Source organism: Ambystoma mexicanum, chromosome 1p, assembly GCF_040938575.1.
Source record: "Ambystoma mexicanum isolate Mex_15411 chromosome 1p, UKY_AmexF1_1, whole genome shotgun sequence".
NCBI lineage: Eukaryota > Metazoa > Chordata > Amphibia > Caudata > Ambystomatidae > Ambystoma > Ambystoma mexicanum.
This window is the reverse complement of record NC_090921.1, coordinates 689,684,380-689,828,558: the sequence shown is the minus strand read 5'-3', so window position 1 is coordinate 689,828,558 and position 144,179 is coordinate 689,684,380. Positions and strand designations below refer to the sequence as shown.

Genomic DNA, 144,179 nt, shown 5'->3' with positions numbered 1-144,179 from the left:
TCCCGATGGCCGTCCAGACCTACAAGTGTTACCTCAGCTATGGAATGTGTTACCGGTCCCGAGGCAATTTCGGTTCCATCGACTGTGGTGATGACATCTTTGCTGGTTTTAGGACGCAGGGGGAGGTTAATCTTGGAGACCAATTCATGATCCACGTAGTTTCCTATAGCCCCACTATCAATGTATGCCTTTATTGCATGCAACCGCTTAGGCTGTTCTGGATCTACGAGGACCATTGGCACAGTGAAATGCGAGGTCTGGGAGTTCGTTTTCAAGCTCGGCAAGCGAACCCCTACGCTTGTCGGGCGGGGTCGTTTCCCGATACAGAGGTTTCATGGATTTTTTCAGCGGCTCCTACCACCTTCCTGGGTGGCCTTGCTGGGCAATCTCGTAGAAAGTGTCCAGAGGATCCACAATAAAGACTTAAGTGCATCTGCCGTCTTCTTTCACGTTCCTTTTGCGTTAAAGGTCCTTTAACTCCTCCGATTTGCATTGGCTCTGAGGCTTCAGCCCCCTTGAGGTTAGCGTGGGTCTTGACTAACACCCGGGTCTCAAACTTGGACCGATCTGATTTTCTGTTTTGCAGTCTGTGATCCAATTGGACCATTAAGTCTATATATTCAGAGCACTCTTGGGGCGGATTTACAACTTGGGCCAGGACATCTTTAAGTTCTCCGCGTAGACCTCGATAAAATAACCTGATTCTTTTATCCTCTGGCCACCCAGTTTCCACAATTAGTCTATTAAAGGTTGCAATGTAGAAAAGGAGGTCTTGATTGCCCTGTCGCAGAGATAGAAGTTCGTCATCTAGAGCCTGCCCCTGGGAGTGAGGAGCAAATAACCTTTCCATGCTTGCTTGAAATCTTTGAAAATCACGAAGAATCGGGTCATCTTGAGTTACCAGTGGAACTGATCAATCGGCAGCACTGCCGCTGAGATATGACAATACAAAGGCTACCTTGGTCTGGTCATTAGGGAAGGCCCCAGGTCTGCACAGGAAATGCAAACGACACTGATTCATGAATACAGCGAATCGTTTGGGGTCCCCAGCAAAGTGTTTGGGTGGGGCCAGCGGCATGTTTCCAGGTAGATTAATCTGCACCGGGTTACTGGAAAGCACAGGAGCGGGGTACCCTCCGGAACCGGGTAAAGGAGTTTGTCCAGCTTGACCTTGCAAAAGCTGTCTAGCAAAGTCATCAGCTCTTTCCTTTGTTACAATCACTTCCCTCCTGAGAGCAATAGTCTTTTGATGAGCGGCGTGTACTTCGGCCCGTAATTCCCCCAGTAGTTGGGCCAACTGGTCAGTCTCGAAGTTTCCATAGCGCCTGGGTGCGAATTTGTAGGAAGTCTTTGCGTTCTGTAACACTCACCTGGCTCCCACGGAGGCGCTGGTCTGGTCTGGGTTGCTGTGGCCTCTTCAAGCGTGATGCGCAGAATTCGGACCACCGATTGAACAGGACCCCCAAATCTTGCTTGTCTGGCCCGTAGGAATATCCTGCTGCAGATGAGATAGGGGATAAACTGTCTGCTGAATAATGTGCTTGCTCCCCCCTTTCCCCCTTCGTTCTCCTCTGACTTCCTCCAAAACCCCCGGTTTAAGCTCACCTTATGGTTTGGAAGGATGAACTCTCCATCCTGCTTCTGGTGCAGGGGCGCGCGTTCGTCCAGTTACTTCACTGGTTTTCAGAATGGCGCTGGCAAATCCACTTGACTTTACTGAGCGATACGCCGTAAGTATGAAGATGCAAAAGTTCAAGTGTGAGCCTCCTTTTATGTTGTCTTTTTCTGTCCTTTATTTCAGGCGCAGAACAAAGGCGATGCGTTGAGGGGTTAATTGCCGGGGTAAAATCAGGTGAGTCAGTGATGAGGGCGACCCCTCTAAATGTCTTTATAATTCCCCAGTAATGTCTTTTGTCCTTTCCCCATAGGGGCCGGGGTGCGGTACCTGTCAGAGATGTGGCGCCGACCCGAGATGTGGAATGGCTCACCAAGAATAGCCAGTAAGTAATATGGCTGAAAATCCGGCTTTCCTCTTGTGTTCCCTTGCTCACCTTTTGTCTCTTCTTCTCTCCCTTAGGTGCGGTGCAGAGATGTGGCGATCGACACTGAGAGCCGCAATGGAGCCGGGCGGCGTCTCGGGAACAGGTGAGTGAAGCGCGGCGCTACAGAGAGCAACGCGGTGCTTTTAAATGGAAGTCTTCCTTCAGGAATGCTGGCGTGAAGATTCCGGATGCAGGTAAGAAGGTTAAAATAGTTCTTGGTTTTCACCTTTCTCTTCTCTTATTGCCTTACAGGTGTTCCAGGTTCGAGGCGGGCGTGGCTGGAGTCCAGGTGCAGGAGCAGACACGGTGAGCGTTCAGCTGCTGGGATGCAGAACAACGCGAAGCATGTGTGGCTGTCCGGGTGTGGCTTAAATAGCCTTGGAAGACGTTCCAGGTGAGTATTCTTCCACAGCCCCACCCAAGTAACAAAATAGTTCCTTCAGAAAAATAGTCCCTCCTAAGCCTCATTTGGCTTGGTTCTTCATGCAGCATGGTCTGCATCAGGTGAGTGTGCAGCGTGGTCTGCTTCAGGTAAGTGCACCAAACACTTCCCTTTATGAGCCTGGCGCCTATGGCGCCAGGACTGATGTCCAACATGAGCCTGGCGCCAACGGCGCCTGGACAGAGTCCAAAGAGTCCCTATAAAGGACTGCTGGGCTTTTACCCGGGGGCGTGATGCCTGCTCCCGGGGGTGCTGGGCCTGGCCTGGTGCTCCGGGGGTAGGCATCATGACAGGCTCCAACAGATGCCACAGCCAGTGTATCTCATCACTTGCTCCAAGCCCCGACCAGATTTAAGGACTTTGTACTGCGTTTGGTTCGTGTGATGATGAAAAGTGCGGCGAGAAGTCTTCAGCACACCATCCTTGCGATTGCTGATGAAGGGTGCATGATACAAATGAGGTTCCAAAGTAGGAAGAGACCAGCATTTCGGCCGCCTGCATGCGTCTTTATTTGTAAGTCCTAATAAATTGACATGGGGCCGCATTACGACTTTGGAGGTAGCCACGGCGCTATTAGCGCCATGGCTTCTCCAAAATCGGTTCTGGGTTCCCTGAATGGGGAATTACAGGGCCATTCTGAGTTCGGAGGGCCCGGTAATTCCTCCTACTGGGAACCCAGGCCCGGACCTTCCCCATTCCCATTTGAGCTCCCATAGGGCTCAATGGGAATGGGAGCGGGAGCAAACAACGGGCCGATTCCGACCGGCCCATTGTTAGCTCCCTAGTCCCCTCGCGGGACACGGTATTGATGCCTGGTTTTTACCAGGCGTCCTTACCGTGTCCCGCGAGGGGACCTCGTAATTTTGCAGAATGGGTTTAACTGGTCCGCCTCCATTAGCAGAGCCCGTTAACCCATTCCGCAAAAGTTGTAATTAGGCCCATGATCTTTACTTTCTGTAACGAATCAACTTCCGGGGCAGCAGTGGTCCACGGGTGATTATCAGTTTCTAAACGATCAATCAGCCTCACACCTGTAGTACACTAGTAGGGATCCAAATAGATTGGAATAACAAGCAAATTATAATCCTCCTTGTCCAATTTTGGTAACGTGGACAAAACGGCAGGCTTATCTCCAGAAGGTCATGGATCGTTGGTTATTTGCAGCACAGCAAAAATACAATTATTACCCAATGATAAAAGGGACTGTCCAGTGAAGGTTGTATCAAAAATATAGAATTCATTTATATCACAACAGACAGTTGTACCAACACTACGAAATACAACCCACCCTTTAAAGGAATGCAGAGGACAGACAGTTTAAAAGAAGGAAAAGGGATTCAATCTGTATAATGGCAGTAGGTTAATCAGTAGGTTAATAACCACAACAGTTTAGGATTTGTTGGCATTAGCACAAAGGGAGCAATGGGTCTTCAAAGGTATCTATGGGCCTTCTGGGAAAGAACAGGGGGGACAGAACCACATGTACTTTGTGCTGTAGGTTTTCTTGGTGCTCGACATGGTCGAGTCAGCTTCAGGGCACGTCGCAGGCTGTGGGTATCAGACGGCAAGACGGTTCGACGAGTGAAGCTGGATGAACGGCTGCAGGATGGCCTACATGGCGGCTAAGAGTCAGGAATCATTGTCTCAGTGCTGATTGGCGGTTCCGAAAAACTGGTCGAGCGACTGTGGCTTGATAATGATGAGTGGTGCAGTCGGTTGCAGCTCGAGGAACTTGACTGGCTCGAAAATGTCCTTTAAGGCAGACGTTGGTAGATGTTCAATGAGGCACTTCTCCCAACTTCTTCAATGGGCTTGTGTTGTCCTTTAAGGTGGATAGACCAAGCTGAGGAGTGTGCCCTTGGTTTTGGGTTCAGAGACCTTCTGGCACTTCCGATCTAGGAAACTTGCTGCAGAGCCTAGTAGGGCATGCTGTCTGCTGGCTGGGAACCGGTTCTGTAGCAGTTAGAGGGTGCTCTGAATTAATTATCTCCCTCTCTTCCCTGGGAGACGTTTAGGGGAGGAGCCTTGCTTCCCTCTTTGGGGGTCCTGGCTTCCTTCACTGGCAGAGGATGTAAGGTAGACTGTACTATCAGCCAGAGTCCAATAATGAGTTCTCCTTGCTTCTCTTTGCAAAGTCTTCAGATGATCTGCCAGACGAGGGGCTCAGTCCTCTTATAAAGACAAATGGGCCACAATGATTGGTGTACGCTAAGCCTACCTTAATGAACCAATCCTGTGTTCCCAACCAACAATCTCCTGTATGCATGAAGTCATAACGAGAGTGCTTTACAACAGGAAAGGAAAAGGGGTGAAAATATGTGACACCAAGTCCCACGCATCTTTCTCTCTGTTGTGGATCAAAGAGTCTCTCTGCTTAATGGATCTCGCTGTGATTCCTGATTAAAGTGGCAGGTCTCCCTTGAAGCTGCAGTGAGACTAGACTGTCTTGCTCCTGCAAACCACATTCTCATACCTTATGAATGGGGTCCCCCTGCGGGGTGGACTACTGTAAACACTCAGTCCCAGATATGACAGTTCACTTTCATCGATTCTGAGGGCGGGAGCTGGCTTCAGGTTGACACATTTACATATGAAAGGTTGTTGGGGTTTCCTGTATCCTTTGTTTATCTCTGCAGCCAGGCCCCATGTGGGCCTGTTTGAAGTACTGTCTAATTGGTATGCTAATTGCTGCCACCAGCTGCAAGGCCCAACAAAAGAGCAGAGCGGATTCATGGAGCCTTTGTTAGTTAATGAGGCTGGCTACGACAGGGGGATGTTTGGACTGCCCCCTTTCTGGAGATGACATTGTGTACTGTCATATCCCAGCTAAATATGACAGGGCAGATTCTGCCTGTGGGCTGTGTTCACCCAGAGTGCACATGTCTATGGGTTTGTCATGGTGTGAGCATAGGAAAACTTGTGTGGATTAACCCCATACATTTTCCTGAAGTTGGTCTAGCATCATTCCATTTAATTAAACATTTCAAAAAAGCTCCGGCGAGCACACACCCACCGTGCTGATGGTCAAATTTCTCACACTCTGTACTTGTCTTCTTTCCTCAACACAATCCTTGTAGGGATATAGTGCCTGTCCCACATCAAAGGACTATAGTAGCCATAATGCCCCCTCATTTCTAAGGCATATAGTTCCCATCTCACTTCAAAAGATTGTAACGTCCCTCTCAATCCCAAGTGATATGAACCTCCTCTCACATTTAAGGCATAGAGTGCCCCTCTCACCTCCTTCAGGCCACCCACCGGGAGCAAGTTCGTTGACTTAGTTCTCTCTCAGGAGTCCCAGATCTCCCTCGCTCCTCTGCATTGGTATCTTCTCTGCGTCCCTTGGATATCTCTGGGTCTCCATCTTCTCTCAGCCTCAGCTTTCCCAGCACCAACAGCTGGATTGGGCCTCTCGGCTGTCTGAGGCCCTCACTTGTCACTGACTCCTCAGCTGTCACTGGCCCATTATCTGTCTCTGGCATCTCATCTGTTTCTGGCTGCCCCTCAGCGACATCTGGCTCCTTAGCTATCTCAGGCCCCTTGGCTCGCTTTCGTCTCTCGGCTCCCTCAGAGGTTTCATCTGTCTCCTGCCTTTCATATGGCTCGGCTAGTTCCTCTCCATCTCCACTGGAACTTGTCTTTATTCCTGCTTCCCTCTGCCCTGTCACACTGTGTGGCCCAGATACTGACCCCATAATTGTCTGCAGTGCTTTAAGTGGGCCGGGGCCTGCCGGGGCCGGGCCCCGCCAGTCTCCAAAAAGTTGGGCTGAGCCTGGGCCCTGCCGGGGCCCCATGGGCCCACCACGCCTTGACAGGACGCATTATCCCGCCACGGCCGCAGCCGCAACGGGAGATGCGCCCGCCAGTGTAACGTTAGGCACGTGGACAGAAGTGCCAGCCAGCCACAGCTTCACTGAGGCTGGCTGGACCTTCTGTCAGTCACTGTAACTTCCCTGATGACCCCCCATCTGAGGGGTCATCAGGGAAGTTACAGTTCCTTTGTTTGCCCTCGCCAGGTCACTGACCCTCTGTGAACCTGCAGGCTCCATGATGTAATATGTAGATTAGATCACGCTGTGGGTTCCCAGAGGGTGAAAGACTCCTCGGGCTCTGTGATCTCTGGTCAGAGCAGCGATCATTGAGCCTGAGGTACCTGTCTCCTTTGGCAAATCTTTATAAAAGATGCCTTGAAATGTGTACGTTTCAAGCCATCTTTTATAAACCTAGAAATATGTCTACGTTTATAACAGACGGCTTGAAACGTACACAATTCAAGGCATCTTTTATAAAGCTTTGCTCAACGCTTTATAAAAGATGGCTTGTACGTTTCAAGCCATTTTTTATGAACATAGAAATATGTTACAAATGTCTATGTTTATAAAAGGTGGCTTGAAAAGTACACAAACCGTAGTAAGGTAAGCACACAAGTGTGCGTAACTTACTATGGTTTGTGCACTTTCAAGCCACCTTTTATAAACATAGAAATATGTAACATTGCTATGCATATAAAAGGCTTGAAAAATACACAAACCATACTAGTACGCATACAAATATATAAATGCTCTACTACATTTATATATTTGTTTGTGCACCCTACTATGATTTGTGCACTTTTAGGCCACGCCCACAGCGGATGCCACGCCCCCAAACGAGGGCCCCCCCTCAATTTCTTACCCCACTTAAAGCACTGATTGTCTGATTGTGATGGTCAGTTCTTTCTTTAGCGTGATGTTATGTTCCATGGGCTTCATAATTTTAGAATGGGAAATGACGATAACCATGTGTTATTTCTAGTGCGTATCGCCAAAGCGCTTTACATAAAACATATTTACATACAATATCACCCAACCAAAGCTGCTACTCATTTATCAACCTCAAAAGATGAATACCGGGATTTGAACTTGTGACCTGCAGATCACACCAGATCGCAGCAGCCAGCGTTCAACCCGCAGACATCTTTACAAGGCCTCCAGGCTTTGTTGAATGTGTAAAATGTGCTGGATAAGTGGGTTAGAGGATGTGACGTTTTGAATTCCTTGTGCCCTTTTCCCCCCATTTTGGTGACTTTTGATTTGTGTTTCCCTGTAGTTTGACGGGCATTATAAAGGTTGGTTGGTATCCGTAAGCCTTGCTGCTAAATGTTGGCGTGAAGGTGGGGATGGGTGAAAAAAACAAGAACCTGGCGAAAGAAATAAGAACACTTTATAGCTTCAAAACACATTATGATTTATATGGCTGTACAAAACTATGATGCATAGGATACAACAACAATTTATTTATTTAAATTTGTATAGAGCGCAAGCAGCCCAGGGGCATTGAGGCGCTGTTACTTGCATGAGCTTAGTTACAGGCATGGTATCAGTAAATGGCATATTACAGATAGGTACAAGCATGGTTATCATTACCGCTTATGCGGTTGGTCAATACAACTTAAGCAGTGGGTCCTATGGTTGGTATTCATGTTGCTGCGAAGGACCTTATGAGAAGAGGGTGGTTTTCATTGCTTTGCGGAAGGCGAGGAGAGAGGGCTCACTGCGGATGGTGGGAGGTAGGGCATTCCAGTGAGTGGGTGCGAGATAAGGGAAGCTGGATCAACCTGCTGTGGATCTTTTTACTAGTGGCACAGCGAGCATGTTGGTGTAGGGTGATCTTGTTGGTCTTGTAGAGGCGACGGAGTGGATTCTTTGTGAGAGGTAGTCGGGGGCAGTGAGATGGATGCATTTGTGTGTCAGTGTGAGCGCTTTGAAAATTATTCTCTCCTTTATTGGGAGCCAGTGGACTAGTTTTCTGGCTTCCGAGATGTGAACAAAACAGCGATCTTACTAGGCCCAGTGACATTGAGAACGCGCAAGTGCATGGGAGAGGGGGGAGGGGAAAAGTGCACGGAAGGGGAGAGAGGTGGAAAGTGCGAAGCAGAGGAGAAACAGATAAATAACAATAAATAAATAATAAAGGCAACAAACAGTGGTAATGCAGCCAGCAATTTGCAAGTGCTAGGTTTAAGGCAGCAGACAGGGTAGGTCTGATAAGTGCAGGAAGAAAACGGGAGGCTGTATGGGTACAGATACAGACCCCAGTGCAAGGGGCGGCCCGGAGGCAGTGTGGGAGGGTGGCAGGATGAGCAGGTACTTGGGCCCAAAAGACAGAGGGTGGCCAGGTGCACGGTGCCAAGCGAGAACAGATCAGCAAGGTAGAGGGGGAGCGAAGGCAGAAGAAAAGAGGAAGGTCTTGAGGTGCTTCCTGAACCGGCACATGGTAACGTTATTCCTCAGTATGATTTGGGATTAGTGTTTGGGCTATCTAGGTCTTTCAGATTCCACCCTCACCAGAGATGCCTCTCCACCCCTATCACTGTGTAGTGGGGCCCTAAATCTGCCATCATCCTCAAGTCCTGGCAGTTTATCATGATTTCACACCACGCAGCTTTAATGGCATCTTCATCAACTGTTGTTATTAATAAGTCACTATTCTTCGCAGGAACCAAGGGCATTTCTTCATCTACATATTTGAGGGCCCCAATGTTTGTCCTCTTTTGTTACACTTGTTGCATGTGACACCTCTAACTGGACAATGTGGATTGCTTGCCAAATGATCACTGTTCCAGCCAGCTAAACATCTATTTCCCACACTACACTTTGAGGTTTGTTGCTAGCGTTGGTACCTTGCCCATCCGCTTTGTCAGGGTTATACTGTTCCCTGGGTATCGCTCTTTGGTGTTTCAAAGTCTTATCCTGAAAGCTCTTCACCTCTGCCTTGTTACGGGAGGACACAGTCTGGGTGTATGGCACCGATTGCTCTGCCATCTTGGCCATAGTTATGGCTTATTCTAATCTAAGAGCTGTACACATTAAAACTCTGTCTTGCAGTTTCTTATCATGGGTGCAGCACATTATCTGGTCGCTAATTGGAACTGTCTGTCCAGGGCCAAAATCACACTCCTTGATCAGACCACATAGAGCGTGCTTACTTTCTCACTGGTATTCTTGCAAAAGGAAAGAAGAGGTGGCATTCCATAACTACGTTTATGCTGGGACCAAACTGTTCTTCTACTGTGCATTCTGTTGCCTGGTAGAAGTCTTGGGCATCTCCTGTACCTTCACCTATTGGGGCCATTGGAAGGCTTTCAAATATTATGTGTCCTTCCACTCCCAGGCTGTTGAGCAGTATCGCCTGTTTCATTTCAGAATCAATGTGTTTACCCCCTATTGCCACAAGGTAAGGGCTGAACATTTTCTTCCAGCAAGGCCATGCTATGGTAGGCTTGCAGGCTGTTAGCTGGAAAGCAGGGGTGGTTGTATAGTGGCCTCAATAGCTGAGGTCATGTTCAGTCCTCACTAAAATAACAGGCTAAAACAATATACTAATATGACAATGTAAATTAACAGATTAAAACAATTACCTCCATTAACGGATAGACACAGTCATTTAAAATAAATGACTACAATATTTAGCTAAAATAATTGCCGACGGCTCTCGGTTCACAGCTGGATCGCAGTCTGCAACTTCCTAGTATTTCCAGAAGGATTCTCCTTTGATCGGGTTTTCACCAGGAAGTGTCTTTGTTAAACGTGTTCCGCCAAGAGATCACAGCGTGGAGTGTGTTGATAGAGCCCTTCTGCACGTGCACCTCACGATGTGTGGAGAAAAAGTTATTGGTTCCCAGCTCCCGTTGCCTGGAGCCCTCTTAGAATCTTTCTCACCCCATGCAAGAACCAAGATTGCTTCGGAGCTCCGCTGCCTTTCCACGTGATACTTACTGTCTCTCTTTGCAACAGCAGAAGCAATTGTGTGGGGCCTGGGTTGCTGGCATGCACGCAGGTCTTCTCTGCTGCCTCGGCAGTACTGCTCACTTGTCGCCAATGCTGTGCAAAGAAGACAAAGACATAGCAAGGGTTATGGTAATTTCTTAGGACTTTCAAGTCAGGAGAATGGGGAAGAAAGCCATGGGCAGGCACAGAAATTCCGTTCCCTCCAGCTCGCATCATGGCCCACAAACCGTCAGCAGCAAAAACCTCATTTTTATCCTGCAACCCACATCAGCGAGCCAGTCCAAGTACAGTGCATGGAAAACTGCGTGGCACCGATTGTAATAGCAAGCAGGATGTTATATCCCCGAGACTGTGTTTTGGGAGTCAAGCTGGGAGATAAGTGCCTGAGACTTTTAAGCCAAGAACTATGCTGAGTGCTATATCCCTGAGAGTGAGATTTGGATGCAAAGGAATGCAAAGCAAGACCTTCAGACAACCAGACAAGAAAAAACAATCCTCTAAGGAAAAAAGCTTGATGCACCCCTTTGCAAGAAAAACAAGTTCATTTTGTGTACAAAAAGGAAAAAGGTGACAGAGGGTCCCATAGAATCCAACTCCCATGGAGCTCTCTGTTAGTTCAAAGCAAAACGTGGGTTATCAAGAAAGGCACTGTAATAAATGACGCACACGATACAGTGTTCATCTCCCACCCTCACTAGCTACCACCTATATACATACTTCCACTCCCATATAGTCCCTCAGCTGATTGGCCACATCCTAATCTACCCTTCCCTCCAAGACGTGGTCCCCTTACTCTGTGATTGTGGATCTTGGATATACGTGATTAGACTGTGGTGCGAAATTACAAATTCAAATATTTTGAATTAAAAAACCACACAGCGGTCTAATTGCACATTAAATGACCCAGATCCCCTTACCCGCTCCCCCCCATACTTACCTTTTGGTAGCACACTTTGCTGTGGGCCACTGACTCCCGTGTCTCCCTGTGACGCCACTTACGTTTATGAGAACCGGCGCAGCAGGGTACTTTCTTTATAGAAAGAGGGGGACACCCCCGCAACTCCCGATCCTATTATTCAGGAGGGGAAGAAGTTACTTACGGGCCCATAGGTCAGCGCTCACCCTCTAGAACTTGTAAGCCAAGATAGCTGCATCATGTGAGGACAGGGAGTGCAGGATTCACTTACTCCAACACGACTCAATAATGAGGACTCAGTAAGTTGGCAGAGGGAAGTCCATTTAATGACAATTACATCAAACAGAGAAACAAATGGAAATCAGCAGCGTTGCGATCACCTGTCTCGCTCCGACTTCCTCGAACTTCAGTTGAGCGGCAACTTTTATGCATAAAACTCGTCATCATTGACGTCTAACTTTACAAAAATCATCATGCAATATAATTGGTTAGGAAAGGTAACTTAAGTATAGGTGTTATATCTGTATATGATAATAGGGCATGCGGATTGGATAACTCTTATCGGGTGGGCGTCTACGCCCATCCCTCTACATCACGCATGATAGACGTCACTACATCTACGATGTCCTATTGGTTACAGTATCTATAGGACTCCAGATAACTTGGTCCATTTTAATTGGGCAGGTTACACCCCTAGACATAAATTTCCACTTTTAATTAGCAGTATGCAGAATGGACACTCCTGTGTCTGGTGTCCCAAGTTTCACCCTGCCATCAATCAGTCTTTTAGGGCAACGGGTCAATTAGTTGGCTAAGGATGGCCTCGAAACTGTAGTCTCTTATCGGGAAAAGTTATGGCATCCTCGGGTCCTGGATGACATCAGGAGATGGTACTTCTTCGCGCCTGGTTGGTCATGTGTTAGTTCACCATGAATCTGCTTCAGTTTCCAGCTTTTGGTGCATTTAATTCTATGTCGCCTAGCCACCTGCATGGGCCCCCCTTACCTTGACCTTCATGAGGCAGGCTGGTATGCTCTGAAGTTGGAGTCTTGTGAGCTGACGCTCTCCTCCCCTTCTCTGGTTGACCTCGATTTCCTAGGCATGAGCCACTCTTTGTTGAGTTTTGATTCCGCTCCTTCTCTTGCCTTTGGCTGGGTTTTGAAACTTGGCCTGTCGGGCTTCTGGTCGCCTGGGTACCTTTCTGCTTTTAACAGGACGGTTGCTTCCATCTTGTCTCGTAGCACTGTTTCCTCACATTGTAACATTGTCTCCTCTCTGTGTCTATTCCATTCATTTTTGTAGTTACTCGCACTGGCATGTTATCTTCGACAGCTGCTTTTGTTCATTAACAGGTCTGTTCAGGCCCTTGTGTCATTTCCACTGGCCTTCCATTAAGGCTTTTGGGATCTCTTCGTGGACCGTGTGTAGATACTCCTCATTTCGTATCAGCGGCTGGTATGGCTGTCTAATAGGGTACCGTGCTGCCCAGGGTTGTCTGGTTATGGGTGCTTCAACCTGTATGGATCTTCTGATGTATACTGGGCAGAGTCCCAGTGCAGCTCTTTGTAGGTTCATTTGCTCTTCATACATCACATACCTTGGCGAGTATGCTCCTGGTACCTCGAAAATAAGAGGAAGTGGTGCAGGCCATGTTTGGGACCTCCTCTACACTCCCCCCTCTGGTCGGTTCATCAACCACTTCTGCTTCTTCTTTTGTATTTATTTCTTTAGATTCTTCAGTGTCTTGTTCATCGTCTTCAGGGTTTTTGCATGATGGTGTGAATGCGTGTGTCTTTGGAGTCCATATTTTTATCACTCCCTTCAAACTCCCTGCTGTTTTCAAATGTTCGTCTTTGTTCCATGTTATTAGCTGACATTGTCCATTTGGGCTGCAGTAGATCCATTTTCCTCCATACCTTCTTCGTTTCTTAGGGTATGTGAACTTTGTTCCCTCTGGTGCAAATTTGCTAGCTTTCACAAAGTCTCTTATTTCTTCATCAGTCAGGTCTCTGGGCTTCCATCCTGGTTCGACATCAACCATTATTTACATCCCTATGGCTTTCTTTGCAGTTTTCTGGCACTGTGTAATGATTATCTTGATAACAAAGAATCCTAGCAATACCATTGTTAGTAGAGCTCCCAGAAACTTGAATATATCTGCCATCCATTGTGGGACCCACAAGAATAGGTCTCCAAACCAGCTGTCATTGTCCACTTCATCACTTTCATCGATCATCTGGTTTTTCAGGCTTGTCAACATGCTTCTGGCCTCTGTTAGGGTTCCATTGTCTTCATCGTGTGATGGTACAAATGTGTAACATGATTCTCCGATTTTTGCACAAACACCTCCATCCATTGCAGTGATCATGTCAAGCACATATCTGTTTTGGAGGGTCAAGAGTCTGATTGCTCTCAGCTCTTCTTTGATTGCGTTGAATCCTTTTATGGTGGTATTGATGGTCTGCAATAACTCCCATCTGGTTATCTGCAACCATTTAGTATTCACTCCAACTTGGATGTGGGGCAGGAGTAGTGTTGTGAATACTGTTGAGGTGAGGCTGAACAGCCTGTGTTCGTACGGGATTGCATGGAATGCCTCTTCTGATTTGGGAGAAAAGTAATTTTCCCTCTTCATCCTGGATACCAGTTCTGCAGATCTCCTTCTTCTTAGATGAGCATCTGTTTTCGGGAAACTGTCTAACCTTAGGTTATTCTTAGGGATCACTAGTGCAGGAACGTGGACGTTCACTAGTGTGCATATGCCTCCTCAGTTTTTTGGCAGCCTTATGTATGCCTTGGATCCACACGCCCAGTAATGGTCAATGATAACTGCGGATACTTGTGTCATTCCTGGAGCTTCAAAGATTCGTTCACAGTTTTGATTCTCTCCCATCTTCCGTGTGCCATTGTTTCTGAAACATAGTTGCGGGCTCTCCAGTGGTACTATTTGCAGGGGTCCTCCTCTATCTCTGACCCATGTTAGCAGTTTTACCAACCTTGGCCACAGAGGTTTGCATAACCTCTGCAAATTCTCTATTGCTTCCTTGCAGGCTCCAAGGACCATCCATGCTCAGCAGATTACTACTCCATCCTCCCATCCATCTGGGGAGACCACTGACCCCCAGATCTGCATTTGGCCTCTGTTCATCCAGATTTGAGCCTCTTCTGCAATCTTTCCTTGAACGTTCAGTCTCGGGTTAACTTCCCATTTTATCCCTGATCCTTTGATGCCAGGGTTCTCGTACCTGATCATGTGATTCCTTGTATGCGCTCGGTTTCTTGTTTTAAGGTCCTGGACGTAGCCATCTTCATCCAGGTAATCCTTTTCGTTGGTCCATATCAACGAGGCGTCTCTTCCCATAAATTGTCCTCTGGTGTTGCACATTGCTACATGTGACATACAGTGTGCTGTAGGGACATCAATTTCTACAGCCACGAAGATCTTGGATTTTCCCATGCTGTATGGTAGGAAAGCACAGACGAAGCATTCTCCTTCCTACTCACTTCGTCCTACTTCCTTCATTTGCTGGTACCATACGTTGTTTCCGAGATGGGCTGTGCTGTCCAGGTAATCATTAAGTTCATTGTTATCTTCGTGTGGGCGTCTCTTGATTCTCAGTGTTCTTCTGTAGTTTGCTGTGACTATGTCTCTAAATGCATCTGTGCTGCTTTTCCTCTCTGGGTGTCTCGGTGGAGCAGGCTGCCTCGCTATGGTAGGAGAAGGTTTTGTGGTTCTCATCCTCTCCTCTTGTTGGTTTTCATCATGGTTCTCCGGCCACCATTGGCTCACCATCTCCTCAGCGTGAGGCTGAGTTATACATCTGGTGCTTGTTTGCAGTGCTCGAGCTGGCGTGTTTGTCGTTATAGTCTCTGCAGTTCTATGTTCCAGCTCCTCGTGCAGTTTCTTTGCTCTGACTATGAATGGGAACAAATAGTCTATCAGTACTTGTGTTTTATCTGTGAATTCCTTTGTGGCTACTTCTGTTCTTTTGAGGGGTTTTGCTATGCCCTCTCTCTCTAGTGGTTCACTTGGCACCTCTTGAGTGCTACCACTGTTTTCTGGAATAGATTATTCGGCATGCAGTCTCCTCTTCTCTGCTGCTTTTGTTTGAGGCCCTGTAGCCATTGACACTTGCCCTTGTCTGTGTGCATCCTGTGTGTGGGTGCGTGCAGTGGTCAGTGCAGCATTATTATTCATTCCGTGCTGACCCTGTCTATAGCCTTTTTTTCTCATTCATCACCTCATGTGTATACATATTACTGCTAATTACATTCAATTTTAAATCATTTACCTCATCATTAGCTTTCTTTTCTTGGAACTGGAATCACTATATAGAGTCTGGGTGATTAAGTAGGCCCCAGATGTTCATTATCTGGTGGGTGCACTGAGATTGGGCACTTCACGCACCAATAAAGAAAGCAGTTCTGATTGTTAATGACGGAAAAACAATAATAACTAAACATATACACACAATCATTCGGAACGACAATTTGCAGCATTTTCTTCCAGGGAAGTGGGGGCGCCCTTCTGTTGGGGGTAAAACCAAGTTACTGTTCTGGGCCCCCATTTCGAATGAGTTCATAGTCAATTATTTATTCCTTCTATTGCTCTGGTCTCGTGTATCGAGAGTTTGTTATTATTAGAGGGATGAGTGCTTCTCCAAATGTCCCCCCTCACGTGAGTGACGATGGTAGTCTCTGGGTACTCAGTACAGTTCCTGCGCTAGACTATGGAAAAGGGTTAGGCTAGCAACTTTGGTACATCACATTCATTATGCATATTGATAATAGGTGAGGTCCCAATGCACGCCTCGAATTTGTCTTGGTCCTGAGGACTTGCTGGAACTTGCTCAATGCGAAGGAATGAAAAGATGGAACTGCTAAAAATCACACAAAAATAAAATGTTGTATAAATAAAAACAAAAGTAAAAATAAAAGTGAACATATGAAAAAATAGGAAAAAATGAGAAAAATGAAGGAAAAGGAAAATGAGATGGTGAAGTTCTTGTGTCCTCTCCTTTCGTTCGGTCTCTTGGTGACAAGTTGAAGAAGAGTGTCTCTTTCCTCTATCTGCTCCACGGCGGACGGATGACGAAACGGATAATAAGAAAAATCGAATAAAAATAAAAATAACTAGGATCAATGATGACGTAATCCTCGTTTCTGCTCTTCGCTGGGAAGTTTATTGGAAATTCCTTAGGAATTCTCGCTGGAAGTTTGACAGCTCCACTTGGAGCATTATACCATGGAGAAGTGTGCCCATGTGTGGGGCGTTGGCCGGATCTCTAAGGAAGGTGATGACGTCAACATCTGCAGGCCTTCCTACCATTTCTGGATAGTTTGTGACTAACCTAAACAGAATTTTCTGCGCCAGCCGGGTGTCCTCGGGTGATAGGGACATTTGTCCTGTTTGGCTGTGTCCTGATCACAAGCTTTTCTTTTGATTCACACAGTCTTTGCACCTTCGGGTCGCGTGGATTACCACCAAATGATTTAATTTAGTCCACAGCTGACTCAGTTGAGCTAGGTTTCTTGGATCTCTGATATAAGTGTGTGTGTCAGTTGTTCTCCCGACGAGCCCTGGGCACTTCTCGACTATTTGGAGGAACAACTTAAACGTGAGTTCATCAATGTCTATTGGCGATGGACACATTTGTGTCCTTCTCACTGTACTCGGGCAGTACAATGAAGGCTTCCGTGATGACAGTCAGTAGTTGCCAGATTATTTTCTTGTTGGCCGGATCTTGGATAAAGTCTGTGACACTGGCTCCTCTCCCTATGAGTGATGGGTATGATAGCATCACGAGTTGGAAATAGGTTAGCACATCCCACTTGAGACTTCTGCCGGAATGTACCATAAGTTCTGTGAACAAAGTCTGAATACTGATTGCTTCAGGATACCGTTTTTGGTTCTCAGGAATGTCTTAATTTCCGCTTATCAGAGTTTTAGGGCCTTTTCAATGCTTAATGTGGCTTTAAATGCTCATATGCGTAGCATTACTGCGGCTTTGGGTATGCGATTCTCTTCTTTACTCTGCACCTTTGGCTGCACAGAGTGTTCGCTTTATTGCTTTTGTCCTTACAGTGCTTAGAGGAGAAGTTCAGTGCACGCCAAGATTTTTACAAGGAGCTCTTTCGTCTTGTCTTTTCTGCTCATGCGTCCTTTTTCCTCGTCATGGATCTTGTCTGCACGTGCTGAGGTTCTTTGTCGTTGTCTGTAGATTCTTTGCAGCTGGATGCAGCTGGAGGTCTCTCCCCTATGTAGGGTTTAATGTAATTTACGAAGATCCAGGCTCTCTGCCCTTGAGCTTGACAGCTGACGGGGTGCAGTCCTCTACGATGAAGGGGCCATTAAATCTTGGCTCGTCCCACCTTTTTCTTGTGTGGTTTCTCACCAATACTGCATCACCAGGGAAGAAGAGGGGCACACAAAGGGTTTGAGCTGCGCCTGCTTCAGCACTTCCTGTTGTGTTTCGTGCTGCGCCGTCCCCTTTTCGCCGTCGCTGCAGCTGGCCTGTAATGACAGAGGTGCTGGATGTCATACAGTCCAGGTACTTCTGCATCTCTGTTCCCAGGACCTCTCTAGTCGGCTGAGCATCACAACTAGCTCTATCTCGGGGGGTAAGAGGGGTCCTCATCCTTCTGCCTGTTACTATCTTGTGCGGCGTGAGATGATGGTTGGATCCTGGTTGGTTCCGAAGTGCATACAATGCCAATGGCAGAAAGTGCAGCCATCCCTTCTTTAATGTGAGCTTCAACTTGGCTATCCTCTCCTTAAGCAAGCCGTTGATCCGTTCACATATCCTGTTCCCTTCAGGATGATACGCTGACGAGAACCTGTGCTTTATATCAAGCAACAAGCTAATCTGTTAGAAAATTGAATTTACAAAGTGAGCCCTGGTGTCTGATCTCATTACTTCGCACACCCCCCATCTAGGGAACACCTACCTCACTAGGAACTTGGCAGCACAGGTAGCGTCGGGTGTGTACAGGGACCTGCTTCTATCCATCTAGAGAATGAACACACCACCACAATCAAATACCTGTACCCGTTGCACACTTGAATCATGTCGACGTAGTCGATATGTAAGTGCTGGAATGGTCCATTTGGTCTGGGAATGATTCCTCTCACTACTTTTAATGTGTGCCCAGCGGTGAACTGCTGGCAGATAATGCAGTTCACCATGAAAAATGCAACATGCTCTGCTAAATTCGGTGTGAACCAGTCTTCTGCGAGCGTTGCAGCAAGATTCTCTTTTGTCATGTGGATGGGGTAGTGTAGTTGTCCTAAAGCTACCTTTAGAAGGGCAACAGCATTACTGGTTTACCAGTGCTGTCTTGCATCCACAACCCGTCAGGGGGGTTTAAAGAACACCCTCGACGCTTCCACAGATTTTTCTCCTCCTGAGGTACCTCCCCCTGGAGCGCCATTAGCTGAGTCTGCCCCATATTTCTATAGGCATCTGGTGTGGCTCACGCTACCATCATCATCTTATTGGTACATGCCACCGCCACGTCCATGATTGTTTCAGTTTTGAATGCCATGCGCTTGGCTTCCGTGTCCGCTTCATGATTTCCACGTGACACAAAATATGTCCCCTTGGTATGAGCGGCACATTTCACGACCGCTATGCCCACTGGGAGCTGTAGTGCTTTTATCAGCCTGTCCAATAAGGCTGCGTGCTGCACTGGTGTGCCGTCAGCTCGGAGGTAGCCCCTCCTTTTCCAGCGCGCTAGTCCTGCATGTACTGTGGATGTCAGATAGGCTGAGTCACTGTACACAGTTACTTCCTGGTCCGCATGATTCTCAATGGCGAGTATCAGTGCCAGCAGTTCTGCAGCTTGCGCAGAATAGTGGGATGGTATTCGTGCACTAACGAGTACTCGAAACTCCCCATTCGTTAGGTGTTTTAACACACCCACGCCTGTATACCTTTGTCCGTCTTCTTGGTCGATTCTTGAAGACCCGTCAATAAAGACGATCTCTCCACTTGCCAGGGCGTTTTCCTTTACCCTGGGGATCTCATCATAGAATTCCTCATAGTTCGCACAGTCATGTATAGGTTCTCCCTCTGTGACTGGCTCAGCCATGAACGTAGCAGGGTTTACAGTTTTACATTGCACTATCTTGATCGATGGATTAGAGATGATCACCTCATAGGCGGATGCTCTCTGAGATGTCAGTGTACCCTTTGGCTTCTCTAGTATGGCGAACAGTGAGTGCTCAAAATACAGTGTCATGGAGCACCCCATCACAATGGATGACGCCTTTTCGATAGCGAACGCGGCAGCAGCTAGGTTTTGTTCGCATGGGAAGTGGCCCTTCATGACCCTGTCCAGACTCCCGCTGTAATATGCTAGGGGCTTGTACCCCAGCGAGGTTTGCTGTGAGAGCACCGCCATCATGAAATTACCATCGGTATGTGAGAACAGGTAGAACTCCTCTGAATAATTAGAAATCCCGAGAACTGGGGCCCTACAAATTGCCCACTTGAGTTCTGTAAACCCCTTTTCCATTGCCTCAGTCCACTCGATATCTTCCCTTGTCGCCTGAGCCTTTTTTAGGACCTGAAGAAAGGGCTTGGTGTATGAGCTGTAGTCGAAGACCCATGCTCTGACATAATTGCACAGGCCTAAGAAGCTTTGCATTTGTTTTATCGTGCACGGCTTGGCCGTGTTCATGATATCTTCAGCCCTCTCTGGGGTTACCTTCTTCCCCTCATGTGAAATCAGTTGCCCTATGAACAATACTTCTGGCTGACAGTACTGCAGCTTCTCGTTATCAACTTTGTATCCCTTCTCAGCCAGTATAGTTAGTAGCTGGCTGTAACGCTCACCTGATTCTCGCAGAGGCGCCGGTCTTGACTGGGCGACTACCGTATCTTCAAAGGTGATGTGTAGCACCCGGTTGGCTCTTTGGGCTGGACCTCTGTGCACTGTATGCCTGACTTCAAGAGTAAGATGTCTGCAGACAGAAAATATGGGATTAATGAACTGGGGTTATTGGGGTGTCCCTATCTCTTCCCTTTTTTGCTCTCCTGTAGACCCCCAAAGGTTAACGCTCTCACCTTAGGTAAGTGAATGCCGAGCTCTCCATCTGCCTCGGGGCAGGGTGCTGTAACCAGTTTCTTCACTGGATCGGTAGCGCAGGCCTCTTGACTTCAGAGGACTGCTGTCCGTCGTTTACTGCACGAACGGTAAGTTTCGAGTAATTCTATTGTCTTTAAAGTCTTTAGCAATGATGTCTCTTGTTTTGCAGGTTCCGGCGATGGCGGATGACGGGCTGAAGTGAGTTGAAGATGGAGTCCGTATGATGAATAGAAGCGCCTGGAAGCACGTAAGTAAGCGCTTGTTGCCTGCTTCACGATGCGCTCTAACTGTCTTTTATTTTGCAGGTACGAGTTCGGAGCGGCTGCAGGGTGCCGGAATACCCACTGGGGTTGATGTGGAAAGGAGTAATGGCACGTGAGTATTAAAGTTCCCCAATGTCTTTAAATGCACCTTGTTTTGTCTTTCAGATGCAGGATGCAGCGCCGAAGGCCTCCGGAGCGTGCGAAGAGTCGGTAAGCTTTTGTGTTTCAGATGCCGGAATGCAGTGTGAAGACCTCCGGAGCGCACGAAGAGTAGGTAAGCCTTTGTCTTTCAGATGCCGGAATGCTAACCTGTTCTTTCTTGTCTTTATAGGTGTTGCTGAAGACTGGATTCAGGATGGTAAGCCTTTTTCCTTAGGCCCAGGATCCGATGCAGAAGACACGATGAGCGTTCTGCTGCAGAGGATGCAGAATAACGCAAAGCAAGATTCATCCACCGGGTGTGGTTTAAATAGCCTCCTGTAGTGCTTAGGTGTCTCCTTCCACAGCCACGCCTAGGTAAGAAAAGAGTTCCTGCTTTCCAGAAGAGTTCCAGTGTTCTGAATCTAGGGAGTGGCTCCTGCCCCACCCAACAGGAAAAGTAGTTCCAAACAGAAGAGGATCAGAGGCTCAGCTGGCAGGCAAGTAAGCAGCATGGTCTGCTGCAGGTAAGTCCACCCAAGCATTATGAGCCCGGCGCTTCCAGCGCTGGGACTGGGCACATTTATGAGCCTGGTGCCACTGGCACCAGGACTGGGTCCAAAAGGTCCCAATTGGGACTGGTTGGCCCTCGGAACCTGGGTTATGGATCTGCTTCCAAGGGAGTTGGGAAAACCCTGACCTTTTGGAAGCAGAGATCATGACAGTACCCCCCCTCAAGGCCCCTCCCAAACCGGGCTTCTCCGGGGGTTTTGGCTTGTCAGGAAATGTTCGGTGAAATCTTTTAATTAGGCGAGGAGCGTGGACATATTCAGCAGGTTCCCAGGATCTCTCTTGGGGGCCGTAGCCTTTCCAGTCAATTAGGTAAAATAGTTTAGATTTGGAGATCTTGGAGTCCAGAATGCTTTTGACTTCAAACTCGAGTTCTCCATCAACTAGGATGGGTTTTGGAGATTTAGTTAGTCGGGTTTGAGGTTGCACGGGTTTTAATAGAGAGACGTGGAAGACCGGATGTATCTTCATGTGAGGGGGCAAGTCCAACTTGACCGCTACTGGGTTTACTATGGTAGTGATGGAATAGGGACCAAGGTATCTTGGGTTGAATGTACGTGGCCCTTTTAGAGGTAGATATTTGGTGGATAACCAGACTTGGTCCCCTACTTGATATTGAGGGGCTTCCTTCCGATGTTGATCTGCTCCTTTCTTGTATTGTTCTTTAGCCCTTTGAAGGTGAGAAACAGCTTCCTTAAAGGCTTGGGTGATTGTAGAATGCAGGTAGTCTACTGCTGGTGTTTCAAGATCTTGGAGGGGATCCAACTCCGAGGTCCGAGGGTGACTGCCGTACAAAAGAAAAAACGGTGTTTTCCCAGTTCCCGAATGGACAGAGTTATTGTAGGCATATTCGGCTATCCAAAGGATGTCTTTCCAAGTTTTTTCAGTTTGTTGCAGCATGCAGCGTAAATACTGTTCCAGAGTTTGATTGGTCCTCTCGGTTTGTCCGTCGGTCTGAGGGTGGTGACTGGTCGATAGTCTCACATCAATTTGAGCCGACCGACAGCAACTTTGCCAAAAATGAGAAATAAATTGACTACCTCGATCCGAAATTAGAACCGAAGGAAAACCGTGTAGTCGGACGATGTTTTCGAGGAATTCTCGGGCCAGAGTTGCTGCTGTTGGCAAGCCTTTGAGCGGAATGAAATGCGCCATCTTGGAGAATAAGTCCACGATTACTAGAATCGTATTGTATCCGGAGCATGGAGGTAGATCGGTGATGAAGTCCATAGAAAGCGTATGCCAAGGGCGAGGTGGGATGTCAATAGGGCGTAAGAGGCCTGCTGGTCTTTCCTTTTGACTCTTGTTTTGGGCGCATACTCCACAAGACATTATAAAGTCTCTGATATCTTTTTTCCAAGACGGCCACCAGAAGTAGCGCTTGATCTTTTCTGAGGTCTTGGCCATACCGGGATGACCTTCCATTAAAGAATCGTGATAACAGGAGATTACTTTTTTCTGTAAATCTGTGCTGGGTAGGTATAATCGTTCTTGGAAATACAATAAATTGTCCTTTACTGCAAAGTCCTTTCCCTGCAGATGCCAATTCTGTATGTCTGCTGGAGTTACAAGTTGCCTGGCTTTATCCTTAACTTCCTCTATGGATTCTGTGGCGATTACACCCAGAATTCTTTGTTCGGGAATGATTGGTACAGGTTTAGGGTTGATCAAGTGTTCTTCCACTCCCATCCGAGAAAGGGCATCAGCTTTACCGTTCTTTGTACCAGGTCGATAGGTAATTATGAAGTCAAACTCGGCAAAGAATAATGCCCAACGGAGTTGTCTAGAGGATTGGGCTTTTGCGGTTTTCAAATATTGCAGGTTTCGGTGATCCGTAATCACAGTAACGGTGTGTCGGGCCCCCAGCAGATAATGCCGCCAAGCCTTAAAGGCAGACTTGATAGCCAGAAGTTCCTTGTCAGTAATCGTGTAATTGATTTCAGGAGGCGAGAATTTGCGGGACCAAAATGCCACGGGATGCAACTGATTGGTTACTGGGTCCTTTTGTGATAGAACTGCCCCCATGGCAAGGCTTGAAGCATCAGTTTCCACGATGTAGGGGAGTTCGGGGCGAGGGTGTTTTAAGATTGGTGCAGAGATAAATTTAGTCTTCAAATCCTGGAAAGCTTGTTCCGCCTCGGTAGACCATTCAAAACGTTTGTTTTTCTTTACAAGGCAGTGATGGGCTGGACTATTCGAGAGAATTCGGGGATAAACCTGCGGTAAAAGTTAGCGAAGCCTAACATGCTTTGCACACCTTTTACGGAGGATGGTGATGGCCATTTGAGAACTGCATCGACCTTCTTTGAATCCATACGTACTCCGCCAGGTGATAATATGAATCCCAAGAATTCAACTTCAGTCACGTTGAAAACACATTTTTCCAACTTAGCGAAAAGTTTGTGTTGACGCAATCTTTCGAGGACCATTTTCACGTGTTTCCGATGTTCAGATTCCGATGAAGAATAAACGAGGATGTCGTCAATGTAAACAACAACACACACATCTATGAGCTCTCTGAGGACATCGTTCATAAAATATTGAAAGGCGGCCGGGGCATTGCAAAGTCCGAAGGGCATGACCTGATATTCAAATAGCCCATACTTGGTGCGGAAGGCAGTCTTCCATTCATCGCCCTCTTTTGCTCGTACCAAGTGGTAAGCTCCTCTAAGATCCAGCTTTGTATATATGCATGCTTTTCTGACTTGGTCCAGGAGTTCAGGGATCAAAGGTAACGGATATCTATTCTTAACGGTGATCTGGTTCAGGGAGCGATAATCGATACAAGTTCTAAGGTCTCCTTCCTTTTTTGGAACGAAGAACAAAGCTGAAGAAGCAGGGGACTTGGAAGGATGAATAAACCCATTCGCCAGGTATTGATCCAGGCATTGTTGAAGGTGAAGGTTCTCAGGCTCGGTGAGAGCATAAATTCTACTACAAGGAGGAGTAGATCCCGGTAGCAGGTCTATCTGGCAGTCATAAGACCTATGAGGAGGTAGAGTGTTAGCCTGATCCTTCCGGAAAACATCTTGGTATTCAAGGTATTCGGGAGGTAACTGGGGAGTCTCTGAAGAAATTGCTGCCAGTGCAACACCAGGTGGAAGGTGACAAGTAGAGACACATTCTGGAAACTGGACCGTTCTTGCTCGCCAATCGATCAGAGGATTGTGTTTCTCTAACCAAGGTATTTCTAGAATAATCTGAAACTGAGGGGCCTTGATCACATCGAACACGATCTTCTCATGGTGTCCATCTTGACTTACTAGCGTCACCTCTTGAGTGGTATGCGTTACTGGCCCGGAGGCTATCTCCGTACCATCCACTGTAGTAATGACGTCCTTTACAGCCTTGGGACAAAGAGTTAGATTCATCCTCAAAACCATTTCATGATCCACATAATTGCCGATGGCACCGCTGTCGACGTAAGCTTCAATTGCATGTAATCGATCCGGATTATCAGGGCTAATGAGGACCATAGGTATCACGAAATGCGAGGTCACGGAACTGGTTTTCACGCTCGGCAAGAGGACCTCTATTCTTGTCGGGCGAGGTCGTTTCCCTGCTCAGAGTTTGTAACTTTGGTAACTGCAGCTCCTACTGCCTTCTTGGCAGGTTTCACCGGACAGTCTCGAAGAAAGTGCCCTGCGTTTCCGCAATATAGGCATAATTGCAACTGTTTTCTCCTTTCCCGCTCCTTTTGTGTTAGAGGACCTTTCAGACCCCCAATTTGCATGGGTTCCCCGGAGTCTACTCCTTTGGAAGGAGTTGGCGGTTTGGAAAATACTCGAGCATCAAACTTGGAACGGTCGGCCTTCCTGTTCTGCAGTCTATGATCTATTTGAACGACCAAGTCTATATAATCCGAACAGTCTTGTGGGGGATTCACTACTTGGGCTAAAACGTCTTTGAGCTCTCCGCGTAGACCTCTGTAAAACAGCGTAATCCTTTTGTCCTCAGGCCATTGAGTTTCCACTATTAGTCTATTGAAAGATGCAATATAAGCCAAAAGGTCTTGATTACCCTGTCGCAACGAAAGAAGCTCATTGTCCAAGGCCTGCCCCTGTGAATGTCTTGCGAACAGTTTTTCCATACTAAGCTGAAAGGCTTGAAAATCATGGAGAACCGGATCATCTTGATTAACTAGAGCGATCGACCAGTCTGCCGCATTGCCACTAAGGTACGAAAGTACAAAAGCTACTTTAGCTTGATCAGTTGGAAAGGCTGCTGGCCGGCATAAGAAGTGCAACCGGCACTGATTGATAAATACTGCAAACCTCTTTGGGTCACCAGAAAATCGTTCGGGCGGAGCCAGAGGTACATTCCCAGGTAGGTTGATCTGCACCGGATTCATAGAGGATGTTGAAGGAAGATTTGCCCCTGATGCGGGTAACGGGGTTTGTCCGGCTTGTGACTGTAGCAATTGTCTAGCAAGACTGTCTGTTCTCTCCTTGGAAATAATTAGTTCCCTTCTTAGAGCATTCGTTTCCTGACGAGCTGCATGCACTTCTGCCCTTAGTTCCCCAAGTAACCGGGTTAGGTGGTCAGTATCCGAGGTTTCCATAGCTCCTGGGCGAGAGTTTTGCGGTAGGCTTTGCGTTCTGTAACGCTCACCTGATTCTCTCAGAGGCGCCGGTCTTGACTGGGCGACTACCGTATCTTCAAAGGTGATGTGTAGCACCCGGTTGGCTCTTTGGGCTGGACCTCTGTGCACTGTATGCCTGACTTCAAGAGTAAGATGTCTGCAGACAGAAAATATGGGATTAATGAACTGGGGTTATTGGGGTGTCCCTATCTCTTCCCTTTTTTGCTCTCCTGTAGACCCCCAAAGGTTAACGCTCTCACCTTAGGTAAGTGAATGCCGAGCTCTCCATCTGCCTCGGGGCAGGGTGCTGTAACCAGTTTCTTCACTGGATCGGTAGCGCAGGCCTCTTGACTTCAGAGGACTGCTGTCCGTCGTTTACTGCACGAACGGTAAGTTTCGAGTAATTCTATTGTCTTTAAAGATGACGGGCTGAAGTGAGTTGAAGATGGAGTCCGTATGATGAATAGAAGCGCCTGGAAGCACGTAAGTAAGCGCTTGTTGCCTGCTTCATGATGCGCTCTAACTGTCTTTTATTTTGCAGGTACGAGTTCGGAGCGGCTGCAGGGTGCCGGAATACCCACTGGGGTTGATGTGGAAAGGAGTAATGGCACATGAGTATTAAAGTTCCCCAATGTCTTTAAACGCACCTTGTTTTGTCTTTCAGATGCAGGATGCAGCGCCGAAGGCCTCCGGAGCGTGCGAAGAGTCGGTAAGCTTTTGTCTTTCAGATGCCGGAATGCAGTGTGAAGACCTCCGGAGCGCACGAAGAGTAGGTAAGCCTTTGTCTTTCAGATGCCGGAATGCTAACCTGTTCTTTCTTGTCTTTATAGGTGTTGCTGAAGACTGGATTCAGGATGGTAAGCCTTTTTCCTTAGGCCCAGGATCCGATGCAGAAGACACGATGAGCGTTCTGCTGCAGAGGATGCAGAATAACGCAAAGCAAGATTCATCCACCGGGTGTGGTTTAAATAGCCTCCTGTAGTGCTTAGGTGTCTCCTTCCACAGCCACGCCTAGGTAAGAAAAGAGTTCCTGCTTTCCAGAAGAGTTCCAGTGTTCTGAATCTAGGGAGTGGCTCCTGCCCCACCCAACAGGAAAAGTAGTTCCAAACAGAAGAGGATCAGAGGCTCAGCTGGCAGGCAAGTAAGCAGCATGGTCTGCTGCAGGTAAGTCCACCCAAGCATTATGAGCCCGGCGCTTCCAGCGCTGGGACTGGGCACATTTATGAGCCTGGTGCCACTGGCGCCAGGACTGGGTCCAAAAGGTCCCAATTGGGACTGGTTGGCCCTCGGAACCTGGGTTATGGATCTGCTTCCAAGGGAGTTGGGAAAACCCTGACCTTTTGGAAGCAGAGATCATGACACTGGCAGAGTCTTGCCTGCATTGCTCTTCAGTGGTGCTGCAGATCAGAATGTCATCCACGTACTGCAAAACAACACTGTTCACAGCAATATTGTTTAGGTCCATCTGCAGGACTCTGTTGAAGATAGACGGGGACTCGCAGTACCCCTGTGGCAACCCTGTGCTTTTCAGGCGCATTTATCTGAAAGTGAATGAGGTCAGGTCTTGTGATTCACGGTGCAACGGAATTGAGAAAAACACATTTTTCAAATCAATCACTGTGAAATATTTTGCCTCAAAGGGTATGTTACACAGTATTGTGGTTGGATTAGGGACTAGAGGGAACTCAGCTTCAACTATATCGTTTAGTGCTCGTAAATCTTGGATTAAATGCCAGGACCCTCCCTTTGATTTCTTGACAGGATAAATCACTGTGTTGCAAGGTGATTCTGACGTCACTAGAATGCCCTGCTCCATCATGGCAGAAATTGTCTTAGCGATCCCTTCATCTGCCTCTCTGGACATGGGGTATTGTCGTGCTTGTGGCAAAATCACTCCTGGTTTCAATTTAATCTTCACTTCACCTGCCCCCTTCAGGAGACCTACGTCATAGGGCCCTGTAGTCCATACTGCGGCAGGCACTTGGGCCATGTCATCATCAAAGTACTTTGGACGTATCAGTGCCAACATCATTCTCTGTGGCACCTCCCGTTTGATCATTTTGACCCAAAATGTGAGACTTACTTCCACTCTTGTCTCCTATAGGTCAGGGTGCTCTTCAAACAGATCGTCATCGGTGACGTCAGTCACTCGATACCCTTCTTCGATGGCGATAATCGCACACCATTGTCTACCTTCATAGTCATATCCTTCAACCAATACCACTTTTCCTCCCACTGCAGCCGATTGTATCTTTAAGGGAAATACTTGTCCCTCCTCTTCGTGCATGGGTATTCTTGGTCTGAATAGAAACTCATCAGGGGTTCTCATAGTTTTGTCTGCGAGGCATGGCAATCCCGCCATAAGCACCCGCACGCCATATGCAAAGACTTCTGGTTCTAACGGTATAGCTCTCATGGGTATACGTCCTGAGTATGCTCTGATCATTTCACACACGTTTGAATAATGCATTCCTGGAGTGGAGCACACCATACCATTCTCGGTAAACAAGATGGTCATGTTTAATTTAGTCATCAGGTCCCGACCTAGAATATTTACTGGGGTCTGACGCGAATATAACAGAGGTACATTCATTTCGCGCTCTCCCGCTGAGACTGGGAGTGCGTCTGTAAAGGGAACTCTACTATGAGCTCCAGTGAAACTCTGAGTATCTATGGCCTCGCCGTACAAGGAAAACTTGCCTTCTCGAATGCACAAGCTCATTGCACCCGTATCAACTAAGAAGGAATATTCTTTCCCCCCTATGGTGACATTCACCCTTGGGTCCCTGTTAGGGTCTGCTGTCACTGATAGGATAGAGCACATCAGAGTCCCCCGTGAGCTGTCCTATTTTATACATAAGTTCGGCCCACTGTATACTTGTTGATTTCCCCCAGTCCCAGGGTTAACTCCCCCTCCAGAGCTAGTGCCCTGTGACATTTGTGGTGGTGCCTGTTGGGGTTGTTCCTGCGGCAAGTTCCCCATGTTCTGTGGTTGAACCACTTGCTGTGCACCTTGCTGCATGCCTGATGCCTGCGGCTGCACTGTGTAAATTTGTGCACCGCCTGGTTGCGGGACGGCAGGCTGATTCACCATGCCTGCCCCCATCCCTTGGCTGTTTTGCCACATACTTTGGCTTCTGCACATGCGCCCCACATGTCCTGTCATTCCACACAGCCAACACGCTGGCGGTGGTCGGGCCATCTGTCCATCTGGTAGAGGAGAGGCACAGAAGACCCCAGCCAAGATTCTCTATTAAGGTAGCAATGGACAAGCAATCAAGGCATAGCTTCTCAGGAGGTGATGCAGGCTGGTTCTTAAGTACAGTGTAGTCCCCAAGCCCCACAAAGGAATGTCCACACACTGTATTACTGAAAACACAGTCTTTATATAATTAATATTCAAAGGTATGTACACGATCACAATAACGCACTTTGTACTCGGAAATCAACAATGATAAATATATACAATTCTAAAGTGGTACCACCAATGTTATTAAATCTCATTAAAGTGCATCAACTGTACGGTTAAAATGTCACACAGATCAATAACGCGGAAACCATCCAATAGAGAGAGGAGGGAAAGCAAGATGATTGACACAATTGGCAGAATACTGGCCCCATTACCTAGACACAGTTCTGTGTGGAGATCCCCCCACATGGGCAACCTGTAAAATAAAGATATATAGCACAAGCCCAGTCCATATATTGTTCAATAGCCTTGAAAATTAATGCTGCTTTAATGTCTGTGACTTTGAGGGGGTCCACTGATACTCTCCTGCTGTTGAATACATATCTAAAGAACGTGACTCCGTCCTTCATGAATTCACACTGCAGGGTGAGGTAGCGTTGTCAAGCCAATCCAGCATGGCTGCTAACCGTGAGAGGTGCTCTGTATTGTTCATGGTGAATATCAGGATATCATTGTGAAGTTCAGAACCCCTGGGAGCCCTTGAACGACCATCTGAATGGCATGTTGAAATACTTTGGCTGATGAGCAGATGCCAAAGTTCAGGCATTTGTACCTCCACAGTCTTTGGTGTGTTGTGAAGGTTGAGATATATCAGGATTCTCTGCAGAGTTTCAGCTGGTGGTACCCAGCGTCTAGCTTGAAGAATACACGCAAGCCGTTAGGTCTGTGACAATCTAGTCGAGCCTGGGGGTGACATGTAATTCCCTGATGATCGCCATTTTGGGAAGGTGCATGTCGATGCATATCCTCACTTTTCCCTGGTTGTTTAGGTTTGTGCCTAACTACCAAGGGAGAGACCCATGGTGCGGGACCTGTTACTTTATCTATGGTTCCTAATTTTTCAAAGTCCTGTCGTTGATTGGCTACCAGTTCTTGCATGTAAAATGGGGTTCTTTGGTGCCTCCCTGCCTTTGGTTGGACCGACGTATCTATGTGGAACTTCACTGGTTATCCTTTTAGACATCTGATGCCCTTTAATATGTTTGGGTGTTTGGTAAGGAGGACTTGGATTTCATTGGCCATGGATACTTAGCAAATGAATTGTATGAGACCACGGTCTTTGGCCGCATCCCAACACAGTAAGCATTCTAGCCCTGTGTTGATGATGTACATCTTAAATATGATTGTGGTGCCTCCCATCTTGAGTTTGGTCCGAAACCGTCCTATGACTGGCAAGGGTTTCTTGCACCCATATGCCTATAGGAGGGTGTCATTTGTTTTTAGCTCTGGCCTGGGGCGCGTCTGAAAGAATGTCAAGTGTGGCATGACGTTCACTGATACCCAGGTGTCCATTATTGTAATCGTGCCTTTTCCTGCTATGTCTATTGTGTACCTGGGTCACTTTAATTTGGATATTTTTCCTCCCTAGTTCAGAGGGAAGATCATGTGGACCTTTCCTCCTCTTTTCATTACGTTCTTTTGAATGGCTGCTGCTGTTGGCTGTAAGTCGTCTTCTGGTTCATCTGTTGATGAATCTCTGCCTACGTTCACCTGCCAAGCTTTTGCTTGCTTCTTCTTTGGCTTGGATCTTGATGGTGTGGGTCGCCTTTGTATCATGGATGCGGACGATCTGCATACTTTAGTGTAGTGGTCTAGTCGACCACAAGCGCTGCATGTCATGCCTTGTGCTGGGCAGTCCCTCCTCCATGGCATAGTCCTCCACACCACCCGCACTCTTTTGGGCCCAGTATGCGTGATCGCCATGGTGGGGGTCCCCTGGGTCTCTTTCTTGTCTTTTCTGGGGATTTCTCTCTAATACCATCATGATGGTAGATGTGGGGGTGATTTTAAGGGCCTCATTACACGGATAGCGGTGGACCAAGGTGCTATTAGCACGTTGGTCCATGCCGGTAAGATACCGGCACCGCCTTGGTGGAAAGGGGAATTACCGCCCTATTCCAAGGTTGGTGGGGTGGTAATTCCCCCTTCCCCCATTGCCCTTCCCCATTCCCATTTTTGCCCCATAGGGCTCTATGGGAATGGGGAAGGCGCTAATTATGGTGCCGCAAATTGCGGTACCGTAATTAGCACCCTGGTCCCTTTGCGGGTTGGTTTTTAATGCCTGCTAAACAGCAGGCGTTAAAGTACCTACCCACAAAGGGACCTCGTAGTAAGGCTGTAAGGGTTAACGGTCACCGGTACCATTACCGGTGACCGTTAACCATTACCGCCTTCCGTGTAATGAGGCCCCATGTCCGTTGTAGTTCAATGGGGACTTACCAGTGTAGTCCGACCCTGGCGGGATCGTTAAGTCCCCATTGAACAAACCATTCCCCATTCCCATTTGAGCTCACATAGGGCTCAATGGGAATGGGGGGACGCTAATAACGGGCTCGCGACTTGCAAGCCCGTTATTAGCACCCTGGTCCCTTAGCAGGACCCGTAAGGGACGTGTGGTCAGACCACACATTCCTTACGGTCCCCACCAAGGGACCTCGGAATAGGGCGGTATGGGATTACCGGCACTGGTCACCTTACTGGTGCCCGGTATCCCTTACCGCCCAGGTCGTAATGAGCCCCAATGACAGTAAAGTGGGTCTCTGTTGTAGGTATATTGCATAGGATTGTGACGGGGTTGGAACTACTGGAAACTCAGCTTGCACTATGTCATTCAGAGGGCGCGAGTCCTGAATCATTCTCCAACTAGATACTTTTGATTTTTTGATATGGTGTATGGCTGTGTTACAGGGAGAGTTATAATACAATAATACCTTGATGCAGAAGTACAGTGATAGTGTACTTTATTCCACCCTCTGCATCTTTTGAAAATGTGTATTGCTTCACTTGGGCCTCATTACACGGATGGCGGTGGACCAAGGTGCTATTAGCACCTTGGTCCATGCCGGTAAGATACCGGCACCGCCTTGGTGGAAAGGGGAATTACCACCCTATTCCAAGGTTGGTGGGGCGGTAATTCCCCCTTCCCCCATTGCCCTTCCCCATTCCCATTTTTGCCCCATAGGGCTCTATGGGAATGGGGAAGGCGCTAATTACGGTACCGCTAATTACGGTACCGCAAATTGCGGTACCGCAATTAGCTCCCTGGTCCCTTTGCGTGTTGGTTTTTAACACCTGCAAAAAGCAGGGGTTAAATTCCCCAATCCGCAAAGGGACCTCGTAGTAAGGCGGTAAGGGATTACCGGTACCGGTAAACCCTTACCGCCTACCGTGTAATGAGGCCCTCAGTTTCTGTCGCTTGTTCCCCATGTGTACTGCTCTGACATGTGGGAGGTCACATTGGTGCCCACATTCCAGTCCATTTTCCAGTATGCGATGGAGAGGAATCCCCTTCTCACTGAGTATGATTTGGTGTAGTTTCTCAGATTGCATACCATTGATGATTGGGCACCATATTTCCTTTTTGTCATCGAATTCACAGGATAGGGCTAACAGACGTAGGCATGCGTGATATGCGTCGATTGCCTCTGCCTCCTCTTCAATCGTCTCAGAGAAGAAGAGCACTACATTTCATAGTCATGCTTTAGTTGCACCATAAAATGGTTAGTTAGAACCTCTTTGGCAGATTCATAGTCGTCTGCGTTCCCCTTGGTGGCTAATTAATTGAATATGTGTAATGCATCAGCCCCCACGTTGAAGAGGAGATGTGATCTGATCTTTCTGGGGGCTGCAAAGTCTGTGCAGTCCATTAGCATTTCAAACTTCTTTAGCCATATGGCCCACCTGGGTTCCACTGACGATGGGTCTGTGTATCGGTAAACAGTGGTAGTGAGGCTCCTGACTTGCTTTGGCTGTGTGATGTGGTGTGGGAGTTGCTACCCTGTTGGGAGTTGTTGTGCCCGTCACCCGGTTGTAATCTGGGGGTTGCTCAGCCTTGGTGTGGCCATCATGCTTCTCGTGTGTCTTCTTGTTGCAAGGTTCTTGTTCTCTGTGTAGGCATGGGTGTTTTGATTGAGAATATTCTCTTTATTTTGTTTATTTTCAGTGTGGCTTGGCAGTTTCATGTGGCCTGGGTGTTTCCTTTACTTATTTATTCTTTTTTTTTTTATGTGGCAGGTGGATCCGTCCTCGTCGCCAGTGTTGTGTCTTGCCCAGGGCGCTCCCAGGCATGGTGGGTGCACACCATGGTGGGTGCACACGGGGGGGGGGGCGAGCATGCAGGGCCGCGTGGCTCAGAGATAGGCCTGGCAGAGTGACAACAAATAAAAGGAGCCGGAGACCTGTGTCAAGTTGTGACGGACGCTATTTGGCCCGGAAACTCTCGGGCACACCTTATTTATTCCCTCATCAACGCTCGTGCCCGATGACGAGCTGGATCTACGTAGGGGACGAGGGTACATGTGAGGGGACCTACCAGCCGTGTCCCTCCTTTATTGACTATGTTGACGATGGACACACCCTGTCATCAGGGCCGTCTCACGTCATAACAATTTCCACTTAATGAATTTCACGTCATAACAATTTCCACTTAATGAATTTCATCACGACAAAAGGTACCAGCGCTTACAGTGCCCTGAAACTGAATAGGCCGCCCCAAAAGGAGAAAAGGAGAAGTGCGGAAAACGCACCATACCAAAACATCCCACGGCGAAGGAGCAACACCTAAAGGGGACGTATCATGCCCTGCTGTTGTCTTTGTAAATTGTGTGAGTAAATTTGCTCTACTATGTAATCCTATTAGCTTTTACACGCAAACACTAGTATCAGATCAAGTAAGGCAGGCCATTCACTGGAGAAGCCTTGACAGTTGGAGCGCATGGCTGAGCAAATCCTCTGCAGAGCTATGGAGCGGGACAGAAATGTGCTTTAAACACCCCTGTGCAGGCACCTAAAATTAAAGTTCGCATCTGGAGAAATGCACTGTACCACTTAGTGAATCGCTCCAGTGGCCAATATTGCACTTAATTTCCAGAATTGTGAATATTAGGTTGCGTCACATCTAGACTGAATTATGGATATCATTATGCGTCCCATCTAGATAGTGATGCCACTAAACAAGCCTACTAATAAAAAAGTACCCCTTTGCGTACACCTCTCAAACTCTGAACTAAACACAACCATACCTCTACAGCACAACAAATCGCGCGCACTTCACTACACCGCAACAACAAAACCACACATGGGGGGGTTCATTAACGGGGCTGGTAGAGCTGCCGTCCCCGTTAACCCCCTACCGCCTCATTGAGAGGTCTGCTCGCGGGACCTGCTAATGACGCCTGGTAAAACCTGGTTAAACCAGGCGTCCTTAGCGGGTCCTGCAAGCAGTCCAGCATGCTAACAACGGGCCCGTCATTAACGGGCCCGTTGTTAGCATGCTCCCCATTACCATTGAGCCCTCCAAGGTCAGAATGGCCCGGTATTTCCCCATTCCAGGAACCCGGACTCGGTACCCGGAATGGGGGTAGCCATGCCGCAAATAGAGGCATGGCTACCTCCAGGGTCGTAATGACCCCCATAGTCTCGCACAACAGCACATGAAGGCTACCAACTGAAAAACACACCAAAGCTCAGCAAACAGTGTAAACACATCACAGCTCTCTTGCTCTTTCTACCGCTCAGTTGTACTGACTTACCCGTCCGTTTTGCTTTTCAGACCCGCCAGCGCGCCAGGGGACCACTCCGGTGGTGACAGTGCGCGGTATAAATATCCTTTATCACAACATAACATTATTCCAACTTGTGACAGCACATGGCTCCCACACATTGACAAGATACTTTCTGAATAAGAGCGGCGTGTTTGTGAGCAAACCATGTCTGCATTGTGTTGTTTCTCCAGACTCCAACAGATACTGTAGCTTTGCATTGATAATATCGATCGGGCCTGGAGGCCCAGCACTGAATCCTCGGATATACAGCTCCACTGTGAGGGCGCCTGCCTGTGTCTATTTGCAGGCTCCACAGATGCCTTGGCCAAGACTGCTGGTCTGTGTCCAGTGCTGGCCAGTAGAACACATCAATGGAACGGTCTTGACATAGGACTGACTGGACTGATGGATCCCATACGTGCAGGCCAGGACCAGACACCCCTCCAGACACTCGGGGGGGGGGGGGGGGGGGGGAGGAGTGCTCTTCTGACGTGCGCTGGCAGCTGTGGAAGGAAAAGGTTCAACATGTGTTAAGCAGATATCATTTGAATCCAAAAGCAGACGTGTGCCTTGTATAAACACCCTGAGCTCTTCAATACTTGCTTTCACATTCGAGGTATGTATTTATTCAGGTTTTATGAAGTACCGCAGCCCCTTTCCGGCTGCTTCAAAGAGTTTTGTTGTTCAGAAGAACAGTGGTGGCTGCTGAACCTGGAGGGGCAACCATTTTTCCCACAAATATGCGTGAGCTAGCGAGCATAGTGCTGGATTTGGAAAAAAACAAGGAAGGTTTTGGCGGGGAGGCCAGGAGACGGTTTCACCAAGAACATTTAAAAAAAAAAAACAATGGGTTAAAATGGTGCATTTTACAGCACACTTTCTGTAAAAAAGTGGGGTAAAGAGACCATTTGCAATCGGTTTTTTAGGGTGGAATATGAAAATAATCGATTAATTGCTAATCACCAGCAGTGCTCAGATGCATCTTCCAAAGCATTTTCATGATGGCTTTGCCAACAATATTTGCCAGTATAAAAAACATTTTCATGCTGGCTGTGCTCATAAAAGACCATGATGTGTGAACCAGTATATGTCAATATTACATTCAAGACAATACATGTTTGTTTTGCCCATGAATGAAATAATGGCAATAAAAAAATGCATGTGCATATTGTCTCTGTGTGACGAATCAACTTCCGCTGCACCAGTGGTCCAAGGATGAACTTCGGTTTCTAAACCATTAATTAGCCCCACACCTCTAGTACACCAGAAGGGATCCCGACATATTGGAAACACAAGTCATTATAAACCTCCTCGTCCAATTTTGGTAAAGTGAAGAGAAAAGCAGACTTATCTCTGCAAGTTTGTGGATCGTTGATTAGTTGCAACACAGCAAAAATACATTGATTACCTAATGATATAAGGGACTGTCCAGTCAAGGTTGTAAAAAAATATCTAGTTATTTATTATCACAACAGACAGTTGTAGCACAAAACAACATACAAGCCACCCCATAAAGGAATACAGAGGACAGACAGATTCAAGAAGGAAAGGGAATGTTTTCTGGCTACTGACAGGAGGGTAGTCAGTAAAATAATTAATCACAATGTTCAAGGTTACTTGGTCACAGCACAAAGGGAGCAATGGGTCGTAAAATGTCAATAGGGGCCCCTCGGAGAAGGACCAGGGGGACAGAACCACTATGTACCTTGTCCTTGTAAAGGTTCTTGGTGCTTGACAGCGTTGGATCTGTTTCAGGGTGCTTTGCAACTTCTGTGACAAAGTTCATGATGGGAGACAGCTAAGGATATCAGGCGGCAGGCAGTTCAGTGAATGAGGCTGGACGGATGGCTGCAGGCTGGCCTGCACAGAGGCTCAGGGTCAAGAATCGTTTTCTCTGTGCTGGTTGGCGGATCTAGAACGCTGGTCGAGGCGTCTCGGATGGCTTTAGTGTTTGCAGCATGACAACTGTCAGTGGTGCAGCCTGTTGCAGTTCAAAGGCTTGACTGCCTCGAAAATGTCCTTAAACGATGGATGTTGGTTGATGCTTGTTATCAGTCCTCCTAGCTTTCTTTGCTGGGCTGTGGTCGTACTTTAAGGCGGACGGGCCAAAGCTGAGGAGAGTGTTTGCAGGCAATGGCCTTGGCCTTTGTCTATGTACTTTGCCATACTAGACCGAAGGCTGAGTACAAAGTCCACCACATCTTGTGTAGGGGATGAGGGTTTGCTTTCCCATACCTCTTTCACTAGACTGAGTGGACCTCATACAGGGTGTCCAAACAGAAGCTCAAAGGCAATAAGCCCTACTCCATTCTATGGTACCTCCCTGTAGGTGAACAGAAGGCATGGCAGGAGAATATCCCATTTTCTCCTCAAGTGCTCTTCTAAGCCACGTATGATGCCTTTCAGGGTCTTGTTGAAAAGCTCAACATGCCCATTTGTTTTTTGGATAGAAGGATGTAAAGAACCGGTAGGTGACTCCACACTCTTCCCACATAGCCTTCATATATGCTGATATGAAGTTTGATCCTCTGTCAGAAACGACTTCCTTGGGGAATCCAACACGGGAGCATATCCTAATCAGAGCCTTCCCAACCACGAGGGCTTTGATTCTCCACAGAGGGACAGCCTCAGAGTATCTTGTGGCGTGGCCTGCCACCACCAACAAGATATATCTGTTCCCTGAGCTGGTTTGAGGATCTGAAGGACCCACAATATCCATGCCTATTCTCTCGAAAGGCTGCCCAACCATGGGTAGTGGAATTAAGGGGGCCTTTGTGGTTCCACCTGACATGCCAGAAGCTTGACAAATCGGGCAGGACCAGACACAGTCCTTAACCTTTATGCAGAACTCCGGCCAGTAAAGGTGTGCAGACACCCGTTCTGATGTCTTAGTCACTTAAAAGTGACCCACTAAAGGAATTTGGTGAGTCCAATCCAAAAGGAACTTTCTGTGGCAGTCTCACTGCACAGGAGTCCATCCTCCCAGGACTTTGAATTGGGCAGGGGCTTTGCCCTTAGCCTGCATCCTCCACCTGCTTCTGCAGACCCACCAGAGTGGGACACTCGTTCTGGGCTGTGAAGGAGTCAGTCTGATCTGGGCCCATAGCTGATACAAACTCATCCAGCTTGGGGAGGCCCTTCAGATCTGTGCCCACTTGGTCCTCCACCTCAGTTTTCTGCTCTGTGCCAGGCAACCCTGAAGTCACTGAGTCCCCTGCTACCAAAGTAGGATCCTCAGAGGCTACTGGCCCCTCTCCTGCAGGAGTAGGCAATTTAGCAGTCTGTGGGACTGGACTAGGGGCTACCGGGCACACAAGACCTTGCAGCAAGCCCTCTGAAAGCACTCCAGGCCCTAAGGCTCTGAGAGTGTTCAATCTGGCGATTTATTTGGCCCTTGATCGGGTATCCACTGTGACTATTGCAGGATCAGGTAGATCATTACTCAACAGACATGGGTCAGGGATGGTGTCTTTCACAGCTGCAGAGCGCTGGGTCGATTCACCTCGCCAGCTGAACTCTACTATCGCCAAGGGGCACTTGCTCTTTCCGTCAAACCCACTGACACTACAATCAGGCCCATCAATATACTGGTCTGACTGTACCCACTGCCGGGGGACAGCAGTGATGCTATCCACAGTGTCTCGGGCCGCAGAGGTTTTTGTGTCCATTGATATACACATGTTCTAGATAGAGTTGAGTATTATTGGGAACTGGGATCTCTTCTGGAGACCGGTAGCTTTCCCACTCAGTGTAACCAATCCACATTCGGCCACTCCCTGGCCTAGTGGGAAGACCTCCTCTAAAAAGCCCACACTAATGATGGCCTCTTCCACGAGTCCAACATTTATTATGGCTAGCTTGGGCAAGCCCTTGCAAGCATGATCCCCTTTCCTATGGCCCAGATCTTTACACATGAAACAACCTTTGGTTGGTGAGAACACAGGTGTCCCAGTGTTAGGGGTGCCTATGCTCTTCTTTTCAGTGTGCACGGCTGAACTAGAGTTCCCTCTGTTCGTTTGGGTACTTGACTTTGAATAGGATTGGGTTGGACCTTAGTCCTTCCGATCCTTGTTTACTTTTTCATCTGCCGATTTCTCTTCCAGTTTGGACGTGCTCGCCTGTGCCTTTTTCTGGACTCGAGTACTCACAAAGCTGTTGGCTGCCTTGGCAAGCTCCCTAGGGTCTGTGATAGTCTGGTCCAGAGGATGCTGGTGTAGGTCAACATGACACTTTTTCAATACATGCACACATGCAATCATATCGTACATCCTATAAATGTGTCAACTTTGTTACCATTCACCCACCCGCTCAGATATTTCAACGACAAGTGTGTGAACGCTTCAAATGGCAGCCCACTTTTCTTTCCAAGTTCTCTGAAGCGCTTGAGATACCTGTCTGCTGTTTTACAGAACTTCCTTAGGAGGGCTACCTTCATGCTTTCATAAACAGCTTTTCCTCAGGAGTTAACTGAAGAATTGCATCAGTCCCTGGTGTCGGTAAGTGACTCATCAGAGCTGCACTCCACAGCACCTCATCTACCTCCTGTAGCTGGAAAGTCAGCTTGAGCGCTTCAAACCAGTCAAAAATATCCATCCCCACTTCATATGCCTGCACTAAGTCTTTGGCGATGTGTCGCCAGGGCTTATCCCGGGCTCTCTGGTTTGAGTCACTACTGCTGCTTTCGCTAAAGGTGGGTCTGTTGGCCTCCTTCGTCTCTTGAAGTGCCAGTTTGCGCAGCTCTATGATGACCTTGCCCCTCTGTTTCTGTTCCTCTAGTGCTTGTCTCCTCTGCTCGAGCAGGTCCTTTCTAGCCGTTACCTCATTAACAGGCGGAAACAAATACTGGGCCATTTAGAGACTGTGCTGAAACCTGGGATTTGTGGGATGCTGCACTAGCCCATGTCCTCACTGACACTCTCGAGTGTTGAGAAACCACACTTGCTCCCTGGTGGGATGATTGGCGAGAAACACTGCTCATGTGGTTGTCCTCATCATTTTCCCCCTCCAGAAGGTCTTGTCCGTTCATGCATATTGGACCAAGCTCATCCCCTGGGGTCTTCTCCCCAACCGCCTTCGCATCCAACCAACCTTGGAGGCTGGTCAGCATCTCAGGTTTATTAACCTTAGAGCTGTGGGGAGTCCCCTCTCTTGAAATAAGATGCGCAGGACATCCCTGGTCATGCCTATTATAGTCTCCATATCAAGATACATGTCTATTACTAATACCTAGCAATTATTAAACATTGCCTGCAACAGTACTTTTATCGTCGGGTGACTAAGCTCTGCTCAAGGCTCCAACTGATCCACCAACTTGCCACCAATGTGACAAATCAACTTCCAGGGCACCAGTGGTCCAGGGATGAATATCGGTTTCTAAACCATCAATCAGCCCCACACCTCTAGTACAGCAGAAGGGATCCGAACAGATTGGAAACACAAGTCAATTATAAATCTCCTTTTTCAATGTTGGTAATGTGGATGGAACGGCAAGCTTTTTTCCGTAAGGTCGTGGATCGTTGGTTAGTTGCAACACAGCGAAAATACAATTATTACCCAATGATACAAGGGACTGTCCAATCAAGGTTGTATATAAATATCAACTTTATTATTATCACAATAGACATTTCTAGCAATCTACAAAATGCAACCCACCCTGTAAAGAAATACAGAGGACAGACAGTTTCAAGAAGGAAAGGGGATGCACCCTGGAAACTGACAGTAGAGTATTCGATAAAGTAATTATTCACAATGTTCAAGGATAATTGGTCTCAGCACAAACGGCGCAATGGGTCATAAAATTTCATTAGGGGGCTTCGAAGAAGGATCAGGGGGGCAGAAGCACAATGTACCTTGTGCTTGTAGAAGTTCTTGGTGCTCGACAGCATCTTGTCGGTTTCAGAATGCTTATAGGCAGCTTCTGTGACAGAGTTCAAGACAGGAGACAGCTGTGGGTATCAGGCGGCAGGAAGTTCGGCGAGCAAGGCTTGATGGACGGCTGCAGGCTGCCCTACACGGTGGCTCAGAGTCAAGAATCATTGTCTCTGTGTTGTTTGGCAGATCTGGAATGCTGATCGAGGCATCTCAGATGACTTTAGTGACAACAGTGGGGCAGCTGGTCGTGGTTCGAGTGCCCGTCTGCCTAGAAAATGTCCTTAAAAGATAGATGCTGGTTGATGCTTGTCATGACCCTTCTCTTAGCTCTTTGCTGGGTTTGGATCATCCTTTGAGGCGGACGGTCCAAAGCTGAGGAGAGTGTTTGCAGGCAACAGCTTTGGCCATTGTTCAGAGACTCTCAGGCACGTCCCACTGAGGAAACTTGCTGGCAGAACCTAGCAGGGCATACTTTGTGCTGGCTGGGTCCCGTTTCGGGAGCTGCTGGACCGGTCCTCTGAGTTCGGTTTCTCCTCTGTTCCCTGGGATGTGTTTAGGGGATGGATCTTTCTTCTCTCTTGGAAATCCTGGCCTTCCTTCACTGGCGGAAGCTGTAAGGCAGACTGTGCCTTCAGCCAGCGTCCAAATGAGTCCTTCTTCTTACTCCTTTTGAAGTTGTCGGATGATCTACTGAGAGAGGGGCTCAGCCCTCTTTTGAAGAGAATGGGACCCAGTGATTGGTGCAGGCTAAGCATACCTTAAGGAACCAATCCTGAGTCCCCACCAACAATATTCTGTTATGCATGAGGTCATAACCAGAGTGCTTTGCAACAGGAAGGGTAAAGGGTTTACAGCATGTACTGCTAAGTCCCACCCATCTTCTTGTCTGTTGTGGATCAAAATGTCTCTCTGATTAATTGAGCTCTCTGTGGTTCCTGATTAAAAGTGGCAGGTCTCCCTTGAAGCAGCAGTCAGACCAGATTTATGGTCGCCACCAAACCACATGCTCATACCTTCCTGAATGGGGTCCCCTGCAGGGATGACCACTGTAAACAGTTGCCCCAGACATGTGAAATATCCTCTCACACACATTGGTGATTAAAAGGGTTTATTTAAGTATTAGGATTAACCCACCGGTCATCTCTAAACTCAGAACATAACTGCTATTTACAGTGCCTCATTCCTCATCCTCTAGATTTTAGCATCCCTCTTCCAACAACATTCCATGTTACATAGCTCTAGCTATCTAAACACATGCATTAATAAAAGTACTAAATCATAACAATGAGATACTACACACTTCTCTTCTTTACAGTAACAAAATAATTGAACAACCACTAAAATAAATAGAGGACCTAATGCGGTGAAGTACCAACAATAAAATAAAACTAAATAAAATGAAGAACCTAATACAGTGAGTTATTAACAATAAAATACATCGTTTCCAATGAATCAGTAAAATCTTTGAGGCACACATAAAATACAGTTTCAAGTTACATAATATTTGAGATATGATGGTCTTGTACATACTTGTTTGTTACAACCATTTCTAGAAACTTGCCTCTCATTGACTCGTTCTACCTCACTCCTGTCACTAACATTATTTCTCATACCACATTCTTGTCTTCAACATTTACAAACTCTGTTAAGATTCCAAATTCTTCCATCTGATACTTTGATGGCCCCATGGACCTTTTTAACAGTTTGAAGAGGATTTGACCATTTAATCAAACCTCTGACAGTGACTCCCAGGAGTTTTATTCTCACCCAATTACCCACTTCAATTTGCGTCTCTTTAACAGCATTCCTCATATCAAACAACCGTTTATTATACTCCTGTCTTTGTAACACCCTTTTGCTCCCCTCTTCACAATCAAAATTCTTAACGGACGCTCTGCCCAACCATGCCGGACACAGTCTTGTATTGGGTTTCCTACCCCTTAGTATTTCAAAAGGCAAAATTCCAGTGGTGGAATGTGGCGTAAATCTATGTGCAATAATGGTATCTTCAACTGCTTCCTTCCAATCGGTATTATTGGCCAATGCACACCTGATACTATTTTTAATAATCTTATTGAACCTCTCTACAATCCCATTGGTTTGGGGATAATAAATAGAGCTTGTCCTATGCTCTACTCCATTTTCATTCAGAAACAAACTAATTTCTTGAGAAACCAATTGGACCACATTGTCAGTGATTATAGTGGTTAGATACCCTTGACGTTTAAAAATTCAGTCCAAAACCACAATAACATTTTTTGAACAAATGTTCTGCACCCACTCTACTTCTACCCACCTGGACAACATGTCTATAAGTACCATGCAATATTTTAAGTTACCTTGACTTGCTATGGGACCTACAATATCTAAACCAACTATATCCCACGGTATGGTGGGAATTGAAGTTATGGTCATAGGCATCTGTCTAGCCACATATCCTTTATCTGAATCTTCACAATTGTAACAGTCACGTATGAGTCTCTCTACCTCCAAATCAACCACAGGCCACCAAAACTCTGACACTTGGCTCCCTCATGGGATATCTGTAAAATGTTTTCCCTCACCCCTACGGGCGGATACAGTTTTCCAATCCTCAAAACCAAACCCTTATGCACATGTAACTCATTGAATACATCCCACAAATGGTATTTTTTATGGAAATATCTTCTCATCTGAAATCATTTGTAACTAGTAGAAGCTGCAAAAACCTGAACAAAGATGCCCTAGGTCCTTGGGCAGAGTCTCTCTGAACACGGATATAGGAAATTTAATTAATCCTGAAGACATGTCAGTTTCAATGACAAATTCTCTAAAGACAGCTACAGAGAAGTTTGCCCCTATTAAAACTAAAATGAAATTAACAGAACATAAAAACAATTGGTTTTCTAAGGATTTGTTAGAACTCAAAGCCAAGAAAAACTAACTTTTTCATGCATGGAGAAATGATAAATCTCCAAGCAATCTAGAAGCATATCAAATGTGGCAGCAGACTTTACAAAAGCGGTCTTAATAGCAAAAAAGGAGGCATTGAATGACAGAATCAAAAATGCTAAATCTGATTGTGAAGAGTTTTTTAAAATTCTAAAAGAACAAACACATATCCCACGACCCACACAAGACTCGATTGTCAAAAATAAAGCATGCACTGAAATTCAATTAGCCGTGTCCAATAAATTAGAAAAAATTCAAGAAACAGTAGAGACAAAAAAACTTGTCCTGAATATACCAGAACAGGAAGATAAGGTATACTGCCCGAAAGATAAGTATAAAGACCTGCCCACATTTAGATTCAGGCGCATCTCTGAAGATGAATTAGCTAAAACCATCAGCCAACTCAAAAGCACAACTTGCAAAGGAGACCCTTGTTCCTCCACCATAATCAAGGCATGCCTACCCATCTTAATTCCGGGACACTCACAACATTTTCAACGCTTCATTTCAGTTAAATCTAGTGCCAGACAACTTAAAAAATGTGTGGATTACGTCTCTCTTGAAAAAGCCAAACTACAGACCGATTACGAATACTGTCTTTCTTTTAAAAAATTTAGATCAAGTCGCGTATAATCAAATATCTGTATTTTTGGAACAAAATCTAATTTTGCACAAATACCAACCTGGCTTTCGCACCAACCATGCAACTGAGACAGCTCTTTTTGCCTTTAAATCTCACCTTATTCAAGGCATGGATAAGGGTCAGATTGCCCTCTTGATGATCTTAGATCTCTCCGCAACTTTTGACCTGGTGGACCATTCCATCTTGACCACCAGGTTAAGAGAGAACACATTCTTCTCGGAAGAAGCAATACAATGGATATCTTCTTTCTTGAAAGACAGACAAGTTTGAGTTGCCAATGAGTTGGTAGAAGCTGATCCTATGCCTCTACTGTATGGGGTTCCACAGGGAGCTTGGGTGTCACCATGTTTTTATAACATCTTTATGATCCCCTTCTTCCAGATGTTGGAAGAGGAGGGGATCATATTCGCTAATTATGCAGATGATACACAATGTCTTCTACCTATTTCAGGCATACATCAAAAAGATGAAGCATTCATCAATAGAATCTATCTAAAAATCCAACATTGGATGGCCTCTAATGGGCTGGCCTTGAATAGTGCCAAAACTGAATTTCTTCTAGTGGGCTCTCTCAGTAAATTGGATAAATTAGGGGTCATTTATAAGAATTTTAATTTGGATAATTGTGTCATGGAGGTCTTGAATAAGGTTAAGCCTCTAGGTGTGTACCTGGACAAACATATGAATATGAAGGCCCAGATGAATAGTCTTATTTCGTCATCCTCATATTTCATAAAACTCTTCCGCCACCTACAACCTCTTATCTCCGAAAAAAACTCAGAAACCTTGGCAAGGGCTATTATTGGATCAAAATTGGATTATGGTTGTAGCCTATTGGTCGGCATCCCGCAGGCAGAAATTCAACGCCTCCAGGTGATTCAGAATGGGGCGGTGAGAGTAGTGAAGGGCCTAATTAAAAGAGATCATTTTTCTGAAGCTAGAAAGAGCCTTCATTGTCTACTGATTGGGGAAAGAGTTTTGTTTAGGCTTCTTCTCATTACCCACAAATGTATCATGTGTCAAATGCCATCCTATCTGAAGGAAGCCATTGCCCTGAAAGATAACGCTAGGACATTAAGATCAGATAATATATATATTCTTAAACTTAAAGTATCACAGAGTAATTCTGGTGAAACAAGACAGGGGTCATACCCGCCTCTGCCTATTATTACTATGAGCTTTGTCATGTCCCCCATTTGTTATATGTTTCCTGTGTGTAAGTCCACGCCCATCAGCCCTTGGTTAACAGGTGCACTTTATAAATGCCTTAACATAACCTAACATAACATGTCTCACGGCATCTGGCAAAAAACCTTTTCTGATCGCATTACTTTTTTCACCGGTATTGAGCAACTCCCTCACCTTTGTAAGAGTTTCATCCAAATCCATAGCTTGCAGCCATTCATTCTCAGAAACAACCTCCTGACATACACTTAAAATCTGTTCCTCATCACCACTCTCATCATCATCACCATTTTCTACCACATTGGTTATTCTTGATAGGCAATCAGCGGATTTATTTTTAACACCTTGTGTAAATTCTACCTCAAAATTATATTCTTGGAGACTTGCTACCCATTTTCTAATCCTACATGACGTTTTGTCCAACCCTTTGGTGGTGAGAATCTCTTTAAGAGGTTTGTGGTCAGACCTCACAACAATTTTGTTCACCAGATAAATTACCTAAAATTTTCAATAGCCCATTTAACAGCCAAAGGCTCCTTCTCAATAGTCAAATAATTTGCCTCAGCTTGCTTTAATACTATTGAAGCAAACAAATAGGATACTCACTTCCACCTTTCATTTGCGATAATACCACCCCCAATCCTTGATTACTAGCATCCGTGGTAATGGTGCTAGTGATGTTAGGATTAAAAGATTTGAGTGTAGGTGCAGCATTCATATCAAGCTTAATTTTATTGAACTTGTCTTCACAGACCTCACTCCACTCAAATCTCACAATCTTTTTCACTAATTTCCTCATGTGAAATGTCTTACTCGCAAGGTCTGGAATACATTTTGCATAAAGCTCAGCCATCCCTAAAAATGAGATTAAATTCTCCTTGTTATCTGGGCTAACAAAATTCACAATGTTGTTGACTAATTCTTCGTTTGGTCTGATACTTTTCTCTGATATCTCATGGTCTAAATACAATATGGTAGACCTATTGAACTTACATTTATCGTTACTCAAAGTGAGTCCAGCATTCTTGAATATGTTTAACACTTTATACACTCTATCATCATGTTCCATTTGATTCTTACCATATATTAGAACATCATCCTGAAAACATAAAATACCTTGCATTTGATGAAAAAGTTGATACATCACCCTTTGGAAAACTGTTGAAGCAGAAACCAAACCAAAAGGCATTCTCTTGCAACAAAATAAACCCTCACTGGTAATAAACACAGTGATGTCTCTAGACAAAGGATGTAACATTACCTGATGGTAAGTGGACCTCAGATCCAACGTACTCATAATCTTTGCACCTCTAATAGTACCCAACATTTCAGCCATGCTCGGTAAAGGATGTCTATTGGTAATACCACATTTATTTACACATCTAAGGTCCATGCACAACCTCAATTTTCTATTTGGCTAGTACACTATAACCAATGGTGACACCCATTCCGATGACTCAATTCTTTCAATCACATCATCAGCCACCACTCTTTCAAGTTCTTCTTTTACAGCATACTTTATTTATTTTATTTAATCGTACCGGCCTTAATTTCTGTACCTGAAACTTCATGATTCTTTAAATTGATTTCATGGCTAAAATCCTTTACCACCCCCAGTTCTTCCCTGAATACTATATGTTCATTAAAAAGGTCTTTTTTGTGCTTCCTGATCCACAGCCTAGACTGACTCCTCCACACTGGGGTCTAATTTTATTTTCAATCTGGCTTGGTGAGACCAACTTAATAGAGGTTTTCTATTAATTTCAATGTGACATATACATTTCATTTAGCTGATTTGTCTTCAAACTTCATCACTGCCCTAAACCAACCAATATGTTCAATACGTTTTCCTCCATAGGCAACTGGTTTGATATCAATCACATTTAGGTTGATGCTAGTTTCAATGTACTTATCAAACAAAAACTTGGGTAATAGAGTATATTTTGCACCTATTACCATATTAAGTTACTCACTATTTAACCCAATCATAGCCATTGCCTTTCCCCTATCAGCATCATCATCATTGTAGTTTCCACATGACACAAAATCTTCAACCGCAAAAGTACAATCTTCAAAACTCTCGCATAGTTCTTCCAAACAATTTATATTTTCCTTTTTAGTTCTGCAACAAATAGTGAGATGTCCTCTCCTATTGCATCTTGTGCATAACCCTTTTATAGCCGGACATTTGTCACTGGTGGCTAAATGAAATAAACTGTCACACCTGTAAAATCTACATTTATCACTTGCTTCTCCTTTCTCTTTGCCCTTTTGATATTTCTTCTTCACATGTGACATATCTTTCTTGACCAAACTTTTGTTCCTGGTATATTCATTTCCTTGCACAGCTAGTACCTCGGGAACATGTGCTATTCGTTCTTTCTTATTCTCATCCTCTGTTCTCCTTTCGAGTTCCTTTACACACTTATTGGTGTGCTCCACCTCCTTCACAACTCTGATTACTTCTTCTAAGGCAGGGTTCCCCTTGGACCACAGTGTTTCCCTAATTTTGCTGTCCCTACACTCCAACCTGAACTGATCACGAAGTCTCTTATCAAGTGTATTCCCAAACTCACATGATGTGGCTAAACCACTCAGAGCTGTGATAAATTGTTCCACTGTTTCATTCTCTTCCTGCTTGCGCTTGCCAACATGATATCTTTCTAGAATAATGCTTACAGTTTTCATAATGGTTATCAAATGCTTTAATGAATGTTTTATACTCTGTAAGACCATATGCTTCCTCCTCAGATAGTGCAGGTAAATTCTCAAATTGTTCCTGCCACAATTTCCTAAACAATGGGCCTCATTCCGAGTTCAGAGGTAACCACGCCGCTATTTGCGGCATGGGTGCCTCCGAACTCGTCCAAACTCAGGCCTGGTGAATGGAGTAATTACCGGTCCATTCCGAGGTCGGAGGGACAGGTAATTCCCCATTCACCAGGGACATTCCCCATTCCCATTTGAGCCCCCATAGGGCTCAATGGGAAGGCGGCAATAATGTACCGTAAATTACGGTACAGTTATTGACCCCGGAGTCCCTTTGCGGGTCCCGTCCTTAACACCTGCTAAAAGCAGGCATTAAGGAAGGACCCACAAAGGGAACTCGTAGTAGGGCGGAAAGGGTTTAACGGCACCAGTCTCGTTACCTGTGACCGTTAACCCTTACCGCCCTACTCGGAATGAGGCCCAATGAATCAAAAGACATCTTTTTCTTTCATTAGAAAAATGCAAGCCATGGGCAGCTAGGACATATTGATCAAACCTTTTTTTCCATCTTTTCCATGGAATATTTGGCTCTCCTTTTGTATTCAAGAAATAATCAGGAGGTGGTATCCCCTGCATTGTGACCGAGTATGTTTCTTTTCCTTTATTTTTGTCTCAAAATGTATATATAGTTATATCCTCTGTGGTTTTCTCAGGTTTCTTAAATGTAGATTGAATGTATGTTCTGTCTGTCCATTTATTTGATTATTTGTATATTTAAAACATCTTTTCCATGTATTTCAAGTAGTGTATTTGTTGCTTTCATACTAGTTTCATTTCTTGTAACTTGACGTTTATGTTAATATTTAGTTGACTCTTGTGTAGTAATAGTGTGAAACACTAGGTCATAATTTATCTGTAAAGCATTTCATGCTATAAATCTTTTTCACCAGTAATAGTTTGTTTTGTTATTGTGAATAAAGTTATTCCATTTTTAATCTACATCGGATCGATGTAATACTTTGTTTGTTACACGTATGTATAGTCTGATCGTTCTTGTCTCATGCACAGCGTTACTAAGGCGTTTCTGAAACAAAATGGAATCACGTTGGGGTACGCCTTTAAGTCCTTTTCTCTGAAAGGACACGTAATACTAGCTTATTTCCCCATGTGATCATACAGACCATTACGGCTCGTGCCGCATCGGTAAGCAAACATCACTTTAAATGATGCACTTCGCAATGTTTTTGAAAGATGCAACTTCCTCAATGCCGCTCGAGATGATAGCATTTATATATTAGCAGTCTTGACAAATATGGACTTCTGTTTATGCTAAATATGGCACAGTTATGATCATCAGTTGAGCTGTCCAACATAATATCACGGCTGAAATTAATTATTGTGACTGTAACTAAATATCCTTTAACAATTTCAGTTTAATGCCGTTCTCAAAAAAATCTCAGTGTAACGGTCACTTTCGCATATACAAGCGGTAGCTTGGCGGGCAGTATATTTAAGCTTGCAGCTGCATCTGGTACTTAAAATAAGCAACTGGCTCACTTTAGGGTATGTCCAATTCTAAAGGAGACACGTGGAGTTACTTCATTCAATAATGGCTTGTAATTGCAGCAAGTGCTTGACTTACTTCCATGCAGGGAATCCACTTGTTTTTGTTTCTTTTTCCAATTCAAATTCTTCCCACAAAACTTCTGCTTATTCAAAATGGGAAATCTTCATCACATGAAACGGCTACTCGGTGGGCTGCCATTCCTCTTAATTCCATCCTCGCCGCCACTGAAATATCCTCTCACACGCATTGGGGATTAAAAGGGTTTATTTATGTATTAGGATTAACCCAATGGTCATCTATACACTCAGAACATAACTGCTATTTATTGCTATTTGCAGTGTATCATTCCTCATCCTCTACATTCTAGCATCCTTCTTCCTACAGCATTCGATGTTCCATAGCTCTAGCTATCTAAACACATGCATTAATAAAAGTACTAAATTATACCAATGAGATACTGCATGCCATTTCACTACCCTTGAAACTAAGAGGCAGGAGCAGACTTCAAGTTGGCACAGAGGCATATCAAAAGGGGTGTTGGGTATCCTTTCCTTTGTCATTCCTGCAACCATGCCTCCCTCAGGACTGCTTCAGTTAACTTCTCATCAGTATGCTCTGCCATCAGCAGGCGGACAAGGGAAAGGGTGGATTCATGGAACCTTTGTGAGTTAATGAGGCTGGCCATGACAGTAGGAAGGTTTTGCCTTACCCCTTGTTGAGATGCTTTGATGTACCCGTGGCTGTTACATTCCAACAGAACATGACAGGAGGACTGCGCCAGTAGGCTGTGTCCATCCAGAGTACATGTGACTAAATGTTTATTTTGCGGCAAGCACAACAAAATGTGTGTGGAATAGCCCCACACATTTTCCAGAGGGTGATCTCCCATCATTATATTTCATAAAAAATTTCAAAAAAAGCCCATTCAAGCGCACACTCTACATGTGGATGGTCGAATTCCTCACACTCTGCCATTTATATACAAGTATCCCCATGTAAGAAAATTCTCTTGTTGGCTTTGCCAGTAAAATATGCCTTGCAACTGCAAGAAAATATCTATAGACCTACCAATTTAGGCCAGTAGGTCTACTTAAGAAAACTCTTCAGGCTGGTTTTACCCTTAATGCCAAGTCGAAAATGCCATGCCACTGTAAGCAAATATGCACAGACTGGCTCCATCAATGTAGACAAGTATGGCCACCTCTGAACACTTATCATGCTTGTTTTACCCTTGATACCCAGTAATAATTCCATTCCAGAGTAAGAATATATTTCCAGGCTGGCACCACCAATGTAGATCAGTATGGCCACTTACTCATCATGCTGACTTTACCCTTGCTGCCCAGTACAAAATGTCATGTCCAGACTGGCTCCACAAATGTAGGATAGTATGGTCCCTTAAGAACACTCCTCATGGTGGCTTTACCCTTGAGACAGTAAGAAATGCCAAGCAACAGTATGAAAACATGTCCTGGCTGCCACTACCCAAATGGAACTACACCCCACAATCAGATACTCGCTCCCTGATCCACACGCATTCATACTCTTCCACTCTCTCATTCACCCATGCACCCATATAACATACACTCTCTCATTGACACATGCACACCAACATACACTCTCATTCATATGTACACTTAAAGACAACAAACTCTCTCATGCACGCATACACACACATACATACATACATACATCAGTTTTATTTTCTTACCTACAACCCCAGTCCGCACTCCAGGTGGCGCTTGCAATGAGGATCTCTGGCTACTGTGCAGCAGGGAGAGCTTCCTGAACATGTGCAGTGGACCCGGAGTGGCTCCAGCATGCTGCTGTAGCAGACCTACATTTGTGGGGAGGCAGATGAGTGCCCCCATGCACATTTAGGCCTGAAGTTTTCCAGTCTGCCTCACCAATGGGCCATGAACGCGTGGGGAAGCAAAACACCCCTGCCCTTGTCAATTGGGCATATATGCTGTGATACTACTAAACTGCAAAAAGGAAACCACGTTCCCCTTTGACACCGCTGAGGGAGGGTATTATTTACACAGGGCTGACTTGGCTCTTCCATGATATGGACATGTCACCGCTGCAAGCCACCCTGGTAGAGTAGTTCATGAACTATTGTGGCAGTTTGAATGCAAATGGATGCATGACTTGTCCCCATTTTTTTTATTCTTTGGTCGATCTCCTTGGGTCGCCCCCACCCCATGACATGGAGGCTTCCAGCCTAGAAGCTTTCATGTCATGGGGTGGGGGGAGTCCTCGGACTTCATAAAGAAATAGTTTCTTTTTGTAGTCACTCTGCCTTCGTAATAATTTCTTTATGAAGGCAGAGTGACTAAAACATTTTTTAAATGTTGTTTTTTGCCCAAGGTGAGCGGTGCAGGGGCACACGTTACGCCAGTGCCCAACACCATGACAGGCACCCATTGAGGGAAGCACCAGCCCCCTCGTTAAGACATCATTAAGATGTGTGTCTAAGTTTATTGTTACATGTAGAAAAGAAGAGGGATGTTATGTCCTGTCACAGGTACCCCCTTCCCATATGCACATCACGCACGACACTGCGCAGAAGCAGTGACGAGGGATTAAAGAAGGCGTGATTCGGGGTTTCCGGGTCAAATAGTGAGCTGCGCACACCACAATTTGACACGGGTCTCGGCTCCCTTGTTTGTTGCCACTGAGCCTTGCAGCCCTTCATGCCCTCCCTCTGGAGTGCACACGCCATGCCTGCGAGCGCCCCAAGGCATGAGACAACACCACCCAGGCACTGGGGGCAGCCCCGGTATCTACATGACGGCGCCCTATGGTCCTTGAGGAAGCCTCTGTGACCAGAGCTCGTCCCTATAACGGCTATGGTGACAATAGATATAAGGCATACCGTGCGCGCTCAGAAAATGCAGCTATACTTTAAATACCAAAACTTATCAGCGCCCATAAGGCCCTGCACCTGACTGGCCACTGCCAGAAGGCTGCATCAAAAGGAGCAGTGCACCAAATGCACTGCGGCGACATGTACCATGGCGAAGAAGCCACGCCTCTGATCCGGCAGGGCATAGTTGGCACTGGGGCTTCCACTCCTGGTACACTGGAGAAAAATGTAAGATTATAACTCATTGGCAATGCGCCCAAAAGGCTCACGGTATCACCAGGTGTAACCCTATCTCCTCCTACTCAATCCATGTACCTAGCATATGCACTCCTGTCCAGTAAGTAGTGAAACCCTTGTACCCTGACTTTAAACAACAGCAGAATGCCTAACATGCCAGGAGCATTGTGGCCGAAAGCCGATCACAACGCTGATAGACAGCGCAGTTTGTATGCGCCCTCACTGCCAGTCCTCCTTCTCCTACACCCCGAACCTTCAGGCTAGGAACTCTCGTCTGGGACAGCGCACGGCACCAAGCTTGGCTGGAACACCAAGCAGCAGCCCTCCCTCTCTGGTACCACCGCCAACCCTAACGCCAGCCACACAATTCTTATCGCCTCCCATTGAACTGCACTATTGAAGCAACAAACTCTCGCCTAACAGAGCGCACTCGAGGCATTCCCCACACTTAATGTACAAGAGACCCACCCGTCAGCAGACACCCCTGCCTCATCATCCCTCTTCCTCACCCCAAACTGCCCCCCCCCAAGCCCACAAGGAATCTAAAGCACCTCCAACTGCAGGGATCTAAACTTGCATTAGGGTAACCCACTGCCCAACTCTCCCAGCCATTGCCCCCACAAATCCCACACATAGCTCCAACAAACCTAACTTACCTCGTCCTCCTCTTAATAACGCAATCATCAATACTATGTCCATCCCAGCACATGCACTTCACATCAGTGACCTCATTACTGTCAACAACCTTGACACCCTTGCAGTCACGGAAACATGGCTCCAGGCCGCCTTAGGCCCAGCCCTCTCTTTAGCCATTCCCACTGGCTTTACTATCTTCCAGAGTGACAGACCAAGTGCCAGGGGCAGAGGAATCGCGCTGATAGCGAAGGACTCCCTTGCCACCAGAGAATTGGGTACCCCATAGGATGGAAATTGTAAACATACTTTAAGCCAAACTGACCATCTCCTACACTGACACAATCACCTTCCATATCATATATCACTCCCCAGGCCCAGCCCAAACCTTTGAAGAAGACCTTCTTCACATCTTGGGCGTCCATACTAAGTCTTCCTCTAAAACAATTCTACTAGGGGACTTCAACGTGGGGTACAACGACCCATGTGACTCTACTGCTGCTTCGGTAGCCAACTCACTCAAAGAACTAGGATTCACCCTCTGCATGAAAACCCCTACCCACATCAAAGGGTGTATCCTTGTTTGGATTGCAGACTTTAACTGCCAGGTCTCTGTCCACTCTAACAACCCATACCTCTGGTCAGACCACCATATACAGCACTTCACAGCAGCACCAATCTGTTATTTTCCTACAGCACCTCAATCACTGCCCGCTACTCTTGCCCAGAGTGCAAGGAATCTCACCAAGGAGCGCTTGTCCCCCCTGCTAAGCATACTCCAACTTGGATCTCCTCAGTGCATGGATCCTAACGTGCTTGCAGACTGATACTTCAAAACCTTGATGGCCACTATTGATACTATCGCCCCATTAAGGCCACGCAAAGCTAAACCCTCACTGCATATCAATGCATGGTTCACCCTTGACCTCCAAAAATGGAGAAGTGAAAAGTGAATAGCAGAGTCCAGCTGGACTAAATGACCTACAGACTCCCTCGGGTTGACCCACATTACCTCCAAGGCAGGCTATGACCCGCAGCCTTTAAGCCGGAATGAGGAGGACACCCCTTGGCAGGTTCTGTCTGAACAGCGTTCCCGATGTCAGGAGCACCAATCAGTGCGCGGGCCACGCCACCCGCCCACCTTTCTCGATTGTGTGCGACTTTGCTTTGTTTTGCCTGCCAGGTTTTAGAAATGCATACTCACTTCAGGCGCGGGTAGATCATGCCGCCGCACCGGCACATGGACACATGCCAGTGCTTGTCTGAACCAGTGCTTGTCCCCCCTACCCGTGAGCCGACGACTCCCCATTTCCCACAGTCAAGTCCAACCACACCCCCTCCCTTAGGACCCGAACCAAGGGTTGCTTAGCAACCAGACCACGCTCCCGCCACAGGATGGCTCGGCTTAGCGAGCAGGTTGGACAGGTCGAGGTGAGGCGGCAAGTTCATGCAATAGCCAGCCATTAGGACCCGAACCAAGGGTTACTTAGCAACCAGACCACGCTCCCGCCACGGGATGACTCAGCATAGCGAGCGGGTCTGGCAGTTCAAGGTGACGCGGCAAGGTTGGCGCCAGCAACCAATGGGCGCACAGCGAACATCGGGGCCCACCTCCAGTTATGCCTAGACACTTGAGTTGGTGGCTGCTTTCCCTTCAAGGCAGTCTCCTCCCGGCCTCGTGAATAGGCAGAGGAGAGCCTCTCCACACGTGAGCAGTTACGCCTGTGCATAGGTTAGTTACACATCCCCTATGGAAGGATATGACACCGCTGCACCACACATTCTCTATTAATGCTGTGTCCCCCGTCTCGCTCGCCCCCCCCACCTCCTTCCTCTCCTTTCATGGCGACCAGGATTAATTCCTTCACACGGCCACGTACGAGCTGTTGCCGACAACAGATTGCCCCAGGCCCCGGGCCATCCGGAGGACGGCACGATAAAGGGCCTGGGAGTTTAGGCGCAGGGTGGGGGGGAAACGGCGGGAAAACTGTGGGGAGGGGTGGCCAAATGGCACCCGCAACACAAAAGGCCCAGGGAAACTCAGGAAATGACACCTGGGAAAGGTGTCAGGGGTAACAGTAGGGAGCCGGGGGGAGGGCCGGCCCCCAAGGAAAGAACAAAGGGGCTTTGGGGTATAAGTAACCCCAGGGAATAGGAAAAGGCACAAACCAGGTAAGGAGCTCACCTCTCTCGGGTAAGCTCCTAGGGCCTGGAAAGGGGAAAGAAGAAACGTTTGCTCTTGCGGGCTCGCAGTTTTTCGGAGTACCTCTGTTGCAGTAAAGGAAACGTCTACTCTTGCGGGTTCACAGTTTCTAAGACTGCTGTTCATCCACTCACCTCGATCAAGGCAGCATTGTGAGGACCGCGGAGTCGAGCTGGCACGGGATATCAGCTGAGGTGTCCAGAGGAAGAGTAACTGCAGCACGGTACAGGAAGAAGCCAGCCGAACAGATCGGGCAGTAGCAGAGCAGCGTTGTGCGAACCGGCGGGTTGGGAAAAGGACTGACAGCAGCCCAGGAAGCAAGCCAGGGAGCCAGGTCAGATTGGAGGGCCAGCGGGCGTATCCAGAAGGAAGCGGAGAAGCAGCCCGGCAAGCCAAGAGGAGCATCCTTCGGGAGCCGGGGAGAAGGCCGCTGATGGAGCCCGGGAGAAGCAGAGATCACACGGGAATCCAGTGCGAGCAGGTTTGAACTGAAGAGGGAGGGGCTATCCGCCGCACTCGAGCCAGCCGGGAATTTCGATACATTGGCCGGGCCCGTTGCCTAGGTCATGAGCAGCTCGACGAACACAGTGGAAAGGGGGAGGCAAAACATTTAAAGGGACAGACACGAGCAGGAAGGGCAAGGGAGGCCCGGGGCAGCAGTGAAAGCGCATTGAAGAACAGCGCTTTCAAAAACAGACGAAAGAGCAGCGGCGAGCATAATTGGGAAGTCTGGAGTGGCGGACAGCTCCGTGGGACCAAAGCATTGGTGCAACACTAGCAATTCAGACAGCCCAATTCACAAGAAACACGGAGCAAAAAAGCAGAGGAATCAACAAATAAGGCAGGACAGAAGAAGAAGAGGGGAAGAAGCAGCTCTACAGAAAGAATTCAGACAAGAAGGATGAGTGAAGAAAGAGCAAGAAGGGCCCAAGAATTCAGCGCCTGGGCAAAGAGGGCGGAGAAGGAATATGGAGCACAATGGATGCTGGAGGTGATGCAAAAAGAGGAGAGGGCAAAGGCAATGTCACCTTTGCTGTTCATAGAACCCAGCAGCAGCGAGGGAGAAAACGAAGTGCCGCAAGGACAGAAGAGGGTGAGAGAAGAGCCAAGAAGAGCGCAGGACCAACCAGAGGCACCCAGGAAGAGGAAGAAGAAGGAGAAAAAAGAGGTACTGTGAACAATAATGTGGGGAATAAAATTGTTGCTATGTTAAAAAATTGTGTCACGGGTATGTGCAAGTCGCCCAGAACCAATGACAGAAGGGGCCATAGGGAACCCAGAGAGGAACAGGAACATTCTTCATCCGTGGGGGGGAGCAGCGAGGATGAAGAGAGGGATCACTTAAAGGCTTGGGTAAAATAGAGAGGTGTAATGAGCAAGGGGAAACAAGGTGGGACGGGGGAGCGGGGGCAGAACCCACAGAAACCCCAGTCCCAGCAGCGCATGGGGCACCAGTGGTACCAAATCCAGGGGGGTGCTACAAGGTACCAACCCACAGCCAGGAACACCAGTAGGAACAACAGCAGTACCAGTGGCAGGGAACCCACCGCAAGGGGTGGCACCACCATTGGCACCAGTAATACCGAACCCAGATGGAGTACCACAAGGTACCACTCCACAACCGGTAGCACCAATAGGAATATCGCCAGTATCAGGGGCAACGGCGACAGCCACAGCAGACAAGGAAGGGGGACCAATCATGATGAAGTATGGCAGACCAACAATGGGGAAGGACGCACAGGGCAGGTCCATGAAGGCAATGGCTTGGTATATAAATGACAAAGTAAAGGAAAAAATATGGAGAAAGGAATTAATTGACATTTTGTCAGAAAACGCTCCAGGTCTTGTATCACCCCTGCGGTTCACGTGTCTCATCCTCACCAAAAGCTTCTGTCCCGTTATACCACCATACAGAAGGCGGGCTTGCGGTATCCACGCTCTACGCACGGAACACATTTGCGTCGGGAACGCAGTTCCCGACGCCTCACGTGGAAGTTGCCATGGAGATTACGTCAGTGGACGCAGCATCTTCCACGTGATAGAAAACGTGTTGGGTCACGTGACCATCTTGGTGCCGGTACTTCAAGTACTTAATGATCTGGCGCCCACTTCTCGCTGCTTCTGATCCAATAGTGACAGTGGTTTTTTCTTGCTCGGATTTTGTGGTTTTGTTTGATCTCGGATTACGTTTACTGGATTGCTCTTGGATTATCCTTACCTGTTCTTGTATCTTGACCTCGGATTGTTTATGGATTATTCTTGCCTAGTGATTTGGTTTTGTCGAAATCGGACCTCGAACTTGGGAGACCTCTTACCTTCTTTCTTTCCTTCCTTCCTTTTCCCCCTCCAATCCCTTCCCTGTCCTTCCCCAGGGTGCTGTAGGCGTCCTCGTGCCGGCGGGTATAGGCTTGGTGCTGGACTAGAGACTTCCTGAGCACCTTTTAGGCGTCCTCGTGCCGGCGGGAATAGGTGGTTGCTGGACTAGTGACTTCTTACACCTTGGATTGTTTGGTCCACCGAACAGAGGGCAGATACCATCACACTGTTCCTACAGGAAAGAAGAAGGACTTTGCCAGGGACGTTCACTTCCAGGGAAACCAGGGTAAGAAACCTACCTTTCCTTACCATTTTTTCTTTCACTCATTCTCTGGTACTGATTGTCTTTTCTCTTCTTCTGGTCTCCAGAGTACCCCAGTATAGAGGACATTCTTGCATGAAACACTTCTGGTTAAACCGTTTTCTGCAGGTTAGTCTGTTGAGATTTTGTTACGTGTTCTCTTGAAAGGGGTGTATTTGATTGTAATCAGTATAATATTCTGCAGTCGTTGGCTGGAACCTGGAACCAACATCTACCGGGAAGTTGCGGGCCGCTCAGCTCTACGATCCCAACGACTCTACACCATCTTCCGATCAATTGGATTCTTAGACTGTCCTTTCGTACTCCTGAGAATCACATTGGTAGGAAGAAATATATTCTTCACGACGGGTCAACGCGGAATCAGGCTCCCGGAATTCTGACAGAATCAGAAGCCTTATTATGGATGCCGCGAATGACCCGTTGGCCGTTTTGGTTCAGTTAGTGGCCGACCTACGTGCCGACATGACGGCCACCCAGGCTGACACCCACCGGCGCATTGATGAAATGCAAGCTGGTATCAGGGAAGTGGTTACAGGAATACCATCTTTGGCCTCCGCTTCCGCTTCAGGTCAGGCAGGGCCTTCGGTCAGACCTGATTCTACGCATGTGTACATGGCCGCTCAGTTCCCGCTTGCTCCCCCAGAAAGGTTTACTGGGGATCCAAAATCCTTTCGGACATTCATTAACCAATGCAGACTGCATTTCTTGTGTCGGCCTACCTCGTTTCCTGATGCGACTACAAAAGCAGCCTTTGTCTTATCTAACCTTGGAGGTATGGCCGCGGTTTGGGCGAATCCTTTGTTGGAACAAGGCAGTCCGCTGTTGTTCGACTGCGATGCATTGATCAGTGCTATGACGAGGGTGTTTGATACTCGCTACAAGACTCAAGCCACGGATCTGGAATTGCTGAATCTCCGTCAGGGGGACACTCCTTTATTATCGTATTTGGCTAAGTTCAATCAGTTGGTGGCTGAAACTGGTTGGCCGGAAGATAAGAAAGCCGCTCTGTTCTATAAAGGACTGTCGGATACGTTAAAGGATACCATAGCTACGGTTCCGGTGGTTCCTACGTCCTTTTCTGATTTCTTGGATCTAGTACTCCAGATTGATGCCCGACGTACCGAAAGAAAGGGGGAGAAGAGAATGATTACGGTCAATACCACTATATCCCCAATCCCTGTTTCTGGCGGTGACGAGCCTATGCAAATTGGGGCAGTTAGGGGCCCGTTAACGACAGAAGAACGAGAACATCGTAGACGGAACAATCTGTGCTTTTATTGTGGTTCCTCTACTCATCTGCTTAGTGCATGTCCAAAGAGACCCCGCAAGTCGGGAAACGCCAAGGCCCGGTCGTAGAAGGAACCCCTACGCCGAGCTCTTCCCTGCAGGGTTCCTCGTTGTCCACGCCTTTTTATATTGATGTCATGTTGAGTTACGATCAGGTCACTCCTTGGAGTTCTGCAGCTGTTCTTGACTCAGGGGCAACCGGTAACTACATTGATGCCCAATACGTTCGGAAATGGGGTATTCCCTTGTTGTCAAAAAGTGTTCCGGAGGTAGTCAATGCGGTTGACGGTTCAACCCTACTTTCGGGGCTTGTTACTGAACATACCATTCCGTTGTTGTTAACTATTGGCGCCGAGCATTCGGAAGTCATCACATTTGACGTCATTATGGCACCGCAATACAAACTCATCCTGGGTTTACCGTGGCTCAAGCTTCATAACCCGGTCGTTAACTGGGAGACCGGGGTTATCGCTTTCAGTGCTCAGCAACGCCCTCGATCCTGCAGTTCCCTAGAGTCCATGTATGAAGTACCTGAAGCGCCTAGTCGGGCGTTGTTGAACTCTGTGGTTACAATCGGAGCTGTTGTTAACACCGTATTACCTGTCGAATACACAAGTTATAAGGACGTCTTTGACAAGGGGAAAGCAGAGATCCTGCCGCCTCATCGGCCCTATGATTGCCCCATTGTTCTCAAACCGGATGCCAAGACACCTTCGGGACGTATCTATTCCCTTACACAAAAGGAAGAAGTCGTCCTTAAAGAATATTTGGATAAAGCCCTCGAGTTAGGTTTCATTCGGCCTTCTCACTCTCCATTTGCTTCACCGCTATTTTTTGTACCCAAGAAGGAGGGGGACTTAAGACCTTGTATTGATTATCGGGAACTCAATGCAGGTACTATCCGTAATCAATACCCGATCCCGTTGATTTCTGTCTTGCTGGATCAGTTAGGGTCTTCAGAATTCTTCACCAAATTAGATCTAAGGGGTGCGTACAATTTGGTCCGGATACGTCGAGGGGATGAGTGGAAAACAGCCTTTAAGACACGATATGGCCTATTCGAGTATTTGGTGATGCCATTCGGGCTTTGCAATGCCCCGGCCACATTCCAGAATTTCATCAACGACGTTCTACGCGACATGATCGACAGATTCGTTATTGTCTATTTAGATGATATACTCATCTATTCTCCATCCATGGAAGATCATGTACGTCATGTTTCACAAGTCTTACAACGCTTGCGGGAGCATCATCTTTTTGTCAAGCTGGAAAAATGTGTATTCCATGCGAGTGAGGTCGAGTTCCTTGGATATGACATCACCAATAAAGGAGTGCAGATGAGTAGCAATAAGGTGAAAGCTGTCTTAAACTGGCCTGTACCCACTTCAAGGAAAGAGTTACAATCGTTTCTGGGGTTTTCGAACTTTTACAGGCGGTTCATTAGACAATTCTCTTCGATTGCTGCACCCCTCACCGAATTGACCAGTAACAAGAAACCTTATTTATGGAACGATAATGCCCAAATAGCGTTTGAGTCTTTAAAAGCCGCGTTCACTACAGCCCCAGTGTTGCTACACCCAAATGTCAAACGTCCTTTCGTTGTCGAAGCTGATGCTTCGGATGTTGCGGTAGGGGCTGTCTTGTCCCAAACCTGCGCTGATACCAAGGAGTTGCATCCAGTCGCCTACCATTCGCGCAAATTAACGCCCTATGAGCGTAACTACACCGTTACTGAACGGGAATTGTTGGCCGTAAGAGACGCATTTATGATCTGGCGTCATCATCTCCTTGGGACGGAATTACCGGTCCAGGTTTTTACTGACCACAGAAACCTGTTGGCGTTGCAGTCCCTGACGTGCACCACTGCGAGACATGCCCGTTGGCATGAATTCTTTTCCATGTACAACTTTAGTTTGACTTACCGCCCAGGTGTCTTGAATTCCAAGGCGGACGCGCTATCCAGAAGCCTGGGTAATGATGGTTCACGTCCACAGGATGGGTCTTTGTTATTACCTACACAAGTGGTCTGTAGTTGTGTTCTACAACCCACTTTGAAGTCAACGCTCCAGAACTGGGTTGATAAAGAGCCCACAGAACTGGCAGACTATAACATGGATATACTGCATGGTCTTCCTTATGTCCAGGGTCGAGTTTATATGCCTGATCAGGATACCCGGTGTACAGCTATTTCTTTGTGTCATGACGCTGCTATCGCAGCGCATCCTGGTTCCCAGAAAACTCTTGAACTCCTCAAACGCTGGTGTTGGTGGCCTTCCATGCGAAGAGACGTCTCGCAATATATCTTGACCTGCGCCATCTGTGCCCAGTGTAAGTCCCATTCAGCGAAACCTATGGGGTTATTACAACCATTACCAGTGCCAGCCAGACCTTGGGCGATGATTACCATGGACTTTGTGGTGGAGTTGCCTTTGATTGATGGGTTTGATACCATATGGGTGGTGGTTGACAGCTTTTCTAAAATGTCTCTCTTTGTGCCTTGCCAAGGTCTGCCATCAGCTGCTAAGCTGGCAGAGTTGTTCTTGCGACATGTTTTCAGGTTTTTTGGGTTGCCTGAGATTGTGGTTTCTGACAGGGGGTCCCAGTTCACGTCGCGTTTTTGGAGGCATCTAATGTTCTCTTTGGGGGTAGATGAACGGTGTTCCACAGCGTTCCATCCCCAGACGGATGGTCAAACAGAGCGGGTTAACGCTACCATGGAGCAGTACCTCAGGTGTCTCATCCTTCAACATCAGGAATCCTGGCTAGCAGTTCTTCCTTTGGCGGAATTCGCGTATAATAATTCCAGCCATTCATCAACGGGAACATCGCCATTCTATGCCTTGTATGGGCAACACCCACGCACCCTTCCTCTTGATTGGAAGCTACCTGAGGATTGTCCGGCAGTTCAATCTTGTATCAAAGATTTGTCTCTGGTCCGTGATAGGGTGCTGGAACATCTGAATCAAGCACAAGAACAGGCGAAGAAGTACGCGGATCGGAATCGCCGCCCTGCACCCGTCTACATTCCAGGTACACGGGTATGGTTGTCCACTAAGAACCTACGCATTCCAGGTCGACGATGCTTGTTGCCACGTTTTGTAGGTCCTTATGTTATAAAGGACGTCTTGAGTCCATTGGTGGTCAAATTAGAACTTCCGCACTCTTGGAAGATACATCCGGTTTTCCATGTGTCCATGGTTAAGCCTTGTGTAGACAGCACCAGGATACCGGCTTCTCCGTCTCCGATATTGGTTCAAGGGGTGGAGGAGTATGAGGTCAATTCCATTCTTGATACCAGGGTTTCTCGTGGTACCAGGTATTTCTTAGTGGACTGGAAGGGTTACGGTCCGGAAGATCGGACATGGGAACCGGAGCAGAATGTGCATGCCCCGTTGTTGGTTTCCCGATTTTTGGCCTCTCGGGGGCATGGGGGTCCTTTGGGGGAGGATACTGTCAGAAAACGCTCCAGGTCTTGTATCACCCCTGCGGTTCACGTGTCTCATCCTCACCAAAAGCTTCTGTCCCGTTATACCACCATACAGAAGGCGGGCTTGCGGTATCCACGCTCTACGCACGGAACACATTTGCGTCGGGAACGCAGTTCCCGACGCCTCACGTGGAAGTTGCCATGGAGATTACGTCAGTGGACGCAGCATCTTCCACGTGATAGAAAACGTGTTGGGTCACGTGACCATCTTGGTGCCGGTACTTCAAGTACTTAATGATCTGGCGCCCACTTCTCGCTGCTTCTGATCCAATAGTGACAGTGGTTTTTTCTTGCTCGGATTTTGTGGTTTTGTTTGATCTCGGATTACGTTTACTGGATTGCTCTTGGATTATCCTTACCTGTTCTTGTATCTTGACCTCGGATTGTTTATGGATTATTCTTGCCTAGTGATTTGGTTTTGTCGAAATCGGACCTCGAAGCTTGGGAGACCTCTTACCTTCTTTCTTTCCTTCCTTCCTTTTCCCCCTCCAATCCCTTCCCTGTCCTTCCCCAGGGTGCTGTAGGCGTCCTCGTGCCGGCGGGTATAGGCTTGGTGCTGGACTAGAGACTTCCTGAGCACCTTTTAGGCGTCCTCGTGCCGGCGGGAATAGGTGGTTGCTGGACTAGTGACTTCTTACACCTTGGATTGTTTGGTCCACCGAACAGAGGGCAGATACCATCACACTGTTCCTACAGGAAAGAAGAAGGACTTTGCCAGGGACGTTCACTTCCAGGGAAACCAGGGTAAGAAACCTACCTTTCCTTACCATTTTTTCTTTCACTCATTCTCTGGTACTGATTGTCTTTTCTCTTCTTCTGGTCTCCAGAGTACCCCAGTATAGAGGACATTCTTGCATGAAACACTTCTGGTTAAACCGTTTTCTGCAGGTTAGTCTGTTGAGATTTTGTTACGTGTTCTCTTGAAAGGGGTGTATTTGATTGTAATCAGTATAATATTCTGCAGTCGTTGGCTGGAACCTGGAACCAACATCTACCGGGAAGTTGCGGGCCGCTCAGCTCTACGATCCCAACGACTCTACACCATCTTCCGATCAATTGGATTCTTAGACTGTCCTTTCGTACTCCTGAGAATCACATTGGTAGGAAGAAATATATTCTTCACGACGGGTCAACGCGGAATCAGGCTCCCGGAATTCTGACACATTTATACGCTGCTAGATTGTCAAAAAAGGGGGATGAATGTGGCATTGGAGGACATCAGGGAGGATGATAAAGGCCTACTGAAGAGAGGAGCAGTAGTAAGAAGCTTTGACAACTGGATGGCAGCCTTCCAGATAATGTCCACCATTATATTATAGAAATTCCCGGAGGATGGGGTAGCATTGGTTGCATATCAGCAGAGGGTGCTAAAGGTGTACAGGGCATTTGGGGTGGATGCATGGCAGGAATATGACCATGAGTTCAGAAAAGAGATGGACTGCTTTCCAGACATGGGTTGGGATGAAGAAAATATTAACCTATACATTTTTAATGTATTGAAAGAAAAATGGGAAACCAAGGAAAGGAACTCCGGAGGGCAGCAGAGGAGGCAGTATTGGCAGAATGATTACAGATCAGATTATAAATACAATAACAGAAGATATGAAAATAGCTACGACAGATCTAGGGATCAACGTTTTCGGAGCAGGCAGTATGGGGCGCAGAGAGGGTGGCAGAGCAGCTTGCCACCTACAACGCCGGGAGGCGGCAGCGGGAAAAACGGGACAGGGCGGGCAGCCAGGGCAATGTCGAAATTTTGAGAAAGGAGTACCATGCAGCTGGGGCTGGAAGTGCAAATTCAGCCACAAGTGCGAGAAATGCAAAGGTGATCATAGCGCCTCAAAATGCACAAGGGCAGCAGGAAGCAGCAACTGAAGCAACGAGAAAAGGAACTAGGTCCTGGGACAGGAAGGGGGCCACAACAGTAAAAATTGAGAGAATGGAAGGGTGGCTCCAATCATTCCCAGACCAGGAAACTGCGCAGGTGATTAGATAAGGTTTTCAAGAAGGGTTTAACATTCCATTCAGAGGGCAAGGATCACAGAATATTCCCAAAAATCTAAAATCTGCTATGGAGAACAAGGAGATAGTGACCCAAAAAATTCAGAAAGAGATAGAGCTGGGTACGATTGGGGGCCTGTTTGACACGTTACCATTTAAAGAATTCATACGCTTACCACTAGGGCTAGTGCCAAAGAAGGAGAAGGGAACATACAGACTAATCCACCACCTATCATACCCACCCGGGGGGTCTGTCAATGACGGCATCTCACAAAGCGAAGTGTCAGTAAACTACTCTGATTTTCAGGAAGCAGTGGAATTGGTCAGAAAGGCAGGAGAAGGGGCATGGGTGGCAAAGGCAGACATTAAGTCAGCTTTTCGGCTGTTACCAATCAACAGCAAATCACAGAGATGGCTATGTATGAAGTGGGAGGGCGAATACTTCATCGACAAATGTCTACCTATGGGTTGCGCCATATCATGTGCGTATTTTGAGAGGGTAAGCTCATTCATGCAATGGGCAGTCACAAAAGAGATGGGGGAGGCCAACATAGTACATTACCTGGACAATTTTTTGTTCGTAGGGCCCAAGGGTTCAAAACTATGCAAAGCGACTCTGGACAAATTTGTAGAGATATCAAATGAGTGGGGGTTTCCACTGGCCGGGGAAAAAACAATGGGCCCAACACAGGTTATCCAATTTCTAGGGATAGAAATTTACTCAAGGCATGGGGTATGCAGGATCCCCGAGGACAAAGTAGCAGACCTGCTAGAAACAATGAAGGAGCTAAAAGGGAGGAACAAGGCTACTGTAAGAGAACTACAAGCATTGGCGGGGAAACTAAACTTTTTCGGGAAGAGTCATACCGCAAGGGAAAGTATTTCAGAGGAGCATTGAGCTGAGAACAAGAGGGGCCAGGCTGGGCCACCACAGAGTCAGGCTAGGAGGAGGAATTCAGAGAGACATAGAAATTTGGTCAGAATTCTTGAGGTTTTTCAATGGATCAGTGATATGGCACTTACCGATAAACGATGATGGTAAAAGGGTGTTATTGACTGATGCAGCAGGGGGTTTTGGATTTGGCGCAATACTGGGGAGGAGGTGGTGTGCAGAAAAATGGCCTGCAGCATGGCAGGAGGCAGAATGGACAAAGAACATAACGCTGCTAGAACTCTTTCCAATCTGGGTAGCATTGTGCGCATGGGGAGAGGAACTGAACAACAAGGAGTTGGCAATATGGTCGGATAATATGGCGTTAGTACACGTATTGAATAGGGGGAGTGCGTCATGTCCAATTGTACTGGAGTTAATGAGAGCAATCACACTGGAATGCCTAAAAATTAATATATGCTTAAGGGCGAGGCACATCGCTGGGGAAGCAAATGTGGTGGCTGATGCCTTATCTCGTTTTCAGTGGGGAAAGTTCAGGGAGCTGAGTCCGGACGCCGACAAGGAGGGGACGCCCACGCCACGGAAGACATGGGTACCGCTGAAAACACTGGAAAAGAAAGAACGGTTGGCACCAAGGTCAACTCCAAAGTCACTGGAAAACATCAGGAAACAGAATGCGTCATAGACAAGCTAACCAGGAATGCCCTAACGTACAAAACGGGTAAGCAGTACGAAAAACATGTAAAAGATGTGTTGGGGGAAGCAGGAGTGCAAAATGTGGGTGAAATTTCAACTGAGAAAATGTGTGAATTTTTGGAAGGGGCATTTGCCAAAGGTAAAAGGAAAAGCTGGGCGGCAGCACACTTAGCTGCAGTAGAGTACCCCACAAAGGTAGCCGGGGTAGCGGATCCAATGGACAGCCCCAGAATAAAATATGCAATGAAGGGGTGGGCAAAGTTAGAGGGGAGGAAACCGGACAGCAGAAGGCCACTAAATTTTGGGAAAGTAGTAATTCTGTTAAAGTTATTGCCAGGGATATGCAGTAGCACGTATGAAACAGCTTTGTTCAGGGCAGAATTTGCCCTGGCATACTATGGGACATTTAGAATTGAGGAACTGGTGGCGCGGAACACAATAGCAGGTGATGGCCTGGCAAAGAGCGATATTAGCATGGGAACCAAGGGCATGTCCATAACGTTAAGGAAATCCAAGACCGAGCAGGCAGGTAAGGGGAGAGCAATAGAACTCAATTGCATCAGAGAGAAGGATCACTGTCCCAGATGCATCACCCAAGAATTCTTAGATATCCGTCCAGAGGTCTGCGGGCAACTATTAATACATAGGAACGGCGGTGCACTCAGCAGGTACCAGTTTCAGGCGGTATTGAAACAGGCAGTAGCCAAAGCAGTATGGCACCCAGCTGAATTTGGTACACACTCTTTCAGGATAGAGGCAGCAACTTCAGCATGGGCAGTGGGCCTGGGAGCAAAAGGTGTAAAAAGATTGGGGGTGGAAATCACAATGTTTTAAAAAGTACATAAGAGAGGAACTGATATGAACACTCTATCTCCCCCATCTCCACAGAGACGACCCCCTACAAATCAGCATGGATAGTGGGGCACTCCTTAGTGACACGGGCAGGTAGGTGGAATGAGGAAGTGAAACAAGGACTCGATTTCAAAGCCACAATCACATCTTGGTGGGGCCTCCCGGGGATGCACTGGGAGGACATTCACAACAGGTTGTCAGACCTGATCAGCTTCAGGGACCCCCCCCCCCAAGTACCTGGTTATACACCTCGGGGGGAACGATTTGGTCAGCACGAATAGGGGAGAATTACAGAGTAACATTTGCAAGTCCCTGCATAGCATAGCACGCAGTTGGTGGAAGACTGAAATCTTTATGTCTGAGATAATAGCACGAAGAATTTGGTACGGGACGCATCGGAGGCAGTCAATCGAAACAGCAAGGAAGAAATTAAATAAAACAGTGTAGAAGTACTGTAAGAGCACAGGGCTCCATTTCATAAAACATGGTCTCTCCCAGAACAACCCAGACATTTTTCACCAGTACGGGGTGCATCTATCAACCAAGGGAATGGGGGTGTTCTCTGACAACATTTTTAGGGTGCTGGAGGAGCGGGGATGCAAATAGAGGTGCTTTTGGGGGGGACCTGAGTAGCTGAGGTAGCACCCACTCAGGAGTGGCGCCATGTGCCCAGGAACGGATGCCCAAGAGTAACAAAGACTTGGGAGGAGAAGCCTTGGGCATCTCCCGACTGGACACAATGTACCCAAAAGCAAATAATGTGATATAAGTGTGTATTATGTATTTTCTGCAGGAAAATAAATTGCCTACGGCCTACAAATTTTCCACAAACAAAAATGGTCTGCTACGTTATTTCTCAGGTAGGGGTCAGGTAACAGGAGCAAAGGGAGCCCACACTACTCAGCCTATGCCCCAGGCCCCGGGCCGTCTGGAGGATGGCACGATAAAGGGCCTGGGAGTTTAGGCACAGGGTGGGGGGGAAATGGCAGGAAAACTGTGGGGAGGGCTGGCCAAATGGCGCCCGCAACACAAAAGGCCAAGGGAAACTCAGGAAATGACACCTGGGAAAGGTGTCAGGGGTAACAGTAGGGAGCCGGGGGGAGGGCCGGCCCCCAAGGAAAGAACAAAGGGGCTTGGGGGTATAAGTAACCCAGGGAATAGGAAAAGGCACACACCAGGTAAGGAGCTCACCTCTCTCGGGTAAGCTCCTAGGGCCTGGAAAGGGGAAAGAAGAAACGTTTACCACCCAACCCACCCTACAAAGATAACGAAAGAAGGAGGAAGCAGGCAGGAGCCGGAACGCCGAGTACTTTCTCACGGTACACGGTCCCAAGAAAGTCGTAGGCGGCATGTGCCCAGGAACTGATGCCCAAGGGTAACAAAGACTTGGGAGGAGAAGCCTTGGGCATCTCCCGACTGGACACAATGTACCCAAAAGCAAATTATGTGATATAAGTGTGTATTATGTATTTTCTGCAGGAAAATAAATTTCCTACGGCCTACAAATTTTCCACAAACAAAAATGGTCTGCTACGTTATTTCTCAGGTAGGGGTCAGGTAACAGGAGCAAATTGAGCCCACACTACTCAGCCGAATCCCACAAGCAAGTTTGGATGACAAAAACTACACGGCTGGGGACTCTGTTTGTGCATACTTCAATGCTTCCGGGCATTCTCAGAACCCAAGTTAACCTGTCCAGCTGTATCCGAGACAGGTTACCCACGAGCACATGTAAGCACCACACACGCATGCCTCAGGCAGCACCCTTGCACTTTATGGTCCCCCTGCATTTATGACAATGAACCCTAACACACCCATCCACCTTGTGTCTCGCCAGTTCACGTGCACAGCCGCCCACTTGAGTGGAAAGTGGAGTTTACGGCATGTGCTCCCGCCAGACCACCCTTCCTCCATCACACCAGCACACAGAGAGGGAAGGCTATTCAAGGCTATTTCAACCCAGTTTGACCACGGACCATTCAATCCCATGGCCAGCAAGGTATAAAGACCCCTCTTTATGTAGCTCCCTCTATACACCCACGATGGCAACGTGGTGCACGGCAGGTGGGATGATGCGAGCACCAGGAAATGGGAATATTTGGATAGAATGAGGGCACTCTTTTTCTATCCCTTTCACGATTGACTAGGCAGCCACAGTAGAAAGTCCTGGACAACTAATACACCTACTAAGTATTTTTAGTGGAGATCTCTTCCTTTTCCTCTTTCCTTTTTCTCTACTCACAAACTATTTCACAATTAACCTTGACTAACCTCTTGGACACCAACAAAATTGGCAATTATTGCCTACTGCATTGGATTTTTAAACCCTTTTTCCTTATCAGATTTTCTCTTTTTTCTGTTTCGCAGAACTTGATCATCACTGCCCTGATGAAGGCAGAATACTTTATTTCTCTTTACCTTTTTTTGTCTGTAACCGCCAAAACTCAAGAACTGTGAGGGGTGTGTAGGTGTTATTTCATTTCCCCACACAAAGACATATTCTCTGAACTCAGTTCCCCCACTGTGTTGTCAAACCTTTACCTCGGAAAAACAACGTTACACCCGAGAAGAAATACCACACATTTCTGTTTACATTTTCTATTCAGACTTTAACTGGGAGTAACAAGGTGACACTTCCCAACCATAGCAGCAGACAATTGTATTGAACTTATTGATTTTCTCTTAGTATTTTGTTAGGACAGGCACGATTCTGTCCCACGTTCGCTGCTATCACCATTTTATGCTTTCCTTCACGTCTGCTTATCATTCTTTTTCCTTTTCTGCATGCCTTCCTTTCTACCCCACACCACCACTTGGATTCAAACCTACATCTCTTGTGACCAATGAACAGGAATGTATGAGGTGTGTGCTGTATTTATATTTATTTCTATTTCTCTTTTATGTTTTCAATGACTGCAATATAACTGTTTGTTTTTACTGCTTTGATTCATACTACGGATGTTGGTGGCAAACTTTACATGCCTGGGGTGGAAACCACCAGTTAAACAGCAACTTTCAAAATCTGTTTGTGCATCCCAATACATAATTAGTTTACCCCAATTGAGACTTTTGTTTGCTGTTTGTTTTTTCGCTTTTGGTGTCCCATTTGTTTTGTCAAGAGGATTGGATGTGAAATACATTAAGGCATTTATTGTAATAACATTGGGTTGGCAAGGGGAGGTTATGGAATAATACTAACCCCTTTCTGCTCTAAGAACCCACGGCACAGCAATACCCCCCATCTTATGATTTACTACAGACTCCCTGAAGCTTCTTTTCACTACAGCCTCGAAACACTACAAACAAGCTATCCTTCTGGCCAAATCTACTACACATAACGCCAGAATAGCAAATGCCAAATCTAACACATGTGACATTTTTTTCCATCATCAGGGAATTAGAAGTCATGACCAACCACCCGCCACACTTACCGAAAATGAGACATGGTGCACTAACATTCAAAATGCCATGCTACCCAAAAATGACACCATCCACAAGAAAATTGAAATCAAACAATCTACCTTGAACTCCATGAAGCAACCCCTGCCAGCCACCCACAACCACGCGGCCTTCTTCAGGACCTCTCTAGCTTACATTTCACAAATGTCTCAGAAGCTGAGGTCATAACCATCCTAAAAGGTCTGATGCTCTCAAGATGTAAAGGGGACATCGGCCCGGCGGCCCTCATCAAAGACTGCTCTGAAGTGCTGGCCCCCTTTATCGTCACCTTTATCAATGCTTCCTTCTCATCAGGAGTAGTCCCCACCAGCCTCAAAGAAGCCTGTGTTCTCTCACTCTTAATAAAACCTTCCTTGGACCCTACGGTCCCGAACAGCTACCGCCCCATCACCACAGTCCCTTTTTACTGAAAATTCTGGACAGACCTGCCTACCTGCAAATCAAGCAATTCCTAGAAATGAACCACATTCTTGGAGTGCCCCAGTCCGGGTTTCGTCACGGCGGCGGTATAGATTAGGTTCTACTTGACCTTAAGAAACAGCTAGATGAGATATGGCATGAGGGCAAACTGGCTCTCCTGCTCCTCCTTGACCTATCAGCTGCATTCAGTCACAATAAATTCCTGTGTCACCACCTCACAGCAACAGCTAACTTCTCACCAGCAGCAGCTACCTGGACCGCTTAGTTCCTACATAACAGATCCATGAGAGTCTTTGCTGAGCGTGCCAATGCTCCTCCAGTGCCCATTGATTGTGGCACCTTGCAAGGTTCTTGTGGTTCCCCAACACTTTACAACAGCTTTACGAAAGCTTTATCTGTTTTACTGGACTCCATCGACGTATCTTACACAAACTATGTTGATGATACCCAAATTCTACTTCCCTCATCGGCATGTTCCAGGCAGACTCTGCAAGGCTAAACAGTGTATACTCGACTATCCAAGCTTGGATGGCCACTCACCGCCTGTGCCTTCATGATGAAACTGAGATCCTCATAGTGGGCGGGGCTGCCAAGATTAATAAGTTGGACACCACGTACACCTCCTTCAAAATTGACAGCATCCAGATCTTTGTCTCCCCCTCAGTGAAAACATTGGGAGTTTATCTGGATGTGACCCTCTCGCTGACCCGGGAGGTGAACGGCATCTCCTCCTCTGCAGCCTACACCACCAAATTGATCAACGCCTCCAGACCTTTCCTCTCACCTGACATTTGCTTTACAATAGCACCGGCCATCATTGGGTCCAGACTCGACTATTGTAACGCACTGTAGGCACTTCAGAACATAACCACTGAAAATGCAGGTCATCCAAAATAACTGGCTGAGAGCTGCCCTCAACATCCCTAAACGTAAACCTATCACCTCGGCCAGAAAAAAGGCCCACTAGCTATCCATTCGGGAACGGGTCCTATTTAAAACATTGTAAATAACGAATAGATGCATTTCAAAAGGTGATCGCACCCAGACCTACCAGAATAGCATATGTCCATCGACACGTCCAGCCCAAATTCAAACAGGCCAAGGCATGCGACGCAAGCTCTCCGACCATGGCAGCCACTCAATAGGACAAACGTCCGCCAGCCTTGCGGGCCGAGCAATCATGTTGGACCTTCCGGAAATCTCTAAAAACCTGGCTTTTTAAATAACATCACAGCTTGGTCCGTTGTATACCTGTGTTTTCTGGAACTGTTGAATTAACATGTAAATTGTAAACTAACAGCGCCCTGATGCCTACAGGTTTGGCACGCTCTACAAATCAAAAATGTATTAACTAAATAAATAGATAAATAAAATACATTCTGTGCTAAATCAGATTCCTGAAGGCGGGTAAGAAAGCTGTGCCTCCAGATTAAATATTGAACTACTTCAGAAGCCAGGCCCCATTGCCTCCTTCTAGCCCCCGTGTGCAAAATTCTTCACCATGTCACTTTCATTGCACTCACTTTTATCCCATGTTACTCTCATAGCTTGCAAAACTGCCACACTAACTCTAGTTTTGCCCCATGCCACCCACTGCCCCATAAATGGCCTTTGTACCCTAACTCGCCCCATGTCACAGTCATTGCCCTTAGTTTGACCATATGCCTCTCTCACTTTCCCCAGCTTTTCCCCATACCACTCCTATTGCTCCCAAAACTGTCCCATTGCCCTCAGTGTTTCCCTATGTCACTCTTATAGCCCCAGACTTTTCCCAATGCCACTAACGTTTCACCAAACTGCACTACAACCCATACTTCTGGCCTCACTCTCTTTTTATTTCAGTTTTTCGCCGTGTCTGCGTGACTTTCACTGTACACAAAACTGTCCATTATTTATTTTTATGTTTAGTATTTGAGGCACGGACCTAGATCGAGCGCAGCAGAGGGCTGTACAGAGTTTGGGGCCACGGTTCCATCCGTACCATCAGTTCTGTGATATGCCCCTCCTCCTGCCTCCAAGATGGCCCCATGTCTACACTACTGGCCTCAGATCTACTGCATAGTCCCAGTTTTGTCTTGGAACTGTTATTGCCCACAAAGCAAGTGTTCCCATGTCACTCTGATTTCCCTCTGTGTTCTCCTTGTCACACCAATATCCCGCTGAAATGCTTGTTTCCCCACCTCATTCCGATGCACATGACACACACATACACACTTGTATTTCATTTTAGTCTGCCTCAGCAGCAGTCCAGACACAGTCAATGTTGGCACCTGTGGCAACATGTATCCGGAAGAGAGGTAAGTGACACATATCTCCTCAACCCCTTCTTCCACCTGGGCACCATAGGAGGCATTGAGGGTATAAGATTCAGAGCCCTGGCGTGCACTGTTTTGCACATGCTGGGCCTCCGAATTTCAGACACCCACAGGTCCTTCTATGAGCCACTGCTTGACAGTGTTGTTGACCTAGAAGACTCATGCGTGTTCCTGGGCATTCTTTGTGCCCCTCCACGCACGAGTGCCCATGAGCCATGCACTTCTCCCAGGCACAGACCGGTGTTGCCTGTGCTGCACTCCTGTCAGTCAGCCTCAGAGCTAATTAGCACCCATACTGCATGTCGCAAAACCATCCGGATTGGAATGCAGAATGAATAACAGTGTTTAGAAAAAGCAGCACTAGATGGATTTGATGAATTGCTTTCCCTTCCAGGTACAGGAACTGTCAAAGTCAATAAGCTGTCACGCACATACAGGGACACCCTGAGATATTTCAGACATGACAACTCTATTGTTATTAAAGCAAGGAACAAGACGGAATGACGGTGTTATTCATGAAGAAATATTCAATTTATTTCAACAGCCTCAGCTGGCTTTTGAATTAGCAGCAATTTAATGTAAACATAGTACACATATACAAAAAACCCACAATATGTATATAAAGTGCAGTGTGCAAAAAATTGCAATCGATATTCCCTAAATAGTGTTCTAGGAATCTGCTGTGCAAACCTTACAACAACCACCCAATCAATAAGGAACAAACAGTATCGCGATTGATTCACAATGTAATGCATAATAATAGCTAAACGCATACAAACACGCATATTCAATTAAGCTGCAGACATATAGCCTTGATATTGATATTGATACTGACATATTAGTTCTATCACTCTCGTACACAAGTGTTTCAGAGCGCAACAAGTCAAGGGAGGGGAAGAGAGGAGAACAAAACAACGAGCTTACTAGGCCCAGTGACATTGAGAACGCGCAAGTGCATGGGAGAGGGGGAGGGGAAAGGTGCATGGAAGGGGGGAGAAGTGGAAAGTGCGGAGCAAAGGAGAGCCAGATAAATATTAATAAATAAATAAATGATAAAGGCAACACACAGTGGTAGTGCAGCCAACAAATGGCAAGTGCTGGGTTTAAGGCAGCAGACAGGGTAGGTCTGATAAGGGCAGGAAGAAAAAGGGGTGGGGACTGTATGGGTACAGATACAGAACCCGGTGCAAGGGGTTGCCCGGAGGCAGTGCGGGGGGTGGCAGGGTGAGCAGGTACCTGGGCCCGGAGGACAGAGGGTGGCCAGATGCATGGTGCCAGGAGAGAACAGATCAGCAGGGGGGAGGAGGAGAGAAGGCAGAAGCAAAAAGGAAGGTCTTGAGATGCTTCCGGAACCGGAGATGGTTCTCCTCAAGTTTTAGAGTGACAGGGAGGCTGTTCCAGAGGGAAGCCCCAGCCGAAGACAGAGATCTACCCCTAGCTTGTTTCTTTGAAAAACGACTGACCCTGAGGGAGTTAGAGGTAGAGGAGCGAAGAGCTTGAGAGGGGAGGTATTAGTGGAGGGATAGCTGAAGGTATTTAGAACGCAGGCCCCAGAAAGCCTTGTGGACAATGCAGAGGGTTTTGAATTCATCCTTGCATCCACTGGGAGCCAATGGAGAGATTGCAGAGCTGGAGAGATATGATCCCAGGGCTTGAGGCCAAGGACAAGTCTCGCAGTCCTGTTCTGGATTAGTTGCAGAGGGCGGAGAGTAGAGGCAGGTAGATTTAGAAAGAGGCTGTTACAATAGTCCAACCTAGAGAGAACCAGAGCTTGGGAGACCATGAGCTTCTGGTGGAAGGAGAGGAAAGGCAGAGTACCTCTGAGGAGGTGCAGTAGGAAATTTGATCTACTCAGTGAGACAGTAATGAGGTAGAATACAATTGTCTTCTGATTATTCAGAGCTCTTTCAAAGGGTCTCCTATCTTTCCTCCTTCCTAGTTTCAACATTTGACCAATGCACATGTGGAAATGTTTTCTTCAGGACTGGCTGCCCATGTTGATTAATTCTGGAAGTGCATGGGTCATATTTGGTCAAAGAAGTCGCTAAATACACAGCCTCTCCAGACTTTATCATGGACACGTTTTCATCTGTTTTCTCATTCCAAACATTAGTGGGATTCAGGCATCACTCCCGGAGCGTCTCACATCACGTGGATACTGTATGTGCCACACATCCCCACAATGCAATAATGCACGAGGCAGAGAGCCCGCAAATGAAGGAGCAGAAGAGGGCACGGCTTTGGATGGCAAGGTGCACCCAGAGCATCCGCAGATGCAGAAAGGCCCATCAGCACGAGGACCCAGCCAGAGGGTGAGTTCAATGCCCAGGAGGCATACAGTGCAGCGTGGGGAGCCCACTTTGACTGAAATAAGAGTGTGTCTGAGCTGGAGTGCAGCCAGACCTGCAGCACACAACAGCTAGCAGATATGACCCATCCACCAGTTGTAGAGACCCCAAAGCGAGGGATTACAAAGTAAACAAAGCGAGGGATTACAAAGTAGAAGACACAACAACATGTCAGAAGACAACTCTGGACAATTTCATCATGCGACTTTGAATACGCATAAAACACTGCATTTCATTGCTACTCTAATGAAGAGGCACTACTCTCCCAGGTCATTGCGGGCTGTGAATCTCCTGACTTTAGGAAAAAGCTCTTAGAAAAGCAAAGGTCGCTAGAGGAGATCCTGCCAATGGCAAGAACAGAGTCAGCCATTACCCAACAAGTACTCAACATGGGCAGAGTAAAGCGGTCACCAGTGTTAAAGGAACAAGAATCCACCAAGAAACTGATGCCGGCTCAAAATGAGGGTGTCAAGACCACAAACAAAACATGCTTCCGATGCGGTTATGAATTGTCTCATGAAGGGACGTGCCGGGTGTTGGGATGCATGTCCAAGCACCCTGCCCCTCCAAAAAGATTCCAGTTGCGGAAAATATATTAAGAGCATAACAGAACCAAGAAACAAGGCTTTGGGGGGATGAGATTCACCTGAGGCGACATATTGGTGGGTTACAGGGACAAGGGAGTAGTGGGTTACATGTGTTTATAATGCCCAGGGAACCTGTGGAGTGCAGAAATGTAGGAGTAAGCAATATGACTGAATCAGGCAAAATCTTCCCATTTTGTGGTAGGAAACACTGACACACCGCCATCTTGGAATTGAGGTCTAGAACAGCCAGGCCGCAGTACCAGCAATAGTACATCATGGCATTCATCATTAATACACGTTCCCATCCCTATTCCAAGCCCAGGCATTAGACAAGAAGGCCTTCAGGCTGAACAAGATACAACTATGCATTGTCTCACGATGGAGGCTGATGCAACTAGAAAGGAATGTGAATAGCTGAACGCAGATAGGGCTGCAGTGGTCCCTGAAGGACAATCTCATGGGCATAGGTCCTGAGTTGCCAAAACAGGCCTACCTAGATTTCAGGCACTAGTACCCCCAAGATAATGGTCACTCCTTTTGAGCTGCCAGATGCTCATCCATAGAACTCCTAATTCCCTCACCATTTGACTGATTAGTCTGGTCCCTGGAGGAACCCAGGTAAAGATTGAGGAAGGGGGCAGCCGTCAGGGCGGGGGGAGGGGGGCTGCTGCATGGAGCAGGATGTTCTGTAATTTGTACTATGAGGTGCATGGGGTGAGGATAACAAATTTAGGTAATTGCCGGGGAGGTATGGTTGGGGCGCCTACGTATCTGGGATTAAAAAAAGTGCCTCTACTTTCTGAGGGCCAATTTGATCTTGAGAGTATTCACTGAGCTCATGTCAGATGAATATCATGTGAGGTGTTTGTAGAAGAGCAACATTCTCAAGCAGACCACCAATCAGGTCTTAAGAATCTGACGTGGCAAGGCCAACGACCACATGGAAAAGGACAGGTACGAAGAAACTATCACCAATCATTTGGCGCCTTATACAGCGTGGGTGGCAAGTATAAAGGGGATGACAAATGAGTCAGGTGAACTAGTACCATATATTGCTTGCATAATTTGTGACAATAACCTCCTTTAAAATGTTGTCTTGCTTTGAACTAACGAGTGTGCTCCATGGCAGTCGGGTTTGAATGTCCCTATTGTACCTTTTTCTTTTTGTAGGACAAAGAAAACATTGTCATCCTTGCAAGAGGTGCGTCTAGCCTTTTTCCTCAGAGAATTGTCACGAATTTAAAGACACAGCACACTCCAGACCAGGACTCTTTCCACTGGCCAGGGATGTGACGCATAATAAAAACGCTTTCAAGTTTATTTATTTCAGATTCAGCTTTGAGAAGGCAGCCAACCCATCTCACACCCCCCTTGACGAACACCCTGTGTCGCAATGGACCATGAACCAGGCTGGTGTGTAATAATGACATATTTATTTATTTTTAATTGAAATAAAAATCAAACAGATTCAATACAGGGCAGCAATCATCAGTGGGGTGATAATTACACAGCTAAATAATAGGATACACTTAATTTAACGTTCTGACATCAGACCCAGCAATGCAGAAATTAATGAAGATGAGATCACTTTGGGATAATACTTTTAAAAAGGCACAACGGTTTTGACTTCCCCCTGCAAAACTCCCTCAAACCCCTGTTAACCAAGCTTTGTGTGGGTGGAGAGTAGTAGCAAGGAGTCAGGTATAGTAGGCAAAAATCGGATTGTAAATCTGACCTACCGCCCCTGAGTGGGAGGCCAAAATCACATTGAAAACCCTTGAAATTGAGCAAAATGGCATTCGGAATTACTGAATAGTTATTTTACATGTGCGGTTGAATAGATAAGACAGGAATTGGTGTGGCTGTTCTAAAGAAGCAAAAAAACCTACAAGCTACAAGGACAGGCACTAAACAATATGCATACAGGATAGAAAATTGACTTTGAGAAGAGAACTCTGTGCAGCAAGTATCACACGTGGGAAAATTGCAATTTCTTAGTTTTCACGGGTTTAAAACAAGCAAACAACTTCTGAAATGAGCTAAATAGACAGAATCAAAAATCGGTTTTACTGATGAGGCACCAAGGCAAATAACAGGTATGATAGTAAAGTGAAAGGGTGACTCTCGAATGGTGACAGTATGGGATTCTTTATAGGGAAAGAAAACCGGTTTTAACGGGGAAACACTTTCACGGGCTAACTCGGTTTTGTTAGCAAAATGATTGGTTCTACTGTAACTATATTTTAGTGACTAGATATTTAAAGAAAGACACGGTATCAAGGAGGTTAATTTGCAAGGTTAACCTATTCACACCGCGTCCATCTCTATGGGAAATTAATTAATGAATTCAAAATAGTACTGAGGACTTACACAACGTACTGAAATGATTTGGAAAGAATGGCGCTAACACATGGAGACTAACATGGATTCTTCCAAGGACAGGATACACAGAGGATTCTGACAATTTAAGAAGTTACTAGGGTATTTATAGGATTTTTATGGGGTTGGACAGAATGCAAGGTAACAGAGTGATATATGCAGCTTTTTGGTTACTTGGGAGGGTACTACTTACAAATTGCACTTGAATTGGGTAGTTTGGACAGCTAACCGGGTCTCTGGACAGCGGGACAAGGTTCTAGTCAATGCGCAGCAGCTGGGCACTCCTTTAAGGGAACAGCAGGGCCACCGGGGTCTGGTCACAGTGGACAGTGGGGTGCATCAGCTGGGCAAAGAGAGGTCTGGACACTGGATTCTCCCAATGGGGTTCACAGCCTTTCCTCCTTTCTCCCTGAATTATTGAGATTTTTGTAGGGTTTAGTTCAGGATAGTGGTTCTGCCTGGATAGGAGGTTCTGCCTGGATATGGATCAGCTACCTCTGGCCTGCCTCTGGAGTCTGGAGTCTTGCAGGGTGAATGTGGGATGTTGAATGTCTGGATCTCTGGATTTTAGATGTCCTGAATTTTGAATGTCCTGACTCTCTCTATGCTTCCTCCTTTTATAAACAGGATGACATCGGAGGATTTTTACTACGTGGGTGGAAATAACCTGGACCTACCTCTAAGATGGGATTGGTCAGGCTGTGGATGTTGCCACCTACCTCTGAGCTGATTAGACTGAAGGAAGTGACCTCCCCTTAAGTGTATGCATTTTATGACCACTTTTGTTCCACAAGCCAAATTTTTCACAAAAGGAGTTATGGAATACAACTTCATATTTTCAATAGTCACCCTTATAAAAATCAGATAGGCAAATCCCATATTTCACAAGGAATATGCCTGTTCAAGCGCCACGTTTGTGCAATATTGCTTCACCCTTCTTGCACTCTTTTGCAATTTCTATAGATGGAAATAGCACCAGTGCAAGGTCATTTTAAATGCAGGACCTTTCTGGGTGCAGCCTTGACTTTTCAAGATGACAGCACAACAGCGCAGAGCCATTCTGCAGTTAATTTGATTTCTTTGGATTGACATGAAGAAACAAAATGCAGCCATTCTTGTGGTGTCTATGCTCCATCTCGCCCCATATGTGCTCAGCAGAGACAGCGCAGCCGTTACTTCTGTAATCGCCAGTATCCAGACATTTCAAAGACCAACATCAAACAATTTCACAACTGAGGTTTGTGATTCTTGAAATAGTAACACGACCACCAAGAGGAGGGAATTTACAACAGATACTATCCCGAAGGGGAATGTTCTGGATTCATAAGCTAGAAGCTCTAGAACCCAGAGGGATGAACAAGGCATTTTCTTTGAATCTATTTTTATGAGTTAGATCAGAACAGTAGTAAGTTACACTGAAGGTGTCTACACTAAACCAACTTTGTCGAATTGTTAATAAACACAATCTGACATGACATGATGTATTTACGAAATAACAATGTTAGGCCTATAATTTAGGACATCTATGTATTCAGAATTGAATTATGATAGTGTGGAATGACCATGATATTGTTGTTTAATGTCATTAGAATACAACTACATACTCTATAATACATTTACAGAATGACAATGAAATATGTACGGTATGAGAAGACATTCATGTATGTAAAACGAAAGAATTATGAAACTGCGGTATGACTAAGAGGTCATTAGAATACAAATGCACACTCAAGAATGGCGTTGTGATATAATGAAATGACCATCGATGTAGGTAGTAACATCATAATACAGCAATTTTACACCTAAATGAACAGACAAGGCAAGCGTAACTATTGATTTACCAATATGGCCAGAATATTCTATCACTAATAATAATCTAATTTTACTTTTTGAGCAAGTCTCACTATTCTGGAATATTATTTGTAAGAGGATTCAATTCAACACTACAGCTAAGTCAATGCCTAGTCTGGGATACTGAATGGAAACCCTTACTGATATATCTTTATGTCCAGTTCATGCGTTCTGGATGACTACCCCTATATAACACCCCTCTCTTGGAATCCCCATGACCCCACTGAGCCAAGAAGTAGTTCTGTTTTGCAAGTTAAAAGGTTTATTTGAGAATTTAAACAATATATATATATATCACACTTTATAATAAATTAATAATTGAATATCACACTTAATCTGATATGATAAAGATTAACAACGGAGAATCTGGCACTAGCACACTTCTTTATAATCACTAAGGAGTTGACATGAAATGGATAAGGTAGCACACTGGTAAATAGGGACAGAAGAATAATGTGGTAGAGAATGCTTTATAGGGTTCAAGGAAATGCAAGGTTGAATGAATGAAATGCAGTATAGAAAATAAACTGATATGGTTTCACAAAAGACAAGGTAATCACTTTCCCTTTATGGCAATTCACCCCGCCTATACAATGTAAGGAGATGGAAGGAAGAGCACACGGTTCAGGTATACAATCACAGTGTAATACAGAGTTCCAGTTTCCCAGCAAGCTTGGAGGAGAATAGATATGAGTTTTACACAGGCTCAAAATGCTTTAAAATGTGATAGCAATATATTGGAAAATGTGCTAAAATGATTTTAATTCCCTCTGGAGGTTCAGGTTGAGGATTAGTTGGTTTAAATAAGTTCAGGCTTACTTTAGCAATGTTCTAGGAATGATTAGCAGGTTAAACGAATTTTTGGCAAATGAAAGCAAGGAAGCTGCTGTTTTCACACGTGGAGAAATTTGCAAATCGCGGCAAATTCACGAGTGCGTTTTTCGCGATTGCGGCAAAAGTTTAGGGAGTAGGAATGCGGTTCTAGGTTCGTTGAAAAGCCAAGATTCCCAGCTTTCAGAGGAAAGTTACTGCAAGTCTCTAAGACAAACAAACGGTCACGGAGATATGAGTGATATGGTAAAGGTCGTTTTTCAGATTTGAAATTTTAAAAGTTCAAAGTGACAAGTTACAGCTTGCAACTAGAAAATGACAGGTGACAGCTTTGCAAATGACAGGTGACAGTTAGGAGACAGTTCTGGTTAGATTAAAATAGATTGAATTATATTATTTTAACTAAGAGATTGGTTCTGCACAGTTCTGCTAGGTACTCACAATATATTTTTGAAATAAATGGGCCCCGCCACGGATCTGGTCAGGTTTTCTTTACTCGCCACGGACGGTCTCTGCGCACAGCGTCTGGGTCAGCTCTCTGGTTCTGCGAACAGCGGTCTGGGTCAGCTCTGCTCTGCCTCTGGTTCTGGATACTGCTCTGCTTTCTCTGGGTACAGCACTGCTTCTGGATCTTTCTGCACAGCTTTCTCTGGATACAGCACTGCTTCTGGATCTTTCTGAACAGCTTTCTCTGGACCCAGCGCTGATCTGCACGGCTCCTGGATGCTGCTATCGCTGTTAGGTTTGCTGGATGCTGAGGCCCGCTGAGAAGAGTTCTCAGTTTGTGGGTTTAGGCCCTTGCTTTGAGTTCTGAATCAAGTTCTTTGGAGTTTTAAAGTCTAAGTGTTGAATCTGGTATCTTCTGGATGTTGTGTGGTCCGGCAGAGCGCGTTGCAGCAAATGGAATTGAATGTCCCTATCTGTCCTGACTGTCTGCTTTTATGTGTTTTGAAAGTGGGTGTGTGTGCAGCATCACTAGCCAGCCCCTCTCTCAACTGCCCATTGGCCCAATTCTCCCCTCTCCCATGATTGGGGAAGGAACTGTGAGTCAGAGTGATGCTGTAGGTTTTATGGGTCAGAGGATCCTCCCCTGGTCAGTTTGCCCACAAAATCTATATTTGATCAAAATGCACACTTCATAGATACACAGTGGTTTGAAATTACATGCACCCATCATGCATTTACTGATGGTAGCCCCTGTTCAAACTCTGCTCTTCCTGGGGGCTTGCATTCAGAAATGGCAATATTTTGTGCTTTTTAGTGGTTTTGCAACATCAGATTTTTCTCCAGATTTGTACACATGTACACGGCCTGTCCATACATACTCCAGTAAATTAACATGTCTATAGCTTAAACACAGAGTCTGTAGTATACATAAATAGCGGGGTTTTGCCCCAGAACATCACACAAATTGGAGTTTGGGCTTGAATTGAAGGTACATTTTTTAAATTAAGGCTCTCAAAGTTATACATTTCTGTCACTTGATTACAAAGAGTTATCAGTGTTTCTGTAAAATATATATTTTGCTTTCAAATCAGTTCTCAGAGTGTTGGAGTCCGCCTCCAAGACTTGGGTGGGTCAGTCACATGTGTCTTCTGGCAGGCAGGCCTTTGTTGACAGGAAACAGTCAAAATCAACATATCCTATTCAATTGCAAGAGCCTATTGTGTGGTCTCCAGGAGGCTCCCAGCCAGTCTGCCTTCTATCAATCAAGAGGTCATGTGAGTTTCTAACTCCTGGTGTGAATCTCAGGAGGTGAGAGGGTTTCCCAGGCTTCAGGCCTCTGGGAACAGCAGGTGGCTAATTTTTAATTAAAATGCAGCCTTTGAAGTCAGCTGAGTCAAATCCCTTTGTCAGCAACTGCACTCAGTTCTCCTGTCAGAGTTTAGACCGCTAGCGCCGCCTTGAGGATTTTGTTGGTACTGCATGCAATTTTGGGATCTTTCTTGGATTAATGCATTCCAAACAGGAATGGTTCTTACATGGTAGTAAATAATCCTTGCTTAACATTGTTTTGATGGGGCTCCTTACAGTAAGATGGTTATGTGGAACCCCACAAAAGGGTTGAATCTTTAAAGTGGTCCGATGAGCCACGATTTCAGCAACTTTTTGACATCAGTAACAGTGGATTTTGTTAACAAAGATCTTTCTTTACACTGGTGGGTGGCAAGTTAGGTAACCATTTTGGTGTGCGCACAAACTGCGTGGTTCTCCTGGATTCTGGCGCACTTGTGGGCTTTTTGGCCATCTTGGATTTTCTAAGCCCACAGCACCAAATGTTGCAGCATGATAGCTCAAACGTGGGTCAGGACACCCAACAGATCCCCCCACGTGACTGCCCTTTGAATTTGAGTCGATGGGGAGTCGGGTGCACAAGGGTCTTGACCCACGCACTGGTCTGTCCGCATAATCTTCTTCCAATTCTGCAAATGGCACAGTTCAGCATCTTTTCCTCCATCCAGTACTGATCGATCTGTTCTCCTCGCCGGTCCTGATGGGAATATTGGGCGGTACCCTGGGCCCCCCCGCGTCTCTGCTCCCGGTCTCCGGATCGTCCTCCTTGGCCAGTCTCGAGGTTTTCTTTCTCCTAGGATGACAAAGGAAGAGCGGCAATACCTATTCATAGACATTTTTCCCCCACCATTGATATAGTGGGGTGGCATATAAATTTATAGTCAAAACATATGGACATGCACATTTATTTTTGCATTCAAAAACGAAAACACCCACATTGAGAAACTCAGAATTTGATAGGTGATATGTAGGATATTTTAAGTTAGAACTGAATTAATCTGAGACAGTACCCTCTAGGATTCCAGAGGATTCTTCCAGTTGTTGCAGAGTGTGCCTGGGATGGCAACACTTCAACTGGTTAATGTGGACCCACTTGTCTTCCCCCTCTGCCAAACCGCCTTTGGGGATGCGGATCTTGTAGGCCACAGGGGAGATTTTGTCTATAATCTCAAAGGGTCCCTTCCATGTAGGCAAAAATTTTCGCTGTTTGGCCTGGTTCCTTTGGAAATTGTATAGATAGACCCGGTCCCCCACCTGATATTCCTTCCTGGAAGTTTTCAGGTCATAGTGGGTCTTCATACTCTCAGCTGATCTTTCTAGATTCCGCTGAGCATAGGCAAAAGCATGCTGAAGGTGTTTCCTTAAATTCTCCACATACTCATGAGTTGTGGAGGCATTTATCAACGTTTGCTCTTGGGTTCTGTAGAGCAAATGCTGAGGAAGCACCATCTTGCGTCCAGTCATCAACTCAAATGGTGACATTTTGGTTGCAGATGAAGGGGTAGATCTGATGGCCATTAGGACCAGAGGTAATCGGATATACAACTTGGCCCACAATCTGCCACAAACTTTTTTAAGATGCTCACAATGGTTCGGTTATATCTCTCTACTGCCCCAGAAGAAGCTGGCCGGTAAGCAATATGCAACTTCCTTTTGACCCCCAGTATCTCCCACATCTTTGTCATCACTTCACTGGTGAACGGGAAAATATGTGGTTAATCATCAAGGCAGCTGCCGTTTCTGCCTTGCAGTTTGGGGCTGGGAGACATTCCACCCACTTGGTAAACAAGCATGTCACAGTCAACATGTACTTATTCCCCCTAGCAGAGCGAATCACGGGGCCTACAAAGTCGATTTGCAAATCTGACCATGGCAGTGTCATCCCCCTCTTTTGGAGGGGTGCACGGTGCGTGAGGGATGATGGCTGAAATTGTGCACACACAAGACACCCCTTCAAGTATTGGTCAAGGTCCTGCCCCATGTGTGGCCAGTATGCAACCTCTCTTAAGATTTCCAGTGTTGTGTAAAACCCCCTATGACCGGCGGTGGCCGCATCATGGGCGTGACTTAACATCAGGCTTCGGAATGAGGTAGGAACCACCCACTGATCGTGGCCAGCTTTGGATTTCCTTACCAGCAAACCGTCTTGGATTCGGAACATTTTTGGACATTTCATCAACGCTCTTAGGTCCTCTTTCCCAATGTAATCGGTATCCGTCAGGGGAAAGTTCTCAGGGTCCTCAAGGTGTTGGTAAAACTTACCAATAATTGGATCCCCCTTCTGAGCTGTAATCAAATCAGCATCAGGGGTCTCCTTACTCCATTGTGCAATTGAAAGATCATTGTGAGCATTTGTCTGGGACCTAGTGATAGCAGTGACCTGGATTTCCCCCAACAGGGACTCTATTTCTATTAGATCCCCTTGGATGGCCCCGGTTTTGGCCAGCTGATCAGCTAAGTCATTCCCAGTTTTGTCTGTTCCCTCTACTTTGGAATGACCCTTGATCTTTTTCCAATAGATGGTCATCTCATTCGAGGTGACCAGATCGTCAATGTTTTGGATCAACTTCCCATGTTTCAAGGGTTTGTTGTTAGCACATAACATGCCTCTGGCTTTCCAATTAACCAAGTGCTCCACGAACCCGTTCCGTACATAATCCGAATCTGTGATTATGACCAGTTTGTGGAGTTGATGCTGGACAGCAGTGAGGATGGCCTGATGCACAGCCATCAATTCTGCCACCTGACTACTTCGGGGACCAATTTTGTATCCAGCGGAGGGTTCTGGGAACTCCTTCACCCATGCATTCCCTACGCCGGCCACCAGTTCTTTCCCCCCGTTGTTGTCAACATGGTAAGAGCATCCATCCACATAGACAGTGGGCATTCCCTCACACTTGTCCTCTTCAAAGACTTTGTGGGGGGAATTAAGGTATGCCTCCATGTTGTCCTTTATTTTTAGACTTTCGTCCTCGAGACAGTTTTCTCTGGCACAATCATGCAAGTCAGCCAGACCTTGCGCGAGGGGACTCTTCTTGTTTTGGCCATATCTGACCTCCACAGGAAAGCCTTGCATTGACAGAATCCAGGAAGTAATTCGGGAATTACTCACATTTCCGGCCCGGATTTTATCACTTTGGAGATATTGCAGAGGCTGGTGTGGAGTCTCCACTATGATGTGTTCCCCCTGGATAAACGGGCGGTAATTCTTCAATGCCCACACCGTTGCCAGGAGTGCCTTCTCACAATCGTTGAATTTTTCCTCCACAGAGGATAAAGTTGTGCTCGCATAGGAGATTACTTTATTGACCTTGTCATGCTTTTGGTATAATACTTCTGTCAAGCACGTATTAGAGAACCCCGTCTCCAGGAAGAACTCCTTGTTTCTGACAGGGTAAGCTAGGCAAGGCGCTTGTGAGAGGCTTCTTTTGAGTTGTTTTACTGCCTCGGCTTGTTCTGGACCCCATTCCCACTTGACCCCCCCCTTCAGGAGATGAATCAGGGGTCTGGTGATCTCTGCGTAGCCCTCAATGAACTTTCTGCTGTAATTAGTCAGTCCAAGGAGGCTCCTTAGTTCCCGCAGAGTTGTGGGGTCTTTCAGTTTCTGAAGTGCTTCCACTTTCTTTTCCTGGGGACAGAGACCCTGAGGAGTAATCTCATGCCCCAAGAAATTAACACGGGTTCTACACCACTGTGCTTTCTGAAAGGAAAGTTTTGCTCTGGCGGCCCTCAACTGGGTCAGAACATAACGGATCTCCGCTATGTGTTCCTCCACAGGTGAACTTTTGATGAGGACATCATCTACATAAGCCAGGTTACCCCTCGCACCCAGGTCGGGCATGGCCTTATGTAGGAAAATGTTGAATTCATTGCCGGAGTTGAGGTATCCAAAGGGAGTCCGGGTCCATGTGTATTGCTGCCCCCAAAGGTAAAAGCCAGCTTGTATTGGTCCTCCCTACTGACAGGCACAGTCCAGTATCCATTGGTCAGGTCTATTGCAGTGAATACCTGTGACCCCTGGATCTGGGCCAGCCCTTGGTCAATGTAGGGCAGAGGCCATCGGGAAGTATGGACCCGTTTGTTGAGCTCCCTGAGGTCGGCGCAGAGTCTCCAATGGCCGTTTGGCTTCAATATTCCCAGCACCGGATTATTGAAGGTGCTGTGGACTGGACGGATTATTCCCCGGGACTCAAGGTTCTTAATTATTTCAGTAAGGGACTCCATTGATGCGAGAGGCAAGCGATATTGCTTCACAAACACAGGAGTCATGCCAGGGTCCGTGGGGATTGTTGTTGTGTGGATGTCAGTGCGACCACAGTCATATGAGTCTACCGCAAAGAGATCTTGGAAATCCAAGAAAACTTGTTTCAACTTTTGCTTTTGTTCCAGAGTCACACAGGCATCAGCTAGGTTGACTCTCTCTTCCACCATCTGCCGGAAGCCTGGAAAGACTTCTGGTTTGGCTATCTCTGCGGCCTCCTCCAGCTGGGTGGAGAAGTCCCTGGTCAGAGTGCTGATTTGGACCGGAGGCTTCAGGTGGGAAAGGCAGCCCTCATGGACCTGGAAAATCACCTCATCCCTCCTGAAGTCACAAGTCACATCTTCCTTACCATAAGGGCAAGAAGTGTACACCAGGAAGTTCCCCCCATGCCGGGTAAAAATCCTGTCTGGTGTCGTATTGTCATCACTGTCACTGTCAAAGCAGTCCTTGGGGATTGGCCCTAACAGTTCATTACCTAAATCAATGGAAAAATGTCGGTCATCAACCGCCATTCCAATAATGGTGCCTGCGGCTAGAGTAATACTCTTCAAGTCGCTGTTATCCACCTCTATTAGAATGGTGTCATGTTCTATGTTGACTAATGGAGTTGGGTTTACCCCCAACCCTTGCTGTTGGAGAGAAGCGTTTAGATGTATGTAAGCATCAGGGTTTTGCAAATATTGTCCTCTTTTAACTTTCACTTCCAGGGAGAATTGTCGGGTCCTTTCTGGGATGGTGACTTCCTCTTTGATCTGAATTTCAACTGCATAAGGTAGCAATTGAGCTGACCTAAATGCTTTTTTTGGATCATCAAAGCCCATGGGATTATCAGCTAATCGGGACCAAGCTTTGAAGTTTATTAGGTCCAAACTAATGGCAAAGCGATTGAGAATGTCACTGCCTAAGTAAAAGGCGGCAGGGACGTCTCGCACGACCCAACAATTGTGGACTATGCTCTTGTTGCCAATGGAGATTTTGAGCATACACCTGCTTGGCAGGAGATGTTTGGAATTAGGTGCTTCCCGGTCCATTCCCCATTTGTCTATCAGTTTGAAGGTGGGAATGGCTGGATCTTTTGGGAGTTGGCGGAACATGGCTTCGCTGATGAAGCTCTTACCGTTGTTCACACACACTCGAGCGAGAACAGAGTCCTTCCCATAATTTAACTGGACAGGGATGAACAACTGCTCTCCAATTTGCTGAATATCAGCCAGGCTCTGAGCTGATTTCACATCTTTCTGGACTATAGGAGTGGGAGTTTCTGATTGTGGATTAGTATAGAATTTCAGCGTGTTTCCTTCCAGCGTGGAATACCACTTTAGGCTGGAAGGAAGGTTGATTTTCAGAAATAGAGAGGACCCCCCATCACCAGTCTGTTGTCCTACTGCTATTACTGTCATGTCTGGAATTTGGTTGTTCTGGAAGTGAAATTCTACTTGGTCAGATTTTTGTTCAACCATGTGGCAGGTGCCGTTTAAACTAGCATGGTTGACACTCTGTTTTAATTTTATTGGTCGGCTAGTCTAGGTCCAGAGGACTTTGTTTACGCAATCTATTAAGGGTGACAACCTCCTCAGGAGGTCATTCCCCAGTAAGCAAGGGGTGCCCTCTGGAGTCACAACTATGACCGGGTGTTTCAACTTGTGTCGCCCAATTTTAATGTCCAAATCTGCCGTCCCCTCGACGGGAATTTCCTTCCCGTCACAGTTCTGGAGTTGTCCAGGAAGTGAGGTGAGAGGAATTTGGTAATTCCCTCCCCTTCCTGCATTCAGTTCATCAAAGGCCCTTCTGGACAGAAGGGTAGCTTGAGATCCCGTGTCCACCAGCGCTAAAATTGTACCCTGCCCCTGTACTTGTACCGGGGCATAGTATCTTCCCTCCTTCTCCTCAAGGGGGCACAGATAATGCACATTTTTGGACAACTGGTGGGCTAACTTTCTGGTTTTGGACATTTCAAGAGAAGAAATTTGGGCAGACTTCTGTGGAGAGCCTTGGGAATCTGAAAGAAAAAGTTGGCAACTGGAGATCAGAGCCATTGTGGGTTCCCCTGGTTCCGGTTCTGGGCCGCCCCGCCCTTTTTGGAGGGAGTCATCAGGATGGGTTTGAACCAGGGGATTTTGATATTGTGGGTTCTGGGATGAGATGATGGGCGGCGGTAGCTCAGTCTCCATATCTCCCCAGTCTGGATTGGAATCCCTTGGGGCCCATTTTTCCTTGGGAGGAGTTCCCCCATCTCTGAAGGAGAAGATCCTTTTCCCAGGATCTTCTGAGGATCCCTCTCCCTCACATTGGAAGATCTGTATCTCCTCCTCAAACTGAGTCTGTTTGGGTCTTTTGTTTCTCCTACCCCCCCTCTGCTCCTTAGGAGGCAGACTTTCAGGGGCAAGAGATTTTGTTTCCGGTTCCTGGGTTTCCAGGGGCTGTTTACAAGTGAGGAAGGAAGCTTCCTCCCAGGCTTTACACCCCCCTTCCCTTTGTGCCTCCTCCCTGGGAACCGGTGAGTTATCGGGGTGCTGCCCCCGTCATTGTTCTGGAGCACCAGGTCCAGAGTTAGGTGCGTTCTGCGCTGGCATGCCGATCTGAGGGTTCTGTTGAGCCCTCAGTATGTGACCCAGATCCTGCGCCATGTTTTGAACCTGGCGCTCTAACTGGGAAACCCGCTCAGGCTGATACGGGGCCCTGTTTTCTCCCCTGGGCTGATCCCGGGAAGGGTAGCTATCCCTTCTTTGGTAGTACCCCTGGTTGGGAAGATTTGGATACCCCTCCACCCTTGGCCTCCCCTCTCCCGGATTCGGTTGTCTGGGCTCAGGGAATTGGGGAAAGAAGGGTGGAGGATTTTGGGGCTGGAAGTTGGGTGGATACCTGGGGAAGAAGTTCTGCCCAGGGCTTGGTGAGTTTCTGCCCTCCCGTGACAAGTTGGGAGGGAAGTTCTCTGGGTTAGATGCTGGCTGGATCCCCCCCCTTGGGCTGGAGGAGTCCACACATAACCCAGGATGGGTCTGTTTCCCTTGTAACGGGGGCTTACATAATCAGGAGAGCGAGGGACCCCATTTGTGGGGCTGCCTTCCTGGCTCCCTGTCTGTGACTGGCCCGAGGGCCTTCTGGGCCTAGCATTATTAGGTGCAGGTAGGTTTTTAGGCCCCCCCATCTCCAAATCTAAAACAGGGGTGACCTTTACCTCTGCCACCTTGGCAGCAGCAGGGGTGTTGTTGGCTTTGGGGGTTTTGGGCGCATTATTTTTATTTTCTATTGGCTTCTGCACCTCATAGATCCGGGTCGCCTGTTCAATGACCCAGTCTAAAGATCTTTTCTCGTGAAAATCCCTCACGAGCTGGGTCATTATGTATTTGGGCAAGGCATGGAAAAACGTATTAATAAATTCTCTGCTATCCGTGCGCACTCTTCTTGTGGTCTGTGCAAAAGCACGCTTTAACTCCTGCACAAACTCTTGTGGGGCCTGATCCTCCCCACATTGTAAATTGTAGGCTGCCTTGCGAGCCTCTTGAGGATTTCTATGAGTAGAACATTTTTTCAAGATGGCTGCCTTATAGGTGGACCATTTTAAATGATTTTGGTCCTCCAGCCCCGCAAAGAAACTGGAGTATTCCGGGGAGAAGGTCCACTTTACATATCGAATACAGCTTTGGCTGTCCTTCAAATGGAAAGTCGCCATCATTTGCACAAACAACTCTAAGTGCTCCCAAACAGAATACTTGGTGTTATTATGATAAGGCGTGATGAAGCTCCTGATTGCCTTAATCTGCTTTAAGGGGTCCTTAAGCAAGGCCCTTTTTGTCTTATTGGCCCTTTTGGTCCGGGTAACCCTGGTCCATTCATCTTCTGACTCAGAGGCACTGCTCCCAGAGGTTCCCGTCTGTTCTTCCAGGTTTTCCCGGATTCTGCGAGCCTGGGAATGGCTGGCAGAATGTGGGGACCTGGTCTCCTGTGTCCTGTACCGCTCAGAGGAGTCTTCAGATCCCTCCTTGCTGCCAGGATTTGATGGGTACCCCCCCCACTGACCTAACTGGGCAGAGGTTTTCAGGATGCCCTTAATGGGCCTACTCTCCTGGGGTTCCCCATTAAATTGCACTGTGCTTGGGTGCCCATACCCGGATGCCCGCCCCTCCATTCCTGGGTGGTACTGGCCTATGAGCCCCATGCTTCTGGCTGGATAGTAATCTGCCATCCCTGTGGCCCTGTGCTCATGTGCGCCAGGGGACATGGGGGTGGCAGAGTCCAGGGACTGAGAGAGATAAAGGCCTCTGGTACTAGGGCTCCTGGGGTTATGCTCAGGAGTTTCTCTTTCCCAGCGAACCTCATCTCTATCCGCCCCTGCTCCCTGTTGCAATGCAAGAGCCTGCGCCTTCAGTTCCTCAGTTAAGGCCTTACTAGACTCTATCAGTCTCTCCTGCATCGCTACCTGTTGTTGGAGTCTATCATTGTGCTGGCAGAGAGCCTCATTCTCTCTCTGTGCCTCCTGATTGGTCCTGGAGCACTGGGCCAGTTTTTGCTGCATGAGGGTTACCTCCTGAGCTGTGTCCCTATTGGCCTGCTCCTTTCTTGCCAGAGCATCCTCCACCTTCCTGGTGTGCTCTAACAAGTTCTGGTGTTCTTTTTGGAGGTCACCCAGTCCCTGGAGGGCCAGGTGATTTTCTTCCATTTTCCTTTTTAAGTGGCAGACTTCCTGGCCTAAGGCATCCCTTTCCTGACTAAGAGCCTGCATCTGTGCCGCCAAGTCGTCCCTTTGCCTTTGGAAGGCACCAGTTTTCTGGCGCTCCTGGTCAAACTCTGCCTGGGTATCCAGGTCTTTCAAAATCAGTTTATTGCTCTCTGCCTTCTCCCTATCTAGGTGGCTTTGCAGGGTGACTACCTGCTCAGCACATGCCCTATTGAAGTCTAACTGTTGCTCCTGCTTTTTCTGGCTCTGCAGTAGGGAGTCCAAACCTTCTTGGTACTCCTTCTGCAAGGCCAGAAATCTGGTATCCTGGTCCACCTTTTCCTGTTGCAGCACATCCATATCCTCCTTTATTTTAGTGATGTACCGTCTGCTGTCATTTTCTGACTCCTGGCTCCTGAGCAGCCTCTGCTCAGAAGAGTCCAGATCAGATTGGGCCTTCTGTAATGCTAGCAGTTGCCTACTCGCCAGATCTTGGCCTTCAGCACATTTGTCCTGCATGGCTCCCATATGTAAATATAAATATGCCGCTACCCTGGCAATCTTGTGGTGCTCATCCTTGGCCTTCGGGGCCAAATATAGTTCACTCAGGGCTACATGTAGGGGACCCTGATCTCCCCATATATCTGACCCTGTTTCAGTGACGTGTTTCGCGATTGCCTGCAACCAAACCGGTTGGTCCTGATGAGTCCACTCACCTCTCACAAATAACTTATGTAAGAAGTGCTCTCTGGCTATTTTCATATCTACCAAGGTCGTCATTCTAGAGATTGGTCTCTGTCCTGACTTACAGAAGTTTGTATTTTATTTTTGCAAAACAGACCTTTTCCTTAGAGCGTTCCTTTGAGGAGTGCTTTACAGCGTAACACAGCGTGTGATCCGACCGGATATGTGTATCTGGTCAGCTGGCACGCTGTATTAATCTGCACAAGAGATAGATCTAATCCAAACGTCCGGCACGAGCCCCCAATTTGTAAGAGGATTCAATTCAACACTACAGCTAAGTCAATGCCTAGTCTGGGATACTGAATGGAAACCCTTATTGATATATCTTTATGTCCAGTTCATGCGTTCTGGATGACTACCCCTATATAACACCCCTCTCTTGGAATCCCCCTGACCCCCACTGAGCCAAGAAGTAGTTCTGTTTTGCAAGTTAAAAGGTTTATTTGAGAATTTAAACAATATATATATATATATCACACTTTATAATAAATTAATAATTGAATATCACACTTATTCTGATATGATAAAGATTAACAACGGAGAATCTGGCACTAGCACACTTCTTTATAATCACTAAGGAGTTGACATGAAATGGATAAGGTAGCACACTGGTAAATAGGGACAGAAGAATAATGTGGTAGAGAATGCTTTATAGGGTTCAAGGAAATGCAAGGTTGAATGAATGAAATGCAGTATAGAAAATAAACTGATATGGTTTCACAAAAGACAAGGTAATCACTTTCCCTTTATGGCAATTCACCCCGCCTATACAATGTAAGGAGATGGAAGGAAGAGCACACGGTTCAGGTATACAATCACAATGTAATACAGAGTTCCAGTTTCCCAGCAAGCTTAGAAGAGAATAGATATGAGTTTTACACAGGCTCAAAATGCTTTAAAATGTGATAGCAATATATTGGAAAATGTGCTAAAATGATTTTAATTCCCTCCTGAGGTTCAGGTTGAGGATTAGTTGGTTTAAATAAGTTCAGGCTTACTTTAGCAATGTTCTAGGAATGATTGGCAGGTTAAACACATTTTTGGCAAATGAAAGCAAGGAAGCTGCTGTTTTCACACGTGGAGAAATTTGCAAATCGCGGCAAATTCGCGAGTGCGTTCTTCGCGATTGCGGCAAAAATATAGGGAGTAGGAATGCGGTTCTAGGTTCGTTGAAAAGCCAAGATTCCCAGCTTTCAAAGGAAAGTTACAAGTCTCTAAGACAAACGGTCACGGAGATATGAGCGATATGGTAAAGGTCGTTTTTCAGATTTGAAATTTTAAAAGTTCAAAGTGACAAGTTACAGCTTGCAACTAGAAAATGACAGGTGACAGCTTTGCAAATGACAGGTGACAGTTAGGAGACAGTTCTGGTTAGATTAAAATAGATTGAATTATATTATTTTACCTAAGAGATTGGTTCTGCACAGTTCTGCTAGGTACTCACAATAAATGGGCCTCGCCACGGATCTGGTAAGGTTTTCTTCACTCGCCACGGACGGTCTCTGCGCACAGCGTCTGGGTCAGCTCTCTGGTTCTGCGAACAGCGGTCTGGGTCAGCTCTGCTCTGCCTCTGGTTCTGGATACTGCTCTGCTTTCTCTGGGTACAGCACTGCTTCTGGATCTTTCTGCACAGCTTTCTCTGGATACAGCACTGCTTCTGGATCTTTCTGCACAGCTTTCTCTGGACCCAGCGCTGATCTGCAAGGCTCCTGGATGCTGCTATCGCTGTTAGGTTTGCTGGATGCTGAGGCCCGCTGAGAAGAGTTCTCAGTTTGTGGGTTTAGGCCCTTGCTTTGAGTTCTGAATCAAGTTCTTTGGAGTTTTAAAGTCTAAGTGTTGAATCTGGTATCTTCTGGATGTTGTGTGGTCCGGCAGAGCGCGTTGCAGCAAATGGAATTGAATGTCCCTATCTGTCCTGACTGTCTGCTTTTATGTGTTTTGAAAGTGGGTGTGTGTGCAGCATCACTAGCCAGCCCCTCTCTCAACTGCCCATTGGCCCAATTCTCCCCTTTCCCATGATTGGGGAAGGAACTGTGAGTCAGAGTGATGCTGTAGGTTTTATGGGTCAGAGGATCCTCCCCTGGTCAGTTTGCCCACAAAATCTATATTTGATCAAAATGCACACTTCATAGATACACAGTGGTTTGAAATTACATGCACCCATCATGCATTTACTGATGGTAGCCCCTGTTCAAACTCTGCTCTTCCTGGGGGCTAGCATTCAGAAATGGCAATATTTTGTGCTTTTTAGTGGTTTGCAACATCAGATTTTTCCCAAGATTTGTACACATGTACACGGCCTGTCCATACATACTCCAGTAAATTAACATGTCTCTAGCTTAAACACAGAGTCTGTAGTATACATAAATAGCGGGGTTTTGCCCCAGAACATCACACAAATTGGAGTTTGGGCTTGAATTGAAGGTACATTTTTTAAATTAAGGCTCTCAAAGTTATACATTTCTGTCATTTGATTACAAAGAGTTATCAGTGTTTCTGTAAAATATATATTTTGCTTTCAAATCAGTTCTCAGAGTGTTGGAGTCCGCCTCCAAGACTTGGGTGGGTCAGTCACATGTGTCTTCTGGCCGGCAGGCCTTTGTTGACAGGAAACAGTCAAAATCAACATATCCTATTCAATTGCAAGAGCCTATTGTGTGGTCTCCAGGAGGCTCCCAGCCAGTCTGCCTTCTATCAATCAAGAGGTCATGTGAGATTCTAACTCCTGGTGTGAATCTCTGGAGGTGAGAGGGTTTCCCAGGCTTCAGGCCTCTGGGAACAGCAGGTGGCTAATTTTTAATTAAAATGCAGCCTTTGAAGTCAGCTGAGTCAAATCCCTTTGTCAGCAACTGCACTCAGTTCTCCTGTCAGAGTTTAGACCGCTAGCGCCGCCTTTAGGATTTTGTTGGTACTGCATGCAATTTTGAGATCTTTCTTGGATTAATGCATTCCAAACAGGAATGGTTCTTACATGGTAGTAAATAATCCTTGCTTAACATTGTTTTGATGGGGCTCCTTACAGTAAGATGGTTAAAGTGGTCCGATGAGCCACGATTTCAGCAACTTTTTGACATCAGTAACAGTGGATTTTGTTAACAAAGATCTTTCTTTACACTGGTGGGTGGCAAGTTAGGTAACCATTTTGGTGTGCGCACAAACTGCGTGGTTCTCCTGGATTCTGGCGCACTTGTGGGCTTTTTGGCCATCTTGGATTTTCTAAGCCCACAGCACCAAATGTTGCAGCATGATAGCTCAAACGTGGGTCAGGACACCCAACATATTGTATATATAGCGAAATACACAAACTAGATTTATGTTACTGCCTATTTAACTGCTAGCAATCAAGTAGTGATGAAAGTGAACTGGATTGATTAGCAGTACACACTAGCATAAATATCATGATATTCAATTGGCTATTTCAAATGCAAAGATTTGGAACTACGGTTCCCAGAATTCCTATCATCCCATGACCGAGTAGAATTAGTCGCGTGACTATAATTGATATCCGTTGCGGAGCAACAGGTTCACACTAGAATCGAACGTGGGACACGGCATACAACCGTGTAGATATGGCCAGAATATTCCATCACCAAGGATTATTTAAGTACTATTTTATTTGACAGCTTTTTGATTTTTGAGTAAGTCTCACAAACATGGAATACGATTGCATATATAGCGACACACACAAACTAGATTCATGTTTCTGTAATCTAACTGCTATCAATCAAGCAGTGACGAAAGTGAAGCTGATTGACTAATAGCACACACTAGCATAAAAATCATGATATCAAATTGGCTATTTCCAATGCAAGGATTTGGAACTAGGGTTCCCAGAATTCCTATTATCACATGACCAACTAGGATTAGTCACGTGACTATATTTTGCTACCGTTGCTGAGCAACAGGCTCACACCGTTATTGAATGAGGGACACAGCAAAAACCTTTCTTGTTACCGTGCGGTTGCAGGAATTAGATCGTTACTATCAGGTAAGCGCAACAAGCATGACCATATACTTTTTATAACATACACTAGTTCCTTACTCTAATGCCGGATTTCTTTTCACAGACTGAATGCGGAGCCCGATACGGTGACTCTGAGTGCTGCTATTTCGACTCTTTAAGCACTTAATGGTGAGTACTCTCGCCATTCAATAAATCAATCAATTAGACAACCACTAATATGTATACTTATGATACACTCATTCATTTTTGCACACACAGGTGCAGGATTGAAACTAATAGGAAAGAATTATTAGTGTCACGGCTATGTTGTTAGAACTTGAAAGAAGGAAGACGACTTCCAGCAGCACTATCTATAAAGGACTAACCCATATACAGGTACTCACAACATTTAATACACTCTCTAGTAATCAAAATATAAACAATATCATTTGTTACTAATACATACACCATGTAATTTACAGGCGATCTTCACCACTATAATTGAACATTGATGACAAAAGATAACACTTTTATGATTTCACAACGAAATTGAACAGCAAGTGGTAGAACTGTGTTACCAAGAAAGACTTTGGATTGTCATAAAGACTATTACATTTATTTTGCTCCTGAAGAAGAGAGAATACATCTCTCGAAACGCGTAGAGCTCTGGACCCAATTGTTTGATTTGTCAATTGAGTGTTATTATTGTTTTTGACTTTCTGTTGACTTTCTGTTGATCTTTATAAAATTGAATTTACTTGAAAAAATTCTCTTGAGATTTGAGTGTTCGTATCAAAAACGAGGTGTATGAATTACTGAAATTTAAATTATTTTGAAAAATAGCAATATGATATGTACTAATCTTCTATTTTTGAATTGTCAAATTAGGAAACTATTGAACTAGTCATGAGATATTTTGAATTTTGATTGGAAAAATCATTTTCCTATTACTTTATGGTGTGCAGGGGACGGGAGTTCCTATTACCGATAGGAATTGTATTGTGTTCATTATGCTCCATCTCGTCCCATATGTGCTCAGCAGAGACAGCACAGTCATTACTCCTGTAACTGCTAAAACGCATTTTTGAGATGCAGGGGAATATGTGCTCAGCAGACACAATGCGGCAAGAACAGGGGTGCCAAGATAAGAAACCACAAAAGGAGTTAGAGAGAACATTGAAGAGAACACATGAGAAGCTGGCAAGGTTGAGAATGGACAGGAGGAATGGGCAGAAAGCATCTAGCAGGCTCGACAAATTGATAGCAGGGGATATATTGTTGAGGATTGACAGCATTGCAATTAGGGACATGCACATAGAGAAGGATAACTGGGGGAGGAAGACAGTGGACAGGAAGTTTGGATTGTGGGACAGTACAGTCTGAGGAAGAGATGGGAGGAGATCCAGGGAAGGAAGAATGGGACACAGTGGATGAGACAAGCGAGGTAGAAGCACCACACATGAGATCACCACGTGACAGATTATGGGGGCCCAGATTGAGAAATCTGTACGGGCGCATAACAGTGGCAAAGGGTAAATTGGCAGAGAAAAGGCAGGTAAAGAAAGTGACAGGGATGCAGTTCCCCTATTACATAAAGGACCAGGGAGGGCTCAGTATGTTCCATGGCCGCACATGGATAAAAACAACCTAATTAAAGCTTTGACGTCTCTTGCTGTGGGGCGGGGAAATGGATTTACGCATTTGAAAAACAGACTACCGATATCATCTTTGCTGTCGAGGATTTGAAAAGCCTATTTGTTGCAGTACTGAGAGACCAGGCAGATGACATATGGGTGAAGGCAGGGTGCCTTGTAGTGTGACTGGGGGATGACATTCATCATGGGGCCCATTTCAATGATATCAGGACACAAGTGTGTGTGGCCAGATGGCAGGTCTACCCCGATATCCCATATCTTCAGTCAATCATGCAACGGATGATGTGAGATGACTGACACCTTGCTCAGTACATTTTACAAACACAGGAGATGTGGAGGGCAGAAACTGGTGAACCCTGGGATCAGTCAATTCCATTCTTTTATTTTGTAGTAAAAAAGGGGCGTCCCAAGGAGGTACAAAAGGCACTTAATAAGATAGTGGGGATATAGGCTAAGGGGTGGGCAGAAATATAGTCTATAATTATACATCACTGCAGATGTTGGAGGGAAAAGGAGAAGAAAACGGCTCAGCGAGCACAAATAGAGGAAGCAAAACTGGTGCAAAAGAAATTAGTGAAGATGTCAGTGGAATGGGAGGTTGTAGAAGCCTTACAAGATGCATAGAGGAGGATTTGAGGGGATAGGTCAAAAGGGGGAAATACTGGTGTTGAACCTGCGGAAGGATGGGATATTTCTCACCGGAATATTTCTCACCCCTGACCTCTCCACTCCCCCCCCCTCTCTGCCCTCTGAACCCTCTATGGTGCTCTCTGTCTCTCCTATCTTCTCTAACTGTTTTTCTATCAACTATACTAAGTCTAGTAGGAAGAGGTTCAAGAGGGATATCCTGGTCTCCAACACAGGCCTCCCCATTGCTGATACCTACACTAATGTTTCCTCCAGACAGACCCTTACAGACATCCTTTTTGTCATTCACTCACCTCGCCTATGTACCCTCTATATGGTCTCAGTACTTTCTTCTTTTTCCTCTTCACCCATTAATGGTTGTACCCGATGGGAGGCCCTCTTGGCCCCCTTCCACTCCTCCAAGTCCATCATTAATATTTACTTAAATGGCACCGTCTTGGTCCAAGGCCCTCAGGCCAACCTCCGCCTTTTTGATAGACGCTTGCTGCGCTTTATCAACTTCCCTTATTCTCATGCTGTCCTTTCTCTCCCCTCTTTGGATCCTCTGCCTCCCTCATCCTCTGCCACCTCTATGGCTACCCCTGTTGCTTCTCCAGCCACCCTGTTGCCTCTTTCTTCTGCCACCCCTCTGACACCCACCTCCTCTTCCATGGCTACCTTGCCCTCTCCTCCTTCCTCCACTGCCCGCCCTTGGACATCTCCAACACTTCCTCAGGGCGTACCTTTCACCACTACCCCTCCACGGAAGTCTTTCAAAGGTAGCAACCTGCTCCACAGTACCACTCTCAACTCTCGCTCAGCTGTCAAACACTCCTCTGCCATCTGCCGTCTCCTGGAAGAACTCGATTTGGATGTCCTCGGTCTTACCGAGACGTGGTTCAAGGCCAGCCCTGTAACGTGCTTTGACACTCTCCTTCCTGATGGCTACAAGATCCTCTCCATGCCCAGAACCAATCATCCTGGTTGGGGTTTAGCCTTGATCTTCCTGGAGTGAATCCCTGCTTCTATCATTCCTACGCAGGACTACTCCTCTTTTGAATGCCTGGTCTGCAGGCTCTCTCTTTCTCCTGGCGGTTCTCTCACTTTGCCCACTAGCTACCGACCAGGTAGCCACCTTCCTCTCTTAGTGGGTGGATCTCTCCTCCTCCCTCGTCACCTCTACCCCTTAACTTCTTCTCCTCTGAGATCTTAACATCCACCTGGATGCTTCTTGTCCTTCTGCAGAAGTCTTTCACAACCTCTGCGACTCCCTCTGTCTCTCTATTCTTCACTCTGGCTTAATTCACTCTGCAGGGCACACATTGCATGTTCTGATCTCCTCAGACCTCCCCCTCTCCAACCCTCTCACCACTCTTCTCTGCTAGAGTGACCACTTTCTCCTTTCCTCCAATCGCTCTCTATCCCCCAGGCCAAACCGATCTCAACACTGCCACCTACCTTCTCTGTCATTCGAACCATGAAGCGTGTGTCAGTTGAAGTTTTCACCGCTACCTTCTCTCCTCCTTCTGCACCTTTGGCTGACTCACATCCTGACACAGCCCTGTCTAACCTCCATCTTTCTATCTCTGATACTCTTGATGTACTTGACCCTTTCATGATAATCCGCTTGAAGCCTAAATCCAAGTGCAAATCTTGGAACGATTCAGACCTCTTCACCTAGAAACGCAAGTGCAGGGTGGCTGAGAGGAAGTGGAAGGCTACAGGCGCACCCTCTGACAAACGGGTCTGTTGCCTGCTGCAAAGGCAGAACAGACTCTCTGTCCTCGCCAAGTAGAGAGCACACATCCAAGCCCGCATCTCTACGGCATCTAACAACTCGGCAGAACTCTTCAAAATCTGCAAGGAGCTGGCAAACCCTTCTGCAGTCTCTACCTCTCATGTTCCTTCCCAGGCCCTCTGCATAGCATTGGCTACTCATTTCATCACTAAAACTCAGGACATCCTGTCGACCCTCTCTTCCTCCTCCTTCTCCTCCTCCACGCATGGCCTGTCTGTGGCCTCCTCTCATCCTATCTTCTCTTCCTTTCCCTTATTCACCCCAGACAATGTTTCTAGACAAGTCTGATATATGAAAGTCTTGTCAAAACAGGTTCTTCCCTGTTCTTCCAAAACCATCAAGGACCACATCAACACTCTTACTCCAGCATTGGCTGATTTCTGCAATCACTCTTTTGCCACTGGAATTTTTCCCTCCCCCTGAAGCACTCCCTTGTGCACCCCCTCCTCGAGATGCCCTCAGCCGATCCTTCCTATCCGGCTAATTATCGCCCGATCTCTATCACTCCTTTCTTATTTTATTTTTAATTGTTTGCTTGTTAGGCGCTTATACAATGAGAATATACCGTTTCAAAGCGCCTACAGGGCAGGGAGGGAGGCAGGGTGGGAATGCAGTACAACACAATATTTAAGAGCATAGGAGGAAGAGACAGAGGGACAATCTCACTATGCTTTGTGAATATTCAGAACGTGCAAGTGCAGAAAGGAACAGGGAAAAAGGGGTAAGTGCTAGGGAGTCTGAGCTTGTCGGTGAGCCATGGACGAAGTGCTAGGAGTGTTGAGTGCTACACACCCTGCGCCACAGGGGATTTAAGTGTGAGTCTCCAGAGCGGAGGATGTGCAGATGCAAAGTGTTGTGGATAAGAGGAAGGTTTTAAGGAGCTTCTGGAATTTGAGAAGATCCTGCTCAAGGTGCAGGGGGAGGGGGAGGCTGTTCCAAAGCAGGGAGCCCGTACAGGAAAGTGATTGACCCCTTGGTCTCTGTTTAGCAAAATGCTTTTCACACAATGAGTTGGTGCCAGAGGAGTGAAGTGATCTAGAGGGAGAGTATTCAGTGAGATAAAGTTGAAGATAGTGTGGTCCCCAGTCCCAGGCAGCCTTCTGGATGATGCAGAGGGATTTGAATTTAAAACGTGCAGCAAATGGGAGCCAGTGAAGGCTTTTTAGTGCAGGAGAAATGCGGTCCCTGAGTTTAAGGCCAAGGATAAGTCTTGTTGCTCTATTCTGGATAAGCTGAAGGGGTCGCAGAGTGGAAGAAGGAAGATTCAGGAGGAGGCTATCACAGTAGTCAAGTCTAGAGAGAACCAGGGCTTGAGTTACATTGAGCCTCTGAGGGAAAGTGTGAAAAGGTAGAATTCATTTGAGAAGGATGAGCTGATAATTGGACTTCTTGGCAATGGCCTGAGTGTAGGGAAGGAAGCCGAGAGAGGAGTCAAAGATAACTCCAAGATTTCTGCATTCAGTTGAAGGTGCAGGGGGAGAGCCCAAGGAGGAAGGCCTGAGTGAGGGGAAGAAGGAGGGAGCAGAGGTCCCAATGGGAAGGATCTCAGTTTTACAGGTGTTGAGGCAGAGATCATTGGAGGTGCACTAGGACTGGATGGAAGATAGGCAGTCAGGGATTATAGAGAGTGCAAGATGGTCAACAGGGAGTCTGAAGAAGAGCTGTATGTTGTCTGCATAACACTAGAAGTTGGAGGAGAAAGATGAGATGAGGCGTGCAAGGAGAGCAAGGTAGATGTTAAAGAGTCAGGGGGCGAGTATAGAGCCCTGGGGGAACCCCATGTGGAGATGGAAGTAGGAGAGGAGAAGGGGCCCAGGATCACTTGGGAAGAGAGGTTAGTGAGGAAAGAGGACAACCAATCCAGTCCCCGTTCTGAGAAATCAAGTGTATCGTTGAGCCTTTGCATGAGGATGGAATGGTTAACTGTGTCAAATGCAGAGGAGAGATCGAGAAGCATAAAGACAGCTGGGGAGTTGGATCCAGACATGCAAGAAGTTCATCACGGGTGTTCAGAAGAGCAGTTTCCATGCCTCTGGATGCTCGGAATCCGGATTGATGGTCGTTGAGATCACCAAAAAGTTCAGTGTGAGAATTAAGTTGGGGCAAACTCTTGGATAAGCTGGCCATCTCCCGACTCAACCTTCAAACTGAATCTGTTGGTTGTCTCCATATGGCTTCAGAGCAGCCAGAGGCATGAAAACCGCTCTTCTGAATATCTGTGAAGACCTGCTCTCCAACCTTGACTCTAACCTTCCTTCTGTCCTCATTCTCCTTAATCTTTCTTCTGCTTTCAACCAGGCCATTCTGCTCACTCGCTGCTGTGAAAAGCTGGGTATCAAAGATCAGGCCCTGGCATGGCTGTCCTTCTTTCTCACTGACCGACCCTCTCAGGTCCAATTGGGGTCCTTACTCTATTCTATCTCTCTCTCTAACTGTGGTGTTCCCCAGGGGTCTAACCTCTCTACCTAGCTGTTCAATCAATACCTGGATTCTCTCGCCCACTGCATAGCTGCTCTGTGCTCCAACTTTCAGTGTTATACAGATGACACCCAGCTCTCTTTCAGGCTCCCCTGGCCACCTCTTCTTCTTCTCTCATTAATGACTGTCTGTCTGCAATTCAGGAGTGGTGTGCCTCTAATGATCTCTGCCTCAATGACAGTAAGACGGTGATCCTCCTCATCAGAACACCAGCTATGTCTTTTTCTCTCTGGCCACCCAGGCTGGGTCCTCTTCCTTCTCCTACCTGTGAGGCTAAGAAGCTTGGGGTCATCTTCAACTCCACCCTCTCCTTCTCTCCTCACATTTCTGATGTCTCTAAGAAGTCAAACTATCAGCGACACCTCTGCAGCGGTATTCTTCCCTTCCTCACATTCCCCCAAAAGCTCACTGTCTCCAGAGCGCTGGTCCTATCAAGGCTGCACTACTACAACAGCCTCTTTCTAAAACTTCCTGCCTCTACTCTCCGTCCTCTACAACTTATCCAGAACAGGACTGAGAGACTTGTCCTTGGCCTCAAGCCCAGGGATGGATCTATCTCTCCAGCTCTGAAATCTCTTAATTGGCTCCCAGTGGCGGTAAGGATCAAGTTCAAGACCCTCTGCATTGTCCACAAGGTTTTCTGGGGCCTGGATATGCACAACCTCCAACTCTCTACTCCTAAGTATTTCCCTTCTCGAGCTCTCTGCTCAGATCTCTTTCTTCGGCTGGGGCCTCCCCCTGGAACGGCCTCCCTGCCTCTCAAACTTGAGCAGTACCATATTTGGTTCAGGAAGCAACTCAAGACATTCCTCTTTGCCTCCACTTTCTCTCTTTCTCTCTCCTCCGAGACCCATCTGTTCCTCGAACTGGTCACCTGGCCACCCTCTGAATTTGGGCCCAGGTCCCTGCCTGTCCAGATGCACCTCGCACTGCCTCTTCACTCCTCCAGCACATGTGGTCTGTATCTGTAACCCTACAGTCCCTTCTCTCTGCTCTTATTATCACCCTGCTGGCTGGACCCTCTGATTACCGGCACGTAGCCACCCGCTGACTGCACTCTGTTACCTGCACTTCTCCAACCCCCCTCCCATTTTGCACTTCCACCCTCCCCCTTCCTGCACTTGCACGATCTGAATGACATAAGGCCTACTAAGATCGCTGTTTTGTCATCCCTTTGTTCCCCCCTCCTTGTCTTGTCACGCCTAGAAACACTTATGTACAGGCACATTATAAATGCCATATCATATCATATCAGGAGCCTAGAAGCAGGCTAGTAATTGGATATAATCACATGACCCTGTGTGCTTCAGGAGCACCAGCCCCGTACCAACAGCCCTATGCTCCTGTCCTCACTGCTGTCCCGTATGGTGCACCCCAAACATAGGTCCAGTCAACTTCCCCTCCACAGTTTCCACAGCTGCAGGCGCCAGTTCCAAGTGGCCAAGTGTCTTAAGCCATGCATCCTGCCCCACCATAAGTGCCACAAATACCCAACAGCAATGGAATCCCCAACGGCACTGTTACACATTAGCATGGGGCAAGTGTACTAGGAGACAACCCTTTTGTCTTCCCAGAGACAAACACCTATCCATTTTAGGACAGGGCACAGAGAATGCTGGCATTCCCCGTTGTGTCAGTCACTTCCGACCCAGAAGAGGAACCCTTGGTGGGCGTGGAGATAGGCAATAAACCTTTTCATGGTGGATACAGGTACAGCTAAGTCGTATATTAAGGAAAGGCATTTTCCTTTGTCAGGTGAGGTTATAGGCCCACAGGAGTTGTGAAATAGGTTCCTTTTACAGATGTTTTAGCCATCCATGTAGGAGTAAATCAGTGAGGGCCCCGTTGTTCTCAGAAATGTGCCCTGTCAACCTGCTAGGATGAGACGCGCTCAGCAAGCTGAACATGACTATCTTGCTTACTGAGAGAGTAGTACTGTGTTCAACCATAAGAATGTGTCACATAAGAGCTATGATGGTCCTTCATGCCTTAGAGAGTAAGATGAATGCCTGGGGGATTTCAGTGCAGCCAGATCTGTTCATTTATGCAGTCACACTGTTGTTAAATGCAATTCCTCAAGTAGGAAATGAGTATTGGAAGATAGCCTCAGATTTTAAATTCAGGCTCGCTCTAACCCATGAACACAGTGCATGGACGATTCTCTTGCTGGACAGTGACAGTGAAGGGGTGGTGGTGTCGAAAACAAGGATTGTCTTAATAGGGGTAGGCACAGAAGACGGACAGTGGCACACAGTGTTGTGCATAGAATCAACTAAGCCGCTGAAAGAATTTACTGATTTTGACCTGTTGGTAGACAATGACGATGACAGAGAAATAGAGTTAGCTCTGTGTTTTCCCTGCAAGATCATGGCACAGTATCGCCAGGTCCCATGTTTGTGGCAGAGAATGTCCCATTGTTCACCAAATGTGATCTAGCACTGGTCACTGACATCTTATGGACGACCAGCCCCCATGATGTAGGGCTCTTAGGGAGCATTGCTCCAATTCATATCACCCATAAACCTGCGGCAGTCTTACCTCAAGTGAAGCAATACACATTTTCAAAAGATGCAGAGGGTGGAATAAAATACACTATCACTGTTCTTCTGCATCAAGGTATTATTGTGCCCTATAACTCTCCCTTTACACAGCCATACACCATATCAAAAAATCAAAAGTATCTAGTTGGAGAATGATTCAGGACTCGCGCCCTCTGAATGACATAGTGCAAGCTGAGTTTACAGTAGTTCCAACCCGTCACAATACTATGCAATATACCTACAACAGAGACCCACTTTACTGTCATTGGGGGTCATTACGACCTGGGCGGTAAGGGATACCGGGCACCAGTAAGGAGACCAGTGCCGGTAATCCCTTACGGCCCTATTCCGAGGTCCCTTGGCGGGGACAGTAAGGAATGTGTGGTCTGACCACACGTCCCTTACGGGTCCCGCTAAGGGACCAGGGTGCTAATAACGGGCTTGCAAGTCGTGAGCCTGTTATTACCGCCCCCCCATTCCCATTGAGCCCTATGTGAGCTCAAATGGGAATGGGGAATGGTTTGTTCAATGGGGACTTACCGGTCTCGCCAGGGTCGGACTACACTGGTAAGTCCCCATTGAACTACAACGGACATGGGGCCTCATTACACGGAAGGCGGTAAGGGTTAACGGTCACCGGTAATGGTACCGGTGACCGTTAACCCTTACCGCCTTACTACGAGGTCCCTTTGCGGGTAGGTACTTTAACGCCTGCTGTTTAGAATTCCCCTTTCCACCAAGGCAGTGCCTGTATTCTACCGGTATGGACCAAGGTGCTAATAGCACCTTGGTCCTCCGCCTACCGTGTAATGAGGCCCATGGACACGGTATGGGAGGCAGCCATGGAGTTAATAGCTCCATGGCTACCACCCAGGTCGTAATGGCCCCCATTGACTCGAAAAATGCGTTCTTCTCAGTTCCATTACACCTGGACTCCCAATATCTCACAGCTTTTACGCATGGCGGGAGGTGGTTCCAGCACAGTAGGCTGCCCCAAGGGTACTGTGAGTCCTCCAGTATCTTTAACAGGATACTGCACGCAGTCTTAGAGAACATACAGGTACCAAGTACCATCATACAGTATGTAGAGGATCTGCTAGTATATAGCAGGGATGAACTGCCAGGTGCCAGAGGACCGATGCCAGACTGATCGGTGCCTGCGTGTTAAGTGCTTTGCTAAACAGAGATCTGGTGACCGATCACTTTCCTCGGCTGGCTCCCTCCTGTGGAACATTTTCCCTCTCTCTCTGTGTCTTGAGCATGACCTCCTTAAGTTCTGAAAAAACCTCAAGACCTTTCTCTTTACCTCTTCCTTCTCCTCCTCTCTTCCCTGCAATTTTACAGCAGCGTGACTGATGTGCAGGGCCCTTATGTGTCCTCGGGGGCCTTGAACCCCCACATCTCTCATCCCAGCCGCTGTCTTTCTTTCTGCTGCACTTACTTGGGCTTACCCTACCCATGGGTGGTTACACTTACGTTCTTCTCCTCTTAGCACTTACCCTGAGCACTTTTCCATGAGCATCAATGCCACCTATCCCTTCCCCTGTGCACTTGCACGCTCCGAACACTCACAAGGCATAGTAGGTTTGTCTCCCCTTCCCTTTATTCTCATTATTTGTTTGTACTATTATTTCAATGATTTATTCTGTTGTAATTCATTGTCTACCGCCCCCCCACCCCCGTTTCCCTGTGGGCGCTCTGAAACAGTTTTGCTAATTGTATAAACCCCTAACAAGTGACCACTAAATAAATCACTTTGGGCCTCATTACAAGGAAGGCGGTAACCATGGCGCTATTAGCGCCATGGTTGCCGCCGGTAATTTACCGATTCCGCCATTCCAAGGTTGGCGGGGCGGTAATTCCCCATTCACCATTGGCCCTTCCCCATTCCCATTTGAGCCCCCATAGTGCTCAACGGGAATGGGGAAGGAGGTAATTACGGTACTGCAAATTGCGGTACCGTAATTACCTCCAGGGTCCCTTTGCGGGTCCCTTCCTTAACGGCTGGTAAATCCAGCCGTTAAGGTAGGGACCCTCAAAGGGACCTCGTAGTAAGGAGGTAAAGGATTACCGGTACCGGTACCCTTACCGGTACCGGTAATCCCTTACCGCCATCCGTGTAATGAGGCCCTTTGAGTAGAAAAAGGGAATTAGTGATTGGTCTGAGATTGGCAGTGACTCTTGGGTTTAGCCCTGTTTTCTTCACCAATGAAGTCACTATGACCTCCTTAATGACATCAGTTATGTTGCTATATGTAAAAGATGAATTAACAAATCGAGTGAAAAAAGTCCGCTGTGTGGGCCTGCTGTTATTTGAGTGTATTGTGCCTGTGCAGTCGATGCTGGCCGTCCCCCAAGCAGCTCCGTACCTTTGACAGTTTGTTTGTTCCCCCAATAGGGGTTAAAATGCCCACACGGCCTATTTGTATGTATTGCTGCATTTGTTCAGGTGCTCTCCATGCTGAATTGTGTTTTGCCTTTGTTATCACACACCATGAAGACTGTCTCAGTGCACGTGTGTTCGACATCTGTATGTGTCTTTCTGTGCAAGTGTTGGTGGCTGTATTATACCTATCCATATCCATATCCATAGCGGTCTCCCAAACTCGGTTGTTGGTTATTCATGTGTGTTTTGTACATGCATTATCCATAGTGGTGTACTAGTCACAAGCCATACGATTGTATGTGCACAGGCATGATCTGCAGCGGTACACAATCGCTTAACTTCCGGCTGCAGCGTTTGTGAACAAACCTGTGAGAATTACGCCTTTGTGTCCGGTTTCGGCTCCACTGTAAATCCTCCCTTGTCGGCCATTGTGGGGAAATGCAGGGTTTTTTGCTGGTGTCACTATTTTTTGGACTGAATATTTCTTGCGATTTGAAGTGCAGTGCCATATTGCTAAGCACAACTTTATGTGGTAAAAGCGAACATGCTGCCACTTTCCACCCGTTCCAGTTGCCAGTGAACAGGCGAGGACCTGAGAGAATCCAGTAGGATATTGGAGAGAGAGCAGGAAGCAGAAGCAACATTGACCTTAGGAAAGTCCCTGAGAAGCCCATTTCCTGCTTGCATCATCTTTCACCCTCTTTTTCTTTTTCTTTCTATCCACTTTTCTTAGCCCCATTCGTAATTTTATCTTTTTCCAACCTTTATTTTATTTTACCTTCTCCATTAAGCCTCCAACCACTCGCCTAGTCTTATTCCCTTCCGCTGTCCGTCCCTTTCTTCACCTTTCCTCCCATTCTCACTTCATTCCACAACTCATCATTAAACCTTTTTACCTTGTCTTCCCATATTTGGCCTCAGCTCCTACTTCCAAGTTCTAACCCCTTCAATGCTTCTTCCCATTCATCACGCCTTAACTTTGACCATTTTATCCTTCTTTCTTTTCTATACTCCTGAGTAAACAGATCCAAGCCATGGAGCCAGCAAGATTCCAATTTGCCGCGAGCACTGGCTGTGGCAGCAACTCACCACCTAGGGTGGAGCAGGAGATGCCACTTCCTCCCCCTGGCCATCTGCCACTGTAGACTTCAGCCTGGCATTTTCACCATTGCAGATTACCCTCAGTGACAGGCCTTCCACATACCAGAGCTTGTGCACCTCTGACCCAACTTCTCAGACTGCGAAGAACGGACCATCAGCAGGGAATCACAGGACACGCAAGAGGACATTGTAGAGCCTTCAACATCGGTGTTCCACAAACCTTCCATCGCCAGTCCAGAAAAGGCAGGTGGACCTGGAGTACTGGGCAACTCTGCTGAAGAATAGCATGACCTATTTGGACTTATAATTGCAGATGGACAATGGTGAGGAGGTGGAGGAGGAGTTCCGTCCACCAGTGCAGAAGCTGATGAGAGCAGTGGCCCCAGATACCACAACAGCGCAGCGACCACCAGCATGGTGACTCCCAGCACAGTGACTTCCAGCACAGCATCAACAACCAGAACATTGACCCTGGTGCACAACCCCAACACAGCAACCCCTAACAAGGTGACCACCACTAGCACAGCACCACCTGAGCCAGTGACACAACTGCCTGGACCAGCAGTAACATCATCCGGATCAGTAACAGAAGACCAAGCACTAGTATAATGGACCTTGCGTTACTTCATGCTTCTCATGGGAGTGTTGATGAAGGATGTGACCAGCGTCACCTGCAACCAATGGGCCAGCCTATCTAGAGTGGATACACAAGACATGAATTTGCTTGGCACATCAGTCACACCCCCGCAGCATCAGACAAGTGATGACAACCGCCAGCATGGCTACCGTCATTTGTGGCCCCCACCACCAGCACGGCAACCACCACCAGCATGGTGGCACCAAGAGGATTGACCACCACCGGTACCAGCCCCAGGACCCAAGAGACTGGTGGCTAGCACATTTCTAAGACTAACTTGTTGGGTCTGTTGCAGTCTGGTGCTTGATCTCCCTCACAGGCTTTTCCCATGTTCCCTTCCAGAGCCATCTAGCCAGAGCCAACTCAGAGAGTCAGAGGTGGTGATGGCGGGACAAGCGGAGGTGTGGGCCTCTGTGACACCACCGTCCCTTCAACCACCATGTCTTTGAAGCAACAAGCTAGGACCACTTTGTGCCACATTTAAAGCCTCTTTAACCTGCAAAACGATTTTGCAGGCCCAATATCTGCTGTAGCCTGCTGGTCGAAGAACAAGGTAGGCAAGCAGTCCAGAAAGTGTGTGTGTGCAGACATGGCACCACAAGGTAGATGTCATTGTCTTTGATAGTGCAGATGCGTGTATCACAAGCAGAGGAGAATGTTAGCACAGTCATTGGATGGAACTCGTCTCCCTCAACTGCATCGGCTTGCACAGAATCCCCATGCTGCATATTCACAAGGGGTTTCTTTTGAAGGGAATGAGTAGCAGTATTTCACTGTCTCCTACTTCCTTGTGACTCACCATGATACTTGCTTTCTTGAACAGTCTTGGCACATTGCAGGCAAGGCAAACCTGCTGCCACTGGCTTACTGAGAGATTAGTGCTGCCTAATGCCTTAGTATGGTGGGGTGCCATTGTCATATTGCTTTGTATTATGGCTAGGCGTTGTTCGAGGAGGCAGTCCAGCACATATGCATGGTGGACCTTCACTAGTTGAGGACCTACAACTTCATTTGGTGGTAAGACAGCTGTGTGCCCTTGAAGCTTGTTAATATTGTGCAGGAGAAGCGGAAATGTGCACCTACCTTCGTAGCACACGGTGGAATGTCATTAAGGCATGGTATTTTAAAGAATCATGTCACACCTAGGGAAATCAATGGGAAAAGCATGGCTTGTGGATTAAGACAGCCTGGTGCAGGGCCACGAAACATTGTTGCCATTATCTGCTCTGACAAGGCCAGCTTTCAGCGATTGAAACCCAAGCCACAGACTGATCAAGGCTTGACGTTGGGGTGGACATCTGGTGCCTTGCCTTTTATCTGATAAAAGCTCTGCAAGCAGATCACTGCTTTTCTCCAAGGTGTGTTTGATATGTGTGCACTGTCTGCTTGTGAAAAGGAGATCCAGTGTGTTTTTGCGTTTATATAGTTGATCCTCTGGGCACTTGTTCACATGTCCAAGCAGAAATGAGCAGTCTTGATCCCTTATTGCTGAAATTCCTTCTGGAGATGTGCCTCGATCTGATGATACAGGTGAGGAAGGCAAGGCAGTATTGGAAAAATAGAGGTGGCCCAGGATCTTCCTAGGCAATAAAGGAAAAGGGAACACAAAACTATTACCAAGGGAAATTAATAGGAAAGGAAAACAACAAAAAGTTAGCCACATTATAAGAAACTATCATACTGTATAATAAAAGGCCAAATGTATGTTTGTCCAAAGCCATCATGTGCCCGCTTCGCCTGTTACCACCGCTAGAGGGAGCTGTTGCCTTGTGCATACAGCAATAAGGGCTTGATTCATGGAATTATTTGCATGGTAAATTGGGACATTGCATGCCAAACCGCGTGCAAAACTCAGTTTGTCGATTCATGGAATCATCTGCGTGGGACTTTTTTTTGGTACTTTGCAGGGACTCCTTTGCAGGCTCGACACTTCTCTGCGAGCAGCCGAGTGCCTTGCGGGAGACACCTCGCAGAACGAGGGCGTGGCCTGCACATGGACCAGAGTAAGGGGTGGACCGTGCAAAATGGGGAAGAAAAAGCGAAAAGGTGGGCGTTATGAGAGACGACCCACAGGCAGTTTCAATCGCAAGCCCACAAATGTGCATAACCGAGCATATTCATGGATCGGTCTGCGCAACCTCTCATGCACTCAATGCACTCGATCTATCCACCAGCCAGTGGCAGGCGTACAGACACTTGCGCATAGGAATCTCTGCGCAGAGGTAATTGTAATTGTAATTGTTTATTTATACAGCAGTTTTACAAAGGTGGAGTGCTTCAAAGCACTTCAAGGCGGGAAGGGAACATGGAAATACAGTAGTCATCTTAAGCCTTGACGTTGCCAAATGATTTCAGCAGATAGCATACTAGGCCTGACAGCATTTCTCCTAGAGCAAGTGCATGAAGTGTTACAGTTGCGACCAAGCTAGGGACATGGACAAAAATAAAAAGGGGGGTAGGACAGATGAACATTACTAGTCTTAGTACATTTAGGTTATGCATGCATACAGACAGGGTTGCGAGGAAGAGCAGACTAGGGCGGAACAAGCACGTCCAGTCCAACAATGCCCTGGGTTAAGGGCAGAGAGGTTGCCTCACTCATGGAGCGCAAGTTGAAAGTGCTGTAATGCTGAACATAGTGCAGTGGACCGGAGGCAAGTGCAAAGACTGGCGGGGGGGCTGGGACCTGTAAGGCTCTGGAGGGGAACCAGGCAAACAGTTAGCAAAAATGGAACAGAATTAGGAAGAAGAAGGAGAAGTAGGGTGGAGAGAAAATGAATGGAGGTTAGTAGGCGAGAGGGAAAGAGAAGGAGGAAGAGAAGATGAAGGTTTTGAGGAGTTTCCAGAACTTAAGGTGCTCCGGATCAAGACGGAGAGATGCAGGGAAGCTGTTCCAGAGGGAGGCACCTGCAGAGGATAGAGATCTACCCCCAAATCTCTGTTTGTGAAAGCGGCTAGGGTAAGGAAAGATCGGGCATCAGATTTAGGGGTGCGTGCATGCAGTTGGGGTTCCGATCACACTTGGGGGTGCTCGTAAGCAGTGTAGCGGGGTGCAGGAATGGTTTACGGGGGTTCGCACGCATCTGTACCTGAAAATGACAATCTTTGTGATACGTCGTATGCATTTTGAGGGGGTGCTGGGAATAGTTACGGGGGACCCCATGCCCTCCCGCCGGGGTGCTGGCCTGGTTAGGGGTGTTCGTAGGCAGTTTTTCCAGGGTGCTTTGCTTCGCGCCAGGAATGCGGATTGGTCTGTTTCCATGGCTGGAATGGCTCTGCGTGTGGGCGTGTCATGGGCGTTTCAGCCTTGACTTGTGCATAGGGTTACTTTGCATGGACAATTCCATGAATATGCGTGGTGTGCAGATTTCCTTATGCACAACGGGCTGCGCAGTCCTTCTCGGCCCTCAGGCTTTGAGGGATCTATATGCCCATTTCCATGAATTGGGCCATAAGACTTTAAGTTGCATAGTAGTGACTGCTTGCTTTGCCTGTTGTGACCGCTAGTGGGACCTTGCACATACAATAATAAGATCATTGATATAAACTGGTCCGATAGCACAGCGAGTAGAGTGCTCGCTTGGACATCTGCGCAGAACCTGCTGATGCAGGTTCGAATCCCAGCAGGGCCACACTCAGACTTTTATCCTTCTGAGGTCAATAGATGAGCACCACACACCGTGTGTAATAATAAGCACTGCTCAGATGCCTGAGGGTTTGTAGCGCTATATTATTATTATTATTATTTTTAATATCTTCCAGGCAAACAAAATGTGCATTACAACAATGATAACATGCAATTAGCTGCGGAAGAGGCCCAAGACAGGATACCACTATAACTGCATACTTAAAGTTGCATACACTGAGAAAATATATACATTTAAAAAAAAGATAAAAACAGAAATTCATTTCATTATGCACTATTTCTCTAACAAGAAATACCTTTTTTCCCCATACAGAGGGATTTCTATAAATACAATTATTTTCAGCATATCACGCCTCCACAATGTCTCTATTAAAGCTCAGAAAATGACTTTATTCACGCACTTTGGCCCATTTACATGGGCTGGTCCTATAGTGATTATATAAATTGTAAGAGACTGTTGAAAACCCATGCTTACTACTTATAACAACAGTATCTAATGAGTCTTCCACTTGCTGGAGAAGCTGTCCAAATGAAGGGACATGAATGCATTTGTGGTGGGTTTATTCACATCTCTGGGGCCCTTGGACGATGAGTTTACACTCAGAGGTTCCTTCTGGATTGCTTTTTGTAAAGCAACAATGATTGGATAGTAGAGTTGGCAGGGGTGGGGGACTTAAAGTTAATAGGTGGAAACTGAAGCAGGATGGAAATATGCCACTTAGACATAACTGCTACATTGGGCAAGCTGAGGAAGGTAAACATTGGCAAAATAGTAGCTCTGGAGTTATCTGGAGTTTCCCCAAGTACAAAAGAGCTGGTGTGTAAATGCACTCTTACCAAACAAGATGTATGCGACAAAAAGACAGCAATGTGTTGCCAAAAAAATGTTTTAACCGTTTAGAGAAGCTTGCATTTACTCCTAAAATGAATGGTGTGCGCTTTGCAATATTCACCGCAGGCTATTCATTTTTCCCTCTTTCTGACAAATCCATCCTTCTGTGGGGTGCATTTAAAGGCCTAAAGAAGAAGTCCCTTTCACATGAATGTCAGGCATTTTAAACACTGAAACAAAAACAGCCTTTACTTTCTTGTTGCTTTTAAATTTATTATTAAAGTAAAATTAAAGAGCCACCTGGAAAGGGGCCTACCTTTCATTACCAATTGATAAGCAGCATTTTAATTTACATAGGAAGGAGGAATCAAAGATCCCTGTGACATGAAAACAGGATTTTTAAACATTGAAAACAAAAACAGCCTTTACATGTGTGTGCAAATAAAAACGGTTTGAAAAAGTAAAAGTGAATAAAATATCACTGCTCACAGAAAAATGTCAGGAAAACAAAACATGATGTGCGGGTTGACCAAAAACAATGTATATTATGTTTCACCTACCAAAACTCAAGTGACATTTGAAGAGCCACTTTGTCTTCATGGAAAATGTCAACCCAAGACAGACCCTTTTACTATCTGTGGGCAAAACTGCCAAGGAAAACTTCCACTCTCAGCCTGGATGTCACATTTCCCATCTAATGACCAAACGCAATAACAGTTCCTGATTAAGGTGTCAAAATTCAGTGTTCTCCAGACCTGCTGGCTCTGAAAGCATTGACTTCAAGAAAAAGTCACCCTTGTCTGGAACATGACTAATATGTGTGAAAATGGGGGTACCCACTTCAAAGAGTAAGTTTCCAACACAAAGGAGACTGATAAAGGCACAGGCTAACCCAGTGAAAACAAATGACTGGACGCTGGAGTCAGGGCCATTTGTCCAACATGAAGATTCACAATTTATTTTAAAGGATTATTATCATTTAGGCCTTTTTCACAGCCATCAAAAGGTGGATGGATTTCATCTATGTGCCATTTTTTATGTAATTTCTAGGTGATTTTAGGGAAATGAAATTCATCCACGTGCAACTAATGGAACTGTAATGGCTATCTAAGATGTGTGTCTAGCTGTCCTGAACATGTTCCAAATGGGAGAGTTGGTGAGTGGGTAGAAAATGAAATTAGGGATATGCTTAATAACTCACATACTCATAACTGCTGTGCTTTTTATGGAAACGGCAGAAAGGTGCCACATAGCTGTGCTACATGATATGAATTTGGTGGTCGGCTTATCTAATTCCCCATGAGTAGCTGAAAAAGAAAATACATTTAGTATGGCAGTTGTTAGTAACATTATGAAGTTGTGATACATAACTAGTTTTTACCAAAAAGTTGAAAGGAGAAAAAAAGGGCGATTACAAATGGGAATTGTCATATGTTGCTCCAGACCCCTAAACCAATCCTGACTTGGAGGCTGGGTTTGGGAGGAGAGAGAATGGTAACTGTCCAATACTAGTGGCAGGAATTATTGCAGGGTACTTCCCCAAGATTGTAAAATTGGTGGTGTCATTGCTCCTATAGAATGGGGACACACAGAAAAAGAAAACAAAAAAACATGACAGAGAGAAGAGACAGACCATCAGGAAGGCTGCTGAAACCTACCATCTGACAGCTGTAAGGAGACACCAGAGGGTATTGCTGAGAGTGCATCTGGGTGGAGCTGTCTATCCCTAGGAAGTCCTCAAGCTGACTGGGTCCTATTGTGGAGAGCGGGAGGCCATCTTTGAGAGTGGAGTGACCAGACCCCTGCCCTATCTTTCCAGAGTGTCCTGAGATGCAGCTGGCTTTCCTGAACCTTAAGCAGAGGATTACTATGTAAGTAGAACTGAGCCCTGAGAAACCAAAAGGTGGGGGGAGTCTGCTTGCCTTGAATCCTTTCCCATTATAGTGGGTAGTGGGGGATAAAACTGTGTAGCCTATTTAACCACAAATATTAATTCGATTAATGAATTCCTTATTTGGCAGAACACTATGGGGTAAATTTTGTTAAAATTCGAAATTAACAAAGCTCACTTCCCAGTGTGCGCTGAAATCTGAAAACTATAGCCTATAATTCAATTGAGTAATCCTTGTTGTCAGGCTGACCCCGACTTCTTTAAGGAAGAGGGGTGTTTTTGTTCTTAAATCAATCCAACCTTTTTATCCAGCTTCCCCAACACAGGCCGTTCATTGAGGTGTTGGGGTCTGAAATCCAAAATTCCCCAAAGCATTCCAATTCTTCTGTCTGACTTCCCAACATAAACCAAAGCAAGGGGGGTCTGAACAACAAACCGATAAATCACCCTGTGTTTATTTTAAACCAAAAGTGTGGGCAAAATCATCATTACCAATCTTGAAATCCTACTGCTAGCCATTTAAACCTGCAGGAAAATCAAAATCGCACAACATTATTGATCAGTGTAATTAATTTGTGAAGTGAAATTTAAAGGAAGTGAAGAATTGTGGTGGTCTTTTTATCTCACATTTGTAATTTGTTTATGCTGAGAGAAGTTGATTGTGTTGTGCGACGGATAAAGTGGTGTTTTGACCTTTTTGAGCTAATTTCTATTACTTTTAATTTAAATAAATGCCAATATATTTCCCATACACCGGCCTGGTTCTTGGCTCATTGTTAGCTCCAGGGAGAGGGATCGAAGGGGCATGATATTTGTCTGAGATAGGGCTAACAAAACAAATCTGTTAAACAGTTTGTTGCATAACCACTTGAGTGGGGAGGGAAGGAATTCCCCGTGTTGAGGGTGGCTTCTCAATAAACCATTACACTTCATGGCTTTAATTTCTTATCAGCGCGATAGAGCATACTGGTGAACATTCTAATTGTTTTAAAGATGCTTCAAATATACTTATTATGAGAAAAGAAGTTACCTTAAGTGGAGGACGCTCTCAGAAGTTCCTCTATGCCTTTACACCATTTCTATGATGGTGGCCCGCTAGGACCCTTTCAAAATGGACTCGGGCACATGCCAGTGTTGGCCACCATTATCTCAGGGAGATGTGTGGGTCCTGTTTTCCTGCTACTCCTAGGGATGTAATTTCATCAAAATGCATTGGGGTAGTGGAGGTGACATCACACAACCCTTGACTTCTGATGACATCACAGGAAGTGATGTCATTTTACCCCACCCCGAAGTGACATCACGAGAAGTGATGGAGCACAAACCTTTACCCCTTGATGAAACAGGAAGTGGCATCATATAGCACTGTTCCTAAGTACACGACAATAAAACATGGTTGATATCACTGTAATGTGATTTACAGTTCATACAAGTATGTATCATCATATGTATCATTAATATCAGTGTGTATAGGCTCATATTACCAAATACTGTGAATGCACACAGACGTCCAAGGCCAAATGATAAGTTATTATATAGCACTTACGCTTAAGTGCTTTATTTAGAACAAATATACATACAATATCACCCAACCAGTGTTGGTACTCATTTATGAACCTCAGTAGGATTAAAGGCTGAGTTAACCTTGCTGGGATTCGAACCTGCAATCTGCAAATCACACACACATCACAGCAGCGAGTGCTCAACCCACTGAGCTATTTTACCAGCTATAGCTATCTTTCCAGCTTTAGTAAAATGAGCAATTACATGTCTGAATGTTCTCAAAGTCAGAAAGCAAATTACACTCTGTAGTGGATACCATTAAACTGGTAACTGAGATTTAACAGCAGGCCAGGTTCATCTGCAGGTCTGGTGCAAAGTTTGTCACATGTCAGGCTTGTGTGGATCTACTTTTCAGGCTACAGAGCTTGGCAAAATGCATACCATTGGGAGGGTTCATACAGTGTACTAAAGAATTTAGAGTAGTGAAGGAAAAAGAGTGCACTCGCACAGCATCACGTACACTTGTCATTTGTTACCTCATGCAGGCAAACAAACATCCTGAACAGCCTGCCATGGAGATAGGAAAGATGGACACATTACAACAAAGCATTCCCCCTTCTTTTGATTTATTTTCAGACATAGCGCGTTGTGCGCGGCTTTCTGAATATCAACAATAGTCATCCGCTCTTAACACTTTGTTTGCTTGAGATTGGAACCAGTAATATACATGGTTAATTATATATTTCTTCTTTATATTTCTTTTTTATCATTCCTTACTCTATTCAATATTCATGCTTCTATCACAACCCACGGTTACTTAAAACCGGTGACCCTGAAAACAGCAATTGAATGACTCTGTTGCCAGTCCCACAGAATGATGAGTATCCAGCCAATGTTCATGTTTTCATGAACAACATTATACTAACCTAATCACTATATAAGGATAAGTTATGTAATTTTGAATTTCGGTTAACGAGGAGATTCAGTATTATCAAAAGTCATGGAGTATTACATATGTACATTATGTAACTGTATAATTCACTGAAATTGAATAATAGTTTTTGTTTTTTACAAGCAACTGAATGAATGTTTTCTCTTTGTGTTAAGAATCCAATTTGGGCCATATGAAGAAGAGGAAAGTATCCTCGAAACGCATTGCCAAGTGAATTGGACTCCATATGTATACATCTCTTTCTTCAGAAAAAATCCTTTCTCGCTTTTCATTTTTTCTCTCCAAACTTGATGTGATCTTTTGATACCATTTGTGCTTCTTTATGTTGTAAATTTAATTTCGAAAGAATTGAATCACATTATTTGTGATATAAAAAATGTTTTTGTATAATTTTGTCTATTGACATTTCTTTTTATGAAGTATTACTCCTTAAACATTCTGTTGATGTATAAAAATAACAGTATTGGACTTGATCCAAACACTCAAAAGTGTGCAGCGGACGGGAGGATTCCTAGGTTGAATCCTTTTCTTTTTTCGTTTTATGTGTCAGGGTTTTGTGCCATGACTCCAGTCCCTCCCCAGGACCTAAAATTATCTGAATATAACTTCAAATTACCTAACAATCTTTATTGAACCAGAGGTGTGCACCTATCCTCAACCTTCTTACAGTTAAATCAAGGGCCACCTTATGTGCTATAGTCAAACATTTCTACACTGTACACAAGCTTTTAGGCACAAGGATTATGTCAAGTGACCGAGGAGGACACCGAGATGGAATGTCTTGTGATGATCATAACAGAGAAAACGGCAGCAAAAAACATGCTAAAATTGCAACTTGCGAAAAGCAAAATATATTGGCCCCCATTACAACACCGGCGCTAAACCATGCCGCTATTAGCAGCATGGTTGGTGCCGGTGTTGTAACGGGTCCGCCATGGTTCAATGGGGATTTACCACCCCATTCCAAGGTTGGCGGGGCGGTAATTCCCCATTGAACCATGGCCCTTCCCCATTCCCATTTTTGCCCCATAGGGCTCTATGGGAATGGGGAAGGCGCTAAGTATGGTACCGCAAATTGTGGTACCGTACCTAGCACCAAGGTCCCTTTGCGGTCCCTACTTTAACGGCTGGTGTAGACCAGCCGTTAAGGTCGGGTCCCACAAAGGGACCTCGTAATCAGGCACTAATGGGTTAACGGCACCACAGCCTTTTACGGCGCCGTTAACCCATTAACGCCAGGGTCGTAATGAGGCCCATAGTCCGAAATGGATGCTTAGTCTACTCTAAATGATTTTGGGAAGTTTTTGTCTGCATTGTGAATTTGAGGTGTTTAAGAACACACTAAATCAGTGACTCACTCCCTTAAGTGTGCCTGAAATAAACCTTTAATGAGTCTAGCAATTATTGTATAGAATTCCAGAAAGACACATTGGGCCTCATTACGACTTTGCTGGTCCGGATACAACGGTATCGGTAAGCTTGCCAACACCGTTATATCCAGACCGGCTAACTCTGAGTTGTGATCGCGCGTGCCTTTCATTCCGCCAGGTCTGACCTGGCCGAATGAAAGGCAACTGCAAGCACAACATGCCTGTAGCACAGGCACCGTCATGAACAGTGCCGGTGCAACAGGCATCCCCATTCCCATTGAGCCCTATGAGGCTCAAATGGGAATGGGGATCACCCAATTCCGGCACCCGCAAAAGGGCAATTACCGGGTCCGGCGGGGCCGGAATACCCCGGTAATTGCTCATTCGCGGGTGCTGGACTTTCTTGCAAGTTTGGAGGTGGCCTTGCTGGTTTTACCGCCAAGGCTACCCCCAACCTTGTAATGAGACCATTTGTTATTCCTATTCTTTCTTATTTAGGGTCACTACTCAAAGTGTTACATTTGTGGAACCCCTTGTTTTTTTAAGAGGCCTGAAGAAGAAAGCCAGCCACTCCAGAAACAGAGAGCCACATGGTGCTGGCCACAGCCCAGGTGCTTCCATTTAAAATAAATAAATAAATGTTTGTAGGTGTAGCAATGGAGAACACAGTGGTAGCAAGGGAGACCACAGGGGTCGCCCCTCACTACCCCCAAATGAGTCCCTGGCTACTTCCCTGGACTCTGTCTACGAGTTGAGAACAAAGCGAATTCAGTGGAGGTGTAAACTTCCCGCCGGCTCAGAGACACTCTGCCCATAGCTCGCAGCCCCCTCTGCGTCCCATTAATGTTTTATCATAATGGAGAATCACAACCAGGGCTTCCATTTTCATTAGATTGGAAATGAAAAATGAAAAACTGTCGCTGGGAGCAGACTCTATTATTAAAATGATGAGAAGTGCGGCGCTGATATTGGCAGGAGCCAGATTGAAATCCTTCCCAACCCATCTGGTGAGAGGGGGGCGGTGGAATTGTGGGGTCCTCTGCATATTTGCGCGGGACAGACAACTCTAAGGAGGTGCAGCACCACATGGCGCCTCCCAGACAAAGACACCCAGAACAATGCACGTTTTGGAGGAGTCTGGAGTCGAGAGAAGCTACAGCGCATGTCATGTAGATTCCTAAATCTCAGGTTTTTCACTTATTTCAACAAACCTATTTTGTATTTCATTTTTTACAAGAAATAATGCATTTTCGTCGTTCTGTCCTGGGCCAGCCTTTACCTAGACAGCCCTTGCCGCAACAATATTCTATGCCCCCGTGCAAAAAAATCTTAACACCCGTAGACATGTATATGTAACACTGTAAAGCAACATGATAAACCATGGTTTGTCTGCCTTTGCCTCAGTATGCTGTATTTTGTACAAAAAACCCTGAAATGCTCAACTTAATTTGCAGAGTGCAAACAAGAAACATTGATTAAAATGGGAACAAAACTGCAAAGATGTTCAGAAGGAACACGTCTAATATAATGGGCGTCATTTCGAGTTTGAGGAATTACCGGCAAAGTCGGTCATCGTTTTCACTCAGCCCCACGGATTACGAGTAGTGGTAGCACAGTGTTAGTCCCCATTTTTGAACTTCATAGTACTCCATGGGGATCTTTGTGGATTTACTGCAAGCCGTCATTTTGCCATGACAAATCCACCGATTTTTGGACTTGACGTGGAGGATTTACCTCGCTCATCTTGTTGTGGAGGTAAATCCGTCAGGTCGCTGCCAAAAGTAAATTGCGACAGTGCAGTAAACGTGACAGTAAAGCAATTATTGCCACATTTTCGCTGTTTTGCAATGAGACCCAGTGTTTTTCATAAAATGCATTTTGAAGGTGTATGAAAAGAGTACTTATGACCATATGCCTGTTCCGCACTTAATGAACAAAGTATGAATGTCAAGCCCTGCACGAAATTCTGAAGTTAGAGTGTCATCATGGATTTGATTCATAATGTATAATGTGCAATGGAAGCCAGGCATATAGACAGTTACTTTAATATGAAGTGAGCAGTGTAAGGAAGTGTAAAAAAAAATACAGTTACATAAACAGGTGACTCTTAAGGGTTTTCTGAAACCGAATTAGAGAATCAATTCTTTTAAGTGGGATAGGAAGAGAATTCCATAGATGGGGTACCCAAAACAGGAAAAAGTCAATGCACCTCATTCCGCGATTGGAGGCAGCCATGGTGCTGTTAGCACCATGGCTGCCTCCAATACCGGTACCGACTCCGACCTGGTTCAATGGGGACTTATCGGTGTAGTCTGACCTTTGCGGGACCGGTAAGTCCCCATTGAAAAAGGCAATCCCCATTCCCATTGAGCCCTCACAGGGCTCAATGGGAATGGGGAGGGAGCTAATAACGGTACCGCAATTTGCGGTACCGTTATTTGCTCCCTGCTCCCTTTGCGGCTCCCACTAAGGGTCCTCGTAGTAGGGCGCAAAGGGATTACCGGCACTAATGTCCTTATCCCTTTGCGCCCTACTCGGAATGAGGCCCAATCTCTCCTATAAACATAATGGTCAATAGATACAAGCAAAACATTGAATTCGCAGAAGAAAGGATGTGCAGGTTGACGGGTGCCAGGATTGGATCTTATCAGATAAGTATGTGGGGGCCAGTCCATGAACACATTTGAAAAGAGGCAGAGTATTTTAAAGACAATTCTCTGCCTGACTCACAACCATTGAATGGATCTCAAAAGCAAGAAACGGGAGAAGAGATAAGCACATTTTTGGGAGGATAGCTCAGCGGCAACGTGCTCGCCTTGGAAGCAAAATGACACGGAGCAACACAGGTTCGATTCCCGGGTCCATGCTTAGAAACCTCTGGGATTAAGCACGTTCTAAATAACCTATCATTTCATTTCATTTCACTCAACAGATGAGTTTAACCGCAGCATTTTGAGCAACCTGCTAATGAGAGAGATGACTCTGTGGAGTACCTGTTAAAATGGCATCCACATAATCCAATTTACAATTGACCCGAGCGCTGACCATTGCTGGGTGGTCGACAGCAGCAATAAAGGGAAGAACAAAAATAATGAATAGAAGTCTGTATGAAATAAATGTTTGCTTTGGACTGCCGGTAACAACCCACATTTGTTGCCTTGTGTGAAAAACACATTGGGAGCTGATACAAAGAAGGAGAGAGCGGCATCTGCACTGGATCGCGAAGCAGTTGCTTGGGTCCAAAGAGGATAAACCTTTTTCCGAGGGAATAAGTTAATTTGAGATCTCCCATTGTCTCACTTGACAAGGGCATTTGACACTATTCTGAAGTGAATTTGCAGAATTATTGACATACACACAAATCTGAGTGTGATCTCCGGAAGAATGATATTGGATACTGAATTTGGAAAGAAAAGACATGAATGACTGGATATAAATATTAAAAAACTGCAAGGACAAAGAGGAACCCTGGGGCACCCCTAAAGAAATTGAAATGGGATCAGAGAGACAGCTCCCAAATTCGACACATTGGGCCTCTTTACGGGTTTGGCGGTAGCCATGCCGCTTTTGGCGGCATGGCTGCCTCCAAAACCGGGTCTGGGTTCCCTGAATGGGGAATTACCGGGCCATTCCGAGTTCAGAGGGCCTGGTAACTCCTCCCTCAGGGAACCCGGGCCCGGACCTTCCCCATTCCCATTCGAGCCCCCATAGGGCTCAATGGGAATGGGAGAGGGAGCTAACAATGGGCCGATTACGACCAGCGCGTTGTTAACTCCCTGGTCCCCTCACGGGACCTGGTAACGACGCCTGGTTTTACCAGGCGTCCTTACCGGGTTGTGTGAAGGGACCTCATAATCATGCGGAATGGGAATAATGGGTCCGCACCCATTAGCGGACCCCTTTAACCCATTCCGCCTCACTTGTAATGTAACTTGTAGGCCCATTGAGTACAGTTGTCCAGAAACGAGCAAAACCAGCCTAAAGTCTGCTGGGGCACACCACAGCTCCACAAGGCCTAAACAGCAGTATTTCTAAGTCATCCGTATCAAAGACTGCAGACTGGTCTAACATAATCAGGAATGGCAACCTCGCCAGCGTACTTCAGAATGTCATCCCAACCAGCAAACAGTGGATTTCTGTTCCGAGGGATGGAGAGAACCCTGACTGAAAGAAACCTATGCGTTGGTGCTGTCCAACATGACCCTGCACCTGAGAAGTGACCACCAATCTAGCTATTAGGTGACAGTTCTGTAATGTACCGGGGTCAACACACGTTTTTTAAGCAATGGAGTAACAGTAGACTCCTTCAAGGCTAATGGAACAATCCCTTTGGATACCGAATGGTTGACAAATGCTGTAATGAATCCATCTGAAACATGCACCTGACTGCGGGTAAGACAAGTTTGTAAAGCATCATAGTTATGTTGAGTGGTTTTGAAAAACAACATATGAGAAAGAATCAGATCCAAGGAGATTGCAGAAAAAGCAAACATAGCTTTAACAGAATCTGGTTCAGAAAAATAGGGTTTAGAAATCAACAACATTTTACTGATGTCATCCTGGATATCATCCTGGATAGTCCATTTGACTATTTCTAAATGGTTTCTACTGGCTGCAGTTGCTGACATATTTGGTTTTGTATTTCTCCTGAACTGCTAGCAAGAAACCTTTAGTGATGTGTGTCCATCCCCGTGCATTGCACCACCCTCCATCTTCCTGTCTGCATCGTCAGACAATGCCACACATGCTCCCCTCTTTCACTGGCTAATCACCACCCTCTTTTTCTCACCCCCCTCTTTCTCTTGCCCCAGTTTTCAGTCCCTGCTCAGAGCTCCTTATTCCTTACTCCTCACAACCATGGTGAAAGGGTTTTTCCTTGGGATCCGTTCCACGCCACCATTCCTACTTTGGTTCTCTCATCAAGTTCTCCTCCCATGAACAGATCTCCTCAGGTCTGTTATTGGCATATTGCCTATTCATCATGCCAACAATAGTGCTCTTCATTGGCCCTGTGTGAGTGTCCCTCCAGGGAATATTGTGGATTTTCTCCTGCCTGCTGGTCGGGCAGCGTGCTGATGACCCTTGTTCGCTCTAGCTGCTTTTTAGCAAGTAAGGCAGTGGGCCTCATTATAAGGCCCACTGAGGAATGAAAAGTGCTGGTGCCTTACCGGCACCGTTCGTAGCGCGGCCACCGCATTATGAGTTCTGCTCGCGGGTTCCTGACAGCCCGCCAGGTATTACCTGGCAGGCTGTGCGGCACCTGCGAGCAGAACTCGTAATGCCGCCGGCACCGTTATTAACGGTGCCGGCGCATCCATGCTCCCCACACCATTCTGCCCTATGGGGCCGAATGGGGATCGGGAGCCCGGCATTATCACCTCCCGCGAATGGGCAGTTACCGGCCCACTCATCTCATAATGGGCCGGTTATTGCCCAATTGCGGAGGCGGTGCCGGTAGCCCGCATGGCGGTAGCCGTGCCTGCCATACAGACATGGCTACTGCCATGCCCGTAATGAGGCCCAGTGTCTCCCTCGGTTTCCCAACCTTCTCGATCTGGCCAGCTTGAAACTCCTAGGTCTCACTGCCTTGTTCTCAGGCCCCCCCCCTTTTTATGACACACTGTTGGGGCTTTCCCGGCTTCCAAGGAAAGTCCTTTCTTTGTGTTGGTGTCATATTCACTATGACTCCTGTTGGATTCTTTGTTTCAGTACTTGACAGATAAACCCTCTTCATTACTCTCATGTTCTTACTCTTCACAGTACCAGGTTGAAATTGTTCTACTGGTATTATAATAATACATGTAAGAGGAGTTTAGTTGTCTGTCAGTCAATAAAGCTGTTCTCGTTTTTGGAGAATAGTAAGAAGGGAGTTCCTCCTGGGAAAGGGAGTGCTTATCCCCAAGAGGGAAGTCTCTCCCTGTGAGGTCCCATATACCGGTACCTCTAGGGGGAATGTTGCATAGCGGGCTCACCTCCTTAGCTTCACAGGAAGGGGCTCCCCCTTTTGGCAAAGTGACTGAATCCCACGATTCTTCACAGCACTTGTATATGCACTCTCAGGTTTGACACTTCAATGTTCTCCAGTCTAAAGAGAAGGTGATCTGCCCAGTATCACAATATTTATGTAATGTGTGGAATCTAGCATCCCAGGTGCAAAATGATACACCTCTGACTACACCAATGTTATACAGATATGAATTGTTGAATACCTCACTCATCCCACTTGGGACAAGAACAATACTCAAAAGAAATATAACAGGGTAGAGTAGTAGAGTGTCACCACTTACATATAAGACAGACATACAATAAATGCTGTCCTTTTTGATGATAATTTCACCTAATTACTAAGGATCTTAACACATGCTCCCAACATATATTTGTACATATCAAAACAGTAAATATTTTAACAGCTCATTCTATATTAAATCCATTTCAAAATATTGCTTTATTAAAATTGTTTGTCTTTTGATTCCAAGATGGCCGCCGGTGCAGGGAGACGTGTTTGAGTCTCGCTTCTGCCGGGCCGCACTTAAGCACTTCATTGAGCACCTAATCCGAGAGAATTCGCTCTCATAATTCCAGCCGATTATCTCCAGAGGCCGCCGGCGTAGTGTAAAAGGGAATTCGCCCCTGGGGAGAGAATAGAGGCAACGCCGCAGCAACGAGACTCGGGCAACCCTCCCCCTCCGAGGATCGCAGCCAGACCCACGCAGTAAACGAAGCGACGGAGGGCGCAGGAAGAGGCTGAGACGGGGACCCCAACAGCAAGTGCACGTTGATAGGCACTTGCATGAACGGCAAATATACCATCGAGCCTGCGGGGACCCAGCGGCCACTACGGTGCCCAGCAGAGAAGGCTGGGAGTCCACGCGGGCACATCAGGTGATTGCACAGTGGATGCAGGGCTGTGGCGCCACTCCCCCTACGAGGGGAAGTAACTGGGGGTGGAAGAGTGCCCAAAGACGGGGACCCCAGCAGAGTGGATCTCCCCACCAGAAAGGAGCAACACTTACAATTTGCGGCTACGGAGATCCCGCTCCAGCGCCGCGGACAGGGCCAGGAGCGCCGCGAAGCACTGCGGGCGGCAGAGGCCGTCCTGCGCACAGATCCCGTGAGACACCAGCGACAGGCACCGGTGGAGTCACAGGTGAGCCGCTCCCCCCTTCCCCCTCTCCCCGCAAAGAAGATAGAGGGGGGTTAAATCGGGGTGGGAGATACCCCCCACCACTCCAAGCAACCAAATAAGGCCCTGAGCCACAACTGGGGGGGCTCCCCTCCCCCCATCCCAATCACTAAAGCCACAAGCAGAAGGGGGCAGCACGGATAAGAGTGGAGTACCCAGACAGAAAGTCTATACCCCCAGACCCACTACCATCAGATGGGAATTTCACGCCAGGTGCTCCTAGGGAGCAGAAGAGAATATACCCCCTCTATAGTGGCACAAGGCTTGCCTCCCTACATGTCTATCCCATCATATCAGGAGAAGGACAGTAGAAGCACTACCTCGAAGACACAGCACAGTCGTCCCCCATAGGGGCACAAGAAACACAGCAAGACCACTACGAAACGGGGGCAATGTCCAAGGCAAAGGGGAAAGAGGGCGCAACCCTTTCGAACCCACAATCGGCCAAACAAGACCCAAACGTGCTCCAAATGTGGTCGTCAGATACCCCGGTAAACACCAGGGGAAGGACACTGGAAGACCCCACAGTTGACGCAATCCCCCCCAACTCGTGCAACCTTCCCCCATCAAGGGATGACATGCACGCATGGTTCGTGAAGCTGCAGGACAAATTCATGTCAACGGTGCAGGACCAATTCGCCACAATGAGGAACGACATGAAGCAGGTAGTCCAAGACCTCAAGCTAGACGTAGCCAAATTGGAAGAAAGGACTGACACCCTCGAGAGAATAGTACAAAACGCAGCAGATGAAGCTCGACAGAACAGTGAAACGCAGGAACACATGGTACGGCTAACCCACAATTTAGAGATCCAATGTGAGGACTTAGAAAATCGATCCCGCAGATCTAACATCCGCATTAAGAATATGCCTGAGACCTTTTTGGATAAGGATCTTAAGAATGCGGTTCAGGAAGTGTTTAGAGACATAATTGAAGTGCAAAAAGCGGACATCATTGGGATCGACAGAGTACACAGAGTGGGCCCAAAAAAGAACAGGCGCCCCCGGGGAAAGACCTAGAGATGTGCTGGTAGCCCTCTCTTCATACCCGCAGAAAGAACAAATCTTAAGGAGAGCGAGGCAAGTAGACCACATAAGGATTATCGGGGTGGACATTCAGTTATACCAGGACCTGGCATCAGTGACGTTACTGAAGAGGAGAGAGGTGGCCCCACTGGTAAGGGAGCTAGTGACGAAAGAAATAAGGTACAAATGGACATTTCCATTCGGACTGCTGTTCGAGGGGGAAGGCAAGCAAAGAAGAGTGACAACCTGTGAAGAAGGGCTCCAAATAATGGACCTGCAGGTAGAGGAGGCAGTAAGCAGGGGCACCAAGGCAAAGGGGGAACGGCATAAGAGGCCGAGAGGATCGGATGCGGTTCGGCAAAAAAAGAAACAAAGTGGAAGGGGAAGCACTAAGCCGACAGCAGTGGAGTAGAGGAGAAGCTCAGGCAAGAGGAACTGTAGCGGACAGTCTCCAACTACAGGAGCCTTGAGTTGTAAACACTGAAGGATACTCGGAGATCACAACACCGAGCGGCCCGGCAGGGGACCAGGAACGGACTCACAGTAAGGTCTGAGGAAGATGCAGAGTTTAGGACTCCCGCAAAGTTTGACCCGAGTTCAAAGAGGGTAGGGAGCGATAGCCACAAAGCCCTAGCATCCTTAGGTACCTGGGCCCTCCTCGGGATCAATGTTGGTTTGTTGTTATCTGTTGGGGGGGAGTTAGGGAGTTCAGGGAGAGGGAGGGGTGGGATACTCCAGAAGATAGTTGGGATCACTGCACTTGGGATCTTAAGGCAGCCGATCCGGGCTAGACGGAATGGGGAAGATCAGAATATTATCATTCAATGTAAGGGGCCTGAAATCTCCTGTGAAGAGGAAAAAGGTAGAGAATATGCTCAGGAGGGAGAAGGTGGACATCCTGCTGCTCCAAGAAACACACATAAGAGCCCAGGATAGAAGGAAGGTATGTCTCAGAGGGTACAATATATGGGTGCAATCAAATGCTATGGAAAAAAGAGCAGGGGTACTGATAGCAATAAAAGGGGGAGTTGACGCAACACTCTTAGACAAGCAGACAGACAGGGAAGGGAGGTTCGCATTCGCCAACGTCTCGCTAGATGGTATCCAGCTCACTTTGGCAGCGATATACGCACCGAACACGGGCCATGATGGCTTCCTCCGGGACACGATGGGGAAACTGGAGGGGTATGCTAAGGGAGAGGTCATATTGGGTGGAGATTTGAATATGGCCTGGCACCCAAAATTGGACAGGAGTGCGGGGGGACCCCAAAGCCAGGGTGCTCCATCCAAGCATCTCAAGCAAATGATGGATCAGGTGGCGCTGTGCGATGCATGGAGGGAACTGAAGGGTCAAAACAGCGGCTTCACATACCACTCACATGTGCACAACACTATGTCGAGAATAGATTATTTCTGGGTGTCAGTGGGAACGATGGGCAAAGTTCAAGGAATGGAAATAGGCCCCATTGCACTGTCGGATCATGCCCGCTATGGTTCCATATATGGACCGCAGGGAAGGGGGGAGGACTCTGGTGACGGGGGTTACCACAAGATCTTCTCTTAGACCCGGTGACGGGAGATGCAATAAGGGACAAAATAGTAGAATATTTTGAACAAAACGATACAGGGGATGTCCCACTGGGAACAGTATGGGAGGCTTTCAAGGCAGTGATCCGGGGACATATGATAGCTCTGAAAGCCACCAAGGACAAGCAGAGGCACGGCTGGGAAAGAGAACTTGAAAAGAAGGTTACGGACATCCGAGAGGAACTATTGACTCACCCCACCAGAAGCTGGAAATGCTCTGCAATAAAAAGGCAGAGAAATCCCTCCTCTACCTCAAGCAAAGATACTACATCAAAGCCAACAAGGCAGACAGATAACTAGCAAGACAAATCTGCGCAAAACAAAAATCAATGACCATTATAAACATTAAAAATGCACAAGGAGAGACACTAACACGCACCAAGGATATAGGGGGAGGCATTTAAAGTATTCTATCAAAAGCTATATGCGACAGAGCACCCGGATGAGGGAAACCAAGACAGGTTCTTACAATCTCTCCCCATTCCAAAAATATCTGAAGAAGACAAATTGGCAATGGAATCCCAGATTAGTGAAGAAGAGGTGAAGAGGGCAATAGCAGGACTCCCATATCACAAGGCACCCGGCCCAGATGGCTTCACAGCCCCCTTCTATAAAAAATATGCAGACATTCTCACCCCAATTCTAACAAGACTATTAAACACCTTCAAGGAAAGCAGAAACGTAACCCAGTCCATGAATGAGGCAAAGGTCCTGGTGTGCCATAAAACAGGTAAAGATCCCTCCCTCCCTGGCTCATACCGTCCCATTGCCTTGATAAACTTGGACTCTAAGATATACACCGGGGTCCTGACCGCTAGGTTATCCCCGCTTCTGCCCACCTTAATAAACCCAGATCAATCGGGCTTCATTCCGGGCAGGCAAACGCATGACAATCTGAGAAAACTAATTTACTTGATAGAAAAAATAGGCATCACACACACGCCAGCAATACTACTCTCACTAGACGCCGAAAAGGCTTTTGACCGGGAGGAATGGTCCATAATAATTAAAAACACTAGAGGACATGGGATTTGGAGACCACTACATAAATATGGTCAAAGCCAACTACAACTCCCCATAAATAAGAATAGCGATAAATGGGGAAGTCACAGACAGGGTAATGATTACCTGGGGAACCAAAAACAGCGATGCCCGCTATCCCCCCTCCTATATGCCATCTTTCTGGAGCCGCTACTAATTAGAATCAGGGAATCTACCCAGGTAAGGGGGATCGAGATGGCAGGCTGGCAGCACAAGGTAATAGTTTATGCAGATGATATGCTGTTGGCCCTAGAAGACCCGGGGAGGACCTTACCACATACCTTAAAAGAACTTGAGGCATTTGGGGAGATCTCCAGCCTAAAAAGTAACAGGAAAAAAACAGAGATACTGCACTTGGCAGGGAAAGAGGGGCGCTGGAAAGGGAGGAGGGATCATTAGGTCTAAAAAATTGCTGAGGAGGGTATCAAGTATCTGGGTATAATGCTCACACATAAGGCGGACCTGCTATACAAGGGAAATTATCCCCCCGCTCCTAGCTCGAGTGAATAAGGGCTTGGAACAGTGGTGTCCGCTAATGATATCATGGTGGGGTAGAATTCAATCGGTGAAAATGAACACTCTCCCCCGGTTGTTGTACGACTTCCACGCCCTCCCGATAACAGTCCCAAATTCATTCTTTAAGGCAGTGTCAAGGGCAATCTTGTCCTTTATCTGGAACAGGATTCCCCCAAGGGTCGCCAGAACCATCCTCACGGCACATCTCAGAGTGGGGGGAATGTCACTCCCACACTTCAGAAAATATTATCAAGCAGCGCAACTGTGGATGCTGAAAGAATGGCTGGGGGAAGATCAACAAACGATCTGGGTAACCCAAGATAGGGCGGTCGCCAGATCTCCGCTGGAAGACATCCTATGGAAACTTAAACAACATAGACACCCAAATCCCTGCATCAGCGAAGTCATGAAAACCACACTGGATGCCTGGGACGAACAGCCACGGACCACTTTGATCGCCCCTTTCACACCCATCTGTAGGAACCCTCAATTCCCACCGGGACTAGAACATGAGGCCTTCGAGAAATGGGAAGCTGCTGGGTGCAAACAAATAGGGGAAATGTTCCAAGACAAAGAAATAAGACCATTTATAGAATGTAAACACATGTGGAACTTGACAGAGGCGGATAGGTATAAATATGAGCAGATCAGACATTGGCTAGCAACACCAGAGGTCATTCAGGCGGCCACAAGGGATTTAACTCCATTTGAAAAGTACCTCCTTACCAACTCTGGAGCCAAGAAACTGGTCTCCTCTCTCTATAACTTTATCAACACACAAGATGAAGAAATAAAATGGGCATACATGATAAGATGGGAAAGAACGTTAGGGGAAGAGATTCCAAAACGCAGTGGTGGGGGCTGTGGGCTGGCATCCCAAAACTGACTCGAGCAGTGCAAACCAGGGAAATGTGGTTAAAAATAGTAACTCAATGATGGCACTACACACCGGAGAGGCTCAACAATATGTACCTGGAAACGTCCGACCGCTGCTGGAGGGGGTCCTTAGAAGCAGGTACGTGGAGGCACATATGGTGGGATTACCTAGGGGTCAAAGGATTCTGGTCGGAAGTGAAAACGGAAATCAAAAAGATGTTCCCAGAGGTGGACAGACTGGGGGAGAAAGTGTGGTTATGCGGAATGAATGATCAGCAGGCCAATAACTTTAATAAGGCACAATGGAGGGGTTTCATGGGCCTGGTCATCGCGGCGTGGGCAACAATCGCCCAGAACTGGAAAAAGCAAAACCCACCTCTATTATACACATGGCTGAAGAAGGTCTGGTCACAAATGACCATGGAAAAGATCACACACCACTTACCGGGTTCGAACGAATCTTTCATGAAGGAATGTGGAGGGGTTCTGGAATATCTGCAATCAAACTATATGGAGCAATGGTGCCTGCATAATATCAAAATAACAGACATATACAGCTCATAGACATTCCCGAGAGCTATTGGAACAAGGAACATGTCTTCCGGTGGTGGGGGGGTAAGGGAGGGGGGACTCAAGGGAGGTTATATATGTGAAAAACAATACAAATATGTTTAAAACAAAATTGTTTGTCTTTTAATAAAGCAATATTTTCATATTGATTTGATGCAGGATGAGTTGTTTAAAGATGAATTGTTTTGATATGTGAAAATATCAGTTGGGAGTATTTGTTAGGATCCTTGGTACTTTGGTGAAATTATAATCACTGAGGACAGAATGTATTACATGTCTGTCTCCCACGAAAGTGGTGACACTATTTTGTTATCTTTCAGGGACTCATCCCCATGACCACCAAACGTTGTAGTCTTATCATTGTTTTAACTTCTTAATCAAAGAACAGTGACTCAGAAGATAATGTGACAAAACACAGGAAGTTAGATACATGTTAGGCAAATCAAGCATGGCTCACTATCATAGGTGAAATGAGGGCAAGAGAGCATGCAGAGCTTTAAAAGGCACAACAGTAAAAAAGATGGATTAACACATTATAAATGAAATAATACATACTTCGAGATTCGAAAAGAGGTGATGAACTGCTCCAAATTTGACATTGAAAGGGGCCAACTCTTTCAAAATCCTGCCCCTTGTTCTCTGGCTGCACACAGCGTCTTTCCATGTTATTGTGCCACCATCATGAGGTGAGAATGCCTGGCAAGGGAGCTGTGTGTACAGGACTTTAAACTCAGCACATTAATGGGAGGGTACGGACAGATCATTAGCTCTGGGCACCTCTCTTGGACACAGCACCCAGCACAAGGCTGTCAGTTGTGAAAAGAAAAAAAAACATGTATGGGAGGAGAAAAAAGTATTCACAGCTCTCAGCACCCTGGGTATCTGCCCAAGCAGCTCGAGGCGAAGGCTGGACAGTCACAGCAGGGACATAATTTCACAAAAATGCTAGGGGTTGCAGAAGTGACATCACATGATCCTTGACCTCTGATGACATCACAGAAAGGGATGTAATTTAATCCCACCCAAGTGACATCACAGGAAGTGATTGCACACGACCTTACACCATAAGACACATGAGATCAGGAATTCGTAGGACTCCAAAACACTAAAACAACAAAAATGAGAGAGGAAGCACATTTTTGTCAATAAATATTAAATTCAATAATTATAACTGAAAAGTGAAAAATAAATAACAGATGTGAGGAAAGTACTATAGTGACTCCTGTCTAACAATATTTAGACTAACTAGTGAGATAGGTAGGGTCTGTAAACATATTTCAGATCACATGGAGGGATTTCTCAATTGTAATACCCAAAGGTTTATACACATGCCATTGTGCTTATACAGTGGCTAGTGATGCACGGAGAGGCCTGGACTGCACACATAACTATACAGGTGCAACACAGTTTTCCCTTTTACTTAAGGCACACAACGTTACACCCCTTGACAAAGCAGGAAGTGGCCTCAAATAGCATTGTTTCTCAGTACACTAAGAAATATATGGTTATGACATCACTGTAATATGATATACATTAAATACAAGAATGGGTCATCATATGTAGCATTATTATCAATGTGTATAGTAACCTGGACTTTTCTACATCACTCGGGCTAAACAGTAAACTGACAGAACATTTCAAAGAGGCCTAACCCCAACACGCAGACATACAGTGCCTGCCAAGTGTCTGGGCACAATCTGGAAACTGCAACTGACCGACACAAGACCAACCCGAAATACGATCGTCTGGAGGGTTGCCCAGAGCTGTGCCAATGGTTATGAATGATTTTAAACCGCCCAGCTATCACCTTTCTGTTTTGCCCTTTTGGTAAGTAACAAACATTTCTTTTTGATAGATGGGAGACAGAGGGGACACCCCTCTCATCACAGACCCAGTGACTCACTGGATGTGCAAAGCAGACAGCGAGAAATACTGCTGATATTTGCGTTCATGCTTTAGTGTCACTGAATACTGCAGGCTGCTCTTACCAATTCCCAGCTAGCTAGACCTAGCTCCCATACCCTTCCTGTTGCTAGAGTACTGGGTATGAGCTGCATAGACAGCCCTGCCTCTGAACCCAACTATTCAGGCATTCTTCAATAATGGACTACCATACTGTTAGTAATGGCAGCTTCATGTTTTTTCTGCATCCCTGTTATCTCTCCAGCTAACGAGATTGAGATTCCAGGAGAAAAAAGCTGTGGCACATTTAGCTGCATTTACAACTGCCTTTTTCAGGTGCAACACAGATATCTGCTCTTGGTACCTGCTACCCCTGTCAACGCCCAAATGACTTCCCTGAGTCACAGACCAGATTTTGAGTGACATATGTCAAATGTTACCTTCGTGTTGTGGTGTAATAGGCACACCCAGCAGACACTCATGCCAAAGAGGAGTTCACATACATCACATTGCAAATCTGTCCCTGGTGCTAAAGTGCTTGGGATCTATCGCCAGTGTTCGTGTAGAAGTTGGCTGTGGGTATTTTGATTAGTGCAGTCCTTTTTTATGTCGTTTGGGTGCACATAGTGACCAAATGACCTGGCTTGCTTTCCTGGGCCCAAAATATGTAGAGTTTGTAGAGTTATTGGGGTAAAATATAGCCCCTGATGCCAGATATAAAGAGGCCAGAGTGATTTGAAGGAAACTGGTTAATGTCGAGTCCCACTGAAGTCTAAAGCCAGCACAGAAATGGTGATGTCAGACATGAGGCCTATTGAACTAAAAACAGGCCTAAATCTCAAATGAATGAAAATGTGCTTGGAAGTTCAAAAGTGCCTAGATAGTCACAATGCATTTCAGCAAGGAAAGTGAAAGACATGTGGCTGAAAATGCTGTTTTACTAAATCCATGGAAAGCTATACTTTTTACTTAAAGAGACAGATAGCAGCATGCACATCATCTTCAATGTAATACCAGATTGTGATCCAGAAATCTCAAGTGAAACCAAGCTTATTGCAATTATAAGAAATAAAAGAACTTCCTTTTCCTCATCCCAAATGACAGTATACAAAGAGAAGTGCCCACTTGGTTTCAAAGGTGAACATGGTTTTCTCATATAACTGCCCTGTGTATGGACAATCCAGAAGTGATACTCATGTCTTTTGCAACTGTGAGATTAAAAAAATATATTACACATGGATATAAGGCTTGGATGCCTTACAAAATGCTTTATGTAAAATGCATTGTGTGTGACTTAAAAGCCATTTCTTGCAGAATTGTACATGCAGCCGGGCATTTCTACTAAAATGAAACTTTAACCTCAAAAACCTTTCCTCTGCTTGTCCTGGAGGTCTGGTTGTCAACAATCAATCCGGTCCATTGCTTAAAAATACAAAGAAATACAGTGCCGTTGATGGAAGCCTTGGTGGAAATAGATAAAGCCCTGCCGTTTTTTCAGCAGAAGTGACCTTGTGGTCACAACTCCCATAACATGTTCATTAAAGCATTAGCCAGGACCATTGGGAGGCCAAGGAGGAATAGGCTAAGATAAATTTGAGCCAGCATCTGGCTGGTCACATGTTTACGGGTAAATGAAACTTAGAAGAAAAATGATGGGGGCTAGAGTGAGCGAGGCCTGTGAAGCCTGGGTTTAATTAATATAAAAATACATTTTATTGCATAAAAAGGGCACCGTATATGCCACAATGCTCATTCCAGACTGTTAGACTGTTATTAAAGGTGACAGTATTCCCATTTGAACCATGCCAAAATGATTTTATGTCATAAACATAACAGAAGTTATTAAGGAAAATATGATTTGGGCCTTCTCATGATTCTGAGAGATTTGAAAGTTGGTGTGAGGGTAAAGGACATAATTAACATGGGAACTATGAAGCGTCATATTTTTTGCTGATGCGCCTCCTGAGTAAACAAAGAAAAACTGTATCACTGCACAGGAAGGGCGTGCCGACTTCAGATTAGCATCATCTGATTTGCCTTAAAATGTGGTTCTTAAAAATATATCCATACATATAAAGATTTGAAAAATTAGGGTACTTGTCATGTTGATAGATGTTCAGAGTTTAAACATGCCAAACCCACATGTCAGATTGGGATGACAAAGCTTTCTCCTCCCCCAGCCTTCCTAACTCACACCCCTGAACTCATTGTCCTATTAACACACAGGTGGGAGGTGGGTGGGGAGAACCAAATAATCCCTTCTGCAGGAATAATGACAAGCTTGTGATGTCATTTTCCCTATAAGTAGACCAGTTTGCATCAGAACTGGGCTTTTTCACTTTTATCCTGGAGGTAACCTGCTGCTGAACTCTTGCGAGAAACACCCAAGCAGGCCCCAAATCTTGCATTAGAGACAGGGACCAGGGGACATACAAGCTGACTGGGACCCCTTGGAGGAGCCAGGGGGGACAATCCTTGGCTGACAACTTTGCTGTCCTAGAGGTGCTCTGCTGTTCTCTGATGCCCACTACAAGGCCTCTCCTCTAAGGTAATCCCAAAGCCATAGACTGTGTAGGCCCTACATTTCTCAAGTATTGTTCTAGTTATTTCCCCATAGCAAAACACCCTGTTTGTCTGTGTAGATCCTTAGCATATTTAATACAAGTAAATCAATCAATTCCCCTATAGAAATCACATGATGTGTTTTGTTAGCATTGGAAACTAATTAGTTCCTCCCAGTGTGTTTTGAGCCGGTATAGACATAAAGATGTATTGACTATTTGTAAGAAAACCCCTGAATTCGGTACAGAAAAGGGGTTCCTGAATTCAAAGGAATTAATCCCCAAACCCTGTTTCCAAATGAGTGTGCAGGGTGCAAAATGAAATTCCCCATTGATCCCCTTCATTTTAAATCAGAAGTGTAAAGCCTTGTATTTCCTTTGCATGTGTGGTGAGAAAAACGAAATTGTCCCTTTGTTCCCACTATGCTCTGACTCAAACCACAAAGCCCTGCCTGTTCTTTTTAGGTGTGGCAAAACACATTTTCCCATTGTTTTTCTTTCCCTCATGTTGCATCTGTAGTAATACATGCAAAACGAGTTTTGCCTTGAATCTCTGTTCCAAAAAGTAAATTTTTCTATCCGAACCCAAATAAATGTTCCCATTGTGTTCCCACTCTCTGCCACTGGCCTTCAATTCAGAGGGGTCAAGTCTAATTGATGTTAGGAGGGTGAGGGTTGCTGGGAGAAAAAGTATTATACCCAAAGCGGCAATCACTGTGTGCCTTGAATTGTTCTTTTTCTATATTGGTGAGTGATTTGAAAAGAAAGCTGCAGGAAATTATGACTGAATATCTTAGTATTAGCTCTGTGTTGGTGCCATTAGGGAAGTCATTTTTGTTCTTGTCTTAACACAACATTGGTGGCTGATGTTATTCTGCTGTCAAATTTGGGTTAAATAAATTAATAAATCTATATTCTTACTACACAACGGCCTGGTTCCTAGCCCATTGTGGCACCAGGTGTTTGTTAGGGTTGGGCGCGAAACGGGTTAGACACCTTACCAAACTGAATCAAAATAATAGTGCTTTGATGTGCGCCACCTTGATTGGGGAGAAAGGAACTCTCTGAATTGAGTGTGATTGCGTAATACACCACAACAAAATGGCCTTTTTGGTTTTGTTTAGTTTCTCTCTATCCCCTCAAGGCTAGTAGTCTGCATGAAGGCAGGGTTCAATTTTGGTGTTTCTTTTTTTTTGGGACTGAGATGCATGCAGGCCACCTTGCATTGTGAGAAAGGCCAAGCTCCATGTATGTGAATGACCAAAAGATCAGATGCATCCTGTGTGGTAGTGTGGTGCTTGTCTTGAATCCTTTGTGCCATGCACCACATAGTTGCCACCGTTTAATGGACGGGCCCTTGTCGATTTTGGGCTCGTGAATGCAGTGCTTGTGTAGTTACTTGCTCTTTGACTTGAGTATGTTTGTGTTCAGGGCATTATTAAGACATAGAGTCCATGCAGTGGTGCTATTCTGAGGTTGGATTCAGGGCTTAATTTGTAAGAAAGTAAGTGCCATGGCTCACATAGTATCTTGCATGGTGGGTGGGGCAGCTCCCTGTCTGCTGTTGACCCCACCCATTGTTGCTCTATACAGTGTCACTCAGCTGTTCCATACGGTGTCAACATATTTGGGGTTAAAGCTCCAACTCCCACTGATTCATTGAGGGTGAAATCAACATAAGATACTAGTTGTGCCTTGAAATAAAATAAAATGTTTAAGTGTTTCTTTATAACACATCATTGTTAACATTTTGCTCTAATCCTATCAGAGTTAAGTGGAGCCTATTGTAAATTGTTGGACAAATGTACTCAACATCATTACTAAACTGATGAGTTGCCTGTCAAAAACACAGCAGCAAGATCATCTTGCATAGGTCGGCACTCATGACTGGCTCTCCTCTTCGATATGGGTCTTTTCACTGATGTTGCCCCTGTGTTGGGGCTATTGGCTGGTGACTGTCCTGTTGTTGTCAACCCACCCTGCTGGTTATTACACTAGAGAATTTGCAGCAATGTCATAAAGCCGAGTGGAGCACTGTGTGGACATGGCCAGCATCAGTGCCCAGGATTGTCACCTTGCATTTAATTGTTTTTCATGAAAATTGATAAATAGTCCTGCCCTGCCAACCTGAGTCATCAGGTTTGTGAATAACAATGAGCCAGCCCAGGATGCAGAGACCTTGGCCAGTGAACACTGTTGTTGATTGTTAAGTTACTATGACTGACAGTCAACTAATAAAGTTGCCCAAACACCACAACATAATCAGGCTGGGCTCAGACATAAGTGCTGGGGCTGAACCCTGGCAAGCTCCCCCACAAATTGAGCACTGGTTGAATTCAGCAGGACATGCCACACTCTTTATAATGGGTATTTGTTTGTACTTGCACAGGCTTTTTAATGAGGCCGTGTGGGAGCCTATGTCTTTTGTGCTGGGGAAGTGGGCAGCTGGTAAATCAGTTGCTGTTGCTTGATTGTTCAGAATCAGAGACCGGAAATGGTCTCATATGTAGGCCTTATGGGATCAGAGTGCACAACTACACCTTCCCCTTTTTGGTTTGAAGATACGGATGACACTTCACTGAAGTCACCCAGTCACTGTGGTCAGAATGCCATATGAATGATGGGTGCCGCCAGGAGAGGGAACACCTCGAGGCTACAATAGCCAGGCACACCACTCCACAGCGCCATGGATACATTTGCTCAAGACTTCAGAGACAAAAAGACAAATAACCAAGTGGTGAGGAATCAACAGGAATGGAGCCAATCTCTGGGTTTATTTGGGGGAGGGGCTTGAGGGCTTGAGACGACAACTGATATTCTCTCCTTTACCCAACATTGACATGTATGCAGATACATGCCGGGGATACCTTCATATTCCTAGGTTTCGTCTTCTATGTCCTGTCATATGCCAGTAAAATCTTCACATGCCCATGTTCAATCTGACATTCCACTATGCCACCAACAAATGGCTGGAACAGCTTAATACGCCCAGGTTAAGGCCAGCTTGCCAATGTACTGCTATGCATTGTCAGGATTACCTTCATAGGCCGATGGTCAGCCTTATGCCCTCAGGGTCAGCAAAATTACCCAGGGATAGCCATGTTATGCCCAGCTATTTCATCATACGCATATACACCACTATCATATGCCCGAACAGTTCCACAGGCCCACCTTCAACTCTACATATATACTCTTACAAGCATCAATATGTCATATTTGCAGCTACAACCCCTCGGACAAAGTATGGCCATGTCAAGACTCATATACAGGAAAGTCTCCATATTGCCAGGGGAACCCTCACATGCCCACGTACTACATTGCCTCGATAAGCACACATTCATCGTGATGGGTTCTACACTGTCTCCAGAATACTGCCATGTCATTTTCCACATTGCCATGCTAAATACAGCCAAGGCAGAAGCGACCCTCACACTCATACAACCGGTATAGTACAGGCAGAATCAGAGCAAGCTCGCCCTAGTAACAGAATATGTCAGCTCAAAGAGCAGCAGTGCTAAGTTTCAGCCCAGGGAAGATGGCAGTGCCAATGCAAGCTTCACTCCCAACCAAAAGGTATTTTGCCTCTACAACAGTGAAATCCTCCTTGTACTGACATAACATGTACAGTACAGATAGCAGCAGTGCCTGCTTCCTTCGCACCGCTTCACCAGCACAGGCAGGCAACAACAGTGAAAGCTTACCTCTTACAGAAAAGGCACTGTACAGTCAGCAGCAGTGCAAGCCTAAATCCACAGAACAGGAAGACCAGAGGCAGCAGCAGCGCAAGCATAAATCCTCAGAACAGGAAGACCAGAGGCAGCAGCAGTGCAAGGGCCCCCTCCTTGCACAGGACAGGTACGGGATGTGGAGCACCAGTGCAAGGTTTATGCTTCCGGAAAATTGTCTATGCCCTCTGCATTGTTGGTGCTAGTGTGCCAGGTACCCTATTGCTTCTTAAACTCCACCCATACTGTAGCATGACGGGCTGTCTGTGCCCAATCACAGTGAAGTTGTTTGAGGTATACTCCCCCCTCTTTACCCCTTTCCCTGGACTGCCAAGGAACACCTAGAGAGGAGTGGGTGTTGGAATCGAAATAATATTATGCCTCCTATTGCATTATTTGAATGTGTGTTGGCCTACGCCAAGTTGTCTAAAAACATTGTGTAAATAGATTCCGCGGCAAGGTCTTGACCTTAATGCACTGTGTAAATCGCCATCTTGGATTTAGCCGCCATTTTAGGTTCTCTTCTAAATGTGGAAGTCACCCTGAACACCAAAATGGAGGCCGGATGACATTCCGAGTGAGATTCTGGCCATTGTGACCTCCGCACACATGAATAAATAATATGCCTGCAGGCTACTTGTTGGGGTCGCGAACTGAGACCTTGTCCTATCCCTGACCTATGTGTAAATGAACAACTGTATCAGCGAAACTGATCAAAATGCATACATTATGGGATTGAACTGGCAAGAAACCCTAGACCTGGTCCTAAGAATGGTTAACCCACGAGGGGGTTGGCCAGAGCTGGATAAAGAGTATAAAAACACGAGTATCCCAATGTACGGTCTCTCTGACTAACGCAGTGAACTCTCGTTGAAGTTCGTTCTGTTACTCTGAGAGCCGAATAGCTATCCGTTTGTCAATTGACTTTTTGGTAACTGTTGTAGCTTTTGAATAAAGCACTTTGTACGTTCTTTGTAACCTGTGTTGGTGTGTTTCCTTTGGGCTTCCCGGCCTCATATCAATTTCTCTGTTTTCACAGTTGGCGCCCGAACAGGGACCCTCAAGATTGATGCCGGATCATTGAAGGTTGACGCAGACTATCGAACCGGGATCGGACGGTGTGATTCTGCGGGCCCGACCGAACGAGACGCGATACCTCAGCAGCGCTGCACGATCTGATCCTTGGACGATAGTCGTGTGGTCTGACACGGCATCTTGACGAGGGTCCATTTTTTGAGGCGGGCAGATTTGCCGAAACCACCAAACACAAGGTAAAATTCATTAGGTAAGTTCTTTGATAAACCGTACGGTCTTCCTTAGGTTTGGTCAGGTGCAGTCGTGACCCGGCTCTTAATTTAACCCTGACAATTTGAATTTGGCGTATTGTATCTGCAGACACAATTATTGACCAGGTAACACCAATTTTTTGTGAAATGCCTGGGAAATTGTCTAGCTGCTTTAGGGCTCTGTTCCGCAGCGATCGACAATCCTTGGAATTTAGCCGCCCGGCACCACAGGAGGGGTCGCCGGCATGTACTATGTACTGTAGGTATGGCATTGGAAGTATAGTATTTAATGATATTTGGCACAGACAGACCAGACATGCCTCCGAATTTCAGTGGCCAATCAACAGTAGTTTTGAGATCCCCCGTATTGAATACTTAGAATCGATCTTGCTAAAGAAGAAGGCTAGACCTGCAGCCTTTGATGTTTTACAGAATTGGAAAAAAGAAGCGTTACAGCAGCTTAAAAGTAGGGATAAACATGCACGTCGTCATAAAACAAACACCGAAAAAGCATTGTTATATGATAAAGAAAAACGTTCAGAATCAGTTAAAAATATGGATAGAGCTTTTTCACTTGGAATCCAGAAAACTTACCCCTCTAAAGATTTCCATGTTTCTGAGGAATTTATCGAGAAATTGTTAAACGAACGCAGGCCTGATGCCTCAGCGCCACCTCCGTATGCTCCTATTTTGGGCGCTCTGCCCATTCCTGATGTTGCTCCTGTTGTTATTCCTGTTCCCCCTGCACAACCTATTGTTCCTAATCCTCTAGTTGTTGTTCCTCCACCTATCGCACCGCCCCTTCCTTCTACACCGATAGTTGCACCTTTATTAAATTTACCTACACCTCTGCTCCCAAGTGGCCCCGTATTGACTGAAGTTGATCCAGGTGCAGGATCAAAGATCGTCACCCGTAATACTGTTTCTGCAGATAAGAAACAGGAATTGTTTGCATGGGCTAAGCATTGCATGGAGAAAGGTGATCAAGTTAATGTTTTTTCCACATTATCTAATTTGAATAGTTTTCCCGAGAAAAATGTTTTTATCGAAGGTTTGGGGACTCATTTGTGTGTGATGTGGGGTAGATTACAAAATTCAGATCTTCCACAAGGTGTGAGAGATCTGAATGCTTTGGCACTTTCGAGGGACACAGAGCAGAAAGTATATGGGCATGTTGAAAAATTGTTCGAGTTTAGGAAAGACTTTGAAAAGTCACGAGATGAGGACGACGAAGACGATAGAATATATGTACAGAAACGGTTCCTTCCGTGCCGTAAACCGGCACCTGAGGAAGTACGAATTTGTACTAAAGATGCGGTTCGATGGATCTCGGATTCATCGATTCCTCCAGATGAAGTATATGACACATATAGGGCC

At 46.4% G+C, this 144,179-nt stretch overlaps 1 long non-coding RNA gene across 4 annotated transcripts; it reads left to right on the top strand.

The window, feature by feature from the left end:
- The first annotated feature begins 49,302 nt into the window (after positions 1-49,302).
- Positions 49,303-119,550, top strand: LOC138579522 (uncharacterized). 4 transcript variants are annotated; one of them, XR_011304046.1, is made up of 5 exons: positions 49,303-49,366; positions 75,833-76,031; positions 97,239-97,303; positions 97,394-97,510; positions 119,316-119,550. It is a non-coding gene; the product is annotated as an uncharacterized lncRNA (long non-coding RNA). The 4 variants fall into 4 exon arrangements; XR_011304049.1 differs by lacking the exon at positions 75,833-76,031 and adding an exon at positions 77,825-78,067 and having other exon boundaries at positions 49,317-49,366; XR_011304042.1 differs by lacking the exon at positions 75,833-76,031 and having other exon boundaries at positions 49,330-49,366.
- The last annotated feature ends 24,629 nt before the right edge of the window (positions 119,551-144,179 follow it).